This window comes from Phyllobates terribilis, unplaced genomic scaffold (assembly GCF_046119375.1).
Source record: "Phyllobates terribilis strain yellow unplaced genomic scaffold, ASM4611937v1 Scaffold_4__5_contigs__length_816908805, whole genome shotgun sequence".
Lineage (NCBI taxonomy): Eukaryota > Metazoa > Chordata > Amphibia > Anura > Dendrobatidae > Phyllobates > Phyllobates terribilis.
Genome location: NW_027362764.1, coordinates 367,098,175 through 367,229,842, shown reverse-complemented (window position 1 = coordinate 367,229,842; position 131,668 = coordinate 367,098,175).

Below are 131,668 nucleotides of genomic sequence, written 5' to 3'. Positions count from 1 at the left end.
AGTGTATGTGCAAGTGTGTGCGCGAGTGTGTTTTAGAGTGTGTGCAATTGTGTGCGTGCGAGTGTGCTCGAGTGAGTGGGTGCGTGTAAGTGTGTGCATGCGAGTGTGTGCGAATATGTGCGAGTGTGTGCGAGTGTGTGCATGCGAGTGTGTGCGTGCAAGTGTTTGCATTCGAGTGTGTGCGAGTGTGTGCAAGTGTGTGAGTGTGTGTGAGTGTGTGTGCTAGTGTGTGCAAATGTGCCCGAGTGTGCACGAGTGAGTGTGTGCGAGTGTGTGTGAGTGTGTGTGCGAGTGTGTGCGTGCGAGTGTGTGCAAGTGTGTGTGAGTGTGTGCAAATGTGTGCGAGTGTGCACGAGTGAGTGGGTGCGAGTATGCGCGAGTGTGTGTGAGTGTGTGCATGTGAGTGTGTGCAAGCGTGTGTGCGATTGTGTGTGCAAGCGTGTGTGTACGCGAGTGTGTGCGAGTGTGTATGAGTGTGTGTGCGAGTGTGTGAGTGTGTGTGAGTGTGTGTGAGTGTGTGTGTGCAAGTATGTATGAGTGTGTGCGAGTGTGTGTACGAGTGTGTGTGCGATTGTGCATAAGTGTGTGCGAGTGTGTGTGAGTGTGTGAGTATGTGTGTGAGTGTTTGTGTGCGAGTGTGTTCGATTGTGTGTGAGTGTGAGTGAGTGTGTACGAGTGTGTGTGAGTGTGTGCCAGTGTGTGCGAGTGTGTGTGCGAGTGTGTGTGAGTGTGTGCGAGTGTGTGCGATTGTGTGTGTGAGTGTGTAGGACTGTATGTGCAAGAGTGTATGAGTGTGTGTGTGAGTGTGTGAAAGTGTGTGCGAGTGTGTGCAAGTGTGTGCGAGTGAGTGTGTGCGAGTGTGTGCGTGCGAGTGTGTGCGTGCGAGTGTGTGCGAGTGTGTGCGACTGTGTGCGAGTGTGTCCGAATGTGTGTGAGTGTGTGCGTGCGAGTGTGCCCGAGTGTGCACGAGTGTGTGCATGTAAGTGTGTGCGTGCGAGTGTGTGCGAGTGTGTGCGAGTGTGCTCGAGTGAATGGGTGAGAGTGTGTGCGAGTGTGTGTGAGTGTGTGCAAGTAAGTGTGTGTGAGAGTGTATGAGTGAGTGTGTGTGAGTGTGTGTGCGAGTTTGTGTGCAAGTGTGTGCGAGTGAGTGTGTGCGAGTGTGTGCGAGTTTGTGTGCGAGTGTGTGCGTGCGAGTGTGTGTGTGTGCGTGTGTGCGCGCGAGTGTGTGCGAGTGTGTGAGTGCGAATGTGTGTGCGTGTGAGTGTGTGCGAGTGTGTATGAGTGTATGTGCGAGTGTGTGTGCAATTGTGTATGAGTGTGTGCGAGTGTGTGTGAGTTTGTGCAAGTGTGTGCGTGTGTTCGTGCGAGTGCGTGCGAGTGAGTGCGGGTGTGTGCGAGTGTGTGTATGCGAGTGTGTGTGCGATTGTGTATGAGTGTGTGTGAGTTTGTGCGAGTGTGTGCGTGTGTGTGCGAGTGCGTGCGAGTACGCGCAAATGTGTGCGAGTGTGGGCGTGCGAGTGTGTGATAGTGTGCGCGAGTGTGTGAGTGTGTGTGAGTGTGCGTGAGTAAGTGTGTGTGTAAGTGCATGCGAGTGTTTCCGAGTGTGTGTGTGAGTATGTAGGACTGTGTGCGAGTGTGTGTGCGAGTGTGTTCGAGTGTGTGCAATTGTGTGCGAGTGTGTGTGCGAGTGCGTATGAGTGAGTGTGTGCGAGTGTGTGTTTGCGAATGTGTGTGCGAGTGTGTGCGAGTGTGTATGAGTGTATGTGCGAGTGTGTGCGCGAGTGTGTGTTTTAGAGTGTGTGCAGGTGTGTGCGTGTGAGTGTGTGCATGAGTCTGTGCGTGCGAGTGTGCTCGAGTGAGTGGGTGCGTGTAAGTGTGTGCGTGCGAGTGTGTGCGAGTGTGTGCGAGCAAGTGTTTGCGTGCGAGTGTGTGCGAGTGTGTGCAAGTGTGTGAGTGTGTGCGAGTGTGTGCGAGTGTGTGCAAATGTGCCCGAGTGTGCGCGAGTGTGCACGAGTGAGTGGGTGCGAGTGTGTGTGAGTGTGTATGAGTGAGTTTGTGTGCGAGTGAGTGTGTGCGAATGTGTGCGAGTGTGTTTGTGAGTGTGTGTGCGAGTGTGTGCGTGAGAGTGTGTGCGAGTGTGTGCGAGTGTGTGTGCGAGTGTGTGCAAGTTTTTGCGATTGTGTGTGTGAGTGTGTAGGACTGTATGTGCGAGTGTGTGCGAGTGTGTATGAGTGTGTGTGTGAGTGTGTGCAAGTGTGTGTGAGTGAGTGTGTGTGAGTAGGTGTGCGAGTGTGTGTGCGAGTGTGTGCGAGTGTGTGCGATTTTGTGTGAGAGTGTGTAGGACTGTATGTGCGAGTGTGTGCGAGTGTGTATGAGTGTGTGTGTGAGTGTGTGCAAGTGTGTGCGAGTGAATGTGTGCGAGTGTGTGTATGAGTGTGTGTGTGAGTGTGTGCAAGTGTGTGTGAGTGAGTGTGTGTGAGTAGGTGTGCGAGTGTGTGTGCGAGTGTGTGCGAGTGTGTGCGATTTTGTGTGAGAGTGTGTAGGACTGTATGTGCGAGTGTGTGCGAGTGTGTATGAGTGTGTGTGTGAGTGTGTGCAAGTGTGTGCGAGTGAATGTGTGCGAGTGTGTGTATGAGTGTGTGTGTGAGTGTGTGCAAGTGTGTGCGAGTGAATGTGTGTGAGTGTGTGTGCGAGTGTGTGCGTGCGAGTGTGCACGAGTGTGTGCGTGTAAGTGTGTGCGTGCGAGTGTGTGCGAGTGTGCTCAAGTGAATGGGTGCGAGTGTGTGCGAGTGTGTGTGAGTGTGTGCGAGTGAGTGTGTGTGAGTGTGTGTGAGTGTGTGCGGTTGTGTGTGAGTGTGTGCGAGTGTGTGCGAGTGTGTGTGTGTGCGAATGTGTGAGTGTGTGTGCGAGTGCGTGTGCGAGTGTGTGTGCGAGAGTGAGCGAGTGTGTGCGAGTGTGTGCAAATGTGCCCGAGTGTGCGCGAGTGTCCACGAGTGAGTGGGTGCGAGTGTGTGCGAGTATGTGTGAGTGTGTGCATTTGAGTGTGTGCGAGCGTGTGCGAGTGTGTGTGAGTGTGTGTGCGAGTGTGTGTGCGAGTGTGTGTGCGAGAGTGTGCGAGTGTGTGCAAATGTGCCCGAGTGTGCACGAGTGAGTGTGTGCGAGTGTGTGTGCGAGTGTGTGCGAGAGTGTGCGAGTGTGTGCAAATGTGCCCGAGTGTGCGCGAGTGTGCACGAGTGAGTGGGTGCGAGTGGGTGCGAGTATGTGTGAGTGTGTGCATGTGAGTGTGTGTGCGAGTGTGTGTGCATGTGTGTGTGTGCGAGTGTGTGCGAGTGTGTATGAGTGTGTGTGCGAGTGTGTGCAAGTGTGTGTGAGTGTGTGTGAGTGTGTGTGTGCAAGTATGTATGGGTGTGTGTACGAGTGTGTGTGCGATTGTGCATAAGTGTGTGCGAGTGTGTGTGAGTGTGTGTGTGTGAGTGTTTGTGTGCGAGTGTGTTCGATTGTGTGTGAGTATGAGTGAGTGTGTACGAGTGTGTGCGAGTGTGTGCCAGTGTGTGCGAGTGTGTGTGCGAGTGTGTGTGAGTGTGTGCGAGCGTGTGCATGTGTGTGTGTGTGTGTGTAGGACTGTATGTGCAAGTGTGTATGAGTGTGTGTGTGAGTGTTTGAAAGTGTGTGCGAGTGTGTGCAAGTGTGTGCGAGTGAGAGTGTGCGAGTGTGTGCATGCGAGTGTGTGCATGCGAGTGTGTGCGTGCGAGTGTGTGTGACTGTGTGTGAGTGTGTGCAAGTGTGTGCGAGTGTGTCCGAATGTGTGCGAGTGTGTGCGTGCGAGTGAGCCTGAGTGTACACGAGTGTGTGCATGTAAGTGTGTGCGTGCGAGTGTGTGTGAGTGTGCTTGAGTGATTGGGTGAGAGTGTGTGTGAGTGTGTGCAAGTAAGTGTGTGTGAGAGTGTATGAGTGAGTGTGTGAGTGTGTGTGAGAGTTTGTGTGCAAGTGTGTGCGAGTGAGTGTGTGCGAGTGTGTGCGAGTTTGTGTGCGAGTGTTTGTGCGAGTGTGTGCATGCGAGTGTGTGTGTGTGCATGTGTGCGCGCGAGTGTGTGCGAGTGTGTGAGTGCGAATGTGTGTGTGAGTGTGTGCGAGTGTGTATGAGTGTATGTGCGAGTGTGTGCCAGTGTGTGCGAGTGTGTGTGCGAGTGTGTGCAAGTGTGTGTGAGTGTGTGCGAGAGTGTGTGTGCGAGTGTGTGTGCAATTGTGTATGAGTGTGTGCGAGTGTGTGTTAGTTTGTGCAAGTGTGTGCGTGTGTTCGTGCGAGTGAGTGCGGGTGTGTGCGAGTGTGTGTATGCGAGTGTGTGTGCGATTGTGTATGAGTGTGTGTGCGAGTGCGTGCGAGTACGCGCAAATGTGTGCGAGTGTGGGCGTGCGAGTGTGTGCTAGTGTGCGCGAGTGTGTGAGTGTGTGCGAGTGTGCGTGAGTAAGTGTGTGTGTAAGTGCGTGCGAGTGTTTCCGAGTGTGTGTGTGAGTGTGTAGGACTGTGTGTGCGAGTGTGTGAGTATGAGTGTATTCGAGTGTGTGCAATTGTGTGTGAGTGTGTGTGCGAGTGCGTATGAGTGAGTGTGTGCGAGTGTGTGCGAGTGTGTGTTTGCGAGTGTGTGCGAGTGTGTGCGCGAGTGTGTGTTTTAGAGTGTGTGCAATTGTGTGCGTGCGAGTGTGCTCGAGTGAGTGGGTGCGTGTAAGTGTGTGCGTGCGAGTGTGTGCGAATGTGTGCAAGTGTGTGCGAGTGTGTGCATGCGAGTGTGTGCGTGCAAGTGTTTGCGTGCGAGTGTGTGCATGTGTGTGAGTGTGTGCGAGTGTGTGTGCGAGTGTGTGCGAGTGTGTGCAAATGTACCCGAGTGTGCGCGAGTGTGCACGAGTGAGTGGGTGCGAGTGTGTGTGAGTGTGTATGAGTGAGTGTGTGCGAATGTGTGCGAGTGTGTTTGTGATTGTGTGTGCGAGTGTGTGCGTGCGAGTGTCTGCGAGTGTGTGTGAGTGTGTGCGAGTGTGTGTGAGTGTGTGCAAATGTGCCCGAGTGTGCACGAGTGTGCACGAGTGAGTGTGTGCGAGTGTGTGCAAGTGTGTCTGAGTGTGTGCGAGTGTGTGTGTGCGAGTGTGTGTATGAGTATGTGTGTTCGATTGTGTATAAGTGTGTGCGAGTGTGTGTATGAGTGTGTGTGAGTGTGTGTGCAAGTGTGTGTGTGCGAGTGTGTTTGATTGTGTGTGAGTGTGTGTGTGAGTGTGAGTGAGTGTGTACGAGTGTGTGCGAGTGTGTGCGAATGTGTGTGCGAGTGTGTGCGGGTGTGTGCGATTGTGTGTGTGAGTGTGTAGGACTGTACATGCGAGTGTCTGCGAGTGTGTATGAATGTGTGTAAGTGTGTGTGCGAGTGTGTGCGTGCGAGTGTGTGCGACTGTGTGCGACTGTGTGCGAGTGTGTGCGAGTGTGTGAGAATGTGTGCGAGTTTGTACGTGCGAGTGTGCACGAGTGTGCACGAGTGTGTGCGTATAAGTGTGTGCGTGCGAGTGTGCTCGAGTGAATGGGTGCGAGTGTGTGTGAGTGTGTGCGAGTGAGTGTGTGTGAGTGTGTATAAGTGAGTGTGTGTGAGTGTGTGCGTGTGTGCGAGTTTGTGTGCGAGTGTGTATGAGTGTGTGTGTGAGTGTGTGCGAGTGAGTGTGTGTGAGTGTGTGTGCGAGTGTGTGTGCGAGTGTGTGTGCGAGTGTGTTCGAGTGTGTGCAATTGTGTGCGAGTGCGTATGAGTTAGTGTGTGCGAGTGTGTGTTTGCGAGTGTGTGTGCGAGTGTGTGCGAGTGTGTGCGAGTGTGTATGAGTGTATGTGCGAGTGTGTGCGCGAGTGTGTGTTTTAGAGTGTGTGCAATTGTGTGCGTGTGAGTGTGTGCATGAGTGTGTGCGTGCGAGTGTGCTCGAGTGAGTGGGTGTGTGTAAGTGTGTGCGTGCGAGTGTGTGTGAATGTATGCGAGTGTGTGCGAGTGTGTGAAAGTGTGTGCGAGCAAGTGTTTGCGTGCGAGTGTGTGCGAGTGTGTGCAAGTGTGTGAGTGTGTGTGAGTGTGTGCGAGTGTGTGCAAATGTGCCCGAGTGTGCGCGAGTGTGCACAAGTGAGTGGGTGCGAGTGTGTGTGAGTGTGTATGAGTGAGTGTGTGCGTGTGTGCGAGTTTGTGTGCGAGTGAGTGTGTGCGAATGTGTGCAAGTGTGTTTGTGAGTGTGTGTGCGAGTGTGTGCGTGAGAGTGTGTGCGAGTGTGTACGAGTTTCTGTGCGAGTGTGTGCGAGTGTGTGCGATTGTGTGTGTGAGTGTGTTGGACTGTATGTGCGAGTGTGTGCGAGTGTGTATGAGTGTGTGTGTGAGTGTGTGCAAGTGTGTGCGAGTGAGTGTGTGTGAGTGTGTGTGCGAGTGTGTGTGCGAGTGTTTGTGCGAGTGTGTGCGATTGTGTGTGCGAGTGTGTAGGACTGTATGTGCGAGTGTGTGCGAGTGTGTATGAGTGTGTGTGTGAGTGTGTGCAAGTGTGTGCGAGTGAGTGTGTGTGAGTGTGTGTGCGAGTGTGTGCATGCGAGTGTGTGCGTGCGAGTGTGCACGAGTGTGCACGAGTGTGTGCGTGTAAGTGTGTGCGTGCGAGTGTGTGCGAGTGTGCTCGAGTGAATGGGTGCGAGTGTGTGCGAGTGTGTGTGAGTGTGCGAGTGAGTGTGTGTGAGTGAGTGTGTGTGAGTGTGTGCGAGTTTGTGTGCGAGTGTGTGCGATTGAGTGTGTGCGAGTGTGTGCGATTGTGTGTGAGTGTGTGCGAGTGTGTGCGTGTGAGTGTGTGCGAGTGTGTGAGTGTGTGTGCGAATGTGTGTGCGTGTGTGTGCGAGTGTGTATGAGTGTATGTGCGAGTGTGTGCAAGTGAGTGAGAGTGTGTGTGAGTGTGTGTGTGCGAGTGTGTGCAAGTGTGTGCGAGTGAGTGTGTGCAAGTGTGTGTGAGAGTGTGCAAGTGTGTGCGAGTGTGTGTGTGCGAGTGTGTGTGCAATTGTGTATGAGTGTGTGCGAGTGTGTGTGCGTTTGTGCGAGTGTGTGCGTGTGTGTGTGCGAGTGCGTGTGAGTGAGTGCAAGTGTGTGCAAATGTGTGCGTGAGTGTGGGTGTGCAAGTGTGTGCTAGTGTGCGCGAGTGTGTGAGTGTGTGCGAGTGTGCATGAGTAAGTGTGTGTGAGTGTGTGCGAGTGTTGCCGAGTGTGTGTGCGAGTGTGTAGGACTGTGTGTGCGAGTGTGTGCGAGTGTGTGTGTGAGTGTGTGTGTGAGTGTGTGTGTACGAGTGTGTGCAAATTTGTGCAAGTGTGTGTGTGCGAGTGCGTATGAGTAAGTGTGTGCGAATGTGTGCGAGTGTGTGCGATTGTGTGTGTGAGTGTGTAGGACTGTACGTGTGAATGTGTGCGAATGTGTATGAGTGTGTATGTGAGTGTGTGCAAGTGTGTGCAAGTGAGAGTGTGTGCGTGCGAGTGTGTGCGACTGTGTGCGAGTGTGTGAGTGCGAGTGTGTGCGAATGTGTGTGAGTGTGTACGTGCGAGTGTGCACGAGTGTGCACGAGTGTGTGAGTATAAGTGTGTGCGTGCGAGTGTGTGCGAGTGTGATCGAGTGAATAGGTGCGAGTGTGTGTGAGTGTGTGCGAGTGAGTGTGTATACGTGAGTGTGTGTGAGTGTGTGCGTGTGTGCGAGTTTGTGTGCAAGTGTGTATGAGTGTGTGTGTGAGTGTGTGCAAGTGTGTGCGAGTGAGTGTGTGTGCGAGTGTGTGTGCGAGTGCGTGCGAGTGTGTGCGATTGTGTGTGAGAGTGTGTAGGACTGTATGTGCGAGTGTGTATGAGTGTGTGTGTGAGTTTGTGCAAGTGTGTGCGAGTGTGTGCGAGTGAGTGTGTGTGAGTGTGTATAAGTGAGTGTGTGTGAGTGTGTGCGTGTGTGCGAGTTTGTGTGCAAGTGTGTATGAGTGTGTGTGTGAGTGTGTGCAAGTGTGTGCGAGTGAGTGTGTGTGAGTGTGTGTGCGAGTGTGTGTGCGAGTGCGTGCGAGTGTGTGCGATTGTGTGTGAGAGTGTGTAGGACTGTATGTGCGAGTGTGTGCGAGTGTGTATGAGTGTGTGTGATTGTGTGCAAGTGTGTGCAAGTGAGTGTGTGTGCGAGTGTGTGCATGCGAGTGTGTGCGTGCGAGTGTGTGCGAGTGTGTGCGAGTGTGTGAGTGCGAGTGTGTGCAAATGTGTGCGAGTGTGTGCATGCGAGTGTGCACGAGTGTGCACGAGTGTGTGCGTGTAAGTGTGTGCGTGCGAGTGTGTGCGAATGTGTGCGAGTGTGTGCGAGCAAGTGTTTGCGTGCGAGTGTGTGCGAGTGTGTGCAAGTGTGTGAGTGTGTGCGAGTGTGTGTGCGAGTGTGTGCGAGTGTGTGCAAATGTGCCCGAGTGTGCGCGAGTGTGCACGAGTGAGTGGGTGCGAGTGTGTGTGTATGAGTGAGTGTGTGCGTGTGTGCGAGTTTGTGTGCGAGTGAGTGTGTGCGAATGTGTGCGAGTGTGTTTGTGAGTGTGTGTGCGAGTGTGTGCGCGAGTGTGTGCACGAGTGTGTGCGAGTGTGTGCGAGTGTGTGCGAGTGTGTGCGAGTGTGTGTGCGAGTGTGTGCGCGAGTGTGTGCCCGAGTGTGTGCGAGTGTGTGCGAGTGTGTGCGAGTGTGTGTGCGAGTGTGTGCGAGTGTGTGCGATTGTGTGTGTGAGTGTGTAGGACTGTATGTGCGAGTGTGTGCGAGTGTGTATGAGTGTGTGTGTGAGTGTGTGCAAGTGTGCGCGAGTGAGTGTGTGTGAGTGTGTGTGCGAGAGTGTGCGAGTGTGTGCGATTGTGTGTGAAAGTGTGTAGGACTGTATGTGCGAGTGTGTGCGAGTGTGTATGAGTGTGTGTGTGAGTGTGTGCAAGTGTGTGCGAGTGAGTGTGTGTGAGTGTGTGTGCGAGTGTGTGCATGTGAGTGTGTGCGTGCGAGTGTGCACGAGTGTGTGCGTGTAAGTGTGTGCGTGCGAGTGTGTGCGAGTGTTCTCGAGTGAATGGGTGCGAGTGTGTGCGAGTGTGTGTGAGTGTGTGCGAGTGAGTGTGTGTGAGTGAGTGTGTGTGAGTGTGTGCGAGTTTGTGTGCGAGTGGGTGCGAGTGAGTGTGTGCGAGTGTGTGCGATTGTGTGTGAGTGTGTGCGAGTGTGTGCGAGTGTGTGCGTGTGAGTGTGTGCGAGTGTGTGAGTGTGTGTGCGAATGTGTGTGCGAGTGTGTGTGAGTGTGTATGAGTGTATGTGCGAGTGTGTGCAAGTGTGTGAGAGTGTGTGTGAGTGTGTGTGTGCGAGTGTGTGCGAGTGAGTGTGTGCGAGTGTGTGCGAGAGTGTTCAAGTGTGTGCCAGTGTGTGTGTGCGAGTGTGTGTGCAATTGTGTATGAGTGTGTGCGAGTGTGTGTGCGTTTGTGCGAGTGTGTGCGTGTGTGTGTGCGAGTGCGTGTGAGTGAGTGCAAGTGTGTGCAAATGTGTGCGCGAGTGTGGGCGTGCGAGTGTGTGCTAGTGTGCGCGAGTGTGTGAGTGTGTGCGAGTGTGCATGAGTAAGTGTGTGTGTGAGTGTGTGCGAGTGTTGCCGAGTGTGTGTGTGAGTGTGTAGGACTGTGTGTGCGAGTGTGTGTGTGAGTGTGTGTGTACGAGTGTGTGCAATTTTGTGCGAGTGTGTGTGTGCGAGTGTGTATGAGTAAGTGTGTGTGAATGTGTGCGAGTGTGTGCGAGTGTGTGTGCGAGTGTGTGCGTGCGACTGTGTGTGTGTGACTGTGTGCGAGTGTGTGCGAGTGTTTGCGTGTGTGTGCGAGTGTGTGTGCGTGTGTACGAGTGTGTGCGAGTGTGTGGGTGCGAGTGTGTGCAAGTGTGTGCGAGTGTGTGTGAGTGTGTGTGTGAGTGTGTGCGAGTCTTTGTGTGCGAGTGTGTGTGTGCGATTGTGTGTGTGCGATTGTGTATGAGTGTGTGCGAGTATGTGTGTGAGTGTGTGCGAGTGTGTGCGTGCGAGTGCGTGCGAGTGCGTGCGAGTGTGTGCAAATGTGTGCGAGAGTGTGCGAGTGTGGGCGTGCGAGTGTGTGCGAGTGTGCGCGAGTGTGCACGAGTGTGTGCGTGTGAGTGAGTGAGTGTGTGTGCGAGTGTGTGTGAGTGTGTACGAGTGTGTGTGTGAGTGTGTAGGACTGTATGTGCAAGTGTGTGCGAGTGTGTTCGAGTGTGTGAGTGTGTGCAAGTGTGTGTGTGAGTGTGTAGGACTGTGTGTGCGAGTGTGTGTGCGAGTGTGTGCGAGTGTGTGTGAGTGTGTGTAGGAGTGTGTGTGAGTGTGTGCGATTGTGTGTGTGAGTGTGTAGTACTGTATGTGCGACTGTGTTCGAGTGTGTGTGTGCGAGTGTGTGAGCATGTGTGAGTGTGTGCAAGTGTGTGCGTGCGAGTGTGTGTGTGCGAGTGTGTGTGATTGTGTATGAGTGAGAGTGTGCGAGTGTGTGTGCAAGTGTGTTTGAGTGTGTTTGTGCAAGTGTGTATGAGTGTGTGTGTGCGAGTGTGTGCAAGTGTGTGTGATTGTGTGTGAGTGTGTGTATGAGTGAGTGTGTGCGAGTGTGTGTGAGTGTGTGCAAGTAAGTGTGTGTGAGTGTGTGTGCGAGTGTGTGCATGCGAGTGTGTGTGTGCGAGTTTGTGTGCAAGTGTGTATGAGTGTGTGTGTGAGTGTGTGCAAGTGTGTGCGAGTGAGTGTGTGTGAGTGTGTGTGCGAGTGTGTGTGCGAGTGCGTGCGAGTGTGTGCGATTGTGTGTGAGAGTGTGTAGGACTGTATGTGCGAGTGTGTGCGAGTGTGTATGAGTGTGTGTGATTGTGTGCAAGTGTGTGCAAGTGAGTGTGTGTGCGAGTGTGTGCATGCGAGTGTGTGCGTGCGAGTGTGTGCGAGTGTGTGCGAGTGTGTGAGTGCGAGTGTGTGCAAATGTGTGCGAGTGTGTGCATGCGAGTGTGCACGAGTGTGCACGAGTGTGTGCGTGTAAGTGTGTGCGTGCGAGTGTGTGCGAATGTGTGCGAGTGTGTGCGAGCAAGTGTTTGCGTGCGAGTGTGTGCGAGTGTGTGCAAGTGTGTGAGTGTGTGCGAGTGTGTGTGCGAGTGTGTGCGAGTGTGTGCAAATGTGCCCGAGTGTGCGCGAGTGTGCACGAGTGAGTGGGTGCGAGTGTGTGTGTATGAGTGAGTGTGTGCGTGTGTGCGAGTTTGTGTGCGAGTGAGTGTGTGCGAATGTGTGCGAGTGTGTTTGTGAGTGTGTGTGCGAGTGTGTGCGCGAGTGTGTGCACGAGTGTGTGCGAGTGTGTGCGAGTGTGTGCGAGTGTGTGCGAGTGTGTGTGCGAGTGTGTGCGCGAGTGTGTGCCCGAGTGTGTGCGAGTGTGTGCGAGTGTGTGCGAGTGTGTGTGCGAGTGTGTGCGAGTGTGTGCGATTGTGTGTGTGAGTGTGTAGGACTGTATGTGCGAGTGTGTGCGAGTGTGTATGAGTGTGTGTGTGAGTGTGTGCAAGTGTGCGCGAGTGAGTGTGTGTGAGTGTGTGTGCGAGAGTGTGCGAGTGTGTGCGATTGTGTGTGAAAGTGTGTAGGACTGTATGTGCGAGTGTGTGCGAGTGTGTATGAGTGTGTGTGTGAGTGTGTGCAAGTGTGTGCGAGTGAGTGTGTGTGAGTGTGTGTGCGAGTGTGTGCATGTGAGTGTGTGCGTGCGAGTGTGCACGAGTGTGTGCGTGTAAGTGTGTGCGTGCGAGTGTGTGCGAGTGTTCTCGAGTGAATGGGTGCGAGTGTGTGCGAGTGTGTGTGAGTGTGTGCGAGTGAGTGTGTGTGAGTGAGTGTGTGTGAGTGTGTGCGAGTATGTGTGCGAGTGGGTGCGAGTGAGTGTGTGCGAGTGTGTGCGATTGTGTGTGAGTGTGTGCGAGTGTGTGCGAGTGTGTGCGTGTGAGTGTGTGCGAGTGTGTGAGTGTGTGTGCGAATGTGTGTGCGAGTGTGTGTGAGTGTGTATGAGTGTATGTGCGAGTGTGTGCAAGTGTGTGAGAGTGTGTGTGAGTGTGTGTGTGCGAGTGTGTGCGAGTGAGTGTGTGCGAGTGTGTGCGAGAGTGTTCAAGTGTGTGCCAGTGTGTGTGTGCGAGTGTGTGTGCAATTGTGTATGAGTGTGTGCGAGTGTGTGTGCGTTTGTGCGAGTGTGTGCGTGTGTGTGTGCGAGTGCGTGTGAGTGAGTGCAAGTGTGTGCAAATGTGTGCGCGAGTGTGGGCGTGCGAGTGTGTGCTAGTGTGCGCGAGTGTGTGAGTGTGTGCGAGTGTGCATGAGTAAGTGTGTGTGTGAGTGTGTGCGAGTGTTGCCGAGTGTGTGTGTGAGTGTGTAGGACTGTGTGTGCGAGTGTGTGTGTGAGTGTGTGTGTACGAGTGTGTGCAATTTTGTGCGAGTGTGTGTGTGCGAGTGTGTATGAGTAAGTGTGTGTGAATGTGTGCGAGTGTGTGCGAGTGTGTGTGCGAGTGTGTGCGTGCGACTGTGTGTGTGTGACTGTGTGCGAGTGTGTGCGAGTGTTTGCGTGTGTGTGCGAGTGTGTGTGCGTGTGTACGAGTGTGTGCGAGTGTGTGGGTGCGAGTGTGTGCAAGTGTGTGCGAGTGTGTGTGAGTGTGTGTGTGAGTGTGTGCGAGTCTTTGTGTGCGAGTGTGTGTGTGCGATTGTGTGTGTGCGATTGTGTATGAGTGTGTGCGAGTATGTGTGTGAGTGTGTGCGAGTGTGTGCGTGCGAGTGCGTGCGAGTGCGTGCGAGTGTGTGCAAATGTGTGCGAGAGTGTGCGAGTGTGGGCGTGCGAGTGTGTGCGAGTGTGCGCGAGTGTGCACGAGTGTGTGCGTGTGAGTGAGTGAGTGTGTGTGCGAGTGTGTGTGAGTGTGTACGAGTGTGTGTGTGAGTGTGTAGGACTGTATGTGCAAGTGTGTGCGAGTGTGTTCGAGTGTGTGAGTGTGTGCAAGTGTGTGTGTGAGTGTGTAGGACTGTGTGTGCGAGTGTGTGTGCGAGTGTGTGCGAGTGTGTGTGAGTGTGTGTAGGAGTGTGTGTGAGTGTGTGCGATTGTGTGTGTGAGTGTGTAGTACTGTATGTGCGACTGTGTTCGAGTGTGTGTGTGCGAGTGTGTGAGCATGTGTGAGTGTGTGCAAGTGTGTGCGTGCGAGTGTGTGTGTGCGAGTGTGTGTGATTGTGTATGAGTGAGTGTGTGCGAGTGTGTGTGCAAGTGTGTTTGAGTGTGTTTGTGCAAGTGTGTATGAGTGTGTGTGTGCGAGTGTGTGCAAGTGTGTGTGATTGTGTGTGAGTGTGTGTATGAGTGAGTGTGTGCGAGTGTGTGTGAGTGTGTGCAAGTAAGTGTGTGTGAGTGTGTGTGCGAGTGTGTGCATGCGAGTGTGTGTGTGCGAGTGTGTGCGAGTGTGTGCGAGTGTGTGCGAGTGTGTGCGAGTGTGTGAGTGCGAGTGTGTGCGAATGTGTGAGTGCGAGTGTGTGCGAATGTGTGCGAGTGTGTGCATGCGAGTGTGCACGAGTGTGCACGAGTGTGTGCGTGTAAGTGTGTGCATGCGAGTGTGTGCGAGTGTGCTCGAGTGAATGGGTGCGAGTGTGTGCGAGTGTGCGTGAGTGTGTGTGAGTGTGTATAAGTGAGTGTGTGCGAGTTTGTGTGCGAGTGTGTGCGAGTGAGTGTGCGAGTGTGTGTGAGTGTGTGCGAGTGTGTGCGAGTGTGTGTGTGCGAGTGTGTGCGTGTGAGTGTTTGTGCGAGAGTGTGCGAGTGTGTGCGAGTGTGTGCGAGTGTGTGCATAGGAGCCCGAGTGTGCACGAGTGAGTGTGTGCGAGTGTGTGCGAGTTTGTGTGAGTGTGTGCATGTGAGTGTGTGCGAGCGTGTGCGAGTGTGTGTGAGTGTGTGTGCGAGTGTGTGTGCGAGTGTGTGTGCGAGAGTGTGCGAGTGTGTGCAAATGTGCCCGAGTGTGCACGAGTGAGTGGGTGCGAGTGTGTGCGAGTGTGTGTGAGTGTGTGCATGTGAGTGTGTGCGAACGTGTGCGAGTGTGTGTGCGAGTGTGTGTTCATGTGTGTGTGTGCGAGTGTGTGCGAGTGTGTATGAGTGTGCGTGCGAGTGTGTGCAAGTGTGTGTGAGTGTGTGCGAGTGTGTGTGCAAGTATGTGTGTTTGTGTGCGAGTGTGTGCGATTGTGTATAAGTGTGTGCGAGTGTGTGTGAGTGTGTGTGCTAGTGTGTGTGTGCGAGTGTGTTCGATTGTGTGAGTGTGAGTGAGTGTGTATGAGTGTGTGCGAGTGTGTGCCAGTGTGTGCGAGTGTGTGTGCGAGTGTGTGTGATTGTGTGTGAGTGTGTGCGATTGTGTGTGTGAGTGTGTAGGACTGTATGTGCGAGTGTGTGTGAGTGTGTGTGTGAAAGTGTGTGCGAGTGTGTGCAAGTGTGTGCGAGTGTGTGCGTGCGAGTGTGTGCGAGTGTGTGCATGCGAGTGTGTGCGAGTGTTTGCGACTGTGTGCGAGTGTTTGAGTGCGAGTGTGTCCGAATGTGTGTGAGTGTGTGCGTGCGAGTGTGCGCGAGTGTGCACGAGTGTGTGCATGTAAGTGTGTGTGTGCGAGTGTGTGCGAGTGTGCTCGAGTGAATGGGTGAGAGTGTGTGCGAGTGTGTGTGAGTGTGTGCGAGTAAGTGTGTGTGAGTGTGTATGAGTGAGTGTGTGTGAGTGTGTGTGTGCGAGTTTGTGTGCGAGTGTGTGCGAGTGAGTGTGTGCGAGTGTGTGCGAGTTTGTGTGCGAGTGTGTGCCAGTGTGTGCGAGTGTGTGTGTGCGAGTGTGTGCAAGTGTGTGCGAGAGTGTGCGAGTGTGTGTGAGTGTGTGTGTGCGAGTGTGTGTGCAATTGTGTATGAGTGTGTGCGAGTGTGTGTGAGTTTGTGCAAGTGTGTGTGTTTGTTTGTGCGAGTGCGTGCGAGTGAGTGCGGGTGTGTGCGAGTGTGTGTATGCGAGTGTGTGTGCGATTGTGTATGAGTGTGTGTGAGTTTGTGCGAGTGTGTGCGTGTGTGTGCGAGTGCGTGCGAGTATCGCAAATGTGTGCGAGTGTGGGCGTGCGAGTGTGTGCTAGTGTGCTCGAGTGTGTGAGTGTGTGCGAGTGTGCGTGAGTAAGTGTGTGTGTAAGTGCGTGCAAGTGTTTCCGAGTGTGTGTGTGAGTATGTAGGACTGTGTGTGCGAGTGTGTGCGAGTGTGTTCGAGTGTGTGCAATTGTGTGCGAGTGTGTGTGCGAGTGCGTATGAGTGAGTGTGTGCGAGTGTGTGTGTGCGAGTGTGTGCGAGTGTGTGTGAGTGTGTGCGAGTGTGTATGAGTGTATGTGCGAGTGTGTGCGCGAGTGTGTGTTTTAGAGTGTGTGCAATTGTGTGCGTGTGAGTGTGTGCATGAGTGTGTGCGTGCGAGTGTGCTCGAGTGAGTGGGTGCGTGTAAGTGTGTGCGTGCGAGTGTGTGCGAATGTGTGCGAGTGTGTGCGAGCAAGTGTTTGCGTGCGAGTGTGTGCGAGTGTGTGCAAGTGTGTGAGTGTGTGCGCGAGTGTGTGCGAGTGTGTGCAAATGTGCCCGAGTGTGCGCGAGTGTGCACGAGTGAGTGGGTGCGAGTGTGTGTGAGTGTGTATGAGTGAGTGTGTGCGTGTGTGCGAGTTTGTGTGCGAGTGAGTGTGTGCGAATGTGTGCGAGTGTGTTTGTGAGTGTGTGTGCTAGTGTGTGCGCGAGTGTGTGCGAGTGTGTGCGCGAGTGTGTGCGAGTGTGTGCGAGTGTGTGTGCGAGTGTGTGCGAGTGTGTGCGATTGTGTGTGTGAGTGTGTAGGACTGTATGTGCGAGTGTGTGCGAGTGTGTATGAGTGTGTGTGTGAGTGTGTGCAAGTGTGTGCGAGTGAGTGTGTGTGAGTGTGTGTGCGAGTGTGTGCGAGTGTGTGCGAGTGTGTGCGATTGTGTGTGAGAGTGTGTAGGACTGTATGTGCGAGTGTGTGCGAGTGTGTATGAGTGTGTGTGAGAGTGTGTGCAAGTGTGTGCGAGTGAGTGTGTGTGAGTGTGTGTGCGAGTGTGTGCGTGCGAGTGTGTGCGTGCGAGTGTGCACGAGTGTGCACGAGTGTGTGCGTGTAAGTGTGTGCGTGCGAGTGTGTGCGAGTGTGCTCGAGTGAATGGGTGCAAGTGTGTGCGAGTGTGTGTGAGTGTGTGCGAGTGTGTGTGCGAGTGTGTGAGTGTGTGCGAGAATGTGTGTGCGAGTGTGTATGAGTGTATGTGCGAGTGTGTGCAAGTGTGTGAGAGTGTGTGTGAGTGTGTGTGTGCGAGTGTGTGCGAGTGAGTGTGTGCGAGTGTGTGCGAGAGTGTTCAAGTGTGTGCGAGTGTGTGTGTGCGAGTGTGTGTGCAATTGTGTATGAGTGTGTGCGCGTTTGTGCGAGTGTGTGCGTGTGTGTGTGTGAGTGCGTGTGAGTGAGTGCAAGTGTGTGCAAATGTGTGCGCGAGTGTGGGCGTGCGAGTGTGTGCTAGTGTGCGCGAGTGTGTGAGTGTGTGCGAGTGTGCATGAGTAAGTGTGTGTGTGAGTGTGTGCGAGTGTTGCCGAGTGTGTGTGTGAGTGTGTAGGACTGTGTGTGCGAGTGTGTGTGTGAGTGTGTGTGTACGAGTGTGTGCAATTTTGTGCGAGTGTGTGTGTGCGAGTGCGTATGAGTAAGTGTGTGCGAATGTGTGCGAGTGTGTGCGAGTGTGTGTGCGAGTGTGTGTGCGAGTGTGTGCGTGCGACTGTGTGTGTGTGACTGTGTGCGAGTGTGTGCGAGTGTTTGCGTGTGTGTGCGAGTGTGTGTGCGTGTGTACGAGTCTGTGCGAGTGTGTGGGTGCGAGTGTGTGCAAGTGTGTGAGTGTGTGTGTGTGAGTGTGTGTGAATGTGTGCGAGTCTGTGTGTGCGAGTGTGTGTGTGCGATTGTGTGTGTGCGATTGTGTATGAGTGTGTGCAAGTATGTGTGTGAGTGTGTGCGAGTGTGTGCGTGCGAGTGTGTGCAAATGTGTGCGAGAGTGTGCGAGTGTGGGCGTGCGAGTGTGTGTGAGTGTGTGCGTGTGAGTGTGTGTGTGTGAGTGTGAGTGTGTGCTAGTGTGCATGAATGTGTGAGTGTGTGCGAGTGTGCGCGAGTGTGCGTGTTAGTGAGTGAGTGTGTGTGCGAGTGTGTGTGAGTGTGTACGAGTGTGTGTAGGAGTGTGTGCGAGTGTGTGCGATTGTGTGTGTGAGTGTGTAGGACTGTATGTGCAAGTGTGTCCGAGTGTGTGAGTGTGTGCGAGTGTGTGTGAGTGTGTGCAAGTGTGTGTGAGTGTGTAGGACTGTGTGTGCGAGTGTGTGTGCGAGTGTGTGTGAGTGTGTGTGAGTGTGTGTGAGTGTGTGCGATTGTGTGTGTGAGTGTGCAGTACTGTATGTGCGACTGTGTTCGAGTGTGTGTGTGCGAGTGTGTGAGCATGTGTGAGTGTGTGCAAGTGTGTGCGTGTGAGTGTATGTGTGCGAGTGTGTGTGATTGTGTATGAGTGAGTGTGTGCAAGTGTGTTTGAGTGTGTTTGTGCAAGTGTGTATGAGTGTGTGTATGCGAGTGTGTGCAAGTGTGTGTGATTGTGTGTGAGTGTGTGTATGAGTGAGTGTGTGCGAGTGTGTGTGAGTGTGTGCGCGAGTGTGTGCGTGAGTGTGTGCGTGCGAGTGTGTGCGAGTGTGTGTAGGAGTGTGTGTGAGTGTGTGCGATTGTGTGTGTGCGAGTGTGTGTGAGTGTGTGCGAGTGTGTGTGTGCGAGTGTGTGCGTGCGAGTGTGTGTGCGAGAGTGTGCGAGTGTGTGCGAGTGTGTGCATATGTGCCCGAGTGTGCACGAGTGAGTGTGTGCGAGTGTGTGCGAGTGTGTGTGAGTGTGTGCATGTGAGTGTGTGCGAGCGTGTGCGAGTGTGTGTGAGTGTGTGTGCGAGTGTGTGTGCGAGAGTGTGCGAGTGTGTGCGAGTGTGTGCAAATGTGCCCGAGTGTGCACGAGTGAGTGGGTGCGAGTGTGTGCAAGTGTGTGTGCGAACGTGTGCGAGTGTGTGTGCATGTGTGTGCGAGTGTGTGCGAGTGTGTATGAGTGTGCGTGCGAGTGTGTGCAAGTGTGTGCGAGTGTGTGCGAGTGTGTGTGTGCAAGTATGTGTGAGAGTGTGTGCGAGTGTGTGTATGAGTGTGTGTGCGATTGTGCATAAGTGTGTGCGATTGTGTGTGAGTGTGTGTGCTAGTGTGTGTGTGCGAGTGTGTTCGATTGTGTGAGTGTGAGTGAGTGTGTACGAGTGTGTGCGAGTGTGTGCCAGTGTGTGCGAGTGTGTGTGCGAGTGTGTGCGAGTGTGTGCGATTGTGTGTGTGAGTGTGTAGGACTGTATGTGCGAGTGTGTGTGAGTGTGTGTGTGAAAGTGTGTGCAAGTGTGTGCGAGTGTGTGCAAGTGTGTGCGAGTGAGTGTGTGCGAGTGTGTGCGACTGTGTGCGAGTGTGTGCGAGTGTGTGAGTGCGAGTGTGTCCGAATGTGTGCGAGTGTGTGCGTGCGAGTGTGCGCGAGTGTGCACGAGTGTGTGCATGTAAGTGTGTGCGTGCGAGTGTGTGCGAGTGTGCTTGAGTGAATGGGTGAGAGTGTGTGCAAGTGTGTGCGAGTAAGTGTGTGTGAGTGTGTATGAGTGAGTGTGTGTGAGTGTGTGTGTGCGAGTTTGTGTGCGAGTGTGTGCGTGTGTGTGCGAGTGCGTGCGAGTACGCGCAAATGTGTGCGAGTGTGGGCGTGCGAGTGTGTGCTAGTGTGCGCGAGTGTGCGAGTGTGCGTGAGTGTGTGTGTAAGTGTGTGCGAGTGTGTTCGAGTGTGTGCAATTGTGTGCGAGTGTGTAAGAGTGTATGTGCGAGTGTGTGCGCGAGTGTGTGTTTTAGAGTGTGTGCAATTGTGTGCGTGTGAGTGTGTGCATGAGTCTGTGCGTGCGAGTGTGCTCGAGTGAGTGGGTGCGTGTAAGTGTGTGCGTGCGAGTGTGTGCGAATGTGTGCGAGTGTGTGCGAGTGTGTGCGTGCGAGTGCGAGTGAGTGCGAGTGTGTGCAAATGTGTGCGAGAGTGTGCGAGTGTGGGCGTGCGAGTGTGTGTGAGTGTGCGCGAGTGTGTGCGTGTTAGTGTGTGTGTGTGAGTGTGAGTGTGTGCTAGTGTGCATGAGTGTGTGAGTGTGTGCGAGTGTGCGCGAGTGTGCGTGTGAGTGAGTGAGTGTGTGTGCGAGTGTGTGCGAGTGTGTACGAGTGTGTGTAGGAGTGTGTGCGAGTGTGTGCGATTGTGTGTGTGAGTGTGTAGGACTGTATGTGCAAGTGTGTGCGAGTGTGTTCGAGTGTGTGAGTGTGTGCGAGTGTGTGTGAGTGTGTGCAAGTGTGTGTGAGTGTGTAGGACTGTGTGTGCGAGTGTGTGTGCGAGTGTGTGCGAGTGTGTGTGAGTGTGTGTAGGAGTGTGTGTGAGTGTGTGCGATTGTGTGTGTGAATGTGTAGTACTGTATGTGCGACTGTGTTCGAGTGTGTGTGTGCGAGTGTGTGAGCATATGTGAGTGTGTGCAAGTGTGTGCGTGTGAGTGTATGTGTGCGAGTGTGTGTGATTGTGTATGAGTGAGTGTGTGCAAGTGTGTTTGAGTGTGTTTGTGCAAGTGTGTATGAGTGTGTGTATGCGAGTGTGTGCAAGTGTGTGTGATTGTGTGTGAGTGTGTGTATGAGTGAGTGTGTGTGAGTGTGTGTGCGTGAGTGTGTGCGTGCGAGTGTGTGCGAGTGTGTGTAGGAGTGTGTGTGAGTGTGTGCGATTGTGTGTAAGCGAGTGTGTGTGAGTGTGTGCGAGTGTGTGCGTGCGAGTGTGTGTGCGAGAGTGTGCGAGTGTGTGCGAGTGTGTGCATATGTGCCCGAGTGTGCACGAGTGAGTGTGTGCGAGTGTGTGCGATTGTGTGTGAGTGTGTGCATGTGAGTGTGTGCGAGCGTGTGCGAGTGTGTGTGAGTGTGTGTGCGAGTGTGTGTGCGAGTGTGTGTGCGAGAGTGTGCGAGTGTGTGCGAGTGTGTGCAAATGTGCCCAAGTGTGCACGAGTGAGTGTGTGCGAGTGTATGTGCGAACGTGTGCGAGTGTGTGTGCATGTGTGTGCGAGTGTGTGCGAGTGTGTATGAGTGTGCGTGCGAGTGTGTGCAAGTGTGTGCGAGTGTGTGCGAGTGTGTGTGTGCAAGTATGTGTGAGAGTGTGAGCGAGTGTGTGTATGAGTGTGTGTGCGATTGTGCATAAGTGTGTGCGATTGTGTGTGAGTGTGTGTGCTAGTGTGTGTGTGCGAGTGTGTTCGATTGTGTGAGTGTGAGTGAGTGTGTACGAGTGTGTGCGAGTGTGTGCCAGTGTGTGCGAGTGTGTGTGCGAGTGTGTGTGAGTGTGTGCGAGTGTGTGCGAGTGTGTGCGATTGTGTGTGTGAGTGTGTAGGACTGTATGTGCGAGTGTGTGTGAGTGTGTGTGTGAAAGTGTGTGCGAATGTGTGCGAGTGTGTGCAAGTGTGTGCAAGTGTGTGCGAGTGAGTGTGTGCGAGTGTGTGCGACTGTGTGCGAGTGTGTGAGTGCGAGTGTGTCCGAATGTGTGCGAGTGTGTGCGTGCGAGTGTGCGCGAGTGTGCACGAGTGTGTGCATGTAAGTGTGTGCGTGCGAGTGTGTGCGAGTGTGCTTGAGTGAATGGGTGAGAGTGTGTGCAAGTGTGTGTGAGTGTGTGCGAGTAAGTGTGTGTGAGTGTGTATGAGTGAGTGTGTGTGAGTGTGTGTGTGCGAGTTTGTGTGCGAGTGTGTGCGTGTGTGTGCGAGTGCGTGCGAGTACGCGCAAATGTGTGCGAGTGTGTGCTAGTGTGCGCGAGTGTGCGTGAGTAAGTGTGTGCGAGTGTGTTCGAGTGTGTGCAATTGTGTGCGAGTGTGTATGAGTGTATGTGCGAGTGTGTGCGCGAGTGTGTGTTTTAGAGTGTGTGCAATTGTGTGCGTGTGAGTGTGTGCATGAGTGTGTGCGTGCGAGTGTGCTCGAGTGAGTGGGTGCGTGTAAGTGTGTGCGTGCGAATGTGTGTGAATGTGTGCGAGTGTGTGCGAGTGTGTGCGAGCAAGTGTTTGCGTGCGAGTGTGTGCGAGTGTGTGCAAGTGTGTGAGTGTGTGCGAGTGTGTGTGCGAGTGTGTGCGAGTGTGTGCAAATGTGCCCGAGTGTGCGCGAGTGTGCACGAGTGAGTGGGTGCGAGTGTGTGTGAGTGTGTATGAGTGAGTGTGTGCGTGTGTGCGAGTTTGTCTGCGAGTGAGTGTGTGCGAATGTGTGCGAGTGTGTTTTTGAGTGTGTGTGCGAGTGTGTGCGTGAGAGTGTGTGCGAGTGTGTGCGAGTTTGTGTGCGAGTGTGTGCGATTGTGTGTGTGAGTGTGTAGGACTGTATGTGCGAGTGTGTGCGAGTGTGTATGAGTGTGTGTGTGAGTGTGTGCAAGTGTGTGCGAGTGAGTGTGTGTGAGTGTGTGTGCGAGTGTGTGTGCGAGTGTGTGCGAGTGTGTGCGATTGTGTGTGAGAGTGTGTAGGACTGTATGTGCGAGTGTGTACGAGTGTGTATGAGTGTGTGTGTGAGTGTGTGCAAGTGTGTGCAAGTGAGTGCGAGTGAGTGTGTGTGAGTGTGTGTGCGAGTGTGTGCATGTGAGTGTGTGCATGCGATTGTGCACGAGTGTGCACGAGTGTGTGCATGTAAGTGTGTACGTGCGAGTGTGTGCGAGTGTGCTTGAGTGAATGGGTGCGAGTGTGTCCGAGTGTGTGCGAGTGTGTGCGAGTGAGTGTGTGTGAGTGAGTGTGTGTGAGTGTGCGAGTTTGTGTGCGAGTGTGTGTGAGTGAGTGTGTGCGAGTGTGTGCGAGTGTGTGTGAGTGTGTGCGAGTGTGTGCGTGCGAGTGCGAGTGATTGCGAGTGTGTGCAAATGTGTGCGAGAGTGTGCGAGTGTGGGCGTGCGAGTGTGTGTGAGTGTGCGCGAGTGTGTGCGTGTTAGTGTGTGTGTGTGAGTGTGAGTGTGTACTAGTGTGCATGAGTGTGTGAGTGTGTGCGAGTGTGCGCGAGTGTGCGTGTGAGTGAGTGAGTGTGTGTGCGAGTGTGTGCGAGTGTGTACGAGTGTGTGTAGGAGTGTGTGCGAGTGTGTGCGATTGTGTGTGTGAGTGTGTAGGACTGTATGTGCAAGTGTGTGCGAGTGTGTTCGAGTGTGTGAGTGTGTGCGAGTGTGTGTGAGTGTGTGCAAGTGTGTGTGAGTGTGTAGGACTGTGTGTGCGAGTGTGTGTGCGAGTGTGTGCGAGTGTGTGTGAGTGTGTGTAGGAGTGTGTGTGAGTGTGTGCGATTGTGTGTGTGAGTGTGTAGGACTGTATGTGCAAGTGTGTGCGAGTGTGTTTGAGTGTGTGAGTGTGTGCGAGTGTGTGTGAGTGTGTGCAAGTGTGTGTGTGCGAGTGTGTGTGTGCAAGTGTGTGTGTGCAAGTGTGTGCGAGTGTGTATGAGTGTGTGTGTGTGCAAGTGTGTGCGCGAGTGTGTGCGCGAGTGTGTGCGTGTGAGTGAGTGTGTGTGTGTGAGTGTGTGCTAGTGTGCATGAGTGTGAGTGTGTGTGTGCGAGTGTGCACGAGTGTGTGCGTGTAAGTGTGTGCGTGCGAGTGTGTGCGAGTGTGCTCGAGTGAATGGGTGCGAGAGTGTGCGAGTGTGTGTGAGTGTGTGCGAGTGAGTGTGTGTGAGTGTGTGCGAGTTTGTGTGCGAGTGTGTGCGAGTGAGTGTGTGCGAGTGTGTGCGATTGTGTGTGAGTGTGTGCGAGTGTGTGCGTGTGAGTGTGTGCGAGCGTGTGAGTGTGTGTGCGAATGTGTGTGCGAGTGAGTGTGTGCGAGTGTGTATGAGTGTATGAGCGAGTGTGTGCAAGTGTGTGTGAGTGTGTGTGTGCGAGTGTGTGCGAGTGAGTGTGTGCGAGTGTGTGCGAGAGTGTGCAAGTGTGTGCGAGTGTGTGTGTGTGAGTGTGTGTGCAATTGTGTATGAGTGTGTGCGAGTGTATGCGTGTGTGTGTGCGAATGCGTGTGAGTGAGTGCAAGTGTGTGCAAATGTGTGCGCGAGTGTGGGCGTGCAAGTGTGTGCTAGTGTGCACGAGTGTGTGAGTGTGTGCGAGTGTGCATGAGTAAGTGTGTGTGTGAGTGTGTGCGAGTGTTGCCGAGTGTGTGTGTGAGTGTGTAGGACTGTGTGTGCGAGTGTGTGCGAGTGTGTGTGTGAGTGTGTGTGTACGAGTGTGTGCAATTTTGTGCGAGTGTGTGTGTGCGAGTGCGTATGAGTAAGTGTGTGCGAATGTGTGCGAGTGTGTGCGTGTGACTGTGTGTGTGTGACTGTGTGCGAGTGTGTGCGAGTGTTTGCGTGTGTGTGTGCGAGTGTGTGTGCGTGTGTACGAGTGTGTGCGAGTGTGTGGGTGCGAGTGTGTGCGAGTGTGTGTGAGTGTGTGTGTGAGTGTGTGCGAGTGTGTGTGTGCGATTGTGTATGAGTGTGTGCGAGTATGTGTGTGCGAGTGTGTGCGTGCGAGTGCGTGCGAGTGAGTGCGAGTGTGTGCAAATGTGTGCGAGAGTGTGCGAGTGTGGGCGTGCGAGTGTGTGCGAGTGTGCGCGTGTGTGCTCGAGTGTGTGCGTGTGAGTGAGTGTGTGTGTGAGTGTGAGTGTGTGCTAGTGTGCATGAGTGTGTGAGTGTGTGCGAGTGTGTGCGAGTGTGCGCGAGTGTGCATGTGAGTGTGTGTGCGAGTGTGTGAGTGTGTACGAGTGTGTGTAGGAGTGTGTGCGAGTGTGTGCGATTGTGTGTGTGAGTGTGTAGGACTGTATGTGCAAGTGTGTGCGAGTGTGTTCGAGTGTGTTCGAGTGTGTGAGTGTGTGCGAGTGTGTGTGAGTGTGTGCGAGTGTGTGCGATTGTGTGCAAGTGTGTGAGTGCGAGTGTGTGCGAATGTGTGCGAGTGTGCACGAGTGTGCACGAGTGTGTGTGTAAGTGTGTGCGTGTGAGTGTGTGTGAGTGTGCTCGAGTGAGTGTGTGCGAGTGAGTGTGTGTGAGTGTGTATAAGTGAGTGTGTGTGAGTGTGTGCGTGTGTGCGAGTTTGTGTGCGAGTGTGTATGAGTGTGTATGTGAGTGTGTGCAAGTGTGTGTGAGTGAGTGTGTGTGAGTGTGTGTGCGAGTGTGTGTGCGAGTGTGTGCGAGTGTGTGCGAGAGTGTGTAGGACTGTATGTGCGAGTGTGTGCGAGTGTGTATGAGTGTGTGTGTGAGTGTGTGCAAGTGTGTGTGCAAGTGAGTGTGTGTGAGTGTGTGTGCGAGTGTGTGCATGCGAGTGTGTGCGTGCGAGTGTGTGCATGCGAGTGTGTGCGAGTGTGTGAGTGTGTGAGTGCGAGTGTGTGCGAGTTTCTTTGTGAGTGTGTGAGTGTGTGCGTGAGAGTGTGTGCGAGTGTGTGCGAGTGTGTGTGAGTGTGTGCAAGTGTGTGTGCGAGTGTGTGCGATTGTGTGTGAGTGTGAAGGACTGTATGTGCGAGTGTGTGCGAGTGAGTGTGTGTGAGTGTGTGTGCGAGTGTGTGCGAGTGTGTGTGAGTGTGTGCGAGTGTGTGTGCGAGTGTGTGCGATTGTGTGTGTGAGTGTGTAGGACTGTATGTGCGAGTGAGTGTGTGTGAGTGTGTGTGTGAGTGTCTGTGCGAGTGTGTGCGAGTGTGTGCGATTGTGTGTGAGAGTGTGTAGGACTGTATGTGCGAGTGTGTGTGAGTGTGTATGAGTGTGTGTGTGAGTGTGTGCAAGTGTGTCCGAGTGAGTGTGTGTGAGTGTGTGTGCGAGTGTGTGCATGCGAGTGTGTGCATGCGAGTGTGCACGAGTGTGTGCGTGTAAGTGTGTGCGTGCGTGCTCGAGTGAATGGGTGCGAGTGTGTGCGAGTGTGTGTGAGTGTGTGCGAGTGAGTGTGTGTGAGTGTGTATAAGTGAGTGTGTGTGTGAGTGTGTGCGTGTGTGAGAGTTTGTGTGCGAGTGTGTGCGAGTGAGTTTGTGCGAGTGTGTGTGAGTGTGTGCGTGCGAGTGTGTGCGTGTGAGTGTGTGCGTGCGAGTGTGTGTGCGAGTGAGTGTGTGCGAGTGTGTGCATATGTGCCCGAGTGTGCACGAGTGAGTGTGTGCGCGAGTGTGTGAAAGTGTGTGTGAGTGTGTGCATGTGAGTGTGTGCGAGCATGTGCGAGTGTGTGTGAGTGTGGATGCGAGTGTGTGTGCGAGTGTGTGTGCGAGAGTGTGTGAGTATGTGCAAGTGTGTGCAAATGTGCCCGAGTGTGCACGAGTGAGTGGGTGCAAGTGTGTGTGAGTGTGTGTGAGTGTGTGCATGTGAGTGTGTGCGAACGTGTGCGAGTGTGTGTGCGAGTGTGTGTGCATGTGTGTGTGTGCGAGTGTGTGCGAGTGTGTATGAGTGTGTGTGCGAGTGTGTGCAAGTGTGTGTGAGTGTGTGTGAGTGTGTGTGTGCAAGTATGTGTGAGTGTGTGCGAGTGTGTGCGAGTGTGTGTACGAGTGTGCATAAGTGTGTGCGAGTGTGTGTGAGTGTGTGTGCTAGTGTGTGTGTGCGAGTGTGTTCGATTGTGTGAGTGTGAGTGAGTGTGTACGAGTGTGTGCGAGTGTGTGCCAGTGTGTGTGAGTGTGTGCGAGTGTGTGCGATTGTGTGTGTGTGAGTGTGTAGGACTGTATGTGCGAGTGTGTGCGAGTGTGTGTGTGAAAGTGTGTGCGAGTGTGTGCGAGTGTGTGCGAGTGAGTGTGTGCGAGTGTGTGTTCGAGTGTGTGCGTGCGAGTGTGTGCGTGCGAGTGTGTCCGAATGTGTGCGAGTGTGTGCGTGCGAGTGTGCGCGAGTGTGCATGAGTGTGTGCTCGAGTGAATGGGTGAGAATGTGTGCGGGTGTGTGTGAGTGTGTGCGAGTAAGTGTGTGTGAGTGTGTATGAGTGAGTGTGTGTGTGCGAGTTTGTGTGCGAGTGTGTGCGAGTGAGTGCGCGCGAGTGTGTGCGAGTTTGTGTGCGAGTGTGTGCGAGTGTGTGCAAGTGTGTGCGAGTGTGTGCGAGAGTGTGCGAGTGTGTGTGAGTGTGTGTGTGCGAGTGTGTGTGCAATTGTGTATGAGTGTGTGCGAGTGTGTGTGAGTTTGTGCAAGTGTGTGTGTGTGTTCGTGCCAGTGAGTGCGGGTGTGTGTGAGTGTGTGTATGCGAGTGTGTGTGCGATTGTGTATGAGTGTGTGTGAGTTTGTGCGAGTGTGTGCGTGTGTGTGCGAGTGCGTGCGAGTACGCGCAAATGTGTGCGAGTGTGGGCGTGCGAGTGAGTGCTAGTGTGCGCGAGTGTGCGAGTGTGCGTGAGTAAGTGTGTGTGTAAGTGCGTGCGAGTGTTTCCGAGTGTGTGTGTGAGTATGTAGGACTGTGTGTGCGAGTGTGTGCGAGTGTGTGTGCGAGTGTGTTCGAGTGTGTACAATTGTGTGCGAGTGTGTGTGCGAGTGCGTATGAGTTAGTGTGTGCGAGTGTGTGTGCGAGTGTGTGCGAGTGTATGCGAGTGTGTATGAGTGTATGTGCGAGTGTGTGCGCGAGTGTGTGTTTTAGAGTGTGTGCAATTGTGTGCGTGTGAGTGTGTGCATGAGTGTGTGCGTGCGAGTGTGCTCGAGTGAGTGGCTGTATGTAAGTGTGTGCGTGCGAGTGTGTGTGAATGTGTGCGAGTGTGTGCGAGTGTGTGCGAGTGTGTGCGAGTGTGTGCGAGCAAGTGTTTGCGTGCGAGTGTGTGCGAGTGTGTGCAAGTGTGTGAGTGTGTGTGAGTGTGTGTGCGAGTGTGTGTGCCCGAGTGTGCGTGAGTGTGCACGAGTGAGCGGGTGCGAGTGTGTGTGAGTGTGTATGAGTGAGTGTGTGCGTGTGTGCGAGTTTGTGTGTGAGTGAGTGTTTGCGAGTGTGTTTGTGAGTGTGTGTGCGAGTGTGTGTGCGAGTGTGTGCGTGAGAGTGTGTGCGAGTGTGTGCGAGTGTGTGCGTGAGAGTGTGTGCGAGTGTGTGCGAGTTTGTGTGCGAGTTTGTGTGCGAGTGTGTGCAAGTGTGTGTGAGTGTGTAGGACTGTATGTGCGAGTGTGTGTGAGTGTGTATGAGTGTGTGTGTGAGTGTGTGCAAGTGTGTGCGAGTGAGTGTGTGTGAGTGTGTGTGCGAGTGTGTGTGCGAGTGTGTGCGAGTGTGTGCGATTGTGTGTGAGAGTGTGTGGGACTGTATGTGCGAGTGTGTGCGAGTGTGTATGAGTGTGTGTGTGAGTGTTTGCAAGTGTGTGCAAGTGAGTGTGTGTGAGTGTGTGTGCGAGTGTGTGCATGCGAGTGTGTGCATGCGAGTGTGCACGAGTGTGCACGAGTGTGTGCGTGTAAGTGTGTGCGTGCGAGTGTGTGCGAGTGTGTGCGAGTGTGTGTGAGTGAGTGTGTGTGAGTGTGTGCGAGTTTGTGTGCGAGTTTGTGTGCGAGTGAGTGTGTGCGAGTGAGTGTGTGCGAGTGTGTGCTATTGTGTGTGAGTGTGTGTGAGTGTGTGCGTGTGAGTGTGTGCGAGTGTGTGAGAGTGTGTGCGAGTGTGTATGAGTGTATGTGCGAGTGTGTGCAAGTGAGTGAGAGTGTGTGTGAGTGTGTGTGTGCGAGTGTGTGCAAGTGTGTGCGAGTGAGTGTGTGCAAGTGTGTGCGAGAGTGTGCAAGTGTGTGTGTGCGAGTGTGTGTGCAATTGTGTATGAGTGTGTGCGAGTGTGTGTGCGAGTGTGTGCGTGTGTGTGTGCGAGTGCGTGTGAGTGAGTGCAAGTGTGTGCAAATGTGTGCACGAGTGTGGGCGTGCGAGTGTGTGCTAGTGTGCGCGAGTGTGCGCGAGTGTGTGCGAGTGTGCATGAGTAAGTGTGTGTGAGTGTCTGCGAGTGTTGCCGAGTGTGTGTGTGAGTGTGTAGGACTGTGTGTGCGAGTGTGTGCGAGTGTGTGTGTGAGTGTGTGTGTGAGTGTGTGTGTACGAGTGTGTGCAATTTTGTGCGAGTGTGTGTGCGAGTGCGTATGAGTAAGTGTGTGCGAATGTGTGCGAGTGTGTGCGATTGTGTGTGTGAGTGTGTAGGACTGTACGTGCGAGTGTGTGCGAGTGTGTGTGTGAGTGTGTGTGAGTGTGTGTGTACGAGTGTGTGCAATTTTGTGCGAGTGTGTGTGCGAGTGCGTATGAGTAAGTGTGTGCGAATGTGTGCGAGTGTGTGCGATTGTGTGTGTGAGTGTGTAGGACTGTACGTGCGAGTGTGTGATAGTGTGTGCGTGAGAGTGTGTGCGAGTGTGTGCGAGTTTGTGTGCGAGTTTGTGTGCGAGTGTGTGCAAGTGTGTGTGAGTGTGTAGGACTGTATGTGCGAGTGTGTGCGAGTGTGTATGAGTGTGTGTGTGAGTGTGTGCAAGTGTGTGCGAGTGAGTGTGTGTGAGTGTGTGTGCGAGTGTGTGTGCGAGTGTGTGCGAGTGTGTGCGACTGTGTGTGAGAGTGTGTGGGACTGAATGTGCGAGTGTGTGCGAGTGTGTATGAGTGTGTGTGTGAGTGTTTGCAAGTGTGTGCGAGTGAGTGTGTGTGAGTGTGTGTGCGAGTGTGTGCATGCGAGTGTGTGCGAGTGTGTGCGAGTGTGTGTGAGTGAGTGTGTGTGAGTGTGTACGAGTTTGTGTGCGAGTTTGTGTGCGAGTGTGTGCGAGTGAGTGTGTGCGAGTGAGTGTGAGCGAGTGTGTGCTATTGTGTGTGAGTGTGTGTGAGTGTGTGCGTGTGAGTGTGTGCGAGTGTGTGAGAGTGTGTGCGAGTGTGTATGAGTGTATGTGCGAGTGTGTATGAGTGTATGTGCGAGTGTGTGCAAGTGAGTGAGAGTGTGTGTGAGTGTGTGTGTGCGAGTGTGTGCAAGTGTGTGCGAGTGAGTGTGAGCAAGTGTGTGCGAGAGTGTGCAAGTGTGTGTGTGCGAGTGTGTGTGCAATTGTGTATGAGTGTGTGCGAGTGTGTGTGCGAGTGTGTGCGTGTGTGTGTGCGAGTGCGTGTGAGTGAGTGCAAGTGTGTGCAAATGTGTGCACGAGTGTGGGCGTGCGAGTGTGTGCTAGTGTGCGCGAGTGTGCGCGAGTGTGTGCGAGTGTGCATGAGTAAGTGTGTGTGAGTGTGTGCGAGTGTTGCCGAGTGTGTGTGTGAGTGTGTAGGACTGTGTGTGCGAGTGTGTGCGAGTGTGTGTGTGAGTGTGTGTGTGAGTGTGTGTGTACGAGTGTGTGCAATTTTGTGCGAGTGTGTGTGCGAGTGCGTATGAGTAAGTGTGTGCGAATGTGTGCGAGTGTGTGCGATTGTGTGTGTGAGTGTGTAGGACTGTACGTGCGAGTGTGTGCGAGTGTGTGTGTGAGTGTGTGCAAGTGTGTGCAAGTGAGTGTGTGTGAGTGTGTGTGCGAGTGTGTGCGTGCGAGTGTGTGCGACTGTGTGCGACTGTGTGCGATTGTGTGCGAGTGTGTGCGAGTGTGTGAGTGCGAGTGTGTGCGAATGTGTGCGAGTGTGTACGTGCGAGTGTGCACGAGTGTGCACGAGTGTGTGCGTATAAGTGTGTGCGTGTGAGTGTGTGTGTGCGAGTTTGTGTGCGAATGTGTGCGAGTGAGTGTTTGCAAGTTTGTGTGCGAGTGTTTGTGTGAGTGTGTGTGTGCGAGTGTGTGTGTGTGCGCGTGAGTGTGTGCGAGTGTGTGAGTGCGAATGTGTGTGCGTGTGAGTGTGTGCGAGTGTGTATGAGCGTATGTGCGAGTGTGTGCCAGTGTGTGCGAGTGTGTGCAAGTGTGTGTGAGTGTGTGCGAGAGTGTGCGAGTGTGTGCGAGTGTGTGTGTGCGAGTGTGTGTGCAATTGTGTATGAGTGTGTGCGAGTGTGTGTTAGTTTGTGCAAGTGTGTGCGTGTGTTCGTGCGAGTGAGTGCGGGTGTGTGCGAGTTTGTGTATGCGAGTGTGTGTGCAATTGTGTATGAGTGTGTGTGAGTTTGTGCGAGTGTGTGCGTACGAGTGCGTGCGAGTACGCGCAAATGTGTGTGAGAGTGTACGAGTGTGGGCGTGCGAGTGTGTGCTATTGTGCGTGAGTGTGTGAGTGTGTGCGAGTGTGCGTGAGTAAGTGTGTGTGTAAGTGCGTGCGAGTGTTTCCGAGTGTGTGTGTGAGTGTGTAGGACTGTGTGTGCGAGTGTGTGTGCGAGTGTGTGAGTACGAGTGTGTTCGAGAGTGTGCAATTGTGTGCGAGTGTGTGTGCGAGTGCGTATGAGTGAGTGTGTGCGAGTGTGTGCGAGTGTGTGTTTGCAAGTGTGTGCGAGTGTGTGCGAGTGTGTATGAGTGTATGTGCAAGTGTGTGTGCGTGTGTGTTTTAGAGTGTGTGCAATTGTGTGCGTGCGAGTGTGCTCGAGTGAGTGGGTGCGTGTAAGTGTGTGCGTGCGAGTGTGTGCAAATATGTGCGAGTGTGTGCGAGTGTGTGCATGCGAGTGTGTGCGTGCAAGTGTTTGCGTTCGAGTGTGTGCGAGTGTGTGCAAGTGTGTGAGTGTGTGCGAGTGTGTGTGCGAGTGTGTGCAAATGTGCCCGAGTGTGCACGAGTGAGTGTGTGCGAGTGTGTGTGAGTGTGTGTGCGAGTGTGTGCGTGCGAGTGTGTGCGAGTGTGTGTGTGAGAGTGTGCGAGTGTGTGCAAATGTGTGCGAGTGTGCACGAGTGAGTGGGTGCGAGTATGCGTGAGTGTGTGTGAGTGTGTGCATGTGAGTGTGTGCAAGCGTGCGTGCGATTGTGTGTGCAAGCGTGTGTGTGCGCGAGTGTGTGCGAGTGTGTATGAGTGTGTGTGCGAGTGTGTGCAAGTGTGTGCGAGTGTGTGCGAGTGTGTGTGTGCAAGTGTGTGCGAGTGTGTGTGAGTGTGTGCGAGTGTGTGTGTGTGTGTGAGTGTGTGCGAGTGCTTGCTAGTGTGTGTGTGAGTGTGTGCGACTGTGTGTGCGCGTGTGTGCGAGTGTGTATGAGTGTATGTGCGAGTGTGTGTGCGAGTGTGTGTTCGAGTGTGTGTTCGAGTGTGTGTGTTTGAGTGTGTGCAAGTGTGTACGAGTGTGTGTGCGAGTGCGTACAAGTGTGTGCGAGTGTGCATGAGTGTGTGCGTGTGAGTGTGTGCGAGTGTGTGCGTGCGAGTGTGTGTGAGTGTGCTCGAGTGAGTGGGTGCGAGTGTGTGCGAGTGTGTATGAGTGAGTGTGTGTGAGTGTGTGTGTGTGTGTGCAAGTTTGTGTGCGTGTGAGTGTGTGCGAGTGTGTGTGAGTGTGTGTGCGAGTGCGTGCGTGCGAGTGTGTGTGAGTGTGTGCGATTGTGTGTGTGAGTGTGTAGGACTGTATGTGCGAGTGTGTATGAGTGTGTGTGTGAGTTTGTGCAAGTGTGTGCGAGTGTGTACGAGTGTGTGCAAGTGTGTGCGAGTGAGTGTGTGCGAGTGTGTTTGCGTGCGAGTGTGTGCGGGTGTGTGCATGTGAGTGAGTGCAAGAGTGTGCAAATGTGTGTGAGCGTGTGCGAGTGTGCGCGTGTGAGTGAGTGTGTGTCTGTGTGAGTGTGTGCTTGCGAGTGTTTGCTAGTGTGCGCGAGTGTGTGAGTGTGTGCGAGTGTGCGCGAGTGTGTGCGTGTGAGTAAGTGAGTGTGTGTGAGTGTGTGTGAGTGCTTGCAAGTGTGTGTGTGAGTGCGTGCGACTGTGTGTGTGAGTGTGTGCGTGTGTGTGCGAGTGTGTATGAGTGTATGTGCGAGTGTGTGCGAGTGTGTGTTCGAGTGTGTGTGTTCGAGTGTGTGCAAGTGTGTGCGACTGTGTTCGAGTGTGTGTGTGCGAGTGTGTGCGAGTGTGTGTGCAAGTGTGTTTGAGTGTGTTTATGCAAGTGTGTATGAGTGTGTGCGAGTGTGTGCAAGTGTGTTTGTGCGAGTGTGTATGAGTGTGTGTGTGTGCGAGTGTGTGCAAGTGTGTGTGATTGTGTGTGAGTGTGTGTATGAGTGAGTGTGTGCGAGTGTGTGTGCGAGTGTGTGCGTGAGTGTGTGCGTGCGGGTGTGTGCGAGTGTGTGTAGGAGTGTGTGTGAGTGTGTGCGATTGTGTGTGTGAGTGTGTAGGACTGTATGTGCGAGTGTGTGCGACTGTGTTCGAGTGTGTGTGTGCGAGTGTGTGAGCATGTGTGAGTGTGTGCAAGTGTGTGCGTGCGAGTGTGTGCGTGCGAGTATGTGCATGCGAGTGTGTGTGAGTGTGTCCGAATGTGTGCGAGTGTGTGCGTGCGAGTGTGCGTGAGTGTGCACGAGTGTGTGCATGTAAGTGTGTGCGTGCGAGTGTGTGCGAGTGTGCTCGAGTGAATGGGTGAGAGTGTGTGCGAGTGTGTGTGAGTGTGTGCAAGTAAGTGTGTGTGAGAGTGTATGACTGAGTGTGTGTGAGTGTGTGTGTGCGAGTTTGTGTGCGAGTGTGTGCGAGTGAGTGTGTGCAAGTTTGTGTGCGAGTGTGTGTGCGAGTGTGTGAGTGCGAATGTGTGTGCGTGTGAGTGTGTGCGAGAGTGTATGAGCGTATGTGCGAGTGTGTGCCAGTGTGTGCGAGTGTGTGTGCGAGTGTGTGCGAGTGTGTGTGTGCGAGTGTGTGTGCAATTGTGTATGAGTGTGTGCGAGTGTGTGTTAGTTTGTGTGAGTGTGTGCGTCTGTTCGTGCGAGTGATTGCGGGTGTGTGCGAGTGTGTGTATGCGAGTGTGTGTGCGATTGTGTATGAGTGTGTGTGAGTTTGTGTGAGTGTGTGCGTGTGTGTGCGAGTGCGTGCGAGTACGTGCAAATGTGTGTGAGAGTGTGCGAGTGTGGGCGTGCGAGTGTGTGCTAGTGTGCGCGAGTGTGTGAGTGTGTGCGAGTGTGCGTGAGTAAGTGTGTGTGTAAGTGCGTGCGAGTGTTTCCGAGTGTGTGTGAGTGTGTAGGACTCTGTGTGCGAGTGTGTGCGAGTGTGTGTGCGAGTGTGTGAGTACGAGTGTGTTCGAGAGTGTGCAATTGTGTGTGTGAGTGTGTAGCACTGTATGTGCAAGTGTGTGCGAGTGTGTTTGAGTGTGTGAGTGTGTGCGAGTGTGTGTGAGTGTTTGTGAGTGTGTGCAAGTGTGTGTGTGCGAGTGTGTGTGTGTGCAAGTGTGTTCGAGTGTGTGTGCGAGTGTGTATGAGTGTGTGTGTGTGCAAGTGTGTGCATGAGTGTGTGCGTGTGAGTGAGTGTGTGTGAGTGTGAGTGTGTGCTAGTGTGCATGAGTGTGTGAGTGTGTGCGAGTGTGCGTGTGAGTGAGTGTGTGTGCGAGTGTGTGTGTGAGTGTGTGCAAGTGTGTTCGAGTGTGTGTGCGAGTGTGTATGAGTGTGTGTGTGCAAGTGTGTGCGCGTGTGTGTGAGTGTCTGTGAGTGTGTGCATGAGTGAGTGTGTGCGAGTGTGTGTGAGTTTGTGTGTGTGTGTGAGTGTGTGCGAGTGTGTGTGTGTGAGTGTGTGCGTGTGAGTGTGTGCGAGTGTGTGTGTGAGTGTGTGCGAGTGTGTGCAAGTGTGTGTGATTGTGTGTGAGTGTGTGTATGAGTGAGTGTGTGCGAGTGTGTGTGCGAGTGTGTGCGCGAGTGTGTGCGTGTGTGTGCGAGTGTGTGTGAGTGTGTGCGATTGTGTGTGTGAGTGTGTAGGACTGTATGTGCGAGTGTGTGTGACTGTGTTCGAGTGTGTGTGTGCGAGTGTGTGAGCATGTGTGAGTGTGTGCAAGTGTGTGCGTGCGAGTGTGTGTGTGCGAGTGTGTGTGATTGTGTATGAGTGAGTGTGTGCGAGTGTGTGCGAGTGTGTGTGCAAGTGTGTTTGAGTGTGTTTGTGCAAGTGTGTATGAGTGTGTGCGAGTGTGTGCAAGTGTGTTTGTGCGAGTGTGTATGAGTGTGTGTGTGCGAGTGTGTGCAAGTGTGTGTGATTGTGTGTGAGTGTGTGTATGAGTGAGTGTGTGCGAGTGTGTGTGCGAGTCTGTGCACGAGTGTGTGCGTGCGGGTGTGCGCGAGTGTGTGTAGTAGTGTGTGTGAGTGTGTGCGATTGTGTGTGTGAGTGTGTAGGACTGTGTGTGCGACTGTGTTCGAGTGTGTGTGTGCGAGTGTGTGAGCATGTGTGAGTGTGTGCAAGTGTGTGTGTGCGACTGTGTGCGACTGTGTGCGAGTGTGTGTGAGTGTGTCCGAATGTGTGCGAGTGTGTGCGTGCGAGTGTGCGCGAGTGTGCACGAGTGTGTGCATGTAAGTGTGTGCGTGCGAGTGTGTGCGAGTGTGCTCGAGTGAATGGGTGAGAGTGTGTGCGAGTGTGTGTGAGTGTGTGCAAGTAAGTGTGTGTGAGAGTGTATGAGTGAGTGTGTGTGAGTGTGTGTGTGCGAGTTTGTGTGCGAGTGTGTGCGAGTGAGTGTGTGCGAGTTTGTGCGCGAGTGTGTGTGCGCGAGTGTGTGTGCGCGAGTGTGTGTGTGCGTGTGTGCGCGCGAGTGTGTGCGAGTGTGTGAGTGCGAATGTGTGTGCGTGTGAGTGTGTGCGAGTGTGTATGAGCGTATGTGCGAGTGTGTGCCAGTGTGTGCGAGTGTGTGTGCGAGTGTGTGCAAGTGTGTGCGAGTGTGTGCGAGTGTGTGCGAGTGTGTGTGTGCGAGTGTGTGTGCAATTGTGTATGAGTGTGTGCGAGTGTGTGTTAGTTTGTGTGAGTGTGTGCGTCTGTTCGTGCGAGTGAGTGCGGGTGTGTGCGAGTGTGTGTATGCGAGTTTGTGTGCGATTGTGTATGAGTGTGTGTGAGTTTGTGCGAGTGTGTGCGTGTGTGTGCGAGTGCGTGCGAGTACGCGCAAATGTGTGTGAGAGTGTGCGAGTGTGGGCGTGCGAGTGTGTGCTAGTGTGCGCGAGTGTGTGCGAGTGTGCGTGAGTAAGTGTGTGTGTAAGTGCGTGCGAGTGTTTCCGAGTGTGTGTGAGTGTGTAGGACTGTGTGTGCGAATGTGTGCGAGTGTGTGTGCGAGTGTGTGAGTACGAGTGTGTTCGAGAGTGTGCAATTGTGTGCGAGTGTGTGTGTGAGTGCGTATGAGTGAGTGTGTGCGAGTGTGTGTGAGTGTGTGTTTGCGAGTGTGTGCGAGTGTGTGCGAGTGTGTGCGAGTGTGTGCATGTGAGTGTGTGCGTGCAAGTGTGTGCGTGCAAGTGTGTGCATGCAAGTGTGTGCGTGCAAGTGTGTGCGTGCAAGTGTGTGCGTGCGAGTGTGTGCGAGTGTGTGCAAGTGTGTGAGTGTGTGCGAGTGTGTGTGCGAGTGTGTGATAGTGTGTGCAAATTTTCCCAAGTGTGCGCGAGTGTGCACGAGTGAGTGGGTGTGAGTGTGTGTGTGTGAGTGTGTGTGATTGTGTGTGTGAGTGTGTATGAGTGTGTGTGCGAGTGTGTGCAAGTGTGTGTGATTGTGTGTGAGTGTGTGTATGAGTGAGTGTGTGCGAGTGTGTGTGAGTGTGTGTGCGAGTGTGTGCGTGAGTGGGTGTGTGCGAGTGTGTGCGAGTGTGTGCGATTGTGTGTGTGAGTGTGTAGGACTGTATGTGCGAGTGTGTATGAGTGTGTGTGTGAGTGTGTGCAAGTGTGTGCGAGTGAGTGTGTGTGAGTGTGTGTGCGAGTGTGTGCGAGTGTGTGCGATTGTGTGTGAGAGTGTGTAGGACTGTATGTGCGAGTGTGTGCGAGTGTGTATGAGTGTGTGAGTGCGAGTGTGTGCGAATGTGTGCGAGTGTGTGCGTGCGAGTGTGCACGAGTGTGTGCATGTAAGTGTGTGCGTGTGAGTGTGTGCGAGTGTGCTCGAGTGAATGGGTGCGAGTGTGTGCGAGTGTGTGTGAGTGTGTGCGAGTGAGTGTGTGTGAGTGAGTGTGAGTGAGTGTGTGTGAGTGTGTGCGTGTGTGCGAGTTTGTGTGCGAGTGTGTGTGAGTGTGTGCGAGTGTGTGCGTGTGAGTGTGTGCGAGTGTGTGAGTGTGTGTGCGAATGTGTGTGCGAGTGAGTGTGTGCGAGTGGGTATGAGTGTATGTGCGAGTGTGTGCAAGTGTGTGAGAGTGTGTGTGAGTGTGTGTGTGCGAGTGTGTGCAAGTGTGTGCGAGTGAGTGTGTGCGAGTGTGTGCGAAAGTGTGCAAGTGTGTGCGAGTGTGTGTGTGTGCAAGTGTGTGTGCAATTGTATATGAGTGTGTGCGAGTGTGTGTGCGTTTGTGCGAGTGTGTGCGTGTGTGTGCGAGTGAGTGTGAGTGAGTGCAAGTGTGTGCAAATGTGTGCGCGAGTGTGCGAGTGTGGGCATGCGAGTGTGTGCTAGTGTGCGCGAGTGTGTGCGAGTGTGCGTGAGTAAGTGTGTGTGTGAGTGTGTGCGAGTGTTGCCGAGTGTGTGTGCGAGTGTGTGTGCAATTTTGTGCGAGTGTGTGTGTGCGAGTGCGTATGAGTAAGTGTGTGCGAATGTGTGCGAGTGTGTGCGCGAGGGTGTGTGCACGTGTGTGCATGTGACTGTGTGTGTGCGACTGTGGGCGAGTGTGTGCGTGTGTTTGCGTGTGTGTGCGCATGTCTGTGCGTGTGTACGAGTGTGTGCGAGTGTGTGGGTGCGAGTGTGTGCAAGTGTGTGCGAGTGTGTGTGAGTGTGTGTGTGAGTGTGTGTGAATGTGTGCGAGTCTGTGTGTGCGAGTGTGTGTGTGCGATTGTGTATGAGTGTGTGCGAGTATGTGTGTGAGCGTGTGCGAGTGTGTGCGAGTGTGTGCGTGTGAGTGCATGCGAGTGAGTGCCAGTGTGTGCAAATGTGTGCAAGTGTGTGCGAGTGTGCGCGAATGTGCGCGAGTGTGTGCGTGTGAGTGAGTGTGTGTGTGAATGTGAGTGTGTGCTAGTGTGCATGAGTGTGTGAGTGTGTGCGAGTGTGCGCGAGTGTGCGTGTGAGTGAGTGTGTGTGCGAGTGTGTGTGAGTGTGTACGAGTGGGTGTAGGAGTGTGTGCGAGTGTGTGCGATTGTGTGTGTGAGTGTGTAGCACTGTATGTGCAAGTGTGTGCGAGTGTGTTTGAGTGTGTGAGTGTGTGCGAGTGTGTGTGAGTGTTTGTGAGTGTGTGCAAGTGTGTGTGTGCGAGTGTGTGTGTGCGAGTGTGTGTCTGTGCAAGTGTGTTCGAGTGTGTGTGCGAGTGTGTATGAGTGTGTGTGTGCAAGTGTGTGCGTGAGTGTGTGCGTGTGAGTGAGTGTGTGTGTGAGTGTGAGTGTGTGCTAGTGTGCATGAGTGTGTGAGTGTGTGCGAGTGTGCGTGTGAGTGAGTGAGTGTGTGTGCGAGTGTGTGTGTGCAAGTGTGTTCGAGTGTGTGTGTGAGTGTGTATGAGTGTGTGTGTGTGCAAGTGTGTGCGCGTGTGTGTGAGTGTCTGTGAGTGTGTGCATGAGTGAGTGTGTGCGAGTGTGTGTGAGTTTGTGTGTGTGTGTGTGTGAGTGTGTGCGAGTGTGTGCGTGTGAGTGTGTGCGAGTGTGTGTGTGAGTGTGTGCGAGTGTGTGTGTGCAATTGTGTATTAGTGAATGTGTGCGAGTGTGCGTGAGTGTGTGTGTATGTGAGTGAGTGTGTGTGTGCGAGTGTGTGCGAGTGAGTGTGAGTGAGTGTGTGCAAGTGTGTGCGAGTGTGTGTGTGCGATTGTGCATAAGTGTGTGCGAGTGTGTGTGTGAGTGTGTAGGACTGTGTGTGCGAGTGTGTGTGCGAGTGTGTGCGAGTGTGTGTGAGTGTGTGTAGGAGTGTGTGTAGGAGTGTGTGCGATTGTGTGTGTGAGTGTGTAGTACTGTATGTGCGACTTTGTTCGAGTGTGTGTGTGCGAGTATGTGAGCATGTGTGAGTGTGTGCAAGTGTGTGCGTGCGAGTGTGTGTGTGCAAGTGTGTGTGATTGTGTATGAGTGAGTGTGTGCGAGTGTGCGTGCAAGTGTGTTTGAGTGTGTTTGTGCAAGTGTGTATGAGTGTGTCTGTGCGAGTGTGTGCAAGTGTGTTTGTGCGAGTGTGTATGAGTGTGTCTGTGCGAGTGTGTGCAAGTGTGTGTGATTGTGTGTGAGTGTGTGTATGAGTGAGTGTGTGCGAGTGTGTGCGAGTGTGTGCGCGAGTGTGTGCGTGTGAGTGTGTGTGAGTGTGTGCGAGTGTGTGTAAGTGTGTGCGATTGTGTGTGTGAGTGTGTAGGACTGTATGTGCGAGTGTGTGTGACTGTGTTCGAGTGTGTGTGTGCGAGTGTGTGAGCATGTGTGAGTGTGTGCAAGTGTGTGCGTGCGAGTGTGTGTGTGTGATTGTGTATGAGTGAGTGTGTGCGAGTATGTGTGTGAGCGTGTGCGAGTGTGTGCGAGTGTGTGCGTGCGAGTGAGTGGGAGTGTGTGCAAATGTGTGCAAGAGTGTGCGAGTGTGGGCGTGCGAGTGTGTGCGAGTGTGCGCGAGTGTGTGCGTGTGAGTGAGTGTGCGAGTGTGCGCGAGTGTGTGCGTGTGAGTGAGTGTGTGTGCGAGTGTGTGAGTGTGTGTGCGAATGTGTGTGCGAGTGTGTATGAGTGTATGTGCGAGTGTGTGCAAGTGTGTGAGAGTGTGTGTGCGAGTGTGTGCAAGTGTGTGCGAGTGAGTGTGTGCGAGTGTGTGCGAGAGTGTGCAAGTGTGTGCGAGTGTGTGTGTGCGAGTGTGTGTGCAATTGTGTATGAGTGTGTGCGAGTGTGTGTGCGTTTGTGCGAGTGTGTGCGTGTGTGTGTGTGCAAGTGCGTGTGAGTGAGTGCAAGTGTGTGCAAATGTGTGTGCGAGTGTGCGAGTGTGGGCATGCGAGTGTGTGCTAGTGTGTGAGAGTGTGCAAGTGTGTGCGAGTGTGTGTGTGTGAGTGTGTGTGCAATTGTGTATGAGTGTGTGCGAGTGTGTGCGTGTGTGTGTGCAAGTGCGTGTGAGTGAGTGCAAGTGTGTGCAAATGTGTGTGCGAGTGTGCGAGTATGGGCATGCGAGTGTGTGCTAGTGTGCGTGAGTGTGTGAGTGTGTGCGAGTGTGCGTGAGTAAGTGTGTGTGTGAGTGTGTGCGAGTGTTGCCGAGTGTGTGTGTGAGTGTGTAGGACTGTGTGTGCGAGTGTGTGTGCGAGTGTGTGTGTACGAGTGTGTTCGAGTGTGTGCAATTTTGTGCGAGTGTGTGTGTGCGAGTGCGTATGAGTAAGTGTGTGCGAATGTGTGCGAGTGTGTGCGAGTGTGTGTGCGAGTGTGTTTGCGAGTGTGTGCGTGCGACTGTGTGTGTGCGACTGTGTGCGAGTGTGTGCGAGTGTTTGCGTGTGTGTGCGCGTGTGTGTGCGTGTGTACGAGTGTGTGCGAGTGTGTGGGTGCGAGTGTGTGCAAGTGTGTGCGAGTGTGTGTGAGTGTGTGTGAATGTGTGCGAGTGTGTGCGTGTGAGTGCGAGTGTGTGCAAATGTGTGCGAGAGTGTGCAAGTGTGGGCGTGCGAGTGTGTGCGAGTGTGCGCGAGTGTGCGCGAATGTGTGCGTGTGAGTGAGTGTGTGTGTGAGTGTGAGTGTGTGCTAGTGTGCATGAGTGTGTGAGTGTGTGCGAGTGTGCGCGAGTGTGCGTGTGAGTGAGTGAGTGTGTGCGAGTGTGTGTGATTGTGTGTGAGTGTGTACGAGTGTGTGTAGGAGTGTGTGCGAGTGTGTGCGATTGTGTGTGTGAGTGTGTAGGACTGTATGTGCAAGTGTGTGCGAGTGTGTTTGAGTGTGTGAGTATGTGCGAGTGTGTGTGAGTGTGTGTGAGTGTGTGCAAGTGTGTGTGTGCAAGTGTGTGTGTGCAAGTGTGTGTGTGCAAGTGTGTTCGAGTGTGTGTGCGAGTGTGTATGAGTGTCTGTGTGTGCAAGTGTGTTTGCGAGTGTGTGCGTGTGAGTGAGTGTGTGTGTGAGTGTGAGTGTGTGCTAGTGTGCATGAGTGTGTGAGTGTGTGCGAGTGTGCGTGTGAGTGAGTGTGTGTGCGAGTGTGTGCGAGTGTGTGAGTGTGTGTGCGAGTGAGTGTGTGCGAGTGTGTATGAGTGTATGTGCGAGTGTGTGCAAGTGTGTGAGAGTGTGTGAGAGTGTGTGAGAGTGTGTGTGTGCGAGTGTGTGCAAGTGTGTTTGAGTGAGTGTGTGCGAGTGTGTGCCAGAGTGTGCAAGTGTGTGCGAGTGTGTGTGTGCGAGTGTGTGTGCAATTGTGTATGAGTGTGTGCGAGTGTGTGCAAATTTGCCCAAGTGTGCGCGAGTGTGCACGAGTGAGTGGGTGTGAGTGTGTGTGTGTGAGTGTGTGTGATTGTGTGTGTGAGTGTGTATGAGTGTGTGTGCGAGTGTGTGCAAGTGTGTGTGATTGTGTGTGAGTGTGTGTATGAGTGAGTGTGTGCGAGTGTGTGTGAGTGTGTGTGCGAGTGTGTGCGTGAGTGGGTGTGTGCGAGTGTGTGCGAGTGTGTGCGATTGTGTGTGTGAGTGTGTAGGACTGTATGTGCGAGTGTGTATGAGTGTGTGTGTGAGTGTGTGCAAGTGTGTGCGAGTGAGTGTGTGTGAGTGTGTGTGCGAGTGTGTGCGAGTGTGTGCGATTGTGTGTGAGAGTGTGTAGGACTGTATGTGCGAGTGTGTGCGAGTGTGTATGAGTGTGTGAGTGCGAGTGTGTGCGAATGTGTGCGAGTGTGTGCGTGCGAGTGTGCACGAGTGTGTGCATGTAAGTGTGTGCGTGTGAGTGTGTGCGAGTGTGCTCGAGTGAATGGGTGCGAGTGTGTGCGAGTGTGTGTGAGTGTGTGCGAGTGAGTGTGTGTGAGTGAGTGTGAGTGAGTGTGTGTGAGTGTGTGCGTGTGTGCGAGTTTGTGTGCGAGTGTGTGTGAGTGTGTGCGAGTGTGTGCGTGTGAGTGTGTGCGAGTGTGTGAGTGTGTGTGCGAATGTGTGTGCGAGTGAGTGTGTGCGAGTGGGTATGAGTGTATGTGCGAGTGTGTGCAAGTGTGTGAGAGTGTGTGTGAGTGTGTGTGTGCGAGTGTGTGCAAGTGTGTGCGAGTGAGTGTGTGCGAGTGTGTGCGAAAGTGTGCAAGTGTGTGCGAGTGTGTGTGTGTGCAAGTGTGTGTGCAATTGTATATGAGTGTGTGCGAGTGTGTGTGCGTTTGTGCGAGTGTGTGCGTGTGTGTGCGAGTGAGTGTGAGTGAGTGCAAGTGTGTGCAAATGTGTGCGCGAGTGTGCGAGTGTGGGCATGCGAGTGTGTGCTAGTGTGCGCGAGTGTGTGCGAGTGTGCGTGAGTAAGTGTGTGTGTGAGTGTGTGCGAGTGTTGCCGAGTGTGTGTGCGAGTGTGTGTGCAATTTTGTGCGAGTGTGTGTGTGCGAGTGCGTATGAGTAAGTGTGTGCGAATGTGTGCGAGTGTGTGCGCGAGGGTGTGTGCACGTGTGTGCATGTGACTGTGTGTGTGCGACTGTGGGCGAGTGTGTGCGTGTGTTTGCGTGTGTGTGCGCATGTCTGTGCGTGTGTACGAGTGTGTGCGAGTGTGTGGGTGCGAGTGTGTGCAAGTGTGTGCGAGTGTGTGTGAGTGTGTGTGTGAGTGTGTGTGAATGTGTGCGAGTCTGTGTGTGCGAGTGTGTGTGTGCGATTGTGTATGAGTGTGTGCGAGTATGTGTGTGAGCGTGTGCGAGTGTGTGCGAGTGTGTGCGTGTGAGTGCATGCGAGTGAGTGCCAGTGTGTGCAAATGTGTGCAAGTGTGTGCGAGTGTGCGCGAATGTGCGCGAGTGTGTGCGTGTGAGTGAGTGTGTGTGTGAATGTGAGTGTGTGCTAGTGTGCATGAGTGTGTGAGTGTGTGCGAGTGTGCGCGAGTGTGCGTGTGAGTGAGTGTGTGTGCGAGTGTGTGTGAGTGTGTACGAGTGGGTGTAGGAGTGTGTGCGAGTGTGTGCGATTGTGTGTGTGAGTGTGTAGCACTGTATGTGCAAGTGTGTGCGAGTGTGTTTGAGTGTGTGAGTGTGTGCGAGTGTGTGTGAGTGTTTGTGAGTGTGTGCAAGTGTGTGTGTGCGAGTGTGTGTGTGCGAGTGTGTGTCTGTGCAAGTGTGTTCGAGTGTGTGTGCGAGTGTGTATGAGTGTGTGTGTGCAAGTGTGTGCGTGAGTGTGTGCGTGTGAGTGAGTGTGTGTGTGAGTGTGAGTGTGTGCTAGTGTGCATGAGTGTGTGAGTGTGTGCGAGTGTGCGTGTGAGTGAGTGAGTGTGTGTGCGAGTGTGTGTGTGCAAGTGTGTTCGAGTGTGTGTGTGAGTGTGTATGAGTGTGTGTGTGTGTCCGTGTGTGTGAGTGTCTGTGAGTGTGTGCATGAGTGAGTGTGTGCGAGTGTGTGTGAGTTTGTGTGTGTGTGTGTGTGAGTGTGTGCGAGTGTGTGCGTGTGAGTGTGTGCGAGTGTGTGTGTGAGTGTGTGCGAGTGTGTGTGTGCAATTGTGTATTAGTGAATGTGTGCGAGTGTGCGTGAGTGTGTGTGTATGTGAGTGAGTGTGTGTGTGCGAGTGTGTGCGAGTGAGTGTGAGTGAGTGTGTGCAAGTGTGTGCGAGTGTGTGTGTGCGATTGTGCATAAGTGTGTGCGAGTGTGTGTGTGAGTGTGTAGGACTGTGTGTGCGAGTGTGTGTGCGAGTGTGTGCGAGTGTGTGTGAGTGTGTGTAGGAGTGTGTGTAGGAGTGTGTGCGATTGTGTGTGTGAGTGTGTAGTACTGTATGTGCGACTTTGTTCGAGTGTGTGTGTGCGAGTATGTGAGCATGTGTGAGTGTGTGCAAGTGTGTGCGTGCGAGTGTGTGTGTGCAAGTGTGTGTGATTGTGTATGAGTGAGTGTGTGCGAGTGTGCGTGCAAGTGTGTTTGAGTGTGTTTGTGCAAGTGTGTATGAGTGTGTCTGTGCGAGTGTGTGCAAGTGTGTTTGTGCGAGTGTGTATGAGTGTGTGTGTGCGAGTGTGTGCAAGTGTGTGTGATTGTGTGTGAGTGTGTGTATGAGTGAGTGTGTGTGAGTGTGTGCGAGTGTGTGTGCGAGTGTGTGCGCGAGTGTGTGCGTGTGAGTGTGTGCGAGTGTGTGCGATTGTGTGTGTGAGTGTGTAGGACTGTATGTGCGAGTGTGTGTGACTGTGTTCGAGTGTGTGTGTGCGAGTGTGTGAGCATGTGTGAGTGTGTGCAAGTGTGTGCGTGCGAGTGTGTGTGTGCGAGTGTGTGTGATTGTGTATGAGTGAGTGTGTGCGAGTGTGTGCGAGTATGTGTGTGAGCGTGTGCGAGTGTGTGCGAGTGTGTGCGAGTGTGTGCGTGCGAGTGCATGCGAGTGAGTGCGAGTGTGTGCAAATGTGTGCGAGAGTGTGCGAGTGTGGGCGTGCGAGTGTGTGCGAGTGTGCGCGAGTGTGTGCGTGTGAGTGAGTGTGTGAGTGTGTGCGAGTGTGCGCGAGTGTGCGTGTGAGTGAGTGTGTGTGCGAGTGTGTGTGATTGTGTGTGAGTGTGTACGAGTGTGTGTAGGAGTGTGTGCGAGTGTGTGCGATTGTATGTGTGAGTGTGTAGGACTGTATGTGCAAGTGTGTGCGAGTGTGTTTGAGTGTGTGAGTGTGTGCGAGTGAGTGTGAGTGAGTGTGTGCAAGTGTGTGTGTGCGATTGTGCATAAGTGTGTGCGAGTGTGTGTGTGAGTGTGTAGGACTGTGTGTGCGAGTGTGTGTGCGAGTGTGTGCGAGTGTGTGTGAGTGTGTGTAGGAGTGTGTGTAGGAGTGTGTGCGATTGTGTGTGTGAGTGTGTAGTACTGTATGTGCGACTTTGTTCGAGTGTGTGTGTGCGAGTATGTGAGCATGTGTGAGTGTGTGCAAGTGTGTGCATGCGAGTGTGTGTGTGCAAGTGTGTGTGATTGTGTATGAGTGAGTGTGTGCGAGTGTGCGTGCAAGTGTGTTTGAGTGTGTTTGTGCAAGTGTGTATGAGTGTGTCTGTGCGAGTGTGTGCAAGTGTGTTTGTGCGAGTGTGTATGAGTGTGTGTGTGCGAGTGTGTGCAAGTGTGTGTGATTGTGTGTGAGTGTGTGTATGAGTGAGTGTGTGCGAGTGTGTGCGAGTGTGTGTGCGAGTGTGTGCGCGAGTGTGTGCGTGTGAGTGTGTGCGAGTGTGTGCGATTGTGTGTGTGAGTGTGTAGGACTGTATGTGCGAGTGTGTGTGACTGTGTTCGAGTGTGTGTGTGCGAGTGTGTGAGCATGTGTGAGTGTGTGCAAGTGTGTGCGTGCGAGTGTGTGTGTGCGAGTGTGTGTGATTGTGTATGAGTGAGTGTGTGCGAGTGTGTGCGAGTATGTGTGTGAGCGTGTGCGAGTGTGTGCGAGTGTGTGCGAGTGTGTGCGTGCGAGTGCATGCGAGTGAGTGCGAGTGTGTGCAAATGTGTGCGAGAGTGTGCGAGTGTGGGCGTGCGAGTGTGTGCGAGTGTGCGCGAGTGTGTGCGTGTGAGTGAGTGTGTGAGTGTGTGCGAGTGTGCGCGAGTGTGCGTGTGAGTGAGTGTGTGTGCGAGTTTGTGTGATTGTGTGTGAGTGTGTACGAGTGTGTGTAGGAGTGTGTGCGAGTGTGTGCGATTGTGTGTGTGAGTGTGTAGGACTGTATGTGCAAGTGTGTGCGAGTGTGTTTGAGTGTGTGAGCGTGTGCGAGTGAGTGTGAGTGAGTGTGTGCAAGTGTGTGTGTGCGATTGTGCATAAGTGTGTGCGAGTGTGTGTGTGAGTGTGTAGGACTGTGTGTGCGAGTGTGTGTGCGAGTGTGTGCGAGTGTGTGTGAGTGTGTGTAGGAGTGTGTGTAGGAGTGTGTGCGATTGTGTGTGTGAGTGTGTAGTACTGTATGTGCGACTTTGTTCGAGTGTGTGTGTGTGAGTATGTGAGCATGTGTGAGTGTGTGCAAGTGTGTGCATGCGAGTGTGTGTGTGCAAGTGTGTGTGATTGTGTATGAGTGAGTGTGTGCGAGTGTGCGTGCAAGTGTGTTTGAGTGTGTTTGTGCAAGTGTGTATGAGTGTGTCTGTGCGAGTGTGTGCAAGTGTGTTTGTGCGAGTGTGTATGAGTGTGTGTGTGCGAGTGTGTGCAAGTGTGTGTGATTGTGTGTGAGTGTGTGTATGAGTGAGTGTGTGCGAGTGTGTGCGAGTGTGTGTGCGAGTGTGTGCGCGAGTGTGTGCATGTGAGTGTGTGCGAGTGTGTGCGATTGTGTGTGTGAGTGTGTAGGACTGTATGTGCGAGTGTGTGTGACTGTGTTCGAGTGTGTGTGTGCGAGTGTGTGAGCATGTGTGAGTGTGTGCAAGTGTGTGCGTGCGAGTGTGTGTGTGCGAGTGTGTGTGATTGTGTATGAGTGAGTGTGTGCGAGTGTGTGCGAGTATGTGTGTGAGCGTGTGCGAGTGTGTGCGAGTGTGTGCGAGTGTGTGCGTGCGAGTGCATGCGAGTGAGTGCGAGTGTGTGCAAATGTGTGCGAGAGTGTGCGAGTGTGGGCGTGCGAGTGTGTGCGAGTGTGCGCGAGTGTGTGCGTGTGAGTGAGTGTGTGAGTGTGTGCGAGTGTGCGCGAGTGTGCGTGTGAGTGAGTGTGTGTGCGAGTGTGTGTGATTGTGTGTGAGTGTGTACGAGTGTGTGTAGGAGTGTGTGCGAGTGTGTGCGATTGTGTGTGTGAGTGTGTAGGACTGTATGTGCAAGTGTGTGCGAGTGTGTTTGAGTGTGTGAGTGTGTGCGAGTGAGTGTGAGTGAGTGTGTGCAAGTGTGTGTGTGCGATTGTGCATAAGTGTGTGCGAGTGTGTGTGTGAGTGTGTAGGACTGTGTGTGCGAGTGTGTGTGCGAGTGTGTGCGAGTGTGTGTGAGTGTGTGTAGGAGTGTGTGTAGGAGTGTGTGCGATTGTGTGTGTGAGTGTGTAGTACTGTATGTGCGACTTTGTTTGAGTGTGTGTGTGCGAGTATGTGAGCATGTGTGAGTGTGTGCAAGTGTGTGCATGCGAGTGTGTGTGTGCAAGTGTGTGTGATTGTGTATGAGTGAGTGTGTGCGAGTGTGCGTGCAAGTGTGTTTGAGTGTGTTTGTGCAAGTGTGTATGAGTGTGTCTGTGCGAGTGTGTGCAAGTGTGTTTGTGCGAGTGTGTGCGAGTGTGTGTGTGCGAGTGTGTGTGTGCGAGTGTGTGTGCAATTGTGTATGAGTGTGTGCGAGTGTGTGTGCGTTTGTGCGAGTGTGTGCGTGTGTGTGTGCAAGTGCGTGTGAGTGAGTGCAAGTGTGTGCAAATGTGTGTGCGAGTGTGCGAGTGTGGGCATGCGAGTGTGTGCTAGTGTGCGAGAGTGTGCAAGTGTCTGCGAGTGTGTGTGTGCGAGTGTGTGTGCAATTGTGTATGAGTGTGTGCGAGTGTGTGCGTGTGTGTGTGCAAGTGCGTGTGAGTGAGTGCAAGTGTGTGCAAATGTGTGTGCGAGTGTGCGAGTGTGGGCATGCGAGTGTGTGCTAGTGTGCGCGAGTGTGTGAGTGTGTGCGAGTGTGCGTGAGTAAGTGTGTGTGTGAGTGTGTGCGAGTGTTGCCGAGTGTGTGTGTGAGTGTGTAGGACTGTGTGTGCGAGTGTGTGTGTGAGTGTCTGTGTACGAGTGTGTTCGAGTGTGTGCAATTTTGTGCGAGTGTGTGTGTGCGAGTGCGTATGAGTAAGTGTGTGCGAATGTGTGCGAGTGTGTGCGAGTGTGTGTGCGAGTGTGTTTGCGAGTGTGTGCGTGCGACTGTGTGCGAGTGTGTGCGAGTGTTTGCGTGTGTGTGCGCGTGTGTGTGCGTGTGTACGAGTGTGTGGGTGCGAGTGTGTGTGAGTGTGTGTGTGAGTGTGTGTGAATGTGTGCGAGTGTGTGCGTGTGAGTAAGTGAGTGTTTGTGTGAGTGTGTGCGAGTGTGTGTGTGAGTGTGTACGACTGTGTGTGCGAGTGTGTGCATGTGTGTGCGAGTGTATATGAGTATATGTGCGAGTGTGTGTGCGAGTGTGTGCGAGTGTGTGTGCAAGTGTGTGTGCGAGTGTGTTTGAGTGTGTGCAAGTGTGTGCGAGTGTGTCTGCGAGTGCGTATGAGTGTCTGTGAGTGTGTGTGCATGTGTGTGCGAGTGTGTGTGAGTGTGTGCGAGTGTGTGTGAGTGTGTGCGAGTGTGTGTGCGAGTGTGTGCAAATGTACCTGAGTGTGCACGAGTGTGCACGAGTGAGTGTGTGCGAGTGTGTGCGAGTGTGTGCGAGTGTGTGCGAGTGTGTGCGAGTGTGTGTTCGAGTGTGTGCACGTGTGTGCGAGTGTGTATGAGTGTGTGTGCGAGTGTGTGTGAGTGTGTACGAGTGTGTGTAGGAGTGTGTGCGAGTGTGTGCAATTGTGTGTGTGAGTGTGTAGGACTGTATGTGCGAGTGTGTGCGATAGTGTGTGAGTGTGTGTGAGTGTGTGCAAGTGTGTGTGAGTGTGTGCAAGTGTAAGTGTGCGAGTGTGTGTGTGCGAGTGTTTGTGAGTGTGTGAGTGTGTGAATGAGTGAGCGTGTGCATGTGTGTGCGAGTGTGTGTGCGAGTTTGTGCGAGTGTGTGTGCGAGAGTGTGCGAGTGTGTGAAAATGTGCCCGAGTGTGCGCGAGTGTGCACAAGTGAGTGGGTGTGAGTGTGTGTGAGTGTGTGTGCGAGTGTGTGTGCGTGTGAGTGTGTGCAAGTGTGTTTGAGTGTGTGCGAGTGTGTGTGTGCGAGTGTGTGTGAGTGTGTTAGTGTGTGCGAGTGTGTGCGAGTGTGTGTACGAGTGTGTGTGTGCAATTGTGTATAAGTGTGTGCGTGTGTGTGTGCGAGTGTGCTCGATTGTGTGTGAGTGTGTGTGAGTGTGAGTGAGTGTGAATGAGTGTGTGCGAGTGTGTGCGAGTGTGTGTGAGTGTGTGTGAATGTGTGTAATTGTGTGTAGGGCTGTATGTGCGAGTGTGTGCGAGTGTGTATGAGTGTGTGTGTGAGTGTGTGCAAGTGTGTGCGAGTGTGTGTGTGCGTGTGTCTGCGTGCGAGTGTGTGAGACTGTGTGCGACTGTGTGTGTGTGTGAGTGTGTGCAAGTGTGTGTGAGTGTGTGTTCGAGTGTGTACCAGTGTGTGCGTACGAGTGCGTGCAAGTGAGTGTGAGTGTGTGCGAATGTGTGCGAGTGTGTGCGTGAGAGTGTGCTAGCGTGTGCACGAGTGTGTTCATGTGATTGTGTGCGAGTGTGTGCGTGCGAGTGTGCTCGAGTGAATGGGTACAAGTGTGTGCGAGTGTGTGTGAGTGTGTGCGAGTGAGTGTGTGCGAGTGTGGGCGAGAGTGTGCAAGTGTGTGCGAGTGTGTGTGCTATTATGTATGAGTGTGTGCGAGTGTGTGTGAGTTTGTGTGAGTGTGTGCGTGTGTGCACGCGAGTACGTGCGATTGAGTGCGAGTGCGTGCAAATGTGTGCGAGAGTGTGCGAGTGTGGGCGTGCGAGTGTGTGCTAGTGTGCGAGTGTGTGAGTGTGTGCGAGTGTGTGCGAGTTTGTGCGTGTTAGTGAGTGAGTGTGTGTGAGTGTGTGCGAGTGTGTGTGTGAATGTGTGCGATTGTGTGTAGGGCTGTATGTGCGAGTGTGTATGAGTGTGTGTGCGAGTGTGTGCAAGTGTGTGCGAGTGTGTGCGAGTGTGTGTGCGAGTGTGTGCAAGTGTGTGCGAGTGAGTGTGTGCGAGAGTTTGTGAGTGTGTGCAAGTGTGTGTGCGATTGTGTATGAGGGTGTGCGAGTTTGTGCGAGTGTGTGCGTGGGTGTGTGCGAGTGCGTGCGAGTGAGTGCAAGTGCGTGCAAATGTGTGCGAGCGTGTGCGAGTGTGGGCGTGCGAGTGTGTGCTAGTGTGCTCGAGTGTGTGAGTGTGTGCGAGTGTGTGCGAGTGTGTGCGTGCGAGTGCGAGTGTGTGCAAATGTGTGCGAGATTGTGCGAGTGTGGGCGTGTGAGTGTGCGAGTGTGGGCGTGCGAGTGTGTGTGAGTGTGCGCAAGTGTGTGTGAGTGTGTGCGAGTGTGCGCGAGTGTGTGCGTATGAGTGAGTGTGTGTGAGTGTGTGCGAATTTGTGTGCGAGTGAGTGCGTGCGACTGTGTGCATATGTGTGCGAGTGTATGTGTTCGAGTGTGTGTGTGTGAGTGTGTGTGAGTGTGTGCAAGTGTGTGTGTGTGAGTGTGTGTGTGATTGTGTATGAGTGCGAGTGTGTGTGTGAGTGTGTGCAAGTGTGTTCAAGTGTGTGTGCGAGTGTGTATGAGTGCGTGTGTGTGAGTTTGTGTGCGAGTGTGTGCGAGTGAGTGTGTGCGAATGTGTGCAAGTGTCTGAAAGTGTGTGTGTGTGAGTGTGTGCGTGCCAGTGTGTGCGAGTGTGTATGTGTGCGAGTTTGTGTGTGTGTGTGTGCGAGTGTGTATGAGTGTATGTGCGAGTGTGTGTGTGTGAGTGTGTGCAAGTGTGTGCGAGTGTGTGTGTGCGATTGTGTATGAGTGTGTGCGAGTGTGTGTGTGAGTTTGTCCGAGTGTGTGCGTGCGAGTGCGTGCGAGTGAGTGCGAGTGTGTGCGTGCAAGTGAGTGTGTAGGACTGTGTGTGCGAGTGTGTGTGCGAGTGTGTGCACGTGTGTGCGAGTGTGTATGAGTGTGTGCGAGTGTGTGTAAGTGTGTACGAGTGTGTGTAGGAGTGTGTGCGAGTGTTTGCAATTGTGTGTGTGAGTGTGTAGGACTGTATGTGCGAGTGTGTGTGAGTGTGTGTGAGTGTGTGCAAGTGTGTGTGAGTGTGTGCGAGTGTGTGCGAGTGTGTGTGTGCGAGTGTGTGCAAGTGTGTGCGAGTGAATGTGTGCGAGTGTGCGTGCGAGTGTGTGTGCGAGTGTGTGCGAGTGTGTGTGCGAGTGTGTGTGTGCGAGTGTGTGCGAGTGTGTGTGTTCGAGTGTGTGCGAGTGTGTGCGCGTGTGTATGAGTGTGTGTGTGAGTGTGTGCAAGTGTGTGCGAGTGTGTGTGCGAGTGTGTGCCAGTGTGCGCGTACGAGTGCGTGCAAGTGAGTGCGAGTGTGCGCTGGTGTGTGCGTGTGTGTGCGAGTGTGTGTGCGTGTGTGTGTGTGCAAGTGTGTGCGAGTCTGTGTGCGAGTGTGTGTGAGTGTGTGAGTGTGTGTGCGAGTGTGTGTGTGTGTGTGAGTGTGTTCGATTGTGTATGAGTGAGTGTGTGCGAGTGTGTGTGTGAGTGTGAGTGAGTGTGTGCGAGTGTGTGCGAGTGTGTGCGATTGTGTGTGTGAGTGTGTAGGACTGTATGTGCGAGCGTGTGCGAGTGTGTATGAGTGTGTGTGCGAGTGTGTGCAAGTGTGTGCGAGTCTGTGCTAGTGTGTGTTTGCGAGTGTGTGCGAGTGAGTGTGTGCGAGTGTGTGTGAGTGTATGTGTGAGTGTGTGAGAGTGTGTGTGCGAGTGTGTGCGAGTGTGTGCGAGTGTGTGTTTGCGAGTGTGTGCGTGTGTGTGAGTGTGTGCGAGTGTGTGTGCGAATGTGTGCTAGTGTGTGCGTGCGAGTGTGTGCAAGTGTGTGCGAGTGTGTGTGAGTGTGTGCGAGTGTGTGCAAGTGTGTGCAAGTGTGTGCGAGTGTGTGTGTGCGAGTGTGTGCCAGTGTGTGCCAGTGTGTGCGTACGATGCGTGCAAGTGAGTGCGAGTGTGTGCGAATGTTTGCGAGTGTGTGCATGTGAGTGTGCGTGAGTGTGCACGAGTGTGTGCGTGTGAGTGTGCTCAAGTGAGTGGGTGCGAGTGTGTGTGAGTGTGTGCGAGTGAGTGTGTGCGAGTGTGTATGAGTAAGTGTGTGTGAGTGTGTGCATGTGTGTGAGTTTGTGTGCGAGTGTATGCGAGTGAGCATGTGCGAGTGTCTGCGAGTGTGTGTGTGCAAGTTTGTGTGCGAGTGTGTGCGTACGAGTGTGTGCGAGTGTGTGCGTGCAAGTGTGTGCGAGTGTGTGAGCGAGTTTGTGTGCGTGTGTGTGCGAGTGTGTATGAGTGTATGTGCGAGTGTGTGCGAGTGTGTGCGAGTGTGTGCAAATGTGTGCGAGTGAGTGTGTGCGAGTGTTTGTGTGTGATTGTGTATGAGTGTGTGCGAGTGTGTGTGAGTTTGTGCGAGTGTGTGCGTGCGAGTGCGTGCGAGTGAGTGCGAGTGTGTGCAAATGTGTGAGAGAGTGTGCAAGTGTGGGCGTGCGAGTGAGTGCTAATGTGCGCGAGTGTGTGCGTGTGAGTGAGTGTGTGTGTGAGTGTGTGTGAGTGTGTGTGAGTGTGTAGGACTGTGTGTGCGAGTGTGTGCTCGAGTGTGTGCACGTGTGTGTGAGTGTGTATGAGTGTGTGTGCGAGTGTGTGCGAGTGTGTGTGAGTGTGTACGAGTGTGTGTAGGAGTGTGTGCGAGTGTGTGCAATTGTGTGTGTGAGTGTGTAGGACTGTATGTGCGAGTGTGTGCGATAGTGTGTGAGTGTGTGTGAGTGTGTGCAAGTGTGTGTGAGTGTGTGCAAGTGTAAGTGTGCGAGTGTGTGTGTGCGAGTGTTTGTGAGTGTGTGAGTGTGTTAATGAGTGAGCGTGTGCGATTGTGTGCGAGTGTGTGTGTGAGTGTGTGCGAGTGTGGGCGAGTGTGTGTGCGAGTGTGTGTGTGCGAGTGTTTGTGAGTGTGTGAGTGTGTGAATGAGTGAGCGTGTGCGATTGTGTGCGTGTGTGTGTGCGAGTGTGTGCGAGAGTGCGTATGAGTGAGTGTGTGTGAGTGTGTGCGAGTGTGTGTTTGCGAGTGTGTGTGAGTGTGTGCGAGTGTTTGCGAGTGTGTGCATGCGAGTGTGTGCGTGCAAGTGTGTGCGTGCAAGTGTGTGCGTGCGAGTGTGTGCGAGTGTGTGCAAGTGTGTGAGTGTGTGCGAGTGTGTGCGAGTGTGTGCAAATTTACCCAAGTGTGCGCGAGTGTGCACGAGTGAGTGGGTGCGAGTGTGTGTGTGTGTGAGTGTCAGTGTGTATGAGTGTGTGCAAGTGTGTGTGATTGTGTGTGAGTGTGTGTATGAGTGAGTGTGTGCGAGTGTGTGTGCGAGTGTGTGTGCGAGTGTGTGCGCGAGTGGGTGTGTGCGAGTGTGTGCGAGTGTGTGTGCTAGTGTGTGCGAGTGTGTGGAAGTGTGTGTGTGAGTGTGTAGGACTGTATGTGCGAGTGTGTATGAGTGTGTGTGTGAGTGTGTGCAAGTGTGTGCGAGTGAGTGTGTGTGAGTGTGTGTGCGAGTGTGTGCGATTGTGTGTGAGAGTGTGTAGGACTGTATGTGCGAGTGTCTGCGAGTGTGTATGAGTGTGTGTGTGCGAGTGTGTGCGAATGTGTGAGTGTGTGCGTGCGAGTGTGCACGAGTGTGCACGAGTGTGTGCATGTAAGTGTGTGCGTGCGAGTGTGTGCGAGTGTGCTCGAGTGAATGGGTGCGAGTGTGTGCGAGTGTGTGTGAGTGTGTGCGAGTGAGTGTGTGTGAGTGAGTGTGAGTGAGTGTGTGTGAGTGTGTGCGTGTGTGTGAGTTTGTGTGCGAGTGTGTGCGAGTGTGTGTGAGTGTGTGCGAGTGTGTGAGTGTGTGTGCGAATGTGTGTGCGAGTGAGTGTGTGCGAGTGGGTATGAGTGTATGTGCGAGTGTGTGCAAGTGTGTGAGAGTGTGTGTGAGTGTGTGTGTGCGAGTGTGTGCAAGTGTGTGCGAGTGAGTGTGTGCGAGTGTGTGCGAGAGTGTGCAAGTGTGTGCGAGTGTGTGTGTGCAAGTGTGTGTGCAATTGTGTATGAGTGTGTGCGAGTGTGTGTGCGTTTGTGAGAGTGTGTGCGTGTGTGTGCGAGTGAGTGTGAGTGAGTGCAAGTGTGTGCAAATGTGTGCGCGAGTGTGCGAGTGTGGGCATGCGAGTGTGTGCTAGTGTGCGCGAGTGTGTGAGTGTGTGCGAGTGTGCGTGAGTAAGTATGTGTGTGAGTGTGTGCGAGTGTTGCCGAGTGTGTGTGCGAGTGTGTGTGTACGAGTGTGTTCGAGTGTGGGCAATTTTGTGCGAGTGTGTGTGTGCGAGTGCGTATGAGTAAGTGTGTGCGAATGTGTGCGAGTGTGTGTGCGAGGGTGTGTGCGCGTGTGTGCATGTGACTGTGTGTGTGCGACTGTGGGCGAGTGTGTGCGAGTGTTTGCGTGTGTGTGCGCGTGTCTGTGCGTGTGTACGAGTGTGTGCGAGTGAGTGGGTGCGAGTGTGTGCAAGTGTGTGCGAGTGTGTGTGAGTGTGTGTGAATGTGTGCGAGTCTGTGTGTGCGAGTGTGTGTGTGCGATTGTGTATGAGTGTGTGCGAGTATGTGTGTGAGCGTGTGCGAGTGTGTGCGAGTGTGTGCGTGCGAGTGCATGCGAGTGAGTGCCAGTGTGTGCAAATGTGTGCGAGTGTGTGCGAGTGTGCGCGAGTGTGCGCGAGTGTGTGCTTGTGAGTGAGTGTGTGTGTGAGTGTGAGTGTGTGCTAGTGTGCATGAGTGTGTGAGTGTGTGCGAGTGTGCGCGAGTGTGCGTGTGAGTGAGTGAGTGTGTGTGCGAGTGTGTGTGAGTGTGTACGAGTGGGTGTAGGAGTGTGTGCGAGTGTGTGCGATTGTGTGTGTGAGTGTGTAGCACTGTATGTGCAAGTGTGTGCGAGTGTGTGTGAGTGTGTGCGAGTGTGTGTGAGTGTTTGTGAGTGTGTGCAAGTGTGTGTGTGCGAGTTTGTGTGTGCGAGAGTGTGTCTGTGCAAGTGTGTTCGAGTGTGTGTGCGAGTGTGTATGAGTGTGTGTGTGCAAGTGTGTGCGTGAGTGTGTGCGTATGAGTGAGTGTGTGTGTGAGTGTGAGTGTGTGCTAGTGTGCATGAGTGTGTGAGTGTGTGCGAGTGTGCGTGTGAGTGAGTGAGTGTGTGTGCGAGTGTGTGCGAGTGTGTGTGAGAGTGTGTGCAAGTGTGTTCGAGTGTGTGTGCGAGTGTGTATGAGTGTGTGTGTGTGCAAGTGTGTGCGCGTGTGTGTGAGTGTCTGTGAGTGTGTGCATGAGTGAGTGTGTGCGAGTGTGTGTGAGTTTGTGTGTGTGTGTGAGTGTGTGCGAGTGTGTGCGTGTGAGTGTGTGCGAGTGTGTGTGTGAGTGTGTGCGAGTGTGTGTGTGCGATTGTGTATTAGTGAATGTGTGCGAGTGTGTGTGAGTTTGTGTGTGTGTGTGTGAGTGTGTGCGAGTGTGTGCGTGTGAGTGTGTGCGAGTGTGTGTGTGCGATTGTGTATTAGTGAATGTGTGCGAGTGTGCGTGAGTGTGTGTGCGTGTGAGTGAGTGAGTGTGTGTGTGCGAGTGTGTGCGAGTGAGTGTGAGTGAGTGTGTGCGAGTGTGTGTGCGAGTGTGTGCAAGTGTGTGCGAGTGTGTGCGAGTGTGTGTGTGCGAGTGTGTGTGTGCGAGTGTGTGTGCAATTGTGTATGAGTGTGTGCGAGTGTGTGTTAGTTTGTGCGAGTGTGTGCGTCTAATCGTGCGAGTGAGTGCGGGTGTGTGCGAGTGTGTGTATGTGAGTGTGTGTGCGATTGTGTATGAGTGTGTGTGAGTTTGTGCGAGTGTGTGCGTGTGTGTGCGAGTTCGTGCGAGTACGCGCAAATGTGTGTGAGAGTGTGCGAGTGTGGGCGTGCGAGTGTGTACTAGTGTGCGCGAGTGTGTGAGTGTTTGCGAGTGTGCGTGAGTAAGTGTGTGTGTAAGTGCGTGCGAGTGTTTTCGAGTGTGTGTGAGTGTGTAGGACTGTGTGTGAGAGTGTGTGCGAGTGTGTGTGTGAGTGTGTGAGTACGAGTGTGTTCGAGAGTGTGCAATTGTGTGCGAGTGTGTGTGTGAGTGCGTATGAGTGAGTGTGTGTGAGTGTGTGCGAGTGTGTGTTTGCGAGTGTGTGCGAGTGTGTGCGAGTGTGTGCGAGTGTGTGCATGCGAGTGTGTGCGTGCAAGTGTGTGCGTGCAAGTGTGTGCGTGCAAGTGTGTGCGAGTGTGTGCAAGTGTGTGAGTGTGTGCGAGTGTGTGTGCGAGTGTGTGTGAGTGTGTGCAAATTTACCCAAGTGTGCGCGAGTGTGCACGAGTGAGTGGGTGCGAGTGTGTGTGTGTGTGAGTGTCAGTATGTATGAGTGTGTGCAAGTGTGTGTGATTGTGTGTGAGTGTGTGTGTATGAGTGAGTGTGTGCGAGTGTGTGCGAGTGTGTGTGCGAGTGTGTGCGCGAGTGGGTGTGTGCGAGTGTGTGCGAGTGTGTGCGAATGTGTGTGCGAGTGTGTGCGATTGTGTGTGTGAGTGTGTAGGACTGTATGTGCGAGTGTGTATGAGTGTGTGTGTGAGTGTGTGCAAGTGTGTGCGAGTGAGTGTGTGTGAGTGTGTGTGCGAGTGTGTGCGATTGTGTGTGAGAGTGTGTAGGACTGTATGTGCGAGTGTGTGCGAGTGAATATGAGTGTGTGTGTGAGTGTGTGCAAGTGTGTGCTAGTGAGTGTGTGTGAGTGTGTGTGCGAGTGTGTGCGAATGTGTGAGTGTGTGCGTGCGAGTGTGCACGAGTGTGTGCATGTAAGTGTGTGCGTGCGAGTGTGTGCGAGTGTGCTCGAGTGAATGGGTGCGAGTGTGTGCGAGTGAGTGTGTGTGAGTGAGTGTGAGTGTGTGCGTGTGTGCGAGTGTGTGCGAGTGTGTGTGAGTGTGTGCGAGTGTGTGCGTGTGAGTGTGTGCGAGTGTGTGAGTGTGTGTGCGAATGTGTGTGCGAGTGAGTGTGTGCGAGTGGGTATGAGTGTATGTGCGAGTGTGTGCAAGTGTGTGAGAGTGTGTGTGTGCGAGTGTGTGTGAGTGTGTGCAAGTGTGTGTGTGCGAGTGTGTGTGTGCAAGTGTGTGTGTGCAAGTGTGTTCGAGTGTGTGTATGAGTGTGTGTGTGTGCAAGTGTGTGCGCGAGTGTGTGCGTGTGAGTGAGTGTGTGTGTGTGTGAGTGTGTGCTAGTGTGCATGAGTGTGAGTGTGTGTGTGCGTGTGAGTGAGTGAGTGTGTGTGTGAGTGTGTGCAAGTGTGTTCGAGTGTGTGTGCGAGTGTGCATGAGTGAGTGTGTGCGAGTGTGTGTGAGTTTGTGTGAGTGTGTGCGAGTGTGTGTGTGTGAGTGTGTGAGTTTGTGTGTGTGCGAGTGTGTGTGTGTGTGAGTGTGTGCAAGTGTGTGCGTGCGAGTGTGTGTGTGCGAGTGTGTGTGATTGTGTATGAGTGAGTGTGTGCGAGTGTGTGCGAGTGTGTGTGCAAGTGTGTTTGAGTGTGTTTGTGCAAGTGTGTATGAGTGTGTGCGAGTGTTTGCAAGTGTTTGTGCGAGTGTGTATGAGTGTGTGTTTGCGAGTGTGTGCAAGTGTGTGTGATTGTGTGTGAGTGTGTGTATGAGTGAGTGTGTGCGAGTGTGTGTGCGAGTGTGTGCGTGCGGGTGTGCGCGAGTGTGTGTAGTAGTGTGTGTGAGTGTGTGCGATTGTGTGTGTGAGTGTGTAGGACTGTATGTGCGAGTGTGTGCGACTGTGTTCGAGTGTGTGTGTGCGAGTGTGTGAGCATGTGTGAGTGTGTGCAAGTGTGTGTGTGTGAGTGTGTGCGTGCGAGTGTGTCCGAATGTGTGCAAGTGTGTGCGTGCGAGTGTGCGCGAGTGTGCACGAGTGTGTGCATGTAAGTGTGTGCGTGCGAGTGTGTGCGAGTGTGCTCGAGTGAATGGGTGAGAGTGTGTGCGAGTGTGTGTGAGTGTGTGCAAGTGTGTGTGAGAGTGTATGAGTGAGTGTGTGTGAGTGTGTGTGCGAGTTTGTGTGCGAGTGTGTGCGAGTGAGTGTGTGCGAGTTTGTGTGGGAGTGTGTGTGCGAGTGTGTGTGTGCGAGTGTGTGTGTGCGTGTGTGCGCGCGAGTGTGTGCGAGTGTGTGAGTGCGAATGTGTGTGCGTGTGAGTGTGTGCGAGTGTGTATGAGCGTATGTGCGAGTGTGTGCCAGTGTGTGTGAGTGTGTGTGCAAGTGTGTGCGAGTGTGTGCGAGTGTGTGTGTGCGAGTGTGTGTGTGCGAGTGTGTGTGCAATTGTGTATGAGTGTGTGCGAGTGTGTGTTAGTTTGTGCGAGTGTGTGCGTCTGTTCGTGCGAGTGAGTGCGGGTGTGTGCGAGTGTGTGTATGCGAGTGTGTGTGCGATTGTGTATGAGTGTGTGTGAGTTTGTGCGAGTGTGTGCGTGTGTGTGCGAGTGCGTGCGAGTACGCGCAAATGTGTGTGAGAGTGTGCGAGTGTGGGCGTGCGAGTGTGTGCTAGTGTGCGCGAGTGTGTGAGTGTGTGCGAGTGTGCGTGAGTAAGTGTGTGTGTAAGTGCGTGCGAGTGTTTCCGAGTGTGTGTGTGAGTGTGTAGGACTGTGTGTGCGAGTGTGTGCGAGTGTGTGTGCGAGTGTGTGAGTACGAGTGTGTTCGAGAGTGTGCAATTGTGTGCGAGTGTGTGTGCGAGTGCGTATGAGTGAGTGTGTGCGAGTGTGTGCGAGTGTGTGTTTGCGAGTGTGTGCGAGTGTGTGCGAGTGTGTGAGAGTGTGTGCATGCGAGTGTGTGCGTGCAAGTGTGTGCGTGCAAGTGTTTGCATGCGAGTGTGTGCGAGTGTGTGCAAGTGTGTGAGTGTGTGCGAGTGTGCGAGTGTGTGCGAGTGTGTGCAAATTTGCCCGAGTGTGCGCGAGTGTGCATGAGTGCGTGGGTGCGAGTGTGTGTGTGAGTGTGTGTGAGTGTGTGTGAGTGTGTATGAGTGTGTGTGCGAGTGTGTGCAAGTGTGTGTGATTGTGTGTGAGTGTGTGTATGAGTGAGTGTGTGCGAGTGTGTGTGCGAGTGTGTGCGCGAGTGGGTGTGTGCGAGTGGGTGTGTGCGAATGTGTGCGAGTGTGTGCGAGTGTGTGTGCTAGTGTGTGCGAGTGTGTGCGATTGTGTGTGTGAGTGTGTAGGACTGTATGTGCGAGTGTGTGCGAGTGTGTGTGAGTGTGTGCGAGTGAGTGTGTGTGAGTGAGTGTGAGTGAGTGTGTGTGAGTGTGTGCGTGTGTGCGAGTTTGTGTGCGAGTGTGTGCGAGTGTGTGTGAGTGTGTGCGAGTGTGTGCGTGTGAGTGTGTGCGAGTGTGTGAGTGTGTGTGCGAATGTGTGTGCGAGTGAGTGTGTGCGAGTGGGTATGAGTGTATGTGCGAGTGTGTGCAAGTGTGTGAGAGTGTGTGTGAGTGTGTGGGTGCGAGTGTGTGCAAGTGTGTGCGAGTGAGTGTGGCGAGAGTGTGCAAGTGTGTGCGAGTGTGTGCGAGTGTGTGTGTGCAAGTGTGTGTGCAATTGTGTATGAGTGTGTGCGAGTGTGTGTGCGTTTGTGCGAGTGTGTGTGTGTGTGTGCGAGTGAGTGTGAGTGAGTGCAAGTGTGTGCAAATGTGTGCGCGAGTGTGCGAGTGTGGGCATGCGAGTGTGTGCTAGTGTGCGCGAGTGTGTGAGTGTGTGCGAGTGTGCGTGAGTAAGTGTGTCTGTGAGTGTGTGCGAGTGTTGCCGAGTGTGTGTGCGAGTGTGTGTGCGACTGTGGGCGAGTGTGTGCGAGTGATTGCGTGTGTGTGCGCGTGTCTGTGCTTGTGTACGAGTGTGTGCGAGTGTGTGGGTGCGAGTGTGTGCAAGTGTGTGCGAGTGTGTGTGAGTGTGTGTGTGAGTGTGTGTGAATGTGTGCGAGTCTGTGTGTGCGAGTGTGTGTGTGCGATTGTGTATGAGTGTGTGCGAGTATGTGTGTGAGCGTGTGCGAGTGTGTGCGAGTGCGTGCTTGTGAGTGCATGCGAGTGAGTGCCAGTGTGTGCAAATGTGTGCGAGTGTGTGCGAGTGTGTGCGTGTGAGTGAGTGTGTGTGTGAGTGTGTGTGCTAGTGTGCATGAGTGTGTGAGTGTGTGCGAGTGTGCGCGAGTGTGCGTGTGAGTAAGTGAGTGTGTGTGCGAGTGTGTGTGAGTGTGTACGAGTGGGTGTAGGAGTGTGTGCGAGTGTGTGCGATTGTGTGTGTGAGTGTGTAGCACTGTATGTGCAAGTGTGTGCGAGTGTGTTTGAGTGTGTGAGTGTGTGCGAGTGTGTGTGAGTGTTTGTGAGTGTGTGCAAGTGTGTGTGTGCGAGTGTGTGTGTGCGAGTGTGTGTCTGTGCAAGTGTGTTCGAGTGTGTGTGCGAGTGTGTATGAGTGTGTGTGTGTGCAAGTGTGTGCGTAAGAGTGTGCGTGTGAGTGTGTGTGTGTGAGTGTGAGTGTGTGCTAGTGTGCATGAGTGTGTGAGTGTGTGCGAGTGTGCGTGTGAGTGAGTGAGTGTGTGTGCGAGTGTGTGTGTGAGTGTGTGCAAGTGTGTTCGAGTGTGTGTGCGAGTGTGTATGAGTGTGTGTGTGCGCGTGTGTGTGAGTGTCTGTGAGTGTGTGCATGAGTGAGTGTGTGCGAGTGTGTGTGAGTATGTGTGTGTGTGAGTGTGTGCGAGTGTGTGCGTGTGAGTGTGTGCGAGTGTGTGTGTGAGTGTGTGCGAGTGTGTGTGTGCGATTGTGTATTAGTGAATGTGTGCGAGTGTGCGTGAGTGTGTGCGTGTGAGTGAGTGAGTGTGTGTGTGCGAGTGTGTGCGAGTGAGTGTGAGTGAGTGTGTGCGAGTGTGTACGTGTGTGTGTGTGCGATTGTGCATAAGTGTGTGCGAGTGTGTGTGTGAGTGTGTAGGACTGTGTGTGCGAGTGTGTGTGCGAGTGTGTGCGAGTGTGTGTGAGTGTGTGTGAGTGTGTGTAGGAGTGTGTGTGAGTGTGTGCGATTGTGTGTGTGAGTGTGTAGTACTGTATGTGCGACTGTGTTCGAGTGTGTGTGTGCGAGTGTGTGAGCATGTGTGAGTGTGTGCAAGTGTGTGCGTGCGAGTGTGTGTGTGCGAGTGTGTGTGATTGTGTATGAGTGAGTGTGTGCGAGTGTGTGCGAGTGTGTGTTTGAGTGTGTTTGAGTGTGTTTGTGCAAGTGTGTATGAGTGTGTGCGAGTGTGTGCGAGTGTGTTTGTGCGAGTGTGTATGAGTGTGTGTGTGCGAGTGTGTGCAAGTGTGTGTGATTGTGTGTGAGTGTGTGTATGAGTGAGTGTGTGCGAGTGTGTGCACGAGTGTGTGCGTGCGAGTGTGTGCGAGTGTGTGTAGGAGTGTGTGTGAGTGTGTGCGATTGTGTGTGTGAGTGTGTAGGACTGTATGTGCGAGTGTGTGCGACTGTGTTTGAGTGTGTGTGTGCGAGTGTGTGAGCATGTGTGAGTGTGTGCAAGTGTGTGCGTGCGAGTGTGTGCGAGTGTGTGCAAGTGTGTGCGACTGTGTGCGAGTGTGTGCGAGTGTGTCCTAATGTGTCCGAATGTGTGCGTGCGAGTGTGCGCGAGTGTGCACGAGTGTGTGCATGTAAGTGAGTGCGTGCGAGTGTGTGCGAGTGTGCTCGAGTGAATGGGTGAGAGTGTGTGCGAGTGTGTGTGAGTGTGTGCAAGTGTGTGTGAGAGTGTATGAGTGAATGTGTGTGAGTGTGTGTGTGCGAGTTTGTGTGCGAGTGTGTTCGAGTGAGTGTGTGCGAGTTTGTGTGCGAGTGTGTGTGCGAGTGTGTGTGTGCGAGTGTGTGTGTGTGCGCGTGAGTGTGTGCGAGTGTGTGAGTGCGAATGTGTGTGCGTGTGAGTGTGTGCGAGTGTGTATGAGCGTATGTGCGAGTGTGTGCCAGTGTGTGCGAGTGTGTGCAAGTGTGTGCGAGTGTGTGCGAGAGTGTGCGAGTGTGTGCGAGTGTGTGTGTGCGAGTGTGTGTGCAATTGTGTATGAGTGTGTGCGAGTGTGTGTTAGTTTGTGCAAGTGTGTGCGTGTGTTCGTGCGAGTGAGTGCGGGTGTGTGCGAGTTTGTGTATGCGAGTGTGTGTGCAATTGTGTATGAGTGTGTGTGAGTTTGTGCGAGTGTGTGCGTACGAGTGCGTGCGAGTACGCGCAAATGTGTGTGAGAGTGTACGAGTGTGGGCGTGCGAGTGTGTGCTATTGTGCGTGAGTGTGTGAGTGTGTGCGAGTGTGCGTGAGTAAGTGTGTGTGTAAGTGCGTGCGAGTGTTTCCGAGTGTGTGTGTGAGTGTGTAGGACTGTGTGTGCGAGTTTGTGTGCGAGTGTGTGAGTACATGTGTGTTCGAGAGTGTGCAATTGTGTGCGAGTGTGTGTGCGAGTGCGTATGAGTGAGTGTGTGCGAGTGTGTGCGAGTGTGTGCGAGTGTGTGCGAGTGTGTGTTTGCAAGTGTGTGCGAGTGTGTGCGAGTGTGTATGAGTGTATGTGCAAGTGTGTGTGCGAGTGTGTTTTAGAGTGTGTGCAATTGTGTGCGTGCGAGTGTGCTCGAGTGAGTGGGTGCGTGTAAGTGTGTGCGTGCGAGTGTGTGCAAATATGTGCGAGTGTGTGCGAGTGTGTGCATGCGAGTGTGTGCGTGCAAGTGTTTGCGTTCGAGTGTGTGCGAGTGTGTGCAAGTGTGTGAGTGTGTGCGAGTGTGTGTGCGAGTGTGTGCAAATGTGCCCGAGTGTGCACGAGTGAGTGTGTGCGAGTGTGTGTGAGTGTGTGTGCGAGTGTGTGCGTGCGAGTGTGTGCGAGTGTGTGTGAGTGTGTGTGTGAGAGTGTGCGAGTGTGTGCAAATGTGTGCGAGTGTGCACGAGTGAGTGGGTGCGAGTATGCGCGAGTGTGTGTGAGTGTGTGCAAGCGTGCGTGCGATTGTGTGTGCAAGCGTGTGTGTGCGCGAGTGTGTGCGAGTGTGTATGAGTGTGTGTGCGAGTGTGTGCAAGTGTGTGTGAGTGTGTGCGAGTGTGTGTGTGCAAGTGTGTGCGAGTGTGTGTGAGTGTGTGCGAGTGTGTGTGTGTGTGTGTGAGTGTGTGTGAGTGTGTGCGAGTGCTTGCTAGTGTGTGTGTGAGTGTGTGCGACTGTGTGTGCGAGTGTGTGCGCGTGTGTGCGAGTGTGTATGAGTGTATGTGCGAGTGTGTGTGCGAGTGTGTGTTCGAGTGTGTGTTCGAGTGTGTGTGTTCGAGTGTGTGCAAGTGTGTACGAGTGTGTGTGCGAGTGCATACAAGTGTGTGTGAGTGTGCATGAGTGTGTGCGTGTGAGTGTGTGCGAGTGTGTGCGTGCGAGTGTGTGCGAGTGTGCTCGAGTGAGTGGGTGCGAGTGTATGCGAGTGTGTATGAGTGAGTGTGTGTGAGTGTGTGTGTGTGTGTGCAAGTTTGTGTGCGTGTGAGTGTGTGCGAGTGTGTGTGAGTGTGTGTGCGAGTGCGTGCGTGCGAGTGTGTGTGAGTGTGTGCGATTGTGTGTGTGAGTGTGTAGGACTGTATGTGCGAGTGTGTATGAGTGTGTGTGAGTTTGTGCAAGTGTGTGCGAGTGTGTACGAGTGTGTGCAAGTGTGTGCGAGTGAGTGTGTGCGAGTGTGTTTGCGTGCGAGTGTGTGCGGGTGTGTGCGTGTGAGTGAGTGCAAGAGTGTGCACATGTGTGTGAGCGTGTGCGAGTGTGTGTGAGTGTGTGCGAGTGTGCGCGTGTGAGTGAGTGTGTGTGTGTCTGTGTGAGTGTGTGCTTGCAAGTGTTTGCTAGTGTGCGCGAGTGTGTGAGTGTGTGTGAGTGTGCGCGAGTGTGTGCGTGTGAGTAAGTGAGTGTGTGTGAGTGTGTGCGAGTGCTTGCAAGTGTGTGTGTGAGTGTGTGCGACTGTGTGTGTGAGTGTGTGCGTGTGTGTGCGAGTGTGTATGAGTGTATGTGCGAGTGTGTGCGAGTGTGTGTTCGAGTGTGTGTGTTCGAGTGTGTGCAAGTGTGTGCGACTGTGTTCGAGTGTGTGTGTGCGAGTGTGTGCGAGTGTGTGTGCAAGTGTGTTTGAGTGTGTTTATGCAAGTGTGTATGAGTGTGTGAGTGTGTGCAAGTGTGTTTGTGCGAGTGTGTATGAGTGTGTGTGTGCGAGTGTGTGTGATTGTGTGTGAGTGTGTGTATGAGTGAGTGTGTGCGAGTGTGTGTGCGAGTGTGTGCGTGAGTGTGTGCGTGCGGGTGTGTGCGAGTGTGTGTAGGAGTGTGTGTGAGTGTGTGCGATTGTGTGTGAGTGTGTAGGACTGTATGTGCGAGTGTGTGCGACTGTGTTCGAGTGTGTGTGTGCGAGTGTGTGAGCATGTGTGAGTGTGTGCGAGTGTGTGCGTGCAAGTGTGTGCGTGCGAGTGTGCGTGAGTGTGCATGAGTGTGTGCATGTAAGTGTGTGCGTGCGAGTGTGTGCGAGTGTGCTCGAGTGAATGGGTGAGAGTGTGTGCGAGTGTGTGTGAGTGTGTGCAAGTAAGTGTTTGTGAGAGTGTATGAGTGAGTGTGTGTGTGCGAGTTTGTGTGCGAGTGTGTGCGAGTGAGTGTGTGCGAGTTTGTGTGCGAGTGTGTGTGCGAGTGTGTGAGTGCGAATGTGTGTGCGTGTGAGTGTGTGCGAGTGTGTATGAGCGTATGTGCGAGTGTGTGCCAGTGTGTGCGAGTGTGTGTGCGAGTGTGTGCGAGTGTGTGTGTGCGAGTGTGTGTGCAATTGTGTATGAGTGTGTGCGAGTGTGTGTTAGTTTGTGCGAGTGTGTGCGTCTGTTCGTGCGAGTGATTGCGGGTGTGTGCGAGTGTGTGTATGCGAATGTGTGTGCGATTGTGTATGAGTGTGTGTGAGTTTGTGCGAGTGTGTGCGTGTGTGTGCGAGTGCGTGCGAGTACGCGCAAATGTGTGTGAGAGTGTGCGAGTGTGGGCGTGCGAGTGTGTGCTAGTGTGCGCGAGTGTGTGAGTGTGTGCGAGTGTGCGTGAGTAAGTGTGTGTAAGTGCGTGCGAGTGTTTCCGAGTGTGTGTGAGTGTGTAGGACTCTGTGTGCGAGTGTGTGCGAGTGTGTGTGCGAGTGTGTGAGTACGAGTGTGTTTGAGAGTGTGCAATTGTGTGTGTGAGTGTGTAGCACTGTATGTGCAAGTGTGTGCGAGTGTGTTTGAGTGTGTGAGTGTGTGCGAGTGTGTGTGAGTGTTTGTGAGTGTGTGCAAGTGTGTGTGTGCGAGTGTGTGTGTGCGAGTGTGTGTGTGTGCAAGTGTGTTCGAGTGTGTGTGCGAGTGTGTATGAGTGTGTGTGTGTGCAAGTGTGTGCGTGAGTGTGTGCGTGTGAGTGAGTGTGTGTGTGAGTGTGAGTGTGTGCTAGTGTGCATGAGTGTGTGAGTGTGTGCGAGTGTGCGTGTGAGTGAGTGTGTGTGCGAGTGTGTGTGTGAGTGTGTGCAAGTGTGTTCGAGTGTGTGTGCGAGTGTGTATGAGTGTGTGTGTGCAAGTGTGTGCGCATGTGTGTGAGTGTCTGTGAGTGTGTGCATGAGTGAGTGTGTGCGAGTGTGTGTGAGTTTGTGTGTGTGTGTGAGTGTGTGCGAGTGTGTGTGTGTGAGTGTGTGCGTGTGAGTGTGTGCGAGTGTGTGTGTGTGAGTGTGTGCAAGTGTGTGTGCGATTGTGTATTAGTGATTGTGTGCGAGTGTGCGTGAGAGTGAGTGAGTGTGTGTGTGCGAGTGTGTGCGAGTGAGTGTGAGTGAGTGTGTGCGAGTGTGTGTGTGCGATTGTGCATAAGTGTGTGCGAGTGTGTGTGTGAGTGTGTAGGACTGTGTGTGTGAGTGTGTGTGCGAGTGTGTGTGCGTGTGTGTGAGTGTGTGTAGGAGTGTGTGTGAGTGTGTGCGATTGTGTGTGTGAGTGTGTAGTACTGTATGTGCGACTGTGTTCGAGTGTGTGTGTGCGAGTGTGTGAGCATGTGTGAGTGTGTGCAAGTGTGTGCGTGCGAGTGTGTGTGATTGTGTATGAGTGAGTGTGTGCGAGTGTGTGCGAGTGTGTGTGCAAGTGTGTGTGCAAGTGTGTGTGCAAGTGTGTTTGAGTGTGTTTGTGCAAGTGTGTATGAGTGTGTGTGTGCGAGTGTGTGCAAGTGTGTTTGTGCGAGTGTGTATGAGTGTGTGTGTGCGAGTGTGTGCAAGTGTGTGTGATTGTGTGTGAGTGTGTGTATGAGTGAGTGTGTGCGAGTGTGTGCGCGAGTGTGTGCGTGTGTGTGCGAGTGTGTGTGAGTGTGTGCGATTGTGTGTGTGCGAGTGTGTGAGCATGTGTGAGTGTGTGCAAGTGTGTGCATGTGATTGTGTATGAGTGAGTGTGTGCGAGTGTGTGCGAGTGTGTGTGCAAGTGTGTTTGAGTGTGTTTGTGCAAGTGTGTATGAGTGTGTGCGAGTGTGTGCAAGTGTGTTTGTGCGAGTGTGTATGAGTGTGTGTGTGCGAGTGTGTGCAAGTGTGTGTGATTGTGTGTGAGTGTGTGTATGAGTGAGTGTGTGCGAGTGTGTGTGCGAGTGTGTGCGCGAGTGTGTGCGTGCGGGTGTGCGCGAGTGTGTGTAGTAGTGTGTGTGAGTGTGTGCGATTGTGTGTGTGAGTGTGTAGGACTGTATGTGCGAGTGTGTGCGACTGTGTTCGAGTGTGTGTGTGCGAGTGTGTGAGCATGTGTGAGTGTGTGCAAGTGTGTTTGTGCGAGTGTGTGCGACTGTGTGCGAGTGTGTGTGAGTGTGTCCGAATGTGTGCGAGTGTGTGCGTGCGAGTGTGCGCGAGTGTGCACGAGTGTGTGCATGTAAGTGTGTGCGTGCGAGTGTGTGCGAGTGTGCTCGAGTGAATGGGTGAGAGTGTGTGCGAGTGTGTGTGAGTGTGTGCAAGTAAGTGTGTGTGAGAGTGTATGAGTGAGTGTGTGTGAGTGTGTGTGTGCGAGTTTGTGTGCGAGTGTGTGCGAGTGAGTGTGTGCGAGTTTGTGCGCGAGTGTGTGTGCGAGTGTGTGTGTGCGAGTGTGTGTGTGCGTGTGTGCGCGCGAGTGTGTGAGTGCGAATGTGTGTGCGTGTGAGTGTGTGCGAGTGTGTATGAGCGTATGTGCGAGTGTGTGCCAGTGTGTGCGAGTGTGTGTGCGAGTGTGTGCAAGTGTGTGCGAGTGTGTGCGAGTGTGTGTGTGCGAGTGTGTGTGCAATTGTGTATGAGTGTGTGCGAGTGTGTGTTAGTTTGTGCGAGTGTGTGCGTCTGTTCGTGCGAGTGAGTGCGGGTGTGTGCGAGTGTGTGTATGCGAGTGTGTGTGCGATTGTGTATGAGTGTGTGTGAGTTTGTGCGAGTGTGTGCGTGTGTGTGCGAGTGCGTGCGAGTACGCGCAAATGTGTGTGAGTGTGCGAGTGTGGGCGTGCGAGTGTGTGCTAGTGTGCGCGAGTGTGTGAGTGTGTGCGAGTGTGCGTGAGTAAGTGTGTGTGTAAGTGCGTGCGAGTGTTTCCGAGTGTGTGTGAGTGTGTAGGACTGTGTGTGCGAATGTGTGCGAGTGTGTGTGCGAGTGTGTGAGTACGAGTGTGTTCGAGAGTGTGCAATTGTGTGCGAGTGTGTGTGTGAGTGCGTATGAGTGAGTGTGTGCGAGTGTGTGTGAGTGTGTGTTTGCGAGTGTGTGCGAGTGTGTGCGAGTGTGTGCATGTGAGTGTGTGCGTGCAAGTGTGTGCGTGCAAGTGTGTGCGTGCAAGTGTGTGCGTGCGAGTGTGTGCGAGTGTGTGCAAGTGTGTGAGTGTGTGCGAGTGTGTGTGCGAGTGTGTGCGAGTGTGTGCAAATTTGCCCAAGTGTGCGCGAGTGTGCACGAGTGAGTGGGTGCGAGTGTGTGTGTCTGTGTGTGAGTGTGTGTGATTGTGTGTGTGAGTGTGTATGAGTGTGTGTGCGAGTGTGTGCAAGTGTGTGTGATTGTGTGTGAGTGTGTGTATGAGTGAGTGTGTGCGAGTGTGTGTGAGTGTGTGTGCGAGTGTGTGCGCGAGTGGGTGTGTGCGAGTGTGTGCGAGTGTGTGCGATTGTGTGTGTGAGTGTGTAGGACTGTATGTGCGAGTGTGTGCGAGTGTGTATGAGTGTGTGTGTGAGTGTGTGCAAGTGTGTGCGAGTGAGTGTGTGTGAGTGTTTGTGCGAGTGTGTGCGAGTGTGTGCGATTGTGTGTGAGAGTGTGTAGGACTGTATGTGCGAGTGTGTGCGAGTGTGTATGAGTGTGTGAGTGCGAGTGTGTGCGAATGTGTGCGAGTGTGTGCGTGCGAGTGTGCACGAGTGTGTGCATGTAAGTGTGTGCGTGTGAGTGTGTGCGAGTGTGCTCGAGTGAATAGGTGCGAGTGTGTGCGAGTGTGTGTGAGTGTGTGCGAGTGAGTGTGTGTGAGTGAGTGTGAGTGAGTGTGTGTGAGTGTGTGCGTGTGTGCGAGTTTGTGTGCGAGTGTGTGTGAGTGTGTGCGAGTGTGTGCGTGTGAGTGTGTGCGAGTGTGTGAGTGTGTGTGCGAATGTGTGTGCGAGTGAGTGTGTGCGAGTGGGTATGAGTGTATGTGCGAGTGTGTGCAAGTGTGTGAGAGTGTGTGTGAGTGTGTGTGTGCGAGTGTGTGCAAGTGTGTGCGAGTGAGTGTGTGCGAGTGTGTGCGAAAGTGTGCAAGTGTGTGCGAGTGTGTGCGAGTGTGTGTGTGTGCAAGTGTGTGTGCAATTGTGTTTGAGTGTGTGCGAGTGTGTGTGCGTTTGTGCGAGTGTGTGCGTGTGTGTGTGAGTGAGTGTGAGTGAGTGCAAGTGTGTGCAAATGTGTGCGCGAGTGTGCGAGTGTGGGCATGCGAGTGTGTGCTAGTGTGCGCGAGTGTGTGTGAGTGTGCGTGAGTAAGTGTGTGTAGGAGTGTGTGCGAGTGTGTGCGATTGTGTGTGTGAGTGTGTAGCACTGTATGTGCAAGTGTGTGCGAGTGTGTTTGAGTGTGTGAGTGTGTGCGAGTGTGTGTGAGTGTTTGTGAGTGTGTGCGAGTGTGTGTGTGCGAGTGTGTGTGTGCGAGTGTGTGTGTGTGCAAGTGTGTTCGAGTGTGTGTGCGAGTGTGTATGAGTGTGTGTGTGTGCAAGTGTGTGCGTGAGTGTGTGTGTGTGAGTGAGTGTGTGTGTGAGTGTGTGCTAGTGTGCATGAGTGTGTGAGTGTGTGCGAGTGTGCGTGTGAGTGAGTGTGTGTGCGAGTGTGTGTGTGAGTGTGTGCAAGTGTGTTCGAGTGTGTGTGCGAGTGTGTATGAGTGTGTGTGTGCAAGTGTGTGCGCGTGTGTGTGAGTGTCTGTGAGTGTGTGCATGAGTGAGTGTGTGCGAGTGTGTGTGAGTTTGTGTGTGTGTGTGAGTGTGTGCGAGTGTGTGTGTGTGAGTGTGTGCGTGTGAGTGTGTGCGAGTGTGTGTGTGTGAGTGTGTGCGAGTGTGTGTGTGCGATTGTGTATTAGTGATTGTGTGCGAGTGTGCGTGAGAGTGAGTGAGTGTGTGTGTGCGAGTGTGTGCGAGTGAGTGTGAGTGAGTGTGTGCGAGTGTGTGTGTGCGATTGTGCATAAGTGTGTGCGAGTGTGTGTGTGAGTGTGTAGGACTGTGTGTGCGAGTGTGTGTGCGAGTGTGTGCGAGTGTGCACGAGTGAGTGGGTGCGAGTATGCGCGAGTGTGTGTGAGTGTGTGCATGTGAGTGTGTGCAAGCGTGCGTGCGATTGTGTGTGCAAGCGTGTGTGTGCGCGAGTGTGTGCGAGTGTGTATGAGTGTGTGTGCGAGTGTGTGCAAGTGTGTGTGAGTGTGTGCGAGTGTGTGTGTGCAAGTGTGTGCGAGTGTGTGTGAGTGTGTGCGAGTGTGTGTGTGTGTGTGTGAGTGTGTGTGAGTGTGTGCGAGTGCTTGCTAGTGTGTGTGTGAGTGTGTGCGACTGTGTGTGCGAGTGTGTGCGCGTGTGTGCGAGTGTGTATGAGTGTATGTGCGAGTGTGTGTGCGAGTGTGTGTTCGAGTGTGTGTTCGAGTGTGTGTGTTCGAGTGTGTGCAAGTGTGTACGAGTGTGTGTGCGAGTGCATACAAGTGTGTGTGAGTGTGCATGAGTGTGTGCGTGTGAGTGTGTGCGAGTGTGTGCGTGCGAGTGTGTGCGAGTGTGCTCGAGTGAGTGGGTGCGAGTGTATGCGAGTGTGTATGAGTGAGTGTGTGTGAGTGTGTGTGTGTGTGCAAGTTTGTGTGCGTGTGAGTGTGTGCGAGTGTGTGTGAGTGGGTGTGCGAGTGCGTGCGTGCGAGTGTGTGTGAGTGTGTGCGATTGTGTGTGTGAGTGTGTAGGACTGTATGTGCGAGTGTGTATGAGTGTGTGTGAGTTTGTGCAAGTGTGTGCGAGTGTGTACGAGTGTGTGCAAGTGTGTGCGAGTGAGTGTGTGCGAGTGTGTTTGCGTGCGAGTGTGTGCGGGTGTGTGCGTGTGAGTGAGTGCAAGAGTGTGCACATGTGTGTGAGCGTGTGCGAGTGTGTGTGAGTGTGTGCGAGTGTGCGCGTGTGAGTGAGTGTGTGTGTGTCTGTGTGAGTGTGTGCTTGCAAGTGTTTGCTAGTGTGCGCGAGTGTGTGAGTGTGTGTGAGTGTGCGCGAGTGTGTGCGTGTGAGTAAGTGAGTGTGTGTGAGTGTGTGCGAGTGCTTGCAAGTGTGTGTGTGAGTGTGTGCGACTGTGTGTGTGAGTGTGTGCGTGTGTGTGCGAGTGTGTATGAGTGTATGTGCGAGTGTGTGCGAGTGTGTGTTCGAGTGTGTGTGTTCGAGTGTGTGCAAGTGTGTGCGACTGTGTTCGAGTGTGTGTGTGCGAGTGTGTGCGAGTGTGTGTGCAAGTGTGTTTGAGTGTGTTTATGCAAGTGTGTATGAGTGTGTGAGTGTGTGCAAGTGTGTTTGTGCGAGTGTGTATGAGTGTGTGTGTGCGAGTGTGTGTGATTGTGTGTGAGTGTGTGTATGAGTGAGTGTGTGCGAGTGTGTGTGCGAGTGTGTGCGTGAGTGTGTGCGTGCGGGTGTGTGCGAGTGTGTGTAGGAGTGTGTGTGAGTGTGTGCGATTGTGTGTGAGTGTGTGGGACTGTATGTGCGAGTGTGTGCGACTGTGTTCGAGTGTGTGTGTGCGAGTGTGTGAGCATGTGTGAGTGTGTGCGAGTGTGTGCGTGCAAGTGTGTGCGTGCGAGTGTGCGTGAGTGTGCATGAGTGTGTGCATGTAAGTGTGTGCGTGCGAGTGTGTGCGAGTGTGCTCGAGTGAATGGGTGAGAGTGTGTGCGAGTGTGTGTGAGTGTGTGCAAGTAAGTGTTTGTGAGAGTGTATGAGTGAGTGTGTGTGTGCGAGTTTTTGTGCGAGTGTGTGCGAGTGAGTGTGTGCGAGTTTGTGTGCGAGTGTGTGTGCGAGTGTGTGAGTGCGAATGTGTGTGCGTGTGAGTGTGTGCGAGTGTGTATGAGCGTATGTGCGAGTGTGTGCCAGTGTGTGCGAGTGTGTGTGCGAGTGTGTGCGAGTGTGTGTGTGCGAGTGTGTGTGCAATTGTGTATGAGTGTGTGCGAGTGTGTGTTAGTTTGTGCGAGTGTGTGCGTCTGTTCGTGCGAGTGATTGCGGGTGTGTGCGAGTGTGTGTATGCGAATGTGTGTGCGATTGTGTATGAGTGTGTGTGAGTTTGTGCGAGTGTGTGCGTGTGTGTGCGAGTGCGTGCGAGTACGCGCAAATGTGTGTGAGAGTGTGCGAGTGTGGGCGTGCGAGTGTGTGCTAGTGTGCGCGAGTGTGTGAGTGTGTGCGAGTGTGCGTGAGTAAGTGTGTGTAAGTGCGTGCGAGTGTTTCCGAGTGTGTGTGAGTGTGTAGGACTCTGTGTGCGAGTGTGTGCGAGTGTGTGTGCGAGTGTGTGAGTACGAGTGTGTTTGAGAGTGTGCAATTGTGTGTGTGAGTGTGTAGCACTGTATGTGCAAGTGTGTGCGAGTGTGTTTGAGTGTGTGAGTGTGTGCGAGTGTGTGTGAGTGTTTGTGAGTGTGTGCAAGTGTGTGTGTGCGAGTGTGTGTGTGCGAGTGTGTGTGTGTGCAAGTGTGTTCGAGTGTGTGTGCGAGTGTGTATGAGTGTGTGTGTGTGCAAGTGTGTGCGTGAGTGTGTGCGTGTGAGTGAGTGTGTGTGTGAGTGTGAGTGTGTGCTAGTGTGCATGAGTGTGTGAGTGTGTGCGAGTGTGCGTGTGAGTGAGTGTGTGTGCGAGTGTGTGTGTGAGTGTGTGCAAGTGTGTTCGAGTGTGTGTGCGAGTGTGTATGAGTGTGTGTGTGCAAGTGTGTGTGCATGTGTGTGAGTGTCTGTGAGTGTGTGCATGAGTGAGTGTGTGCGAGTGTGTGAGTTTGTGTGTGTGTGTGAGTGTGTGCGAGTGTGTGTGTGTGAGTGTGTGCGTGTGAGTGTGTGCGAGTGTGTGTGTGTGAGTGTGTGCGAGTGTGTGTGCGATTGTGTATTAGTGATTGTGTGCGAGTGTGCGTGAGAGTGAGTGAGTGTGTGTGTGCGAGTGTGTGCGAGTGAGTGTGAGTGAGTGTGTGCGAGTGTGTGTGTGCGATTGTGCATAAGTGTGTGCGAGTGTGTGTGTGAGTGTGTAGGACTGTGTGTGTGAGTGTGTGTGCGAGTGTGTGTGCGTGTGTGTGAGTGTGTGTAGGAGTGTGTGTGAGTGTGTGCGATTGTGTGTGTGAGTGTGTAGTACTGTATGTGCGACTGTGTTCGAGTGTGTGTGTGCGAGTGTGTGAGCATGTGTGAGTGTGTGCAAGTGTGTGCGTGCGAGTGTGTGTGATTGTGTATGAGTGAGTGTGTGCGAGTGTGTGCGAGTGTGTGTGCAAGTGTGTGTGCAAGTGTGTGTGCAAGTGTGTTTGAGTGTGTTTGTGCAAGTGTGTATGAGTGTGTGTGTGCGAGTGTGTGCAAGTGTGTTTGTGCGAGTGTGTATGAGTGTGTGTGTGCGAGTGTGTGCAAGTGTGTGTGATTGTGTGTGAGTGTGTGTATGAGTGAGTGTGTGCGAGTGTGTGCGCGAGTGTGTGCGTGTGTGTGCGAGTGTGTGTGAGTGTGTGCGATTGTGTGTGTGCGAGTGTGTGAGCATGTGTGAGTGTGTGCAAGTGTGTGCATGTGATTGTGTATGAGTGAGTGTGTGCGAGTGTGTGCGAGTGTGTGTGCAAGTGTGTTTGAGTGTGTTTGTGCAAGTGTGTATGAGTGTGTGCGAGTGTGTGCAAGTGTGTTTGTGCGAGTGTGTATGAGTGTGTGTGTGCGAGTGTGTGCAAGTGTGTGTGATTGTGTGTGAGTGTGTGTATGAGTGAGTGTGTGCGAGTGTGTGTGCGAGTGTGTGCGCGAGTGTGTGCGTGCGGGTGTGCGCGAGTGTGTGTAGTAGTGTGTGTGAGTGTGTGCGATTGTGTGTGTGAGTGTGTAGGACTGTATGTGCGAGTGTGTGCGACTGTGTTCGAGTGTGTGTGTGCGAGTGTGTGAGCATGTGTGAGTGTGTGCAAGTGTGTTTGTGCGAGTGTGTGCGACTGTGTGCGAGTGTGTGTGAGTGTGTCCGAATGTGTGCGAGTGTGTGCGTGCGAGTGTGCGCGAGTGTGCACGAGTGTGTGCATGTAAGTGTGTGCGTGCGAGTGTGTGCGAGTGTGCTCGAGTGAATGGGTGAGAGTGTGTGCGAGTGTGTGTGAGTGTGTGCAAGTAAGTGTGTGTGAGAGTGTATGAGTGAGTGTGTGTGAGTGTGTGTGTGCGAGTTTGTGTGCGAGTGTGTGCGAGTGAGTGTGTGCGAGTTTGTGCGCGAGTGTGTGTGCGAGTGTGTGTGTGCGAGTGTGTGTGTGCGTGTGTGCGCGCGAGTGTGTGAGTGCGAATGTGTGTGCGTGTGAGTGTGTGCGAGTGTGTATGAGCGTATGTGCGAGTGTGTGCCAGTGTGTGCGAGTGTGTGTGCGAGTGTGTGCAAGTGTGTGCGAGTGTGTGCGAGTGTGTGTGTGCGAGTGTGTGTGCAATTGTGTATGAGTGTGTGCGAGTGTGTGTTAGTTTGTGCGAGTGTGTGCGTCTGTTCGTGCGAGTGAGTGCGGGTGTGTGCGAGTGTGTGTATGCGAGTGTGTGTGCGATTGTGTATGAGTGTGTGTGAGTTTGTGCGAGTGTGTGCGTGTGTGTGCGAGTGCGTGCGAGTACGCGCAAATGTGTGTGAGTGTGCGAGTGTGGGCGTGCGAGTGTGTGCTAGTGTGCGCGAGTGTGTGAGTGTGTGCGAGTGTGCGTGAGTAAGTGTGTGTGTAAGTGCGTGCGAGTGTTTCCGAGTGTGTGTGAGTGTGTAGGACTGTGTGTGCGAATGTGTGCGAGTGTGTGTGCGAGTGTGTGAGTACGAGTGTGTTCGAGAGTGTGCAATTGTGTGCGAGTGTGTGTGTGAGTGCGTATGAGTGAGTGTGTGCGAGTGTGTGTGAGTGTGTGTTTGCGAGTGTGTGCGAGTGTGTGCGAGTGTGTGCATGTGAGTGTGTGCGTGCAAGTGTGTGCGTGCAAGTGTGTGCGTGCAAGTGTGTGCGTGCGAGTGTGTGCGAGTGTGTGCAAGTGTGTGAGTGTGTGCGAGTGTGTGTGCGAGTGTGTGCGAGTGTGTGCAAATTTGCCCAAGTGTGCGCGAGTGTGCACGAGTGAGTGGGTGCGAGTGTGTGTGTCTGTGTGTGAGTGTGTGTGATTGTGTGTGTGAGTGTGTATGAGTGTGTGTGCGAGTGTGTGCAAGTGTGTGTGATTGTGTGTGAGTGTGTGTATGAGTGAGTGTGTGCGAGTGTGTGTGAGTGTGTGTGCGAGTGTGTGCGCGAGTGGGTGTGTGCGAGTGTGTGCGAGTGTGTGCGATTGTGTGTGTGAGTGTGTAGGACTGTATGTGCGAGTGTGTGCGAGTGTGTATGAGTGTGTGTGTGAGTGTGTGCAAGTGTGTGCGAGTGAGTGTGTGTGAGTGTTTGTGCGAGTGTGTGCGAGTGTGTGCGATTGTGTGTGAGAGTGTGTAGGACTGTATGTGCGAGTGTGTGCGAGTGTGTATGAGTGTGTGAGTGCGAGTGTGTGCGAATGTGTGCGAGTGTGTGCGTGCGAGTGTGCACGAGTGTGTGCATGTAAGTGTGTGCGTGTGAGTGTGTGCGAGTGTGCTCGAGTGAATAGGTGCGAGTGTGTGCGAGTGTGTGTGAGTGTGTGCGAGTGAGTGTGTGTGAGTGAGTGTGAGTGAGTGTGTGTGAGTGTGTGCGTGTGTGCGAGTTTGTGTGCGAGTGTGTGTGAGTGTGTGCGAGTGTGTGCGTGTGAGTGTGTGCGAGTGTGTGAGTGTGTGTGCGAATGTGTGTGCGAGTGAGTGTGTGCGAGTGGGTATGAGTGTATGTGCGAGTGTGTGCAAGTGTGTGAGAGTGTGTGTGAGTGTGTGTGTGCGAGTGTGTGCAAGTGTGTGCGAGTGAGTGTGTGCGAGTGTGTGCGAAAGTGTGCAAGTGTGTGCGAGTGTGTGCGAGTGTGTGTGTGTGCAAGTGTGTGTGCAATTGTGTATGAGTGTGTGCGAGTGTGTGTGCGTTTGTGCGAGTGTGTGCGTGTGTGTGTGAGTGAGTGTGAGTGAGTGCAAGTGTGTGCAAATGTGTGCGCGAGTGTGCGAGTGTGGGCATGCGAGTGTGTGCTAGTGTGCGCGAGTGTGTGTGAGTGTGCGTGAGTAAGTGTGTGTAGGAGTGTGTGCGAGTGTGTGCGATTGTGTGTGTGAGTGTGTAGCACTGTATGTGCAAGTGTGTGCGAGTGTGTTTGAGTGTGTGAGTGTGTGCGAGTGTGTGTGAGTGTTTGTGAGTGTGTGCGAGTGTGTGTGTGCGAGTGTGTGTGTGCGAGTGTGTGTGTGTGCAAGTGTGTTCGAGTGTGTGTGCGAGTGTGTATGAGTGTGTGTGTGTGCAAGTGTGTGCGTGAGTGTGTGTGTGTGAGTGAGTGTGTGTGTGAGTGTGTGCTAGTGTGCATGAGTGTGTGAGTGTGTGCGAGTGTGCGTGTGAGTGAGTGTGTGTGCGAGTGTGTGTGTGAGTGTGTGCAAGTGTGTTCGAGTGTGTGTGCGAGTGTGTATGAGTGTGTGTGTGCAAGTGTGTGCGCGTGTGTGTGAGTGTCTGTGAGTGTGTGCATGAGTGAGTGTGTGCGAGTGTGTGTGAGTTTGTGTGTGTGTGTGAGTGTGTGCGAGTGTGTGTGTGTGAGTGTGTGCGTGTGAGTGTGTGCGAGTGTGTGTGTGTGAGTGTGTGCGAGTGTGTGTGTGCGATTGTGTATTAGTGATTGTGTGCGAGTGTGCGTGAGAGTGAGTGAGTGTGTGTGTGCGAGTGTGTGCGAGTGAGTGTGAGTGAGTGTGTGCGAGTGTGTGTGTGCGATTGTGCATAAGTGTGTGCGAGTGTGTGTGTGAGTGTGTAGGACTGTGTGTGTGAGTGTGTGTGCGAGTGTGTGTGCGTGTGTGTGAGTGTGTGTAGGAGTGTGTGTGAGTGTGTGCGATTGTGTGTGTGACTGTGTAGTACTGTATGTGCGACTGTGTTCGAGTGTGTGTGTGCGAGTGTGTGAGCATGTGTGAGTGTGTGCAAGTGTGTGCGTGCGAGTGTGTGTGATTGTGTATGAGTGAGTGTGTGCGAGTGTGTGTGCAAGTGTGTGTGCAAGTGTGTGTGCAAGTGTGTTTGAGTGTGTTTGTGCAAGTGTGTATGAGTGTGTGTGTGCGAGTGTGTGCAAGTGTGTTTGTGTGAGTGTGTATGAGTGTGTGTGTGCGAGTGTGTGCAAGTGTGTGTGATTGTGTGTGAGTGTGTGTATGAGTGAGTGTGTGCGAGTGTGTGTGCGAGTGTATGCGCGAGTGTGTGCGTGTGTGTGCGAGTGTGTGTGAGTGTGTGCGATTGTGTGTGTGAGTGTGTAGGACTGTATGTGCGAGTGTGTGTGACTGTGTTCGAGTGTGTGTGTGCGAGTGTGTGAGCATGTGTGAGTGTGTGCAAGTGTGTGTGTGCGAGTGTGTGTGATTGTGTATGAGTGAGTGTGTGCGAGTGTGTGCGAGTGTGTGTGCAAGTGTGTTTGAGTGTGTTTGTGCAAGTGTGTATGAGTGTGTGCAAGTGTGTTTGTGCGAGTGTGTATGAGTGTGTGTGTGCGAGTGTGTGCAAGTGTGTGTGATTGTGTGTGAGTGTGTGTATGAGTGAGTGTGTGCGAGTGTGTGTGCGAGTGTGTGCGCGAGTGTGTGCGTGCGGGTGTGCGCGAGTGTGTGTAGTAGTGTGTGTGAGTGTGTGCGATTGTGTGTGTGAGTGTGTAGGACTGTATGTGCGAGTGTGTGCGACTGTGTTCGAGTGTGTGTGTGCGAGTGTGTGAGCATGTGTGAGTGTGTGCAAGTGTGTGTGTGCGAGTGTGTGCGACTGTGTGCGAGTGTGTGTGAGTGTGTCCGAATGTGTGCGAGTGTGTGCGTGCGAGTGTGCGCGAGTGTGCACGAGTGTGTGCATGTAAGTGTGTGCGTGCGAGTGTGTGCGAGTGTGCTCGAGTGAATGGGTGAGAGTGTGTGCGAGTGTGTGTGAGTGTGTGCAAGTAAGTGTGTGTGAGAGTGTATGAGTGAGTGTGTGTGAGTGTGTGTGTGCGAGTTTGTGTGCGAGTGTGTGCGAGTGAGTGTGTGCGAGTTTGTGCGCGAGTGTGTGTGCGAGTGTGTGTGTGCGAGTGTGTGTGTGCGTGTGTGCGCGCGAGTGTGTGCGAGTGTGTGAGTGCGGATGTGTGTGCGTGTGAGTGTGTGCGAGTGTGTATGAGCGTATGTGCGAGTGTGTGCGAGTGTGTGTGCGAGTGTGTGCAAGTGTGTGCGAGTGTGTGCGAGTGTGTGCGAGTGTGTGTGTGCGAGTGTGTGTGCAATTGTGTATGAGTGTGTTCGAGTGTGTGTTAGTTTGTGCGAGTGTGTGCGTCTGTTCGTGCGAGTGAGTGCGGGTGTGTGCGAGTGTGTGTATGCGAGTGTGTGTGCGATTGTGTATGAGTGTGTGTGAGTTTGTGCGAGTGTGTGCGTGTGTGTGCGAGTGCGTGCGAGTATGCGCAAATGTGTGTGAGAGTGTGCGAGTGTGGGCGTGCGAGTGTGTGCTAGTGTGCGCGAGTGTGTGAGTGTGTGCGAGTGTGCGTGAGTAAGTGTGTGTGTAAGTGCGTGCGAGTGTTTCCGAGTGTGTGTGAGTGTGTAGGACTGTGTGTGCGAATGTGTGCGAGTGTGTGTGCGAGTGTGTGAGTACGAGTGTGTTCGAGAGTGTGCAATTGTGTGCGAGTGTGTGTGTGAGTGCGTATGAGTGAGTGTGTGCGAGTGTGTGTGAGTGTGTGTTTGCGAGTGTGTGCGAGTGTGTGCGAGTGTGTGCATGTGAGTGTGTGCGTGCAAGTGTGTGCGTGCAAGTGTGTGCGTGCAAGTGTGTGTGATTGTGTGTGAGTGTGTGTATGAGTGAGTGTGTGCGAGTGTGTGTGAGTGTGTGTGCGAGTGTGTGCGCGAGTGGGTGTGTGCGAGTGTGTGCGATTGTGTGTGTGAGTGTGTAGGACTGTATGTGCGAGTGTGTGCGAGTGTGTATGAGTGTGTGTGTGAGTGTGTGCAAGTGTGTGCGAGTGAGTGTGTGTGAGTGTGTGTGCGAGTGTGTGCGAGTGTGTGCGATTGTGTGTGAGAGTGTGTAGGACTGTATGTGCGAGTGTGTGCGAGTGTGTATGAGTGTGTGAGTGCGAGTGTGTGCGAATGTGTGCGAGTGTGTGCGTGCGAGTGTGCACGAGTGTGTGCATGTAAGTGTGTGCGTGTGAGTGTGTGCGAGTGTGCTCGAGTGAATGGGTGCGAGTGTGTGCGAGTGTGTGTGAGTGTGTGCGAGTGAGTGTGTGTGAGTGAGTGTGAGTGAGTGTGTGTGAGTGTGTGCGTGTGTGCGAGTTTGTGTGCGAGTGTGTGTGAGTGTGTGCGAGTGTGTGCGTGTGAGTGTGTGCGAGTGTGTGAGTGTGTGTGCGAATGTGTGTGCGAGTGAGTGTGTGCGAGTGGGTATGAGTGTATGTGCGAGTGTGTGCAAGTGTGTGAGAGTGTGTGTGAGTGTGTGTGTGCGAGTGTGTGCAAGTGTGTGCGAGTGAGTGTGTGCGAGTGTGTGCGAAAGTGTGCAAGTGTGTGCGAGTGTGTGCGAGTGTGTGTGTGTGCAAGTGTGTGTGCAATTGTGTATGAGTGTGTGCGAGTGTGTGTGCGTTTGTACGAGTGTGTGCGTGTGTGTGCGAGTGAGTGTGAGTGAGTGCAAGTGTGTGCAAATGTGTGCGCGAGTGTGCGAGTGTGGGCATGCGAGTGTGTGCTAGTGTGCGCGAGTGTGTGCGAGTGTGCGTGAGTAAGTGTGTGTGTGAGTGTGTGCGAGTGTTGCCGAGTGTGTGTGCGAGTGTGTGTGCAAGTGTGTGTGTACGAGTGTGTTCGAGTGTGTGCAATTTTGTGCGAGTGTGTGTGTGCGAGTGCGTATGAGTAAGTGTGTGCGAATGTGTGCGAGTGTGTGCGCGAGGGTGTGTGCACGTGTGTGCATGTGACTGTGTGTGTGCGACTGTGGGCGAGTGTGTGCGTGTGTTTGCGTGTGTGTGCGCGTGTCTGTGCGTGTGTACGAGTGTGTGCGAGTGTGTGGGTGCGAGTGTGTGCAAGTGTGTGCGAGTGTGTGTGAGTGTGTGTGTGAGTGTGTGTGAATGTGTGCGAGTCTGTGTGTGCGAGTGTGTGTGTGCGATTGTGTATGAGTGTGTGCGAGTATGTGTGTGAGCGTGTGCGAGTGTGTGCGAGTGTGTGCGTGTGAGTGCATGCGAGTGAGTGCCAGTGTGTGCAAATGTGTGCGAGTGTGTGCGAGTGTGCGCGAATGTGCGCGAGTGTGTGCGTGTGAGTGAGTGTGTGTGTGAGTGTGAGTGTGTGCTAGTGTGCATGAGTGTGTGAGTGTGTGCGAGTGTGCGCGAGTGTACGTGTGAGTGAGTGTGTGTGCGAGTGTGTGCGAGTGTGTGCGATTGTGTGTGTGAGTGTGTAGCACTGTATGTGCAAGTGTGTGCGAGTGTGTTTGAGTGTGTGAGTGTGTGCGAGTGTGTGTGAGTGTTTGTGAGTGTGTGCAAGTGTGTGTGTGCGAGTGTGTGTGTGCGAGTGTGTGTCAGTGCAAGTGTGTTCGAGTGTGTGTGCGAGTGTGTATGAGTGTGTGTGTGTGTGCAAGTGTGTGCGTGAGTGTGTGCGTGTGAGTGAGTGTGTGTGTGAGTGTGAGTGTGTGCTAGTGTGCATGAGTGTGTGAGTGTGTGCGAGTATGCGTGTGAGTGAGTGAGTGTGTGTGCGAGTGTGTGTGTGAGTGTGTGCAAGTGTGTTCGAGTGTGTGTGCGAGTGTGTATGAGTGTGTGTGTGCGCGTGTGTGTGAGTGTCTGTGAGTGTGTGCATGAGTGAGTGTGTGCGAGTGTGTGTGAATTTGTGTGTGTGTGTGAGTGTGTGCGAGTGTGTGCGTGTGAGTGTGTGCGAGTGTGTGTGTGAGTGTGTGCGAGTGTGTGTGTGCAATTGTGTATTAGTGAATGTGTGCGAGTGTGCGTGAGTGTGTGTGTATGTGAGTGAGTGAGTGTGTGTGTGCGAGTGTGTGCGAGTGAGTGTGAGTGAGTGTGTGCAAGTGTGTGTGTGCGATTGTGCATAAGTGTGTGCGAGTGTGTGTGTGAGTGTGTAGGACTGTGTGTGCGAGTGTGTGTGCGAGTGTGTGCGAGTGTGTGTGAGTGTGTGTAGGAGTGTGTGTAGGAGTGTGTGCGATTGTGTGTGTGAGTGTGTAGTACTGTATGTGCGACTTTGTTCGAGTGTGTGTGTGCGAGTATGTGAGCATGTGTGAGTGTGTGCAAGTGTGTGCATGCGAGTGTGTGTGTGCAAGTGTGTGTGATTGTGTATGAGTGAGTGTGTGCGAGTGTGCGTGCAAGTGTGTTTGAGTGTGTTTGTGCAAGTGTGTATGAGTGTGTCTGTGCGAGTGTGTGCAAGTGTGTTTGTGCGAGTGTGTATGAGTGTGTGTGTGCGAGTGTGTGCAAGTGTGTGTGATTGTGTGTGAGTGTGTGTATGAGTGAGTGTGTGCGAGTGTGTGCGAGTGTGTGCGCGAGTGTGTGCGTGTGAGTGTGTGCGAGTGTGTGCGATTGTGTGTGTGAGTGTGTAGGACTGTATGTGCGAGTGTGTGTGACTGTGTTCGAGTGTGTGTGTGCGAGTGTGTGAGCATGTGTGAGTGTGTGCAAGTGTGTGCGTGCGAGTGTGTGTGTGCGAGTGTGTGTGATTGTGTATGAGTGAGTGTGTGCGAGTGTGTGCGACTATGTGTGTGAGCGTGTGCGAGTGTGTGCGAGTGTGTGCGTGCGAGTGCATGCGAGTGAGTGCGAGTGTGTGCAAATGTGTGCGAGAGTGTGCGAGTGTGGGCGTGCGAGTGTGTGCGAGTGTGCGCGAGTGTGTGCGTGTGAGTGAGTGTGTGAGTGTGTGCGAGTGTGCGCGAGTGTGCGTGTGAGTGAGTGTGTGTGCGAGTGTGTGTGATTGTGTGTGAGTGTGTACGAGTGTGTGTAGGAGTGTGTGCGAGTGTGTGCGATTGTGTGTGTGAGTGTGTAGGACTGTATGTGCAAGTGTGTGCGAGTGTGTTTGAGTGTGTGAGTGTGTGCGAGTGAGTGTGAGTGAGTGTGTGCAAGTGTGTGTGTGCGATTGTGCATAAGTGTGTGCGAGTGTGTGTGTGAGTGTGTAGGACTGTGTGTGCGAGTGTGTGTGCGAGTGTGTGCGAGTGTGTGTGAGTGTGTGTAGGAGTGTGTGTAGGAGTGTGTGCGATTGTGTGTGTGAGTGTGTAGTACTGTATGTGCGACTTTGTTCGAGTGTGTGTGTGCGAGTATGTGAGCATGTGTGAGTGTGTGCAAGTGTGTGCATGCGAGTGTGTGTGTGCAAGTGTGTGTGATTGTGTATGAGTGAGTGTGTGCGAGTGTGCGTGCAAGTGTGTTTGAGTGTGTTTGTGCAAGTGTGTATGAGTGTGTCTGTGCGAGTGTGTGCAAGTGTGTTTGTGCGAGTGTGTATGAGTGTGTGTGTGCGAGTGTGTGCAAGTGTGTGTGATTGTGTGTGAGTGTGTGTATGAGTGAGTGTGTGCGAGTGTGTGCGAGTGTGTGTGCAAGTGTGTGCGCGAGTGTGTGCGTGTGAGTGTGTGCGAGTGTGTGCGATTGTGTGTGTGTGAGTGTGTAGGACTGTATGTGCGAGTGTGTGTGACTGTGTTCGAGTGTGTGTGTGCGAGTGTGTGAGCATGTGTGAGTGTGTGCAAGTGTGTGCGTGCGAGTGTGTGTGTGCGAGTGTGTGTGATTGTGTATGAGTGAGTGTGTGCGAGTGTGTGCGAGTATGTGTGTGAGCGTGTGCGAGTGTGTGCGAGTGTGTGCGAGTGTGTGCGTGCGAGTGCATGCGAGTGAGTGCGAGTGTGTGCAAATGTGTGCGAGAGTGTGCGAGTGTGGGCGTGCGAGTGTGTGCGAGTGTGCGCGAGTGTGTGCGTGTGAGTGAGTGTGTGAGTGTGTGCGAGTGTGCGCGAGTGTGCGTGTGAGTGAGTGTGTGTGCGAGTGTGTGTGATTGTGTGTGAGTGTGTACGAGTGTGTGTAGGAGTGTGTGCGAGTGTGTGCGATTGTGTGTGTGAGTGTGTAGGACTGTATGTTCAAGTGTGTGCGAGTGTGTTTGAGTGTGTGAGTGTGTGCGAGTGAGTGTGAGTGAGTGTGTGCAAGTGTGTGTGTGTGATTGTGCATAAGTGTGTGCGAGTGTGTGTGTGAGTGTGTAGGACTGTGTGTGCGAGTGTGTGTGCGAGTGTGTGCGAGTGTGTGTGAGTGTGTGTAGGAGTGTGTGTAGGAGTGTGTGCGATTGTGTGTGTGAGTGTGTAGTACTGTATGTGCGACTTTGTTCGAGTGTGTGTGTGCGAGTATGTGAGCATGTGTGAGTGTGTGCAAGTGTGTGCATGCGAGTGTGTGTGTGCAAGTGTGTGTGATTGTGTATGAGTGAGTGTGTGCGAGTGTGCGTGCAAGTGTGTTTGAGTGTGTTTGTGCAAGTGTGTATGAGTGTGTCTGTGCGAGTGTGTGCAAGTGTGTTTGTGCGAGTGTGTATGAGTGTGTGTGTGCGAGTGTGTGCAAGTGTGTGTGATTGTGTGTGAGTGTGTGTATGAGTGAGTGTGTGCGAGTGTGTGCGAGTGTGTGTGCGAGTGTGTGCGCGAGTGTGTGCGTGTGAGTGTGTGCGAGTGTGTGCGATTGTGTGTGTGAGTGTGTAGGACTGTATGTGCGAGTGTGTGTGACTGTGTTCGAGTGTGTGTGTGCGAGTGTGTGAGCATGTGTGAGTGTGTGCAAGTGTGTGCGTGCGAGTGTGTGTGTGCGAGTGTGTGTGATTGTGTATGAGTGAGTGTGTGCGAGTGTGTGCGAGTATGTGTGTGAGCGTGTGCGAGTGTGTGCGAGTGTGTGCGTGCGAGTGCATGCGAGTGAGTGCGAGTGTGTGCAAATGTGTGCGAGAGTGTGCGAGTGTGGGCGTGCGAGTGTGTGCGAGTGTGCGCGAGTGTGTGCGTGTGAGTGAGTGTGTGAGTGTATGCGAGTGTGCGCGAGTGTGCGTGTGAGTGAGTGTGTGTGCGAGTGTGTGTGATTGTGTGTGAGTGTGTACGAGTGTGTGTAGGAGTGTGTGCGAGTGTGTGCGATTGTGTGTGTGAGTGTGTAGGACTGTATGTGCAAGTGTGTGCGAGTGTGTTTGAGTGTGTTTGAGTGTGTGAGTGTGTGCGAGTGAGTGTGAGTGAGTGTGTGCAAGTGTGTGTGTGCGATTGTGCATAAGTGTGTGCGAGTGTGTATGTGAGTGTGTAGGACTGTGTGTGCGAGTGTGTGTGCGAGTGTGTGCGAGTGTGTGTGAGTGTGTGTAGGAGTGTGTGTAGGAGTGTGTGCGATTGTGTGTGTGAGTGTGTAGTACTGTATGTGCGACTTTGTTCGAGTGTGTGTGTGCGAGTATGTGAGCATGTGTGAGTGTGTGCAAGTGTGTGCATGCGAGTGTGTGTGTGCAAGTGTGTGTGATTGTGTATGAGTGAGTGTGTGCGAGTGTGCGTGCAAGTGTGTTTGAGTGTGTTTGTGCAAGTGTGTATGAGTGTGTCTGTGCGAGTGTGTGCAAGTGTGTTTGTGCGAGTGTGTGCGAGTGTGTGTGTGCGAGTGTGTGTGCAATTGTGTATGAGTGTGTGCGAGTGTGTGCGAGTGTGTGTGAGTGTGTGTAGGAGTGTGTGTAGGAGTGTGTGCGATTGTGTGTGTGAGTGTGTAGTACTGTATGTGCGACTTTGTTCGAGTGTGTGTGTGCGAGTATGTGAGCATGTGTGAGTGTGTGCAAGTGTGTGCATGCGAGTGTGTGTGTGCAAGTGTGTGTGATTGTGTATGAGTGAGTGTGTGCGAGTGTGCGTGCAAGTGTGTTTGAGTGTGTTTGTGCAAGTGTGTATGAGTGTGTCTGTGCGAGTGTGTGCAAGTGTGTTTGTGCGAGTGTGTATGAGTGTGTGTGTGCGAGTGTGTGCAAGTGTGTGTGATTGTGTGTGAGTGTGTGTATGAGTGAGTGTGTGCGAGTGTGTGCGAGTGTGTGTGCGAGTATGTGCGCGAGTGTGTGCGTGTGAGTGTGTGCGAGTGTGTGCGATTGTGTGTGTGAGTGTGTAGGACTGTATGTGCGAGTGTGTGTGACTGTGTTCGAGTGTGTGTGTGCGAGTGTGTGAGCATGTGTGAGTGTGTGCAAGTGTGTGCGTGCGAGTGTGTGTGTGCGAGTGTGTGTGATTGTGTATGAGTGAGTGTGTGCGAGTGTGTGCGAGTATGTGTGTGAGCGTGTGCGAGTGTGTGCGAGTGTGTGCGAGTGTGTGCGTGCGAGTGCATGCGAGTGAGTGCGAGTGTGTGCAAATGTGTGCGAGAGTGTGCGAGTGTGGGCGTGCGAGTGTGTGCGAGTGTGCGCGAGTGTGTGCGTGTGAGTGAGTGTGTGAGTGTGTGCGAGTGTGCGCGAGTGTGCGTGTGAGTGAGTGTGTGTGCGAGTGTGTGTGATTGTGTGTGAGTGTGTACGAGTGTGTGTAGGAGTGTGTGCGAGTGTGTGCGATTGTGTGTGTGAGTGTGTAGGACTGTATGTGCAAGTGTGTGCGAGTGTGTTTGAGTGTGTGAGTGTGTGCGAGTGAGTGTGAGTGAGTGTGTGCAAGTGTGTGTGTGCGATTGTGCATAAGTGTGTGCGAGTGTGTGTGTGAGTGTGTAGGACTGTGTGTGCGAGTGTGTGTGCGAGTGTGTGCGAGTGTGTGTGAGTGTGTGTAGGAGTGTGTGTAGGAGTGTGTGCGATTGTGTGTGTGAGTGTGTAGTACTGTATGTGCGACTTTGTTCGAGTGTGTGTGTGCGAGTATGTGAGCATGTGTGAGTGTGTGCAAGTGTGTGCATGCGAGTGTGTGTGTGCAAGTGTGTGTGATTGTGTATGAGTGAGTGTGTGCGAGTGTGCGTGCAAGTGTGTTTGAGTGTGTTTGTGCAAGTGTGTATGAGTGTGTCTGTGCGAGTGTGTGCAAGTGTGTTTGTGCGAGTGTGTATGAGTGTGTGTGTGCGAGTGTGTGCAAGTGTGTGTGATTGTGTGTGAGTGTGTGTATGAGTGAGTGTGTGCGAGTGTGTGCGAGTGTGTGTGCGAGTGTGTGCGCGAGTGTGTGCGTGTGAGTGTGTGCAAGTGTGTGCGATTGTGTGTGTGAGTGTGTAGGACTGTATGTGCGAGTGTGTGTGACTGTGTTCGAGTGTGTGTGTGCGAGTGTGTGAGCATGTGTGAGTGTGTGCAAGTGTGTGCGTGCGAGTGTGTGTGTGCGAGTGTGTGTGATTGTGTATGAGTGAGTGTGTGCGAGTGTGTGCGAGTATGTGTGTGAGCGTGTGCGAGTGTGTGCGAGAGTGTGTGCGAGTGTGTGCGTGCGAGTGCATGCGAGTGAGTGCGAGTGTGTGCAAATGTGTGCGAGAGTGTGCGAGTGTGGGCGTGCGAGTGTGTGCGAGTGTGCGCGAGTGTGTGCGTGTGAGTGAGTGTGTGAGTGTGTGCGAGTGTGCGCGAGTGTGCGTGTGAGTGAGTGTGTGTGCGAGTGTGTGTGATTGTGTGTGAGTGTGTACGAGTGTGTGTAGGAGTGTGTGCGAGTGTGTGCGATTGTGTGTGTGAGTGTGTAGGACTGTATGTGCGAGTGTGTTTGAGTGTGTGAGTGTGTGCGAGTGAGTGTGAGTGAGTGTGTGCAAGTGTGTGTGTGCGATTGTGCATAAGTGTGTGCGAGTGTGTGTGTGAGTGTGTAGGACTGTGTGTACGAGTGTGTGTGAGAGTGTGTGCGAGTGTGTGTGAGTGTGTGTAGGAGTGTGTGTAGGAGTGTGTGCGATTGTGTGTGTGAGTGTGTAGTACTGTATGTGCGACTTTGTTCGAGTGTGTGTGTGCGAGTATGTGAGCATGTGTGAGTGTGTGCAAGTGTGTGCATGCGAGTGTGTGTGTGCAAGTGTGTGTGATTGTGTATGAGTGAGTGTGTGCGAGTGTGCGTGCAAGTGTGTTTGAGTGTGTTTGTGCAAGTGTGTATGAGTGTGTCTGTGCGAGTGTGTGCAAGTGTGTTTGTGCGAGTGTGTATGAGTGTGTGTGTGCGAGTGTGTGCAAGTGTGTGTGATTGTGTGTGAGTGTGTGTATGAGTGAGTGTGTGCGAGTGTGTGCGAGTGTGTGTGCGAGTGTGTGCGCGAGTGTGTGCGTGTGAGTGTGTGCGAGTGTGTGCGATTGTGTGTGTGAGTGTGTAGGACTGTATGTGCGAGTGTGTGTGACTGTGTTCGAGTGTGTGTGTGCGAGTGTGTGAGCATGTGTGAGTGTGTGCAAGTGTGTGCGTGCGAGTGTGTGTGTGCGAGTGTGTGTGATTGTGTATGAGTGAGTGTGTGCGAGTGTGTGCGAGTATGTGTGTGAGCGTGTGCGAGTGTGTGCGAGTGTGTGCGAGTGTGTGCGTGCGAGTGCATGCGAGTGAGTGCGAGTGTGTGCAAATGTGTGCGAGAGTGTGCGAGTGTGGGCGTGCGAGTGTGTGCGAGTGTGCGCGAGTGTGTGCGTGTGAGTGAGTGTGTGAGTGTGTGCGAGTGTGCGCGAGTGTGCGTGTGAGTGAGTGTGTGTGCGAGTGTGTGTGATTGTGTGTGAGTGTGTACGAGTGTGTGTAGGAGTGTGTGCGAGTGTGTGCGATTGTGTGTGTGAGTGTGTAGGACTGTATGTGCAAGTGTGTGCGAGTGTGTTTGAGTGTGTGAGTGTGTGCGAGTGAGTGTGAGTGAGTGTGTGCAAGTGAGTGTGTGCGATTGTGCATAAGTGTGTGCGAGTGTGTGTGTGAGTGTGTAGGACTGTGTGTGCGAGTGTGTGTGCGAGTGTGTGCGAGTGTGTGTGAGTGTGTGTAGGAGTGTGTGTAGGAGTGTGTGCGATTGTGTGTGTGAGTGTGTAGTACTGTATGTGCGACTTTGTTCGAGTGTGTGTGTGCGAGTATGTGAGCATGTGTGAGTGTGTGCAAGTGTGTGCATGCGAGTGTGTGTGTGCAAGTGTGTGTGATTGTGTATGAGTGAGTGTGTGCGAGTGTGCGTGCAAGTGTGTTTGAGTGTGTTTGTGCAAGTGTGTATGAGTGTGTCTGTGCGAGTGTGTGCAAGTGTGTTTGTGCGAGTGTGTATGAGTGTGTGTGTGCGAGTGTGTGCAAGTGTGTGTGATTGTGTGTGAGTGTGTGTATGAGTGAGTGTGTGCGAGTGTGTGCGAGTGTGTGTGCGAGTGTGTGCGCGAGTGTGTGCGTGTGAGTGTGTGCGAGTGTGTGCGATTGTGTGTGTGAGTGTGTAGGACTGTATGTGCGAGTGTGTGTGACTGTGTTCGAGTGTGTGTGTGCGAGTGTGTGAGCATGTGTGAGTGTGTGCAAGTGTGTGCGTGCGAGTGTGTGTGTGCGAGTGTGTGTGATTGTGTATGAGTGAGTGTGTGCGAGTGTGTGCGAGTATGTGTGTGAGCGTGTGCGAGTGTGTGCGAGTGTGTGCGAGTGTGTGCGTGCGAGTGCATGCGAGTGAGTGCGAGTGTGTGCAAATGTGTGCGAGAGTGTGCGAGTGTGGGCGTGCGAGTGTGTGCGAGTGTGCGCGAGTGTGTGCGTGTGAGTGAGTGTGTGAGTGTGTGCGAGTGTGCGCGAGTGTGCGTGTGAGTGAGTGTGTGTGCGAGTTTGTGTGATTGTGTGTGAGTGTGTACGAGTGTGTGTAGGAGTGTGTGCGAGTGTGTGCGATTGTGTGTGTGAGTGTGTAGGACTGTATGTGCAAGTGTGTGCGAGTGTGTTTGAGTGTGTGAGCGTGTGCGAGTGAGTGTGAGTGAGTGTGTGCAAGTGTGTGTGTGCGATTGTGCATAAGTGTGTGCGAGTGTGTGTGTGAGTGTGTAGGACTGTGTGTGCGAGTGTGTGTGCGAGTGTGTGCGAGTGTGTGTGAGTGTGTGTAGGAGTGTGTGTAGGAGTGTGTGCGATTGTGTGTGTGAGTGTGTAGTACTGTATGTGCGACTTTGTTCGAGTGTGTGTGTGTGAGTATGTGAGCATGTGTGAGTGTGTGCAAGTGTGTGCATGCGAGTGTGTGTGTGCAAGTGTGTGTGATTGTGTATGAGTGAGTGTGTGCGAGTGTGCGTGCAAGTGTGTTTGAGTGTGTTTGTGCAAGTGTGTATGAGTGTGTCTGTGCGAGTGTGTGCAAGTGTGTTTGTGCGAGTGTGTGCGAGTGTGTGTGTGCGAGTGTGTGTGTGCGAGTGTGTGCAATTGTGTATGAGTGTGTGCGAGTGTGTGTGCGTTTGTGCGAGTGTGTGCGTGTGTGTGTGCAAGTGCGTGTGAGTGAGTGCAAGTGTGTGCAAATGTGTGTGCGAGTGTGCGAGTGTGGGCATGCGAGTGTGTGCTAGTGTGCGAGAGTGTGCAAGTGTCTGCGAGTGTGTGTGTGCGAGTGTGTGTGCAATTGTGTATGAGTGTGTGCGAGTATGTGCGTGTGTGTGTGCAAGTGCGTGTGAGTGAGTGCAAGTGTGTGCAAATGTGTGTGCGAGTGTGCGAGTGTGGGCATGCGAGTGTGTGCTAGTGTGCGCGAGTGTGTGAGTGTGTGCGAGTGTGCGTGAGTAAGTGTGTGTGTGAGTGTGTGCGAGTGTTGCCGAGTGTGTGTGTGAGTGTGTAGGACTGTGTGTGCGAGTGTGTGTGCGAGTGTCTGTGTACGAGTGTGTTCGAGTGTGTGCAATTTTGTGCGAGTGTGTGTGTGCGAGTGCGTATGAGTAAGTGTGTGCGAATGTGTGCGAGTGTGTGCGAGTGTGTGTGCGAGTGTGTTTGCGAGTGTGTGCGTGCGACTGTGTGTGTGCGACTGTGTGCGAGTGTGTGCGAGTGTTTGCGTGTGTGTGCGCGTGTGTGTGCGTGTGTACGAGTGTGTGGGTGCGAGTGTGTGTGAGTGTGTGTGTGAGTGTGTGTGAATGTGTGCGAGTGTGTGCGTGTGAGTAAGTGAGTGTTTGTGTGAGTGTGTGCGAGTGTGTGTGTGAGTGTGTACGACTGTGTGTGCGAGTGTGTGCACGTGTGTGCGAGTGTATATGAGTATATGTGCGAGTGTGTGTGCGAGTGTGTGCGAGTGTGTGTGCAAGTGTGTGTGCGAGTGTGTTTGAGTGTGTGCAAGTGTGTGCGAGTGTGTCTGCGAGTGCGTATGAGTGTCTGTGAGTGTGTGTGCATGTGTGTGCGAGTGTGTGTGAGTGTGTGCGAGTGTGTGTGAGTGTGTGCGAGTGTGTGTGCGAGTGTGTGCAAATGTACCTGAGTGTGCACGAGTGTGCACGAGTGAGTGTGTGCGAGTGTGTGCGAGTGTGTGCGAGTGTGTGCGAGTGTGTGCGAGTGTGTGTTCGAGTGTGTGCACGTGTGTGCGAGTGTGTATGAGTGTGTGTGCGAGTGTGTGTGAGTGTGTACGAGTGTGTGTAGGAGTGTGTGCGAGTGTGTGCAATTGTGTGTGTGAGTGTGTAGGACTGTATGTGCGAGTGTGTGCGATAGTGTGTGAGTGTGTGTGAGTGTGTGCAAGTGTGTGTGAGTGTGTGTGAGTGTGTGCAAGTGTAAGTGTGCGAGTGTGTGTGTGCGAGTGTTTGTGAGTGTGTGAGTGTGTGAATGAGTGAGCGTGTGCATGTGTGTGCGAGTGTGTGTGCGAGTTTGTGCGAGTGTGTGTGCGAGAGTGTGCGAGTGTGTGAAAATGTGCCCGAGTGTGCGCGAGTGTGCACAAGTGAGTGGGTGTGAGTGTGTGTGAGTGTGTGTGCGAGTGTGTGTGCGTGTGAGTGTGTGCAAGTGTGTTTGAGTGTGTGCGAGTGTGTGTGTGCGAGTGTGTGTGAGTGTGTTAGTGTGTGCGAGTGTGTGCGAGTGTGTGTACGAGTGTGTGTGTGCAATTGTGTATAAGTGTGTGCGTGTGTGTGTGCGAGTGTGCTCGATTGTGTGTGAGTGTGTGTGAGTGTGAGTGAGTGTGAATGAGTGTGTGCGAGTGTGTGCGAGTGTGTGTGAGTGTGTGTGAATGTGTGTAATTGTGTGTAGGGCTGTATGTGCGAGTGTGTGCGAGTGTGTATGAGTGTGTGTGTGAGTGTGTGCAAGTGTGTGCGAGTGTGTGTGTGCGTGTGTCTGCGTGCGAGTGTGTGAGACTGTGTGCGACTGTGTGTGTGTGTGAGTGTGTGCAAGTGTGTGTGAGTGTGTGTTCGAGTGTGTACCAGTGTGTGCGTACGAGTGCGTGCAAGTGAGTGTGAGTGTGTGCGAATGTGTGCGAGTGTGTGCGTGAGAGTGTGCTAGCGTGTGCACGAGTGTGTTCATGTGATTGTGTGCGAGTGTGTGCGTGCGAGTGTGCTCGAGTGAATGGGTACAAGTGTGTGCGAGTGTGTGTGAGTGTGTGCGAGTGAGTGTGTGCGAGTGTGGGCGAGAGTGTGCAAGTGTGTGCGAGTGTGTGTGCTATTATGTATGAGTGTGTGCGAGTGTGTGTGAGTTTGTGTGAGTGTGTGCGTGTGTGCACGCGAGTACGTGCGATTGAGTGCGAGTGCGTGCAAATGTGTGCGAGAGTGTGCGAGTGTGGGCGTGCGAGTGTGTGCTAGTGTGCGAGTGTGTGAGTGTGTGCGAGTGTGTGCGAGTTTGTGCGTGTTAGTGAGTGAGTGTGTGTGAGTGTGTGCGAGTGTGTGTGTGAATGTGTGCGATTGTGTGTAGGGCTGTATGTGCGAGTGTGTATGAGTGTGTGTGCGAGTGTGTGCAAGTGTGTGCGAGTGTGTGCGAGTGTGTGTGCGAGTGTGTGCAAGTGTGTGCGAGTGAGTGTGTGCGAGAGTTTGTGAGTGTGTGCAAGTGTGTGTGCGATTGTGTATGAGGGTGTGCGAGTTTGTGCGAGTGTGTGCGTGGGTGTGTGCGAGTGCGTGCGAGTGAGTGCAAGTGCGTGCAAATGTGTGCGAGCGTGTGCGAGTGTGGGCGTGCGAGTGTGTGCTAGTGTGCTCGAGTGTGTGAGTGTGTGCGAGTGTGTGCGAGTGTGTGCGTGCGAGTGCGAGTGTGTGCAAATGTGTGCGAGATTGTGCGAGTGTGGGCGTGTGAGTGTGCGAGTGTGGGCGTGCGAGTGTGTGTGAGTGTGCGCAAGTGTGTGTGAGTGTGTGCGAGTGTGCGCGAGTGTGTGCGTATGAGTGAGTGTGTGTGAGTGTGTGCGAATTTGTGTGCGAGTGAGTGCGTGCGAATGTGTGCATATGTGTGCGAGTGTATGTGTTCGAGTGTGTGTGTGTGAGTGTGTGTGAGTGTGTGCAAGTGTGTGTGTGTGAGTGTGTGTGTGATTGTGTATGAGTGCGAGTGTGTGTGTGAGTGTGTGCAAGTGTGTTCAAGTGTGTGTGCGAGTGTGTATGAGTGCGTGTGTGTGAGTTTGTGTGCGAGTGTGTGCGAGTGAGTGTGTGCGAATGTGTGCAAGTGTCTGAAAGTGTGTGTGTGTGAGTGTGTGCGTGCCAGTGTGTGCGAGTGTGTATGTGTGCGAGTTTGTGTGTGTGTGTGTGCGAGTGTGTATGAGTGTATGTGCGAGTGTGTGCGTGTGTGTGTGAGTGTGTGCAAGTGTGTGCGAGTGTGTGTGTGCGATTGTGTATGAGTGTGTGCGAGTGTGTGTGTGAGTTTGTCCGAGTGTGTGCGTGCGAGTGCGTGCGAGTGAGTGCGAGTGTGTGCGTGCAAGTGAGTGTGTAGGACTGTGTGTGCGAGTGTGTGTGCGAGTGTGTGCACGTGTGTGCGAGTGTGTATGAGTGTGTGCGAGTGTGTGTAAGTGTGTACGAGTGTGTGTAGGAGTGTGTGCGAGTGTTTGCAATTGTGTGTGTGAGTGTGTAGGACTGTATGTGCGAGTGTGTGTGAGTGTGTGTGAGTGTGTGCAAGTGTGTGTGAGTGTGTGCGAGTGTGTGCGAGTGTGTGTGTGCGAGTGTGTGCAAGTGTGTGCGAGTGAATGTGTGCGAGTGTGCGTGCGAGTGTGTGTGCGAGTGTGTGCGAGTGTGTGTGCGAGTGTGTGTGTGCGAGTGTGTGCGAGTGTGTGTGTTCGAGTGTGTGCGAGTGTGTGCGCGTGTGTATGAGTGTGTGTGTGAGTGTGTGCAAGTGTGTGCGAGTGTGTGTGCGAGTGTGTGCCAGTGTGCGCGTACGAGTGCGTGCAAGTGAGTGCGAGTGTGCGCTGGTGTGTGCGTGTGTGTGCGAGTGTGTGTGCGTGTGTGTGTGTGCAAGTGTGTGCGAGTGTGTGTGCGAGTGTGTGTGAGTGTGTGAGTGTGTGTGCGAGTGTGTGTGTGTGTGTGAGTGTGTTCGATTGTGTATGAGTGAGTGTGTGCGAGTGTGTGTGTGAGTGTGAGTGAGTGTGTGCGAGTGTGTGCGAGTGTGTGCGATTGTGTGTGTGAGTGTGTAGGACTGTATGTGCGAGCGTGTGCGAGTGTGTATGAGTGTGTGTGCGAGTGTGTGCAAGTGTGTGCGAGTCTGTGCTAGTGTGTGTTTGCGAGTGTGTGCGAGTGAGTGTGTGCGAGTGTGTGTGAGTGTATGTGTGAGTGTGTGAGAGTGTGTGTGCGAGTGTGTGCGAGTGTGTGCGAGTGTGTGTTTGCGAGTGTGTGCGTGTGTGTGAGTGTGTGCGAGTGTGTGTGCGAATGTGTGCTAGTGTGTGCGTGCGAGTGTGTGCAAGTGTGTGCGAGTGTGTGTGAGTGTGTGCGAGTGTGTGCAAGTGTGTGCAAGTGTGTGCGAGTGTGTGTGTGCGAGTGTGTGCCAGTGTGTGCCAGTGTGTGCGTACGATGCGTGCAAGTGAGTGCGAGTGTGTGCGAATGTTTGCGAGTGTGTGCATGTGAGTGTGCGTGAGTGTGCACGAGTGTGTGCGTGTGAGTGTGCTCAAGTGAGTGGGTGCGAGTGTGTGTGAGTGTGTGCGAGTGAGTGTGTGCGAGTGTGTATGAGTAAGTGTGTGTGAGTGTGTGCATGTGTGTGAGTTTGTGTGCGAGTGTATGCGAGTGAGCATGTGCGAGTGTCTGCGAGTGTGTGTGTGCAAGTTTGTGTGCGAGTGTGTGCGTACGAGTGTGTGCGAGTGTGTGCGTGCAAGTGTGTGCGAGTGTGTGCGAGTGTGTATGAGTGTATGTGCGAGTGTGTGCGAGTGTGTGCGAGTGTGTGCAAATGTGTGCGAGTGAGTGTGTGCGAGTGTTTGTGTGTGATTGTGTATGAGTGTGTGCGAGTGTGTGTGAGTTTGTGCGAGTGTGTGCGTGCGAGTGCGTGCGAGTGAGTGCGAGTGTGTGCAAATGTGTGAGAGAGTGTGCAAGTGTGGGCGTGCGAGTGAGTGCTAATGTGCGCGAGTGTGTGCGTGTGAGTGAGTGTGTGTGTGAGTGTGTGTGAGTGTGTGTGAGTGTGTAGGACTGTGTGTGCGAGTGTGTGCTCGAGTGTGTGCACGTGTGTGTGAGTGTGTATGAGTGTGTGTGCGAGTGTGTGCGAGTGTGTGTGAGTGTGTACGAGTGTGTGTAGGAGTGTGTGCGAGTGTGTGCAATTGTGTGTGTGAGTGTGTAGGACTGTATGTGCGAGTGTGTGCGATAGTGTGTGAGTGTGTGTGAGTGTGTGCAAGTGTGTGTGAGTGTGTGCAAGTGTAAGTGTGCGAGTGTGTGTGTGCGAGTGTTTGTGAGTGTGTGAGTGTGTTAATGAGTGAGCGTGTGCGATTGTGTGCGAGTGTGTGTGTGAGTGTGTGCGAGTGTGGGCGAGTGTGTGTGCGAGTGTGTGTGTGCGAGTGTTTGTGAGTGTGTGAGTGTGTGAATGAGTGAGCGTGTGCGATTGTGTGCGTGTGTGTGTGCGAGTGTGTGCGAGAGTGCGTATGAGTGAGTGTGTGTGAGTGTGTGCGAGTGTGTGTTTGCGAGTGTGTGTGAGTGTGTGCGAGTGTTTGCGAGTGTGTGCATGCGAGTGTGTGCGTGCAAGTGTGTGCGTGCAAGTGTGTGCGTGCGAGTGTGTGCGAGTGTGTGCAAGTGTGTGAGTGTGTGCGAGTGTGTGCGAGTGTGTGCAAATTTACCCAAGTGTGCGCGAGTGTGCACGAGTGAGTGGGTGCGAGTGTGTGTGTGTGTGAGTGTCAGTGTGTATGAGTGTGTGCAAGTGTGTGTGATTGTGTGTGAGTGTGTGTATGAGTGAGTGTGTGCGAGTGTGTGTGCGAGTGTGTGTGCGAGTGTGTGCGCGAGTGGGTGTGTGCGAGTGTGTGCGAGTGTGTGTGCTAGTGTGTGCGAGTGTGTGGAAGTGTGTGTGTGAGTGTGTAGGACTGTATGTGCGAGTGTGTATGAGTGTGTGTGTGAGTGTGTGCAAGTGTGTGCGAGTGAGTGTGTGTGAGTGTGTGTGCGAGTGTGTGCGATTGTGTGTGAGAGTGTGTAGGACTGTATGTGCGAGTGTCTGCGAGTGTGTATGAGTGTGTGTGTGCGAGTGTGTGCGAATGTGTGAGTGTGTGCGTGCGAGTGTGCACGAGTGTGCACGAGTGTGTGCATGTAAGTGTGTGCGTGCGAGTGTGTGCGAGTGTGCTCGAGTGAATGGGTGCGAGTGTGTGTGAGTGTGTGCGAGTGAGTGTGTGTGAGTGAGTGTGAGTGAGTGTGTGTGAGTGTGTGCGTGTGTGTGAGTTTGTGTGCGAGTGTGTGCGAGTGTGTGTGAGTGTGTGCGAGTGTGTGTGCGAATGTGTGTGCGAGTGAGTGTGTGCGAGTGGGTATGAGTGTATGTGCGAGTGTGTGCAAGTGTGTGAGAGTGTGTGTGAGTGTGTGTGTGCGAGTGTGTGCAAGTGTGTGCGAGTGAGTGTGTGCGAGTGTGTGCGAGAGTGTGCAAGTGTGTGCGAGTGTGTGTGTGCAAGTGTGTGTGCAATTGTGTATGAGTGTGTGCGAGTGTGTGTGCGTTTGTGAGAGTGTGTGCGTGTGTGTGCGAGTGAGTGTGAGTGAGTGCAAGTGTGTGCAAATGTGTGCGCGAGTGTGCGAGTGTGGGCATGTGAGTGTGTGCTAGTGTGCGCGAGTGTGTGAGTGTGTGCGAGTGTGCGTGAGTAAGTATGTGTGTGAGTGTGTGCGAGTGTTGCCGAGTGTGTGTGCGAGTGTGTGTGTACGAGTGTGTTCGAGTGTGGGCAATTTTGTGCGAGTGTGTGTGTGCGAGTGCGTATGAGTAAGTGTGTGCGAATGTGTGCGAGTGTGTGTGCGAGGGTGTGTGCGCGTGTGTGCATGTGACTGTGTGTGTGCGACTGTGGGCGAGTGTGTGCGAGTGTTTGCGTGTGTGTGCGCGTGTCTGTGCGTGTGTACGAGTGTGTGCGAGTGAGTGGGTGCGAGTGTGTGCAAGTGTGTGCGAGTGTGTGTGAGTGTGTGTGAATGTGTGCGAGTCTGTGTGTGCGAGTGTGTGTGTGCGATTGTGTATGAGTGTGTGCGAGTATGTGTGTGAGCGTGTGCGAGTGTGTGCGAGTGTGTGCGTGCGAGTGCATGCGAGTGAGTGCCAGTGTGTGCAAATGTGTGCGAGTGTGTGCGAGTGTGCGCGAGTGTGCGCGAGTGTGTGCTTGTGAGTGAGTGTGTGTGTGAGTGTGAGTGTGTGCTAGTGTGCATGAGTGTGTGAGTGTGTGCGAGTGTGCGCGAGTGTGCGTGTGAGTGAGTGAGTGTGTGTGCGAGTGTGTGTGAGTGTGTACGAGTGGGTGTAGGAGTGTGTGCGAGTGTGTGCGATTGTGTGTGTGAGTGTGTAGCACTGTATGTGCAAGTGTGTGCGAGTGTGTGTGAGTGTGTGCGAGTGTGTGTGAGTGTTTGTGAGTGTGTGCAAGTGTGTGTGTGCGAGTTTGTGTGTGCGAGAGTGTGTCTGTGCAAGTGTGTTCGAGTGTGTGTGCGAGTGTGTATGAGTGTGTGTGTGCAAGTGTGTGCGTGAGTGTGTGCGTATGAGTGAGTGTGTGTGTGAGTGTGAGTGTGTGCTAGTGTGCATGAGTGTGTGAGTGTGTGCGAGTGTGCGTGTGAGTGAGTGAGTGTGTGTGCGAGTGTGTGCGAGTGTGTGTGAGAGTGTGTGCAAGTGTGTTCGAGTGTGTGTGCGAGTGTGTATGAGTGTGTGTGTGTGCAAGTGTGTGCGCGTGTGTGTGAGTGTCTGTGAGTGTGTGCATGAGTGAGTGTGTGCGAGTGTGTGTGAGTTTGTGTGTGTGTGTGAGTGTGTGCGAGTGTGTGCGTGTGAGTGTGTGCGAGTGTGTGTGTGAGTGTGTGCGAGTGTGTGTGTGCGATTGTGTATTAGTGAATGTGTGCGAGTGTGTGTGAGTTTGTGTGTGTGTGTGTGAGTGTGTGCGAGTGTGTGCGTGTGAGTGTGTGCGAGTGTGTGTGTGCGATTGTGTATTAGTGAATGTGTGCGAGTGTGCGTGAGTGTGTGTGCGTGTGAGTGAGTGAGTGTGTGTGTGCGAGTGTGTGCGAGTGAGTGTGAGTGAGTGTGTGCGAGTGTGTGTGCGAGTGTGTGCAAGTGTGTGCGAGTGTGTGCGAGTGTGTGTGTGCGAGTGTGTGTGTGCGAGTGTGTGTGCAATTGTGTATGAGTGTGTGCGAGTGTGTGTTAGTTTGTGCGAGTGTGTGCGTCTGATCGTGCGAGTGAGTGCGGGTGTGTGCGAGTGTGTGTATGTGAGTGTGTGTGCGATTGTGTATGAGTGTGTGTGAGTTTGTGCGAGTGTGTGCGTGTGTGTGCGAGTGCGTGCGAGTACGCGCAAATGTGTGTGAGAGTGTGCGAGTGTGGGCGTGCGAGTGTGTACTAGTGTGCGCGAGTGTGTGAGTGTTTGCGAGTGTGCGTGAGTAAGTGTGTGTGTAAGTGCGTGCGAGTGTTTTCGAGTGTGTGTGAGTGTGTAGGACTGTGTGTGCGAGTGTGTGCGAGTGTGTGTGTGAGTGTGTGAGTACGAGTGTGTTCGAGAGTGTGCAATTGTGTGCGAGTGTGTGTGTGAGTGCGTATGAGTGAGTGTGTGTGAGTGTGTGCGAGTGTGTGTTTGCGAGTGTGTGCGAGTGTGTGCGAGTGTGTGCGAGTGTGTGCATGCGAGTGTGTGCGTGCAAGTGTGTGCGTGCAAGTGTGTGCGTGCAAGTGTGTGCGAGTGTGTGCAAGTGTGTGAGTGTGTGCGAGTGTGTGTGCGAGTGTGTGTGAGTGTGTGCAAATTTACCCAAGTGTGCGCGAGTGTGCACGAGTGAGTGGGTGCGAGTGTGTGTGTGTGTGAGTGTCAGTATGTATGAGTGTGTGCAAGTGTGTGTGATTGTGTGTGAGTGTGTGTGTATGAGTGAGTGTGTGCGAGTGTGTGCGAGTGTGTGTGCGAGTGTGTGCGCGAGTGGGTGTGTGCGAGTGTGTGCGAGTGTGTGCGAATGTGTGTGCGAGTGTGTGCGATTGTGTGTGTGAGTGTGTAGGACTGTATGTGCGAGTGTGTATGAGTGTGTGTGTGAGTGTGTGCAAGTGTGTGCGAGTGAGTGTGTGTGAGTGTGTGTGCGAGTGTGTGCGATTGTGTGTGAGAGTGTGTAGGACTGTATGTGCGAGTGTGTGCGAGTGAATATGAGTGTGTGTGTGAGTGTGTGCAAGTGTGTGCTAGTGAGTGTGTGTGAGTGTGTGTGCGAGTGTGTGCGAATGTGTGAGTGTGTGCGTGCGAGTGTGCACGAGTGTGTGCATGTAAGTGTGTGCGTGCGAGTGTGTGCGAGTGTGCTCGAGTGAATGGGTGCGAGTGTGTGCGAGTGAGTGTGTGTGAGTGAGTGTGAGTGTGTGCGTGTGTGCGAGTGTATGCGAGTGTGTGTGAGTGTGTGCGAGTGTGTGCATGTGAGTGTGTGCGAGTGTGTGAGTGTGTGTGCGAATGTGTGTGCGAGTGAGTGTGTGCGAGTGGGTATGAGTGTATGTGCGAGTGTGTGCAAGTGTGTGAGAGTGTGTGTGTGCGAGTGTGTGTGAGTGTGTGCAAGTGTGTGTGTGCGAGTGTGTGTGTGCAAGTGTGTGTGTGCAAGTGTGTTCGAGTGTGTGTATGAGTGTGTGTGTGTGCAAGTGTGTGCGCGAGTGTGTGCGTGTGAGTGAGTGTGTGTGTGTGTGAGTGTGTGCTAGTGTGCATGAGTGTGAGTGTGTGTGTGCGTGTGAGTGAGTGAGTGTGTGTGTGAGTGTGTGCAAGTGTGTTCGAGTGTGTGTGCGAGTGTGCATGAGTGAGTGTGTGCGAGTGTGTGTGAGTTTGTGTGAGTGTGTGCGAGTGTGTGTGTGTGAGTGTGTGAGTTTGTGTGTGTGCGAGTGTGTGTGTGTGTGAGTGTGTGCAAGTGTGTGCGTGCGAGTGTGTGTGTGCGAGTGTGTGTGATTGTGTATGAGTGAGTGTGTGCGAGTGTGTGCGAGTGTGTGTGCAAGTGTGTTTGAGTGTGTTTGTGCAAGTGTGTATGAGTGTGTGCGAGTGTTTGCAAGTGTTTGTGCGAGTGTGTATGAGTGTGTGTTTGCGAGTGTGTGCAAGTGTGTGTGATTGTGTGTGAGTGTGTGTATGAGTGAGTGTGTGCGAGTGTGTGTGCGAGTGTGTGCGTGCGGGTGTGCGCGAGTGTGTGTAGTAGTGTGTGTGAGTGTGTGCGATTGTGTGTGTGAGTGTGTAGGACTGTATGTGCGAGTGTGTGCGACTGTGTTCGAGTGTGTGTGTGCGAGTGTGTGAGCATGTGTGAGTGTGTGCAAGTGTGTGTGTGTGAGTGTGTGCGTGCGAGTGTGTCCGAATGTGTGCAAGTGTGTGCGTGCGAGTGTGCGCGAGTGTGCACGAGTGTGTGCATGTAAGTGTGTGCGTGCGAGTGTGTGCGAGTGTGCTCGAGTGAATGGGTGAGAGTGTGTGCGAGTGTGTGTGAGTGTGTGCAAGTGTGTGTGAGAGTGTATGAGTGAGTGTGTGTGAGTGTGTGTGTGCGAGTTTGTGTGCGAGTGTGTGCGAGTGAGTGTGTGCGAGTTTGTGTGGGAGTGTGTGTGCGAGTGTGTGTGTGCGTGTGTGCGCGCGAGTGTGTGCGAGTGTGTGAGTGCGAATGTGTGTGCGTGTGAGTGTGTGCGAGTGTGTATGAGCGTATGTGCGAGTGTGTGCCAGTGTGTGTGAGTGTGTGTGCAAGTGTGTGCGAGTGTGTGCGAGTGTGTGTGTGCGAGTGTGTGTGTGCGAGTGTGTGTGCAATTGTGTATGAGTGTGTGCGAGTGTGTGTTAGTTTGTGCGAGTGTGTGCGTCTGTTCGTGCGAGTGAGTGCGGGTGTGTGCGAGTGTGTGTATGCGAGTGTGTGTGCGATTGTGTATGAGTGTGTGTGAGTTTGTGCGAGTGTGTGCGTGTGTGTGCGAGTGCGTGCGAGTACGCGCAAATGTGTGTGAGAGTGTGCGAGTGTGGGCGTGCGAGTGTGTGCTAGTGTGCGCGAGTGTGTGAGTGTGTGCGAGTGTGCGTGAGTAAGTGTGTGTGTAAGTGCGTGCGAGTGTTTCCGAGTGTGTGTGTGAGTGTGTAGGACTGTGTGTGCGAGTGTGTGCGAGTGTGTGTGCGAGTGTGTGAGTACGAGTGTGTTCGAGAGTGTGCAATTGTGTGCGAGTGTGTGTGCGAGTGCGTATGAGTGAGTGTGTGCGAGTGTGTGCGAGTGTGTGTTTGCGAGTGTGTGCGAGTGTGTGCGAGTGTGTGCGAGTGTGTGCATGCGAGTGTGTGCGTGCAAGTGTGTGCGTGCAAGTGTTTGCATGCGAGTGTGTGCGAGTGTGTGCAAGTGTGTGAGTGTGTGCGAGTGTGCGAGTGTGTGCGAGTGTGTGCAAATTTGCCCGAGTGTGCGCGAGTGTGCACGAGTGCGTGGGTGCGAGTGTGTGTGTGAGTGTGTGTGAATGTGTGTGAGTGTGTATGAGTGTGTGTGCGAGTGTGTGCAAGTGTGTGTGATTGTGTGTGAGTGTGTGTATGAGTGAGTGTGTGCGAGTGTGTGTGCGAGTGTGTGCGCGAGTGGGTGTGTGCGAGTGGGTGTGTGCGAATGTGTGCGAGTGTGTGCTAGTGTGTGTGCTAGTGTGTGCGAGTGTGTGCGATTGTGTGTGTGAGTGTGTAGGACTGTATGTGCGAGTGTGTGCGAGTGTGTGTGAGTGTGTGCGAGTGAGTGTGTGTGAGTGAGTGTGAGTGAGTGTGTGTGAGTGTGTGCGTGTGTGCGAGTTTGTGTGCGAGTGTGTGCGAGTGTGTGTGAGTGTGTGCGAGTGTGTGCGTGTGAGTGTGTGCGAGTGTGTGAGTGTGTGTGCGAATGTGTGTGCGAGTGAGTGTGTGCGAGTGGGTATGAGTGTATGTGCGAGTGTGTGCAAGTGTGTGAGAGTGTGTGTGAGTGTGTGGGTGCGAGTGTGTGCAAGTGTGTGCGAGTGAGTGTGTGCGAGTGTGGCGAGAGTGTGCAAGTGTGTGCGAGTGTGTGCGAGTGTGTGTGTGCAAGTGTGTGTGCAATTGTGTATGAGTGTGTGCGAGTGTGTGTGCGTTTGTGCGAGTGTGTGTGTGTGTGTGCGAGTGAGTGTGAGTGAGTGCAAGTGTGTGCAAATGTGTGCGCGAGTGTGCGAGTGTGGGCATGCGAGTGTGTGCTAGTGTGCGCGAGTGTGTGAGTGTGTGCGAGTGTGCGTGAGTAAGTGTGTCTGTGAGTGTGTGCGAGTGTTGCCGAGTGTGTGTGCGAGTGTGTGTGCGACTGTGGGCGAGTGTGTGCGAGTGATTGCGTGTGTGTGCGCGTGTCTGTGCTTGTGTACGAGTGTGTGCGAGTGTGTGGGTGCGAGTGTGTGCAAGTGTGTGCGAGTGTGTGTGAGTGTGTGTGTGAGTGTGTGTGAATGTGTGCGAGTCTGTGTGTGCGAGTGTGTGTGTGCGATTGTGTATGAGTGTGTGCGAGTATGTGTGTGAGCGTGTGCGAGTGTGTGCGAGTGCGTGCTTGTGAGTGCATGCGAGTGAGTGCCAGTGTGTGCAAATGTGTGCGAGTGTGTGCGAGTGTGTGCGTGTGAGTGAGTGTGTGTGTGAGTGTGTGTGCTAGTGTGCATGAGTGTGTGAGTGTGTGCGAGTGTGCGCGAGTGTGCGTGTGAGTAAGTGAGTGTGTGTGCGAGTGTGTGTGAGTGTGTACGAGTGGGTGTAGGAGTGTGTGCGAGTGTGTGCGATTGTGTGTGTGAGTGTGTAGCACTGTATGTGCAAGTGTGTGCGAGTGTGTTTGAGTGTGTGAGTGTGTGCGAGTGTGTGTGAGTGTTTGTGAGTGTGTGCAAGTGTGTGTGTGCGAGTGTGTGTGTGCGAGTGTGTGTCTGTGCAAGTGTGTTCGAGTGTGTGTGCGAGTGTGTATGAGTGTGTGTGTGTGCAAGTGTGTGCGTAAGAGTGTGCGTGTGAGTGTGTGTGTGTGAGTGTGAGTGTGTGCTAGTGTGCATGAGTGTGTGAGTGTGTGCGAGTGTGCGTGTGAGTGAGTGAGTGTGTGTGCGAGTGTGTGTGTGAGTGTGTGCAAGTGTGTTCGAGTGTGTGTGCGAGTGTGTATGAGTGTGTGTGTGCGCGTGTGTGTGAGTGTCTGTGAGTGTGTGCATGAGTGAGTGTGTGCGAGTGTGTGTGAGTATGTGTGTGTGTGAGTGTGTGCGAGTGTGTGCGTGTGAGTGTGTGCGAGTGTGTGTGTGAGTGTGTGCGAGTGTGTGTGTGCGATTGTGTATTAGTGAATGTGTGCGAGTGTGCGTGAGTGTGTGCGTGTGAGTGAGTGAGTGTGTGTGTGCGAGTGTGTGCGAGTGAGTGTGAGTGAGTGTGTGCGAGTGTGTACGTGTGTGTGTGTGCGATTGTGCATAAGTGTGTGCGAGTGTGTGTGTGAGTGTGTAGGACTGTGTGTGCGAGTGTGTGTGCGAGTGTGTGCGAGTGTGTGTGAGTGTGTGTGAGTGTGTGTAGGAGTGTGTGTGAGTGTGTGCGATTGTGTGTGTGAGTGTGTAGTACTGTATGTGCGACTGTGTTCGAGTGTGTGTGTGCGAGTGTGTGAGCATGTGTGAGTGTGTGCAAGTGTGTGCGTGCGAGTGTGTGTGTGCGAGTGTGTGTGATTGTGTATGAGTGAGTGTGTGCGAGTGTGTGCGAGTGTGTGTTTGAGTGTGTTTGAGTGTGTTTGTGCAAGTGTGTATGAGTGTGTGCGAGTGTGTGCGAGTGTGTTTGTGCGAGTGTGTATGAGTGTGTGTGTGCGAGTGTGTGCAAGTGTGTGTGATTGTGTGTGAGTGTGTGTATGAGTGAGTGTGTGCGAGTGTGTGCACGAGTGTGTGCGTGCGAGTGTGTGCGAGTGTGTGTAGGAGTGTGTGTGAGTGTGTGCGATTGTGTGTGTGAGTGTGTAGGACTGTATGTGCGAGTGTGTGCGACTGTGTTTGAGTGTGTGTGTGCGAGTGTGTGAGCATGTGTGAGTGTGTGCAAGTGTGTGCGTGCGAGTGTGTGCGAGTGTGTGCAAGTGTGTGCGACTGTGTGCGAGTGTGTGCGAGTGTGTCCTAATGTGTCCGAATGTGTGCGTGCGAGTGTGCGCGAGTGTGCACGAGTGTGTGCATGTAAGTGAGTGCGTGCGAGTGTGTGCGAGTGTGCTCGAGTGAATGGGTGAGAGTGTGTGCGAGTGTGTGTGAGTGTGTGCAAGTGTGTGTGAGAGTGTATGAGTGAATGTGTGTGAGTGTGTGTGTGCGAGTTTGTGTGCGAGTGTGTTCGAGTGAGTGTGTGCGAGTTTGTGTGCGAGTGTGTGTGCGAGTGTGTGTGTGCGAGTGTGTGTGTGTGCGCGTGAGTGTGTGCGAGTGTGTGAGTGCGAATGTGTGTGCGTGTGAGTGTGTGCGAGTGTGTATGAGCGTATGTGCGAGTGTGTGCCAGTGTGTGCGAGTGTGTGCAAGTGTGTGCGAGTGTGTGCGAGAGTGTGCGAGTGTGTGCGAGTGTGTGTGTGCGAGTGTGTGTGCAATTGTGTATGAGTGTGTGCGAGTGTGTGTTAGTTTGTGCAAGTGTGTGCGTGTGTTCGTGCGAGTGAGTGCGGGTGTGTGCGAGTTTGTGTATGCGAGTGTGTGTGCAATTGTGTATGAGTGTGTGTGAGTTTGTGCGAGTGTGTGCGTACGAGTGCGTGCGAGTACGCGCAAATGTGTGTGAGAGTGTACGAGTGTGGGCGTGCGAGTGTGTGCTATTGTGCGTGAGTGTGTGAGTGTGTGCGAGTGTGCGTGAGTAAGTGTGTGTGTAAGTGCGTGCGAGTGTTTCCGAGTGTGTGTAGGACTGTGTGTGCGAGTTTGTGTGCGAGTGTGTGAGTACATGTGTGTTCGAGAGTGTGCAATTGTGTGCGAGTGTGTGTGCGAGTGCGTATGAGTGAGTGTGTGCGAGTGTGTGCGAGTGTGTGCGAGTGTGTGCGAGTGTGTGTTTGCAAGTGTGTGCGAGTGTGTGCGAGTGTGTATGAGTGTATGTGCAAGTGTGTGTGCGAGTGTGTTTTAGAGTGTGTGCAATTGTGTGCGTGCGAGTGTGCTCGAGTGAGTGGGTGCGTGTAAGTGTGTGCGTGCGAGTGTGTGCAAATATGTGCGAGTGTGTGCGAGTGTGTGCATGCGAGTGTGTGCGTGCAAGTGTTTGCGTTCGAGTGTGTGCGAGTGTGTGCAAGTGTGTGAGTGTGTGCGAGTGTGTGTGCGAGTGTGTGCAAATGTGCCCGAGTGTGCACGAGTGAGTGTGTGCGAGTGTGTGTGAGTGTGTGTGCGAGTGTGTGCGTGCGAGTGTGTGCGAGTGTGTGTGAGTGTGTGTGTGAGAGTGTGCGAGTGTGTGCAAATGTGTGCGAGTGTGCACGAGTGAGTGGGTGCGAGTATGCGCGAGTGTGTGTGAGTGTGTGCATGTGAGTGTGTGCAAGCGTGCGTGCGATTGTGTGTGCAAGCGTGTGTGTGCGCGAGTGTGTGCGAGTGTGTATGAGTGTGTGTGCGAGTGTGTGCAAGTGTGTGTGAGTGTGTGCGAGTGTGTGTGTGCAAGTGTGTGCGAGTGTGTGTGAGTGTGTGCGAGTGTGTGTGTGTGTGTGTGAGTGTGTGTGAGTGTGTGCGAGTGCTTGCTAGTGTGTGTGTGAGTGTGTGCGACTGTGTGTGCGAGTGTGTGCGCGTGTGTGCGAGTGTGTATGAGTGTATGTGCGAGTGTGTGTGCGAGTGTGTGTTCGAGTGTGTGTTCGAGTGTGTGTGTTCGAGTGTGTGCAAGTGTGTACGAGTGTGTGTGCGAGTGCATACAAGTGTGTGTGAGTGTGCATGAGTGTGTGCGTGTGAGTGTGTGCGAGTGTGTGCGTGCGAGTGTGTGCGAGTGTGCTCGAGTGAGTGGGTGCGAGTGTATGCGAGTGTGTATGAGTGAGTGTGTGTGAGTGTGTGTGTGTGTGCAAGTTTGTGTGCGTGTGAGTGTGTGCGAGTGTGTGTGAGTGTGTGTGCGAGTGCGTGCGTGCGAGTGTGTGTGAGTGTGTGCGATTGTGTGTGTGAGTGTGTAGGACTGTATGTGCGAGTGTGTATGAGTGTGTGTGAGTTTGTGCAAGTGTGTGCGAGTGTGTACGAGTGTGTGCAAGTGTGTGCGAGTGAGTGTGTGCGAGTGTGTTTGCGTGCGAGTGTGTGCGGGTGTGTGCGTGTGAGTGAGTGCAAGAGTGTGCACATGTGTGTGAGCGTGTGCGAGTGTGTGTGAGTGTGTGCGAGTGTGCGCGTGTGAGTGAGTGTGTGTGTGTCTGTGTGAGTGTGTGCTTGCAAGTGTTTGCTAGTGTGCGCGAGTGTGTGAGTGTGTGTGAGTGTGCGCGAGTGTGTGCGTGTGAGTAAGTGAGTGTGTGTGAGTGTGTGCGAGTGCTTGCAAGTGTGTGTGTGAGTGTGTGCGACTGTGTGTGTGAGTGTGTGCGTGTGTGTGCGAGTGTGTATGAGTGTATGTGCGAGTGTGTGCGAGTGTGTGTTCGAGTGTGTGTGTTCGAGTGTGTGCAAGTGTGTGCGACTGTGTTCGAGTGTGTGTGTGCGAGTGTGTGCGAGTGTGTGTGCAAGTGTGTTTGAGTGTGTTTATGCAAGTGTGTATGAGTGTGTGAGTGTGTGCAAGTGTGTTTGTGCGAGTGTGTATGAGTGTGTGTGTGCGAGTGTGTGTGATTGTGTGTGAGTGTGTGTATGAGTGAGTGTGTGCGAGTGTGTGTGCGAGTGTGTGCGTGAGTGTGTGCGTGCGGGTGTGTGCGAGTGTGTGTAGGAGTGTGTGTGAGTGTGTGCGATTGTGTGTGAGTGTGTAGGACTGTATGTGCGAGTGTGTGCGACTGTGTTCGAGTGTGTGTGTGCGAGTGTGTGAGCATGTGTGAGTGTGTGCGAGTGTGTGCGTGCAAGTGTGTGCGTGCGAGTGTGCGTGAGTGTGCACGAGTGTGTGCATGTAAGTGTGTGCGTGCGAGTGTGTGCGAGTGTGCTCGAGTGAATGGGTGAGAGTGTGTGCGAGTGTGTGTGAGTGTGTGCAAGTAAGTGTTTGTGAGAGTGTATGAGTGAGTGTGTGTGTGCGAGTTTGTGTGCGAGTGTGTGCGAGTGAGTGTGTGCGAGTTTGTGTGCGAGTGTGTGTGCGAGTGTGTGAGTGCGAATGTGTGTGCGTGTGAGTGTGTGCGAGTGTGTATGAGCGTATGTGCGAGTGTGTGCCAGTGTGTGCGAGTGTGTGTGCGAGTGTGTGCGAGTGTGTGTGTGCGAGTGTGTGTGCAATTGTGTATGAGTGTGTGCGAGTGTGTGTTAGTTTGTGCGAGTGTGTGCGTCTGTTCGTGCGAGTGATTGCGGGTGTGTGCGAGTGTGTGTATGCGAATGTGTGTGCGATTGTGTATGAGTGTGTGTGAGTTTGTGCGAGTGTGTGCGTGTGTGTGCGAGTGCGTGCGAGTACGCGCAAATGTGTGTGAGAGTGTGCGAGTGTGGGCGTGCGAGTGTGTGCTAGTGTGCGCGAGTGTGTGAGTGTGTGCGAGTGTGCGTGAGTAAGTGTGTGTAAGTGCGTGCGAGTGTTTCCGAGTGTGTGTGAGTGTGTAGGACTCTGTGTGCGAGTGTGTGCGAGTGTGTGTGCGAGTGTGTGAGTACGAGTGTGTTTGAGAGTGTGCAATTGTGTGTGTGAGTGTGTAGCACTGTATGTGCAAGTGTGTGCGAGTGTGTTTGAGTGTGTGAGTGTGTGCGAGTGTGTGTGAGTGTTTGTGAGTGTGTGCAAGTGTGTGTGTGCGAGTGTGTGTGTGCGAGTGTGTGTGTGTGCAAGTGTGTTCGAGTGTGTGTGCGAGTGTGTATGAGTGTGTGTGTGTGCAAGTGTGTGCGTGAGTGTGTGCGTGTGAGTGAGTGTGTGTGTGAGTGTGAGTGTGTGCTAGTGTGCATGAGTGTGTGAGTGTGTGCGAGTGTGCGTGTGAGTGAGTGTGTGTGCGAGTGTGTGTGTGAGTGTGTGCAAGTGTGTTCGAGTGTGTGTGCGAGTGTGTATGAGTGTGTGTGTGCAAGTGTGTGCGCATGTGTGTGAGTGTCTGTGAGTGTGTGCATGAGTGAGTGTGTGCGAGTGTGTGTGAGTTTGTGAGTGTGTGCGAGTGTGTGTGTGTGAGTGTGTGCGTGTGAGTGTGTGCGAGTGTGTGTGTGTGAGTGTGTGCGAGTGTGTGTGCGATTGTGTATTAGTGATTGTGTGCGAGTGTGCGTGAGAGTGAGTGAGTGTGTGTGTGCGAGTGTGTGCGAGTGAGTGTGAGTGAGTGTGTGCGAGTGTGTGTGTGCGATTGTGCATAAGTGTGTGCGAGTGTGTGTGTGAGTGTGTAGGACTGTGTGTGTGAGTGTGTGTGCGAGTGTGTGTGCGTGTGTGTGAGTGTGTGTAGGAGTGTGTGTGAGTGTGTGCGATTGTGTGTGTGAGTGTGTAGTACTGTATGTGCGACTGTGTTCGAGTGTGTGTGTGCGAGTGTGTGAGCATGTGTGAGTGTGTGCAAGTGTGTGCGTGCGAGTGTGTGTGATTGTGTATGAGTGAGTGTGTGCGAGTGTGTGCGAGTGTGTGTGCAAGTGTGTGTGCAAGTGTGTGTGCAAGTGTGTTTGAGTGTGTTTGTGCAAGTGTGTATGAGTGTGTGTGTGCGAGTGTGTGCAAGTGTGTTTGTGCGAGTGTGTATGAGTGTGTGTGTGCGAGTGTGTGCAAGTGTGTGTGATTGTGTGTGAGTGTGTGTATGAGTGAGTGTGTGCGAGTGTGTGCGCGAGTGTGTGCGTGTGTGTGCGAGTGTGTGTGAGTGTGTGCGATTGTGTGTGTGCGAGTGTGTGAGCATGTGTGAGTGTGTGCAAGTGTGTGCATGTGATTGTGTATGAGTGAGTGTGTGCGAGTGTGTGCGAGTGTGTGTGCAAGTGTGTTTGAGTGTGTTTGTGCAAGTGTGTATGAGTGTGTGCGAGTGTGTGCAAGTGTGTTTGTGCGAGTGTGTATGAGTGTGTGTGTGCGAGTGTGTGCAAGTGTGTGTGATTGTGTGTGAGTGTGTGTATGAGTGAGTGTGTGCGAGTGTGTGTGCGAGTGTGTGCGCGAGTGTGTGCGTGCGGGTGTGCGCGAGTGTGTGTAGTAGTGTGTGTGAGTGTGTGCGATTGTGTGTGTGAGTGTGTAGGACTGTATGTGCGAGTGTGTGCGACTGTGTTCGAGTGTGTGTGTGCGAGTGTGTGAGCATGTGTGAGTGTGTGCAAGTGTGTTTGTGCGAGTGTGTGCGACTGTGTGCGAGTGTGTGTGAGTGTGTCCGAATGTGTGCGAGTGTGTGCGTGCGAGTGTGCGCGAGTGTGCACGAGTGTGTGCATGTAAGTGTGTGCGTGCGAGTGTGTGCGAGTGTGCTCGAGTGAATGGGTGAGAGTGTGTGCGAGTGTGTGTGAGTGTGTGCAAGTAAGTGTGTGTGAGAGTGTATGAGTGAGTGTGTGTGAGTGTGTGTGTGCGAGTTTGTGTGCGAGTGTGTGCGAGTGAGTGTGTGCGAGTTTGTGCGCGAGTGTGTGTGCGAGTGTGTGTGTGCGAGTGTGTGTGTGCGTGTGTGCGCGCGAGTGTGTGAGTGCGAATGTGTGTGCGTGTGAGTGTGTGCGAGTGTGTATGAGCGTATGTGCGAGTGTGTGCCAGTGTGTGCGAGTGTGTGTGCGAGTGTGTGCAAGTGTGTGCGAGTGTGTGCGAGTGTGTGTGTGCGAGTGTGTGTGCAATTGTGTATGAGTGTGTGCGAGTGTGTGTTAGTTTGTGCGAGTGTGTGCGTCTGTTCGTGCGAGTGAGTGCGGGTGTGTGCGAGTGTGTGTATGCGAGTGTGTGTGCGATTGTGTATGAGTGTGTGTGAGTTTGTGCGAGTGTGTGCGTGTGTGTGCGAGTGCGTGCGAGTACGCGCAAATGTGTGTGAGTGTGCGAGTGTGGGCGTGCGAGTGTGTGCTAGTGTGCGCGAGTGTGTGAGTGTGTGCGAGTGTGCGTGAGTAAGTGTGTGTGTAAGTGCGTGCGAGTGTTTCCGAGTGTGTGTGAGTGTGTAGGACTGTGTGTGCGAATGTGTGCGAGTGTGTGTGCGAGTGTGTGAGTACGAGTGTGTTCGAGAGTGTGCAATTGTGTGCGAGTGTGTGTGTGAGTGCGTATGAGTGAGTGTGTGCGAGTGTGTGTGAGTGTGTGTTTGCGAGTGTGTGCGAGTGTGTGCGAGTGTGTGCATGTGAGTGTGTGCGTGCAAGTGTGTGCGTGCAAGTGTGTGCGTGCAAGTGTGTGCGTGCGAGTGTGTGCGAGTGTGTGCAAGTGTGTGAGTGTGTGCGAGTGTGTGTGCGAGTGTGTGCGAGTGTGTGCAAATTTGCCCAAGTGTGCGCGAGTGTGCACGAGTGAGTGGGTGCGAGTGTGTGTGTGTGTGTGTGAGTGTGTGTGATTGTGTGTGTGAGTGTGTATGAGTGTGTGTGCGAGTGTGTGCAAGTGTGTGTGATTGTGTGTGAGTGTGTGTATGAGTGAGTGTGTGCGAGTGTGTGTGAGTGTGTGTGCGAGTGTGTGCGCGAGTGGGTGTGTGCGAGTGTGTGCGAGTGTGTGCGATTGTGTGTGTGAGTGTGTAGGACTGTATGTGCGAGTGTGTGCGAGTGTGTATGAGTGTGTGTGTGAGTGTGTGCAAGTGTGTGCGAGTGAGTGTGTGTGAGTGTGTGTGCGAGTGTGTGCGAGTGTGTGCGATTGTGTGTGAGAGTGTGTAGGACTGTATGTGCGAGTGTGTATGAGTGTGTGAGTGCGAGTGTGTGCGAATGTGTGCGAGTGTGTGCGTGCGAGTGTGCACGAGTGTGTGCATGTAAGTGTGTGCGTGTGAGTGTGTGCGAGTGTGCTCGAGTGAATAGGTGCGAGTGTGTGCGAGTGTGTGTGAGTGTGTGCGAGTGAGTGTGTGTGAGTGAGTGTGAGTGAGTGTGTGTGAGTGTGTGCGTGTGTGCGAGTTTGTGTGCGAGTGTGTGTGAGTGTGTGCGAGTGTGTGCATGTGAGTGTGTGCGAGTGTGTGAGTGTGTGTGCGAATGTGTGTGCGAGTGAGTGTGTGCGAGTGGGTATGAGTGTATGTGCGAGTGTGTGCAAGTGTGTGAGAGTGTGTGTGAGTGTGTGTGTGCGAGTGTGTGCAAGTGTGTGCGAGTGAGTGTGTGCGAGTGTGTGCGAAAGTGTGCAAGTGTGTGCGAGTGTGTGCGAGTGTGTGTGAGTGCAAGTGTGTGTGCAATTGTGTATGAGTGTGTACGAGTGTGTGTGCGTTTGTGCGAGTGTGTGCGTGTGTGTGTGAGTGAGTGTGAGTGAGTGCAAGTGTGTGCAAATGTGTGCGCGAGTGTGCGAGTGTGGGCATGCGAGTGTGTGCTAGTGTGCGCGAGTGTGTGTGAGTGTGCGTGAGTAAGTGTGTGTAGGAGTGTGTGCGAGTGTGTGCGATTGTGTGTGTGAGTGTGTAGCACTGTATGTGCAAGTGTGTGCGAGTGTGTTTGAGTGTGTGAGTGTGTGCGAGTGTGTGTGAGTGTTTGTGAGTGTGTGCGAGTGTGTGTGTGCGAGTGTGTGTGTGCGAGTGTGTGTGTGTGCAAGTGTGTTCGAGTGTGTGTGTTCGAGTGTGTATGAGTGTGTGTGTGTGCAAGTGTGTGCGTGAGTGTGTGTGTGTGAGTGAGTGTGTGTGTGAGTGTGTGCTAGTGTGCATGAGTGTGTGAGTGTGTGCGAGTGTGCGTGTGAGTGAGTGTGTGTGCGAGTGTGTGTGTGAGTGTGTGCAAGTGTGTTCGAGTGTGTGTGCGAGTGTGTATGAGTGTGTGTGTGCAAGTGTGTGCGCGTGTGTGTGAGTGTCTGTGAGTGTGTGCATGAGTGAGTGTGTGCGAGTGTGTGTGAGTTTGTGTGTGTGTGTGAGTGTGTGCGAGTGTGTGTGTGTGAGTGTGTGCGTGTGAGTGTGTGCGAGTGTGTGTGTGTGAGTGTGTGCGAGTGTGTGTGTGCGATTGTGTATTAGTGATTGTGTGCGAGTGTGCGTGAGAGTGAGTGAGTGTGTGTGTGCGAGTGTGTGCGAGTGAGTGTGAGTGAGTGTGTGCGAGTGTGTGTGTGCGATTGTGCATAAGTGTGTGCGAGTGTGTGTGTGAGTGTGTAGGACTGTGTGTGTGAGTGTGTGTGCGAGTGTGTGTGCGTGTGTGTGAGTGTGTGTAGGAGTGTGTGTGAGTGTGTGCGATTGTGTGTGTGACTGTGTAGTACTGTATGTGCGACTGTGTTCGAGTGTGTGTGTGCGAGTGTGTGAGCATGTGTGAGTGTGTGCAAGTGTGTGCGTGCGAGTGTGTGTGATTGTGTATGAGTGAGTGTGTGCGAGTGTGTGTGCAAGTGTGTGTGCAAGTGTGTGTGCAAGTGTGTTTGAGTGTGTTTGTGCAAGTGTGTATGAGTGTGTGTGTGCGAGTGTGTGCAAGTGTGTTTGTGTGAGTGTGTATGAGTGTGTGTGTGCGAGTGTGTGCAAGTGTGTGTGATTGTGTGTGAGTGTGTGTATGAGTGAGTGTGTGCGAGTGTGTGTGCGAGTGTATGCGCGAGTGTGTGCGTGTGTGTGCGAGTGTGTGTGAGTGTGTGCGATTGTGTGTGTGAGTGTGTAGGACTGTATGTGCGAGTGTGTGTGACTGTGTTCGAGTGTGTGTGTGCGAGTGTGTGAGCATGTGTGAGTGTGTGCAAGTGTGTGCGTGCGAGTGTGTGTGATTGTGTATGAGTGAGTGTGTGCGAGTGTGTGCGAGTGTGTGTGCAAGTGTGTTTGAGTGTGTTTGTGCAAGTGTGTATGAGTGTGTGCAAGTGTGTTTGTGCGAGTGTGTATGAGTGTGTGTGTGCGAGTGTGTGCAAGTGTGTGTGATTGTGTGTGAGTGTGTGTATGAGTGAGTGTGTGCGAGTGTGTGTGCGAGTGTGTGCGCGAGTGTGTGCGTGCGGGTGTGCGCGAGTGTGTGTAGTAGTGTGTGTGAGTGTGTGCGATTGTGTGTGTGAGTGTGTAGGACTGTATGTGCGAGTGTGTGCGACTGTGTTCGAGTGTGAGTGTGTGAGCATGTGTGAGTGTGTGCAAGTGTGTGTGTGCGAGTGTGTGCGACTGTGTGCGAGTGTGTGTGAGTGTGTCCGAATGTGTGCGAGTGTGTGCGTGCGAGTGTGCGCGAGTGTGCACGAGTGTGTGCATGTAAGTGTGTGCGTGCGAGTGTGTGCGAGTGTGCTCGAGTGAATGGGTGAGAGTGTGTGCGAGTGTGTGTGAGTGTGTGCAAGTAAGTGTGTGTGAGAGTGTATGAGTGAGTGTGTGTGAGTGTGTGTGTGCGAGTTTGTGTGCGAGTGTGTGCGAGTGAGTGTGTGCGAGTTTGTGCGCGAGTGTGTGTGCGAGTGTGTGTGTGCGAGTGTGTGTGTGCGTGTGTGCGCGCGAGTGTGTGCGAGTGTGTGAGTGCGGATGTGTGTGCGTGTGAGTGTGTGCGAGTGTGTATGAGCGTATGTGCGAGTGTGTGCGAGTGTGTGTGCGAGTGTGTGCAAGTGTGTGCGAGTGTGTGCGAGTGTGTGCGAGTGTGTGTGTGCGAGTGTGTGTGCAATTGTGTATGAGTGTGTGCGAGTGTGTGTTAGTTTGTGCGAGTGTGTGCGTCTGTTCGTGCGAGTGAGTGCGGGTGTGTGCGAGTGTGTGTATGCGAGTGTGTGTGCGATTGTGTATGAGTGTGTGTGAGTTTGTGCGAGTGTGTGCGTGTGTGTGCGAGTGCGTGCGAGTATGCGCAAATGTGTGTGAGAGTGTGCGAGTGTGGGCGTGCGAGTGTGTGCTAGTGTGCGCGAGTGTGTGAGTGTGTGCGAGTGTGCGTGAGTAAATGTGTGTGTAAGTGCGTGCGAGTGTTTCCGAGTGTGTGTGAGTGTGTAGGACTGTGTGTGCGAATGTGTGCGAGTGTGTGTGCGAGTGTGTGAGTACGAGTGTGTTCGAGAGTGTGCAATTGTGTGCGAGTGTGTGTGTGAGTGCGTATGAGTGAGTGTGTGCGAGTGTGTGTGAGTGTGTGTTTGCGAGTGTGTGCGAGTGTGTGCGAGTGTGTGCATGTGAGTGTGTGCGTGCAAGTGTGTGCGTGCAAGTGTGTGCGTGCAAGTGTGTGTGATTGTGTGTGAGTGTGTGTATGAGTGAGTGTGTGCGAGTGTGTGTGAGTGTGTGTGCGAGTGTGTGCGCGAGTGGGTGTGTGCGAGTGTGTGCGATTGTGTGTGTGAGTGTGTAGGACTGTATGTGCGAGTGTGTGCGAGTGTGTATGAGTGTGTGTGTGAGTGTGTGCAAGTGTGTGCGAGTGAGTGTGTGTGAGTGTGTGTGCGAGTGTGTGCGAGTGTGTGCGATTGTGTGTGAGAGTGTGTAGGACTGTATGTGCGAGTGTGTGCGAGTGTGTATGAGTGTGTGAGTGCGAGTGTGTGCGAATGTGTGCGAGTGTGTGCGTGCGAGTGTGCACGAGTGTGTGCATGTAAGTGTGTGCGTGTGAGTGTGTGCGAGTGTGCTCGAGTGAATGGGTGCGAGTGTGTGCGAGTGTGTGTGAGTGTGTGCGAGTGAGTGTGTGTGAGTGAGTGTGAGTGAGTGTGTGTGAGTGTGTGCGTGTGTGCGAGTTTGTGTGCGAGTGTGTGTGAGTGTGTGCGAGTGTGTGCGTGTGAGTGTGTGCGAGTGTGTGAGTGTGTGTGCGAATGTGTGTGCGAGTGAGTGTGTGCGAGTGGTTATGAGTGTATGTGCGAGTGTGTGCAAGTGTGTGAGAGTGTGTGTGAGTGTGTGTGTGCGAGTGTGTGCAAGTGTGTGCGAGTGAGTGTGTGCGAGTGTGTGCGAAAGTGTGCAAGTGTGTGCGAGTGTGTGCGAGTGTGTGTGTGTGCAAGTGTGTGTGCAATTGTGTATGAGTGTGTGCGAGTGTGTGTGCGTTTGTACGAGTGTGTGCGTGTGTGTGCGAGTGAGTGTGAGTGAGTGCAAGTGTGTGCAAATGTGTGCGCGAGTGTGCGAGTGTGGGCATGCGAGTGTGTGCTAGTGTGCGCGAGTGTGTGCGAGTGTGCGTGAGTAAGTGTGTGTGTGAGTGTGTGCGAGTGTTGCCGAGTGTGTGTGCGAGTGTGTGTGCAAGTGTGTGTGTACGAGTGTGTTCGAGTGTGTGCAATTTTGTGCGAGTGTGTGTGTGCGAGTGCGTATGAGTAAGTGTGTGCGAATGTGTGCGAGTGTGTGCGCGAGGGTGTGTGCACGTGTGTGCATGTGACTGTGTGTGTGCGACTGTGGGCGAGTGTGTGCGTGTGTTTGCGTGTGTGTGCGCGTGTCTGTGCGTGTGTACGAGTGTGTGCGAGTGTGTGGGTGCGAGTGTGTGCAAGTGTGTGCGAGTGTGTGTGAGTGTGTGTGTGAGTGTGTGTGAATGTGTGCGAGTCTGTGTGTGCGAGTGTGTGTGTGCGATTGTGTATGAGTGTGTGCGAGTATGTGTGTGAGCGTGTCCGAGTGTGTGCGAGTGTGTGCGTGTGAGTGCATGCGAGTGAGTGCCAGTGTGTGCAAATGTGTGCGAGTGTGTGCGAGTGTGCGCGAATGTGCGCGAGTGTGTGCGTGTGAGTGAGTGTGTGTGTGAGTGTGAGTGTGTGCTAGTGTGCATGAGTGTGTGAGTGTGTGCGAGTGTGCGCGAGTGTACGTGTGAGTGAGTGTGTGTGCGAGTGTGTGCGAGTGTGTGCGATTGTGTGTGTGAGTGTGTAGCACTGTATGTGCAAGTGTGTGCGAGTGTGTTTGAGTGTGTGAGTGTGTGCGAGTGTGTGTGAGTGTTTGTGAGTGTGTGCAAGTGTGTGTGTGCGAGTGTGTGTGTGCGAGTGTGTGTCAGTGCAAGTGTGTTCGAGTGTGTGTGCGAGTGTGTATGAGTGTGTGTGTGTGTGCAAGTGTGTGCGTGAGTGTGTGCGTGTGAGTGAGTGTGTGTGTGAGTGTGAGTGTGTGCTAGTGTGCATGAGTGTGTGAGTGTGTGTGAGTATGCGTGTGAGTGAGTGAGTGTGTGTGCGAGTGTGTGTGTGAGTGTGTGCAAGTGTGTTCGAGTGTGTGTGCGAGTGTGTATGAGTGTGTGTGTGCGCGTGTGTGTGAGTGTCTGTGAGTGTGTGCATGAGTGAGTGTGTGCGAGTGTGTGTGAATTTGTGTGTGTGTGTGAGTGTGTGCGAGTGTGTGCGTGTGAGTGTGTGCGAGTGTGTGTGTGAGTGTGTGCGAGTGTGTGTGTGCAATTGTGTATTAGTGAATGTGTGCGAGTGTGCGTGAGTGTGTGTGTATGTGAGTGAGTGAGTGTGTGTGTGCGAGTGTGTGCGAGTGAGTGTGAGTGAGTGTGTGCAAGTGTGTGTGTGCGATTGTGCATAAGTGTGTGCGAGTGTGTGTGTGAGTGTGTAGGACTGTGTGTGCGAGTGTGTGTGCGAGTGTGTGCGAGTGTGTGTGAGTGTGTGTAGGAGTGTGTGTAGGAGTGTGTGCGATTGTGTGTGTGAGTGTGTAGTACTGTATGTGCGACTTTGTTCGAGTGTGTGTGTGCGAGTATGTGAGCATGTGTGAGTGTGTGCAAGTGTGTGCATGCGAGTGTGTGTGTGCAAGTGTGTGTGATTGTGTATGAGTGAGTGTGTGCGAGTGTGCGTGCAAGTGTGTTTGAGTGTGTTTGTGCAAGTGTGTATGAGTGTGTCTGTGCGAGTGTGTGCAAGTGTGTTTGTGCGAGTGTGTATGAGTGTGTGTGTGCGAGTGTGTGCAAGTGTGTGTGATTGTGTGTGAGTGTGTGTATGAGTGAGTGTGTGCGAGTGTGTGCGAGTGTGTGCGCGAGTGTGTGCGTGTGAGTGTGTGCGAGTGTGTGCGATTGTGTGTGTGAGTGTGTAGGACTGTATGTGCGAGTGTGTGTGACTGTGTTCGAGTGTGTGTGTGCGAGTGTGTGAGCATGTGTGAGTGTGTGCAAGTGTGTGCGTGCGAGTGTGTGTGTGCGAGTGTGTGTGATTGTGTATGAGTGAGTGTGTGCGAGTGTGTGCGACTATGTGTGTGAGCGTGTGCGAGTGTGTGCGAGTGTGTGCGTGCGAGTGCATGCGAGTGAGTGCGAGTGTGTGCAAATGTGTGCGAGAGTGTGCGAGTGTGGGCGTGCGAGTGTGTGCGAGTGTGCGCGAGTGTGTGCGTGTGAGTGAGTGTGTGAGTGTGTGCGAGTGTGCGCGAGTGTGCGTGTGAGTGAGTGTGTGTGCGAGTGTGTGTGATTGTGTGTGAGTGTGTACGAGTGTGTGTAGGAGTGTGTGCGAGTGTGTGCGATTGTGTGTGTGAGTGTGTAGGACTGTATGTGCAAGTGTGTGCGAGTGTGTTTGAGTGTGTGAGTGTGTGCGAGTGAGTGTGAGTGAGTGTGTGCAAGTGTGTGTGTGCGATTGTGCATAAGTGTGTGCGAGTGTGTGTGTGAGTGTGTAGGACTGTGTGTGCGAGTGTGTGTGCGAGTGTGTGCGAGTGTGTGTGAGTGTGTGTAGGAGTGTGTGTAGGAGTGTGTGCGATTGTGTGTGTGAGTGTGTAGTACTGTATGTGCGACTTTGTTCGAGTGTGTGTGTGCGAGTATGTGAGCATGTGTGAGTGTGTGCAAGTGTGTGCATGCGAGTGTGTGTGTGCAAGTGTGTGTGATTGTGTATGAGTGAGTGTGTGCGAGTGTGCGTGCAAGTGTGTTTGAGTGTGTTTGTGCAAGTGTGTATGAGTGTGTCTGTGCGAGTGTGTGCAAGTGTGTTTGTGCGAGTGTGTATGAGTGTGTGTGTGCGAGTGTGTGCAAGTGTGTGTGATTCTGTGTGAGTGTGTGTATGAGTGAGTGTGTGCGAGTGTGTGCTAGTGTGTGTGCAAGTGTGTGCGCGAGTGTGTGCGTGTGAGTGTGTGCGAGTGTGTGCGATTGTGTGTGTGTGAGTGTGTAGGACTGTATGTGCGAGTGTGTGTGACTGTGTTCGAGTGTGTGTGTGCGAGTGTGTGAGCATGTGTGAGTGTGTGCAAGTGTGTGCGTGCGAGTGTGTGTGTGCGAGTGTGTGTGATTGTGTATGAGTGAGTGTGTGCGAGTGTGTGCGAGTATGTGTGTGAGCGTGTGCGAGTGTGTGCGAGTGTGTGCGAGTGTGTGCGTGCGAGTGCATGCGAGTGAGTGCGAGTGTGTGCAAATGTGTGCGAGAGTGTGCGAGTGTGGGCGTGCGAGTGTGTGCGAGTGTGCGCGAGTGTGTGCGTGTGAGTGAGTGTGTGAGTGTGTGCGAGTGTGCGCGAGTGTGCGTGTGAGTGAGTGTGTGTGCGAGTGTGTGTGATTGTGTGTGAGTGTGTACGAGTGTGTGTAGGAGTGTGTGCGAGTGTGTGCGATTGTGTGTGTGAGTGTGTAGGACTGTATGTTCAAGTGTGTGCGAGTGTGTTTGAGTGTGTGAGTGTGTGCGAGTGAGTGTGAGTGAGTGTGTGCAAGTGTGTGTGTGCGATTGTGCATAAGTGTGTGCGAGTGTGTGTGTGAGTGTGTAGGACTGTGTGTGCGAGTGTGTGTGCGAGTGTGTGCGAGTGTGTGTGAGTGTGTGTAGGAGTGTGTGTAGGAGTGTGTGCGATTGTGTGTGTGAGTGTGTAGTACTGTATGTGCGACTTTGTTCGAGTGTGTGTGTGCGAGTATGTGAGCATGTGTGAGTGTGTGCAAGTGTGTGCATGCGAGTGTGTGTGTGCAAGTGTGTGTGATTGTGTATGAGTGAGTGTGTGCGAGTGTGCGTGCAAGTGTGTTTGAGTGTGTTTGTGCAAGTGTGTATGAGTGTGTCTGTGCGAGTGTGTGCAAGTGTGTTTGTGCGAGTGTGTATGAGTGTGTGTGTGCGAGTGTGTGCAAGTGTGTGTGATTGTGTGTGAGTGTGTGTATGAGTGAGTGTGTGCGAGTGTGTGCGAGTGTGTGTGCGAGTGTGTGCGCGAGTGTGTGCGTGTGAGTGTGTGCGAGTGTGTGCGATTGTGTGTGTGAGTGTGTAGGACTGTATGTGCGAGTGTGTGTGACTGTGTTCGAGTGTGTGTGTGCGAGTGTGTGAGCATGTGTGAGTGTGTGCAAGTGTGTGCGTGCGAGTGTGTGTGTGCGAGTGTGTGTGATTGTGTATGAGTGAGTGTGTGCGAGTGTGTGCGAGTATGTGTGTGAGCGTGTGCGAGTGTGTGCGAGTGTGTGCGTGCGAGTGCATGCGAGTGAGTGCGAGTGTGTGCAAATGTGTGCGAGAGTGTGCGAGTGTGGGCGTGCGAGTGTGTGCGAGTGTGCGCGAGTGTGTGCGTGTGAGTGAGTGTGTGAGTGTATGCGAGTGTGCGCGAGTGTGCGTGTGAGTGAGTGTGTGTGCGAGTGTGTGTGATTGTGTGTGAGTGTGTACGAGTGTGTGTAGGAGTGTGTGCGAGTGTGTGCGATTGTGTGTGTGAGTGTGTAGGACTGTATGTGCAAGTGTGTGCGAGTGTGTTTGAGTGTGTTTGAGTGTGTGAGTGTGTGCGAGTGAGTGTGAGTGAGTGTGTGCAAGTGTGTGTGTGCGATTGTGCATAAGTGTGTGCGAGTGTGTATGTGAGTGTGTAGGACTGTGTGTGCGAGTGTGTGTGCGAGTGTGTGCGAGTGTGTGTGAGTGTGTGTAGGAGTGTGTGTAGGAGTGTGTGCGATTGTGTGTGTGAGTGTGTAGTACTGTATGTGCGACTTTGTTCGAGTGTGTGTGTGCGAGTATGTGAGCATGTGTGAGTGTGTGCAAGTGTGTGCATGCGAGTGTGTGTGTGCAAGTGTGTGTGATTGTGTATGAGTGAGTGTGTGCGAGTGTGCGTGCAAGTGTGTTTGAGTGTGTTTGTGCAAGTGTGTATGAGTGTGTCTGTGCGAGTGTGTGCAAGTGTGTTTGTGCGAGTGTGTGCGAGTGTGTGTGTGCGAGTGTGTGTGCAATTGTGTATGAGTGTGTGCGAGTGTGTGCGAGTGTGTGTGAGTGTGTGTAGGAGTGTGTGTAGGAGTGTGTGCGATTGTGTGTGTGAGTGTGTAGTACTGTATGTGCGACTTTGTTCGAGTGTGTGTGTGCGAGTATGTGAGCATGTGTGAGTGTGTGCAAGTGTGTGCATGCGAGTGTGTGTGTGCAAGTGTGTGTGATTGTGTATGAGTGAGTGTGTGCGAGTGTGCGTGCAAGTGTGTTTGAGTGTGTTTGTGCAAGTGTGTATGAGTGTGTCTGTGCGAGTGTGTGCAAGTGTGTTTGTGCGAGTGTGTATGAGTGTGTGTGTGCGAGTGTGTGCAAGTGTGTGTGATTGTGTGTGAGTGTGTGTATGAGTGAGTGTGTGCGAGTGTGTGCGAGTGTGTGTGCGAGTATGTGCGCGAGTGTGTGCGTGTGAGTGTGTGCGAGTGTGTGCGATTGTGTGTGTGAGTGTGTAGGACTGTATGTGCGAGTGTGTGTGACTGTGTTCGAGTGTGTGTGTGCGAGTGTGTGAGCATGTGTGAGTATGTGCAAGTGTGTGCGTGCGAGTGTGTGTGTGCGAGTGTGTGTGATTGTGTATGAGTGAGTGTGTGCGAGTGTGTGCGAGTATGTGTGTGAGCGTGTGCGAGTGTGTGCGAGTGTGTGCGAGTGTGTGCGTGCGAGTGCATGCGAGTGAGTGCGAGTGTGTGCAAATGTGTGCGAGAGTGTGCGAGTGTGGGCGTGCGAGTGTGTGCGAGTGTGCGCGAGTGTGTGCGTGTGCGTGAGTGTGTGAGTGTGTGCGAGTGTGCGCGAGTGTGCGTGTGAGTGAGTGTGTGTGCGAGTGTGTGTGATTGTGTGTGAGTGTGTACGAGTGTGTGTAGGAGTGTGTACGAGTGTGTGCGATTGTGTGTGTGAGTGTGTAGGACTGTATGTGCAAGTGTGTGCGAGTGTGTTTGAGTGTGTGAGTGTGTGCGAGTGAGTGTGAGTGAGTGTGTGCAAGTGTGTGTGTGCGATTGTGCATAAGTGTGTGCGAGTGTGTGTGTGAGTGTGTAGGACTGTGTGTGCGAGTGTGTGTGCGAGTGTGTGCGAGTGTGTGTGAGTGTGTGTAGGAGTGTGTGTAGGAGTGTGTGCGATTGTGTGTGTGAGTGTGTAGTACTGTATGTGCGACTTTGTTCGAGTGTGTGTGTGCGAGTATGTGAGCATGTGTGAGTGTGTGCAAGTGTGTGCATGCGAGTGTGTGTGTGCAAGTGTGTGTGATTGTGTATGAGTGAGTGTGTGCGAGTGTGCGTGCAAGTGTGTTTGAGTGTGTTTGTGCAAGTGTGTATGAGTGTGTCTGTGCGAGTGTGTGCAAGTGTGTTTGTGCGAGTGTGTATGAGTGTGTGTGTGCGAGTGTGTGCAAGTGTGTGTGATTGTGTGTGAGTGTGTGTATGAGTGAGTGTGTGCGAGTGTGTGCGAGTGTGTGTGCGAGTGTGTGCGCGAGTGTGTGCGTGTGAGTGTGTGCAAGTGTGTGCGATTGTGTGTGTGAGTGTGTAGGACTGTATGTGCGAGTGTGTGTGACTGTGTTCGAGTGTGTGTGTGCGAGTGTGTGAGCATGTGTGAGTGTGTGCAAGTGTGTGCGTGCGAGTGTGTGTGTGCGAGTGTGTGTGATTGTGTATGAGTGAGTGTGTGCGAGTGTGTGCGAGTATGTGTGTGAGCGTGTGCGAGTGTGTGCGAGAGTGTGTGCGAGTGTGTGCGTGCGAGTGCATGCGAGTGAGTGCGAGTGTGTGCAAATGTGTGCGAGAGTGTGCGAGTGTGGGCGTGCGAGTGTGTGCGAGTGTGCGCGAGTGTGTGCGTGTGAGTGAGTGTGTGAGTGTGTGCGAGTGTGCGCGAGTGTGCATGTGAGTGAGTGTGTGTGCGAGTGTGTGTGATTGTGTGTGAGTGTGTACGAGTGTGTGTAGGAGTGTGTGCGAGTGTGTGCGATTGTGTGTGTGAGTGTGTAGGACTGTATGTGCGAGTGTGTTTGAGTGTGTGAGTGTGTGCGAGTGAGTGTGAGTGAGTGTGTGCAAGTGTGTGTGTGCGATTGTGCATAAGTGTGTGCGAGTGTGTGTGTGAGTGTGTAGGACTGTGTGTGCGAGTGTGTGTGCGAGTGTGTGCGAGTGTGTGTGAGTGTGTGTAGGAGTGTGTGTAGGAGTGTGTGCGATTGTGTGTGTGAGTGTGTAGTACTGTATGTGCGACTTTGTTCGAGTGTGTGTGTGCGAGTATGTGAGCATGTGTGAGTGTGTGCAAGTGTGTGCATGCGAGTGTGTGTGTGCAAGTGTGTGTGATTGTGTATGAGTGAGTGTGTGCGAGTGTGCGTGCAAGTGTGTTTGAGTGTGTTTGTGCAAGTGTGTATGAGTGTGTCTGTGCGAGTGTGTGCAAGTGTGTTTGTGCGAGTGTGTATGAGTGTGTGTGTGCGAGTGTGTGCAAGTGTGTGTGATTGTGTGTGAGTGTGTGTATGAGTGAGTGTGTGCGAGTGTGTGCGAGTGTGTGTGCGAGTGTGTGCGCGAGTGTGTGCGTGTGAGTGTGTGCGAGTGTGTGCGATTGTGTGTGTGAGTGTGTAGGACTGTATGTGCGAGTGTGTGTGACTGTGTTCGAGTGTGTGTGTGTGAGTGTGTGAGCATGTGTGAGTGTGTGCAAGTGTGTGCGTGCGAGTGTGTGTGTGCGAGTGTGTGTGATTGTGTATGAGTGAGTGTGTGCGAGTGTGTGCGAGTATGTGTGTGAGCGTGTGCGAGTGTGTGCGAGTGTGTGCGAGTGTGTGCGTGCGAGTGCATGCGAGTGAGTGCGAGTGTGTGCAAATGTGTGCGAGAGTGTGCGAGTGTGGGCGTGCGAGTGTGTGCGAGTGTGCGCGAGTGTGTGCGTGTGAGTGAGTGTGTGAGTGTGTGCGAGTGTGCGCGAGTGTGCGTGTGAGTGAGTGTGTGTGCGAGTGTGTGTGATTGTGTGTGAGTGTGTACGAGTGTGTGTAGGAGTGTGTGCGAGTGTGTGCGATTGTGTGTGTGAGTGTGTAGGACTGTATGTGCAAGTGTGTGCGAGTGTGTTTGAGTGTGTGAGTGTGTGCGAGTGAGTGTGAGTGAGTGTGTGCAAGTGTGTGTGTGCGATTGTGCATAAGTGTGTGCGAGTGTGTGTGTGAGTGTGTAGGACTGTGTGTGCGAGTGTGTGTGCGAGTGTGTGCGAGTGTGTGTGAGTGTGTGTAGGAGTGTGTGTAGGAGTGTGTGCGATTGTGTGTGTGAGTGTGTAGTACTGTATGTGCGACTTTGTTCGAGTGTGTGTGTGCGAGTATGTGAGCATGTGTGAGTGTGTGCAAGTGTGTGCATGCGAGTGTGTGTGTGCAAGTGTGTGTGATTGTGTATGAGTGAGTGTGTGCGAGTGTGCGTGCAAGTGTGTTTGAGTGTGTTTGTGCAAGTGTGTATGAGTGTGTCTGTGCGAGTGTGTGCAAGTGTGTTTGTGCGAGTGTGTATGAGTGTGTGTGTGCGAGTGTGTGCAAGTGTGTGTGATTGTGTGTGAGTGTGTGTATGAGTGAGTGTGTGCGAGTGTGTGCGAGTGTGTGTGCGAGTGTGTGCGCGAGTGTGTGCGTGTGAGTGTGTGCGAGTGTGTGCGATTGTGTGTGTGAGTGTGTAGGACTGTATGTGCGAGTGTGTGTGACTGTGTTCGAGTGTGTGTGTGCGAGTGTGTGAGCATGTGTGAGTGTGTGCAAGTGTGTGCGTGCGAGTGTGTGTGTGCGAGTGTGTGTGATTGTGTATGAGTGAGTGTGTGCGAGTGTGTGCGAGTATGTGTGTGAGCGTGTGCGAGTGTGTGCGAGTGTGTGCGAGTGTGTGCGTGCGAGTGCATGCGAGTGAGTGCGAGTGTGTGCAAATGTGTGCGAGAGTGTGCGAGTGTGGGCGTGCGAGTGTGTGCGAGTGTGCGCGAGTGTGTGCGTGTGAGTGAGTGTGTGAGTGTGTGCGAGTGTGCGCGAGTGTGCGTGTGAGTGAGTGTGTGTGCGAGTTTGTGTGATTGTGTGTGAGTGTGTACGAGTGTGTGTAGGAGTGTGTGCGAGTGTGTGCGATTGTGTGTGTGAGTGTGTAGGACTGTATGTGCAAGTGTGTGCGAGTGTGTTTGAGTGTGTGAACGTGTGCGAGTGAGTGTGAGTGAGTGTGTGCAAGTGTGTGTGTGCGATTGTGCATAAGTGTGTGCGAGTGTGTGTGTGAGTGTGTAGGACTGTGTGTGCGAGTGTGTGTGCGAGTGTGTGCGAGTGTGTGTGAGTGTGTGTAGGAGTGTGTGTAGGAGTGTGTGCGATTGTGTGTGTGAGTGTGTAGTACTGTATGTGCGACTTTGTTCGAGTGTGTGTGTGAGTATGTGAGCATGTGTGAGTGTGTGCAAGTGTGTGCATGCGAGTGTGTGTGTGCAAGTGTGTGTGATTGTGTATGAGTGAGTGTGTGCGAGTGTGCGTGCAAGTGTGTTTGAGTGTGTTTGTGCAAGTGTGTATGAGTGTGTCTGTGCGAGTGTGTGCAAGTGTGTTTGTGCGAGTGTGTATGAGTGTGTGTGTGCGAGTGTGTGCAAGTGTGTGTGATTGTGTGTGAGTGTGTGTATGAGTGAGTGTGTGCGAGTGTGTGCGAGTGTGTGTGCGAGTGTGTGCGCGAGTGTGTGCGTGTGAGTGTGTGCGAGTGTGTGCGATTGTGTGTGTGAGTGTGTAGGACTGTATGTGCGAGTGTGTGTGACTGTGTTCGAGTGTGTGTGTGCGAGTGTGTGAGCATGTGTGAGTGTGTGCAAGTGTGTGCGTGCGAGTGTGTGTGTGCGAGTGTGTGTGATTGTGTATGAGTGAGTGTGTGCGAGTGTGTGCGAGTATGTGTGTGAGCGTGTGCGAGTGTGTGCGAGTGTGTGCGAGTGTGTGCGTGCGAGTGCATGCGAGTGAGTGCGAGTGTGTGCAAATGTGTGCGAGAGTGTGCGAGTGTGGGCGTGCGAGTGTGTGCGAGTGTGCGCGAGTGTGTGCGTGTGAGTGAGTGTGTGAGTGTGTGCGAGTGTGCGCGAGTGTGCGTGTGAGTGAGTGTGTGTGCGAGTGTGTGTGATTGTGTGTGAGTGTGTACGAGTGTGTGTAGGAGTGTGTGCGAGTGTGTGCGATTGTGTGTGTGAGTGTGTAGGACTGTATGTGCAAGTGTGTGCGAGTGTGTTTGAGTGTGTGAGTGTGTGCGAGTGAGTGTGAGTGAGTGTGTGCAAGTGTGTGTGTGCGATTGTGCATAAGTGTGTGCGAGTGTGTGTGTGAGTGTGTAGGACTGTGTGTGCGAGTGTGTGTGCGAGTGTGTGCGAGTGTGTGTGAGTGTGTGTAGGAGTGTGTGTAGGAGTGTGTGCGATTGTGTGTGTGAGTGTGTAGTACTGTATGTGCGACTTTGTTTGAGTGTGTGTGTGCGAGTATGTGAGCATGTGTGAGTGTGTGCAAGTGTGTGCATGCGAGTGTGTGTGTGCAAGTGTGTGTGATTGTGTATGAGTGAGTGTGTGCGAGTGTGCGTGCAAGTGTGTTTGAGTGTGTTTGTGCAAGTGTGTATGAGTGTGTCTGTGTGAGTGTGTGCAAGTGTGTTTGTGCGAGTGTGTGCGAGTGTGTGTGTGCGAGTGTGTGTGTGCGAGTGTGTGTGCAATTGTGTATGAGTGTGTGCGAGTGTGTGTGCGTTTGTGCGAGTGTGTGCGTGTGTGTGTGCAAGTGCGTGTGAGTGAGTGCAAGTGTGTGCAAATGTGTGTGCGAGTGTGCGAGTGTGGGCATGCGAGTGTGTGCTAGTGTGCGAGAGTGTGCAAGTGTCTGCGAGTGTGTGTGTGCGAGTGTGTGTGCAATTGTGTATGAGTGTGTGCGAGTGTGTGCGTGTGTGTGTGCAAGTGCGTGTGAGTGAGTGCAAGTGTGTGCAAATGTGTGTGCGAGTGTGCGAGTGTGGGCATGCGAGTGTGTGCTAGTGTGCGCGAGTGTGTGAGTGTGTGCGAGTGTGCGTGAGTAAGTGTGTGTGTGAGTGTGTGCGAGTGTTGCCGAGTGTGTGTGTGAGTGTGTAGGACTGTGTGTGCGAGTGTGTGTGCGAGTGTCTGTGTACGAGTGTGTTCGAGTGTGTGCAATTTTGTGCGAGTGTGTGTGTGCGAGTGCGTATGAGTAAGTGTGTGCGAATGTGTGCGAGTGTGTGCGAGTGTGTGTGCGAGTGTGTTTGCGAGTGTGTGCGTGCGACTGTGTGTGTGCGACTGTGTGCGAGTGTGTGCGAGTGTTTGCGTGTGTGTGAGCGTGTGTGTGCGTGTGTACGAGTGTGTGGGTGCGAGTGTGTGTGAGTGTGTGTGTGAGTGTGTGTGAATGTGTGCGAGTGTGTGCGTGTGAGTGCGAGTGTGTGCAAATGTGTGCGAGAGTGTGCGAGTGTGGGCGTGCGAGTGTGTGCGAGTGTGCGCGAGTGTGTGCGTGTGCATGAGTGTGTGAGTGTGTGCGAGTGTGCTCGAGTGAATGGGTGAGAGTGTGTGCGAGTGTGTGTGAGTGTGTGCAAGTGTGTGTGAGAGTGTATGAGTGAATGTGTGTGAGTGTGTGTGTGCGAGTTTGTGTGCGAGTGTGTGCGAGTGAGTGTGTGCGAGTTTGTGTGGGAGTGTGTGTGCGAGTGTGTGTGTGCGAGTGTGTGTGTGCGTGTGTGCGCGCGAGTGTGTGCGAGTGTGTGAGTGTGAATGTGTGTGCGTGTGAGTGTGTGTGAGTGTGTATGAGCGTATGTGCGAGTGTGTGCCAGTGTGTGTGAGTGTGTGTGCAAGTGTGTGCGAGTGTGTGCGAGTGTGTGCGAGTGTGTGTGTGCGAGTGTGTGTGCAATTGTGTATGAGTGTGTGCGAGTGTGTGTTAGTTTGTGCGAGTGTGTGCGTCTGTTCGTGCGAGTGAGTGCGGGTGTGTGCGAGTGTGTGTATGCGAGTGTGTGTGCGATTGTGTATGAGTGTGTGTGAGTTTGTGCGTGTGTGTGCGAGTGCGTGCGAGTACGCGCAAATGTGTGTGAGAGTGTGCGAGTGTGGGCGTGCGAGTGTGTGCTAGTGTGCGCGAGTGTGTGAGTGTGTGCGAGTGTGCGTGATTAAGTGTGTGTGTAAGTGCGTGCGAGTGTTTCCGAGTGTGTGTGTGAGTGTGTAGGACTGTGTGTGCGAGTGTGTGCGAGTGTGTGTGCGAGTGTGTGAGTACGAGTGTGTTCGAGAGTGTGCAATTGTGTGCGAGTGTGTGTGCGAGTGCGTATGAGTGAGTGTGTGCGAGTGTGTGCGAGTGTGTGTTTGCGAGTGTGTGCGAGTGTGTGCGAGTGTGTGCGAGTGTGTGCATGCGAGTGTGTGCGTGCAAGTGTGTGCGTGCAAGTGTTTGCATGCGAGTGTGTGCGAGTGTGTGCAAGTGTGTGCGAGTGTGCGAGTGTGTGCGAGTGTGTGCAAATTTGCCCGAGTGTGCGCGAGTGTGCACGAGTGCGTGGGTGCGAGTGTGTGTGTGAGTGTGTGTGAGTGTGTGTGAGTGTGTATGAGTGTGTGTGCGAGTGTGTGCAAGTGTGTGTGATTGTGTGTGAGTGTGTGTGTGCAAGTGTGTGTGCAATTGTGTATGAGTGTGTGCGAGTGTGTGTGCGTTTGTGCGAGTGTGTGTGTGTGTTTGCGAGTGAGTGTGAGTGAGTGCAAGTGTGTGCAAATGTGTGTGCGAGTGTGCGAGTGTGGGCATGCGAGTGTGTGCTAGTGTGCGCGAGTGTGTGAGTGTGTGCGAGTGTGCGTGAGTAAGTGTGTCTGTGAGTGTGTGCGAGTGTTGCCGAGTGTGTGTGCGAGTGTGTGTGCGAGTGTGTGTGTACGAGTGTGTTCAATTTTGTGCGAGTGTGTGTGTGCGAGTGCGTATGAGTAAGTGTGTGCGAATGTGTGCGAGTGTGTGTGCGCGTGTGTGCATGTGACTGTGTGTGTGCGACTGTCGGCGAGTGTGTGCGAGTGTTTGCGTGTGTGTGCGCGTGTCTGTGCTTGTGTACGAGTGTGTGCGAGTGTGTGGGTGCGAGTGTGTGCAAGTGTGTGCGAGTGTGTGTGAGTGTGTGTGTGAGTGTGTGTGAATGTGTGCGAGTCTGTGTGTGCGAGTGTGTGTGTGCGATTGTGTATGAGTGTGTGCGAGTATGTGTGTGAGCGTGTGCGAGTGTGTGCGAGTGCGTGCTTGTGAGTGCATGCGAGTGAGTGCCAGTGTGTGCAAATGTGTGCGAGTGTGTGCGAGTGTGTGCGTGTGAGTGAGTGTGTGTGTGAGTGTGTGTGCTAGTGTGCATGAGTGTGTGAGTGTGTGCGAGTGTGCGCGAGTGTGCGTGTGAGTGAGTGAGTGTGTGTGCGAGTGTGTGTGAGTGTGTACGAGTGGGTGTAGGAGTGTGTGCGAGTGTGTGCGATTGTGTGTGTGAGTGTGTAGCACTGTATGTGCAAGTGTGTGCGAGTGTGTTTGAGTGTGTGAGTGTGTGCGAGTGTGTGTGAGTGTTTGTGAGTGTGTGCAAGTGTGTGTGTGCGAGTGTGTGTGTGCGAGTGTGTGTCTGTGCAAGTGTGTTCGAGTGTGTGTGCGAGTGTGTATGAGTGTGTGTGTGTGCAAGTGTGTGCGTGAGTGTGTGCGTGTGAGTGTGTGTGTGTGAGTGTGAGTGTGTGCTAGTGTGCATGAGTGTGTGAGTGTGTGCGAGTGTGCGTGTGAGTGAGTGAGTGTGTGTGCGAGTGTGTGTGTGAGTGTGTGCAAGTGTGTTCGAGTGTGTGTGCGAGTGTGTATGAGTGTGTGTGTGTGCGCGTGTGTGTGAGTGTCTGTGAGTGTGTGCATGAGTGAGTGTGTGCGAGTGTGTGTGAGTATGTGTGTGTGTGAGTGTGTGCGAGTGTGTGCGTGTGAGTGTGTGTGAGTGTGTGTGTGAGTGTGTGCGAGTGTGTGTGTGCGATTGTGTATTAGTGAATGTGTGCGAGTGTGCGTGAGTGTGTGCGTGTGAGTGAGTGAGTGTGTGTGTGCGAGTGTGTGCGAGTGTGTACGGGTGTGTGTGTGCGATTGTGCATAAGTGTGTGCGAGTGTGTGTGTGAGTGTGTAGGACTGTGTGTGCGAGTGTGTGTGCGAGTGTGTGCGAGTGTGTGTGAGTGTGTGTGAGTGTGTGTAGGAGTGTGTGTGAGTGTGTGCGATTGTGTGTGTGAGTGTGTAGTTCTGTATGTGCGACTGTGTTCGAGTGTGTGTGTGCGAGTGTGTGAGCATGTGTGAGTGTGTGCAAGTGTGTGCGTGCGAGTGTGTGTGTGCGAGTGTGTGTGATTGTGTATGAGTGAGTGTGTGCGAGTGTGTGCGAGTGTGTGTTTGAGTGTGTTTGTGCAAGTGTGTATGAGTGTGTGCGAGTGTGTGCAAGTGTGTTTGTGCGAGTGTGTATGAGTGTGTTTGTGCGAGTGTGTGCAAGTGTGTGTGATTGTGTGTGAGTGTGTGTATGAGTGAGTGTGTGCGAGTGTGTGCATGAGTGTGTGCGTGCGAGTGTGTGCGAGTGTGTGTAGGAGTGTGTGTGAGTGTGTGCGATTGTGTGTGTGAGTGTGTAGGACTGTATGTGCGAGTGTGTGCGACTGTGTTTGAGTGTGCGTGTGCGAGTGTGTGAGCATGTGTGAGTGTGTGCAAGTGTGTGCGTGCGAGTGTGTGCGAGTGTGTGCAAGTGTGTGCGACTGTGTGCGAGTGTGTGCGAGTGTGTCCTAATGTGTCCGAATGTGTGCGTGCGAGTGTGCGCGAGTGTGCACGAGTGTGTGCATGTAAGTGTCTGCGTGCGAGTGTGTGCGAGTGTGCTCGAGTGAATGGGTGAGAGTGTGTGCGAGTGTGTGTGAGTGTGTGCAAGTGTGTGTGAGAGTGTATGAGTGAATGTGTGTGAGTGTGTGTGTGCGAGTTTGTGTGCGAGTGTGTTCGAGTGAGTGTGTGCGAGTTTGTGTGCGAGTGTGTGTGCGAGTGTGTGTGTGCGAGTGTGTGTGTGTGCGCGTGAGTGTGTGCGAGTGTGTGAGTGCGAATGTGTGTGCGTGTGAGTGTGTGCGAGTGTGTATGAGCGTATGTGCGAGTGTGTGCCAGTGTGTGCGAGTGTGTGCAAGTGTGTGCGAGTGTGTGCGAGTGTGTGCGAGAGTGTGCGAGTGTGTGCGAGTGTGTGTGTGTGCAATTGTGTATGAGTGTGTGCGAGTGTGTGTTAGTTTGTGCAAGTGTGTGCGTGTGTTCGTGCGAGTGAGTGCGGGTGTGTGCGAGTTTGTGTATGCGAGTGTGTGTGCAATTGTGTATGAGTGTGTGTGAGTTTGTGCGAGTGTGTGCGTACGAGTGCGTGCGAGTACGCGCAAATGTGTGTGAGAGTGTACGAGTGTGGGCGTGCGAGTGTGTGCTATTGTGCGTGAGTGTGTGAGTGTGTGCGAGTGTGCGTGAGTAAGTGTGTGTGTAAGTGCGTGCGAGTGTTTCCGAGTGTGTGTGTGAGTGTGTAGGACTGTGTGTGCGAGTGTGTGTGCGAGTGTGTGAGTACGAGTGTGTTCGAGAGTGTGCAATTGTGTGCGAGTGTGTGTGCGAGTGCGTATGAGTGAGTGTGTGCGAGTGTGTGCGAGTGTGTGCGAGTGTGTGCGAGTGTGTGTTTGCAAGTGTGTGCGAGTGTGTGCGAGTGTGTATGAGTGTATGTGCAAGTGTGTGTGCGAGTGTGTTTTAGAGTGTGTGCAATTGTGTGCGTGCGAGTGTGCTCGAGTGAGTGGGTGCGTGTAAGTGTGTGCGTGCGAGTGTGTGCAAATATGTGCGAGTGTGTGCGAGTGTGTGCATGCGAGTGTGTGCGTGCAAGTGTTTGCGTTCGAGTGTGTGCGAGTGTGTGCAAGTGTGTGAGTGTGTGCGAGTGTGTGTGCGAGTGTGTGCAAATGTGCCCGAGTGTGCACGAGTGAGTGTGTGCGAGTGTGTGAGTGTGTGTGCGAGTGTGTGCGTGCGAGTGTGTGCGAGTGTGTGTGAGTGTGTGTGTGAGAGTGTGCGAGTGTGTGCAAATGTGTGCGAGTGTGCACGAGTGAGTGGGTGCGAGTATGCGCGAGTGTGTGTGAGTGTGTGCATGTGAGTGTGTGCAAGCGTGCGTGCGATTGTGTGTGCAAGCGTGTGTGTGCGCGAGTGTGTGCGAGTGTGTATGAGTGTGTGTGCGAGTGTGTGCAAGTGTGTGTGAGTGTGTGCGAGTGTGTGTGTGCAAGTGTGTGCGAGTGTGTGTGAGTGTGTGCGAGTGTGTGTGTGTGTGTGTGAGAGTGTGTGCGAGTGCTTGCTAGTGTGTGTGTGAGTGTGTGCGACTGTGTGTGCGAGTGTGTGCGAGTGTGTATGAGTGTATGTGCGAGTGTGTGTGCGAGTGTGTGTTCGAGTGTGTGTTCGAGTGTGTGTGTTCGAGTGTGTGCAAGTGTGTACGAGTGTGTGTGCGAGTGCGTACAAGTGTGTGCGAGTGTGCATGAGTGTGTGCGTGTGAGTGTGTGCGAGTGTGTGCGTGCGAGTGTGTGCGAGTGTGCTCGAGTGAGTGGGTGCGAGTGTGTGCGAGTGTGTATGAGTGAGTGTGTGTGAGTGTGTGTGTGTGTGCAAGTTTGTGTGCGTGTGAGTGTGTGCGAGTGTGTGTGAGTGTGTGTGCGAGTGCGTGCGTGTGAGTGTGTGTGAGTGTGTGCGATTGTGTGTGTGAGTGTGTAGGACTGTATGTGCGAGTGTGTATGAGTGTGTGTGTGAGTTTGTGCAAGTGTGTGCGAGTGTGTACGAGTGTGTGCAAGTGTGTGCGAGTGAGTGTGTGCGAGTGTGTTTGCGTGCGAGTGTGTGCGGGTGTGTGCGTGTGAGTGAGTGCAAGAGTGTGCACATGTGTGTGAGCGTGTGCGAGTGTGTGTGAGTGTGTGCGAGTGTGCGCGTGTGAGTGAGTGTGTGTGTGTCTGTGTGAGTGTGTGCTTGCGAGTGTTTGCTAGTGTGCGCGAGTGTGTGAGTGTGTGCGAGTGTGCGCGAGTGTGTGCGTGTGAGTAAGTGAGTGTGTGTGAGTGTGTGCGAGTGCTTGCAAGTGTGTGAGTGTGTGCGACTGTGTGTGTGAGTGTGTGCGTGTGTGTGCGAGTGTGTATGAGTGTATGTGCGAGTGTGTGCGAGTGTGTGTTCGAGTGTGTGTGTTCGAGTGTGTGCAAGTGTGTGCGACTGTGTTCGAGTGTGTGTGTGCGAGTGTGTGCGAGTGTGTGTGCAAGTGTGTTTGAGTGTGTTTATGCAAGTGTGTATGAGTGTGTGAGTGTGTGCAAGTGTGTTTGTGCGAGTGTGTATGAGTGTGTGTGTGCGAGTGTGTGCAAGTGTGTGTGATTGTGTGTGAGTGTGTGTATGAGTGAGTGTGTGCGAGTGTGTGTGCGAGTGTGTGCGTGAGTGTGTGCGTGCGGGTGTGTGCGAGTGTGTGTAGGAGTGTGTGCGATTGTGTGTGTGAGTGTGTAGGACTGTATGTGCGAGTGTGTGCGACTGTGTTCGAGTGTGTGTGTGCGAGTGTGTGAGCATGTGTGAGTGTGTGCGAGTGTGTGCGTGCGAGTGTGTGCATGCGAGTGTGTGTGAGTGTGTCCGAATGTGTGCGAGTGTGTGCGTGCGAGTGTGCGTGAGTGTGCACGAGTGTGTGCATGTAAGTGTGTGCGTGCGAGTGTGCTCGAGTGAATGGGTGAGAGTGTGTGCGAGTGTGTGTGAGTGTGTGCAAGTAAGTGTGTGTGAGAGTGTATGAGTGAGTGTGTGTGTGCGAGTTTGTGTGCGAGTGTGTGCGAGTTTGTGTGCGAGTGTGTGTGCGAGTGTGTGAGTGCGAATGTGTGTGCGTGTGAGTGTGTGCGAGTGTGTATGAGCGTATGTGCGAGTGTGTGCCAGTGTGTGTGCGAGTGTGTGCGAGTGTGTGTGTGCGAGTGTGTGTGCAATTGTGTATGAGTGTGTGCGAGTGTGTGTTAGTTTGTGCGAGTGTGTGCGTCTGTTCGTGCGAGTGATTGCGGGTGTGTGCGAGTGTGTGTATGCGAGTGTGTGTGCGATTGTGTATGAGTGTGTGTGAGTTTGTGCGAGTGTGTGCGTGTGTGTTCGAGTGCGTGCGAGTACGCGCAAATGTGTGTGAGAGTGTGCGAGTGTGGGCGTGCGAGTGTGTGCTAGTGTGCGCGAGTGTGTGAGTGTGTGCGAGTGTGCGTGAGTAAGTGTGTGTGTAAGTGCGTGCGAGTGTTTCCGAGTGTGTGTGAGTGTGTAGGACTCTGTGTGCGAGTGTGTGCGAGTGTGTGTGCAAGTGTATGAGTACGAGTGTGTTTGAGAGTGTGCAATTGTGTGTGTGAGTGTGTAGCACTGTATGTGCAAGTGTGTGCGAGTGTGTTTGAGTGTGTGAGTGTGTGCGAGTGTGTGTGAGTGTTTGTGAGTGTGTGCAAGTGTGTGTGTGCGAGTGTGTGTGTGCGAGTGTGTGTGTGTGCAAGTGTGTGCGAGTGTGTATGAGTGTGTGTGTGTGCAAGTGTGTGCGTGAGTGTGTGCGTGTGAGTGAGTGTGTGTGTGAGTGTGAGTGTGTGCTAGTGTGCATGAGTGTGTGAGTGTGTGCGAGTGTGCGTGTGAGTGAGTGTGTGTGCGAGTGTGTGTGTGAGTGTGTGCAAGTGTGTTCGAGTGTGTGTGCGAGTGTGTATGAGTGTGTGTGTGCAAGTGTGTGCGCGTGTGTGTGAGTGTCTGTGAGTGTGTGCATGAGTGAGTGTGTGCGAGTGTGTGTGAGTTTGTGTGTGTGTGAGTGTGTGCGAGTGTGTGTGTGTGAGTGTGTGCGTGTGAGTGTGTGCGAGTGTGTGTGTGTGAGTGTGTGCGAGTGTGTGTGTGCGATTGTGTATTAGTGATTGTGTGCGAGTGTGCGTGAGAGTGAGTGAGTGTGTGTGTGCGAGTGAGTGTGAGTGAGTGTGTGCGAGTGTGTGTGTGCGATTGTGCATAAGTGTGTGCGAGTGTGTGTGTGAGTGTGTAGGACTGTGTGTGTGAGTGTGTGTGCGAGTGTGTGTGCGTGTGTGTGAGTGTGTGTAGGAGTGTGTGTGAGTGTGTGCGATTGTGTGTGTGAGTGTGTAGTACTGTATGTGCGACTGTGTTCGAGTGTGTGTGTGCGAGTGTGTGAGCATGTGTGAGTGTGTGCAAGTGTGTGCGTGCGAGTGTGTGTGATTGTGTATGAGTGAGTGTTTGCGAGTGTGTGCGAGTGTGTGTGCAAGTGTGTGTGCAAGTGTGTGTGCAAGTGTGTTTGAGTGTGTTTGTGCAAGTGTGTATGAGTGTGTGTGTGCGAGTGTGTGCAAGTGTGTTTGTGCGAGTGTGTATGAGTGTGTGTGTGCGAGTGTGTGCAAGTGTGTGTGATTGTGTGTGAGTGTGTGTATGAGTGAGTGTGTGCGAGTGTGTGCGCGAGTGTGTGCGTGTGTGTGCGAGTGTGTGTGAGTGTGTGCGATTGTGTGTGTGCGAGTGTGTGAGCATGTGTGAGTGTGTGCAAGTGTGTGCGTGTGATTGTGTATGAGTGAGTGTGTGCGAGTGTGTGCGAGTGTGTGTGCAAGTGTGTTTGAGTGTGTTTGTGCAAGTGTGTATGAGTGTGTGCGAGTGTGTGCAAGTGTGTTTGTGCGAGTGTGTATGAGTGTGTGTGTGCGAGTGTGTGCAAGTGTGTGTAATTGTGTGTGAGT